General features: G+C 39.0%; 2 protein-coding genes and 2 pseudogenes across 2 annotated transcripts; 1 reads left to right on the top strand and 3 right to left on the bottom strand.

Annotated features, from left to right (window-relative positions):
• Nucleotides 1-2107: 2107 nt before the first annotated feature.
• MYH15 (myosin heavy chain 15) lies at nucleotides 2108-81164 on the top strand. The gene is made up of 24 exons (XM_088793754.1): nucleotides 2108-2232; nucleotides 3127-3250; nucleotides 4717-4853; nucleotides 8466-8721; nucleotides 12037-12279; nucleotides 13362-13538; nucleotides 15254-15393; nucleotides 18069-18180; nucleotides 20668-21054; nucleotides 27091-27221; nucleotides 30940-31058; nucleotides 33488-33658; nucleotides 39635-39749; nucleotides 43820-43935; nucleotides 49514-49704; nucleotides 50240-50443; nucleotides 50787-50899; nucleotides 54169-54294; nucleotides 54872-54934; nucleotides 59684-59783; nucleotides 69545-69640; nucleotides 70586-70721; nucleotides 72847-75674; nucleotides 80884-81164. The coding sequence occupies exons 3-6, from the start codon at nucleotides 4717-4719 to the stop codon at nucleotides 13524-13526; spliced, it is 801 nt and encodes a 266-aa protein (XP_088649880.1). The 5' UTR covers nucleotides 2108-2232; nucleotides 3127-3250; the 3' UTR covers nucleotides 13527-13538; nucleotides 15254-15393; nucleotides 18069-18180; nucleotides 20668-21054; nucleotides 27091-27221; nucleotides 30940-31058; nucleotides 33488-33658; nucleotides 39635-39749; nucleotides 43820-43935; nucleotides 49514-49704; nucleotides 50240-50443; nucleotides 50787-50899; nucleotides 54169-54294; nucleotides 54872-54934; nucleotides 59684-59783; nucleotides 69545-69640; nucleotides 70586-70721; nucleotides 72847-75674; nucleotides 80884-81164.
• Nucleotides 81165-81267: 103 nt separating this feature from the next.
• On the bottom strand, nucleotides 81268-81856 carry LOC109453300 (mediator of RNA polymerase II transcription subunit 28 pseudogene; annotated as a pseudogene).
• Nucleotides 81857-86771: 4915 nt separating this feature from the next.
• Nucleotides 86772-96637, bottom strand: HHLA2 (HHLA2 member of B7 family). The gene is given in 8 exon segments (XM_088794357.1): nucleotides 86772-86990; nucleotides 86992-87120; nucleotides 88604-88618; nucleotides 89318-89565; nucleotides 90792-90811; nucleotides 90813-90878; nucleotides 93304-93393; nucleotides 96564-96637. Coding segments are annotated over 8 exon segments (861 nt in total).
• A 12020-nt stretch (nucleotides 96638-108657) lies between these two features.
• On the bottom strand, nucleotides 108658-109221 carry LOC109453316 (large ribosomal subunit protein eL15 pseudogene; annotated as a pseudogene).
• Between the last annotated feature and the right edge of the window lie 34958 nt (nucleotides 109222-144179).

Genomic DNA, 144179 nt, shown 5'->3' on the forward strand with positions numbered 1-144179 from the left:
GAAAATTAAGGAAAAAAAAGTTATTTTCTTAGGATGAGAACTCTTAGAATTTACCCTCTTAATAATTTTCATATATACCATACAAGAGTGTTAGCTATAGTCATTATGTTGTATATGTACCCCTAGTATTTATCTATTTTATAGCTGAAAGTTTGTACTTTTGTGCCACCTTCTTCCAGTTTTTCAGCATCCCAATCCCCACCAGTGGTAACTACAAATCTTGTCTCTTTTTCTATGAGTTTGGTGGTGTATTTTTTCTCTTTTTAAGATTCCACATATAAGTGATGTCATACGGTATTTGTCTTTCTCTGACTTATTTTACTTAGCACAATGCCCATCCATTTTGTTATATATGGCAGGATTTCCTCCTTTTTATGGCTGAGTAATATTCCACTGAATATATATATATATATATAACACAACTTCTTTACCCATTCATCTGTTGATGGACACTTAGGTTGTTCACATGTTGTGGCTTATTGGTGAGTGGATACTTTTTGATGAGTACATTGTTTTTGATGAGTAGAGGAATGATGAGATAGGAAGGTGGTGGTGAATTATTATTTGTATTTATGCCTTTAATTGTCAAAACAAAGTTTTTACTGACATTACCTTGGCTTGCTTTTGGCTTGCTTTGCCTATATCATGGGTTTAGAAATTTCTAGCCTTCTGGCTGGAATTACAAGTTTCTATTGAGCTTGGTTGGAGGCTGTCAGCTTCAAAGTTGTGTATTTGACAAGCACTTATGTCTTCAGAGCACTAATCACCCTTGAAATATATAGCCAGATGTTGCTGATTCTGATTTCCAAGGTTCTGTAGTATCTTGCATTTTTATTAACCTCCTATAATTAAGGCCCCGATCTTGACAGTCTGTGACCTATTTTAGGAAAGTGTGATGCTAAACAATGATGCTGCAGTTTGAGGTTTTGCAAAGCAAACATTTCATGCTCATTCATGCTGTATATTTTTGCCTCATTGTTTCGTATCAGCTGGGTTTCTGAATGCATCTAGGGACATTGCTTCCATCTAGCAAGGAATCTAATTAGCTGCCTCTATTTTGGAGTAATTCTGGTACCTATTAGAGTTGCCGCCCATGGAGTCAGCTCTGATTTCAGCAGGACTTTGTTTTTTGTTTCCTTAAGTCACAAGACAAAATTATAAGAAAAGCTTCATGATCTAGTCAAAACAGGTCTTCACATGTACTTAAAGGGAATGAGTGTGCTCGATTTTTAAAGTGTCATAGGGCCTCACTTTTGTCACTTCTTATGTATCATGTTTCTGTTTATGAAAGGGATTGGAGTACAGGAATATCGTGTATGGCTTAGAGTTTATTGCTGTGACTCTGGGCACACGCAGAGTCATCTTATTTCCATTTTTCTTATAACACTAAAGTAAGGTTTTGTGTTAGGGAGAATGCTGCTTGAATTCTTCCAGAAGACTTGCTGAGAGCCAGATTCAGTGGCTCCTTCGATGTTTTTTTAAAGGCTTCTATTAGAGATTACTGCTATAGTAGTGCTTCTTTCGATGAAAGAGGAGGTGATAAGAGGATGCTTATACTATAGAATAAAACTTAGGTGCTGAATATAGGCTGGAATGTTGTCCAGTCCTTCCTAAGGCAATAGAGTAAATGGAATTTTGTTGTTGTGCCATCTTATTCTTTCTTTTAATTCCTCCTTTTTATAATCCCTTTCCCCTACTTAGAGGTGGCAGTTTCCTTTTGAATTCTTATTTCTCTCTAGCTGGTGTTTGGCTGGTGAATAAATATGATACCAGCCATTTGCATTCTAGCAAAAATGTATTTTTTTTCTTCTTCTGGGAGTATTTGCTTATAAAATCTTGACTAACAGCAAACTAAAGGTTTGTTCCCTGTTAAAGGAATTTCAAGTAAATTCTATTTGAAGACTCCCATGTAAGATGACGGGTACTGTGAGTGCCGCCAGGCTGGCAATGAGTGGACTATTTAGTGCCTATCATGTAGAAAACACAAATTCTAACTCTTTGAATCAAAAGATGCAGCAATTAGGACAAAAACAAACAAACAAAAAAAACTTAATGTAATAATTTTTTCTGACACAGATTCAAAGCGACCTTTTTTCTTCAGGTGTAATGGACCCTTACTTGGTTCTACAACAACTGCACTGTAGAACTGCACTGTAATGGTGTCTTGGAAGGGATTAGAATATGCTGTAAAGGTTTTCCAAACCAACTGCTGTATGCTGATGTTAAACAAAGGTAAACACACATCCCAGGATCCAAGAAGCCTGAGATACTCCATTCTATTTTCCTCTCTTTCTGGGTGTTTAAGCATGTATTGTTTGGTTGATGTCCTCCAGAATACAAACTGATGTGATTTGGTGGTGGTGAGATATATGATGACAGAGTTCCATTATTATTTCCTCTTAAATTCAACATCTATATAGCCGTAATATCTTTAAATCTCTACTAATGGATAATAGATCCACATGTAGAAGAAATATATACAGAAGAAAGATATGGAGGCTGGATTGAATCTCTGAAATGGTGTATGTGTATACTTAATTGTAGCTGCCATCCAAGTACGCTTTTGTTTAACTAGCAAATATGTGAAAGGAAGGAAGCCAGCAGAGTTTGTGGCAGGAAAAAGGAGAGGCATCTTTGCTTTCTACTTCCTGAATTCTAAAAGGATAAATTATAGGTCATCAAGCAAATGTGAGCAAACTATGGTAGTGTAAATAGAGTACCTGTCCCAGAATTAAGAGGCATTGTTTCTAGTTTCCCACCGGCTTACCGTTGGGTGAAGGAATCTTGAAATTTATGGTCTCTGCTTTTTATTTTCTTACCTGTACAATAGACACTTAAGCCTTCCTCTCCTTCTCTTGCTGCTCCCATTCTCTCCCTCCCTCCCTAAACGATCAGAGAGTCAAATGAGGTTGTTGCTAAAATACTATGAAAAGTATAAACTGTTTCACCAAACTAAGAAATTATTGCACATATCCTCATTATTATTGCCAAAAGTTTTGTGAAAATTGAACATATTGGTTGGAGATAGAAGTCTGTATCTCCTTTTACCTTATTTGACCAGATTACTCTTTATTTGAATCATATGACCCCGACCCAAGAATTTATTCGTTACCTGTTTTAAATTAGGTACTGCATTCTGAACCGGAAGGCCTGTCCAAGGAGCAAGTTTACGAGCAGCAGAAAAGCAGCTGAAGAATTACTTGGCTCCTTGGAAATAGACCATACCCAGTACTGCTTGGGAATCACCAAGGTAACCAGAACACTACAAAGAACGCATTTAGAGAAGAGTGGGAAGAAAAAATGTGTATCTTAAAATACCTATGAAAAGTTCAATTATAAGGCATGTTACAGCCCTTGTGACCACAAATAATACAAAAGAGCTCAACTGAAGGTAGAAACTTCCATGCTATTTGAGAGAGAAAATTCAGTGCTTCTTAAACCTCAGTCTTGACTACATTTACATTTTTATAAATATTCATCTACACGAGTTTCTGCCTAGATATAAAATACTGAATCAACGTTAGTGTGTTAAAAAATGTTTATGTATACCAGAGCTAGAAAAAGGTGAATCAATTTGCTGGAGTGAACTTGTCTGTATGTGATCTGATTCAGTCACAAGTACTATTTTAGGGAATTAATTCTAGAAAACTTATCTGAGTAATTAAAAACTTTAAGGTCAACCCCACTACCCAAAAATTAATCCAAAGTTAACTTCCTCAAATGGGATTCTGCTTCTTCTTTGATGATCTTGGTAGGAACCACATATTTTGGGAAACTTCTGACTAATAGATTTGGTTTTATCAGGTTGTTCCTAATAACACTTTAAGGACTAAATGACTTGGAGAATTGGAAGGCCTTGGATGAAGAGCTTATAGGAAAAGAACTCTGTAGGATGTGATTACAACATGTTATTTTTCTTCCACACACTCTGTTTCCACTGTTTGTTGTTCTGCTGATTTTCACTACTGGTGCCTTGCTTCCTTGTTTAGTTATTGTTGTGTATATTAGTCATATAGACCGGGGTTAGCACAAGGTGAATGAGTCTCCTAAGTAACAAAATTTAAGAAAGCACTCAGGGTTATGCAAGTGCTGACTTGAACAGCCCCAAAAGTGATGGCCTTCCTAAAATTTGTGCCTTAGGTACTTCACTCACCTCAATCTTGGCCATTCCTAATGATTATGAAATCCTTTAATGCCTAGCCAAAAATGTCTTTCTTTAGAGCAGAGGTCAGCAAACTATGTACTAAGGGCCATCTCTATGGCCTATTTTTTTTTTATATGACCCACTTGCTGAAAATGGTTTTCCATGTTTAAAGCATTGTTTAAGAAAAAGAAGAAGAGTCTACGAAGACTATGTGGCCCATAAGGCCTAAAAGTATTTACTATCTGGTTATTTACAGAAAAAGTTTGTGAAACCTTGCCTGGGCCTCTTAAAACTTAAACCAAATTCCCAAGACAACCTAGACATTATCAATAGATAAGGGAGCAGACAATCTAAGTTCTTAAGGAACCAATAAAACCAAAGAATTAAATAAAATATTTTGTAATCTTAAAACTTATGAACCAAACTTTCTAAAATGTACATCTTACACATAATATTCAAAAAAATTTAAGAAATAGAACTGATAAACAAATCAATTACTCATAGGGTCATTCAACACACATTTACTGAATACCCATTGTGACTGGAACTAACATCTGACTTATTTCTTTTAGATGTTTTTAAAAGCTGGCTTTCTGGGCCAACTGGAAGCAATAAAAGATGAAAGACTATCTAAAGTCTTCACATTGTTCCAAGCCAGAGGACTGGGCAAACTGATGCGAATCAAATTCCAGAGGATTCTGGCAGAGAGGTATGGTACCCCTTTCCTGCATCCCCATCGCTAGGGTACCAGTGTGCCTCAGTCAGTGTGACCTTACCTCATTGCCTTATCAAGGTAAAGAGCTGCCCCCTCTGCTTAGGCTCAGACATAACTTAAAAAAGTTGAAATCATGGAACACCAACCAGAGCACAATGGGTTTTTATTGCCTTACTCAACCAAGTATAAGCATAATTCATATATTTCTTGCATTGTTTCTAAGCTTTCCCTTTGGAAGAATTCCTTACAGTCAAAGAAATCTGGATTTCTGAGGGTGACGTGACTCACAACACCTAAGAGAAGCAGACCTGGAAGGGTCTGCATGTATCCCCTAGCAACCTCTCTGTGGGAAAGTTTGCTGCCAAGTGCGGAGGTGTTCTGACCAGTTCACACCTTCCCCTGGGTCAGAAACTGTGGTTCTTGGTGACATGTAACCATAATTCTCTCACTTCATTTCTGGCAGGTTCTCTAGGGACATTTATCATCACATTTGGACACTTAGGTGTAGGTTTTGTCTGTTCTTTAACAGACTCATTCAAAGCAAGCTAGTAAAATCTCCAAACAAAGGGGCTGTGAGCAAGAGACTCTGCAGTTGTGATATGTACTTTTTCTGTAGCATACTTTACCTTCAGGAGAGAGGTCCAGAGCACTTAGTATAATTTGTTTAATAAACAATCTGTTAATTCCTTCTGTTAATCTGAAGAAGTAAAAGATCATTATGTGATGATGTCAGAGATATTAGAACAACATCTCTGAGTCTTCTATGACCCTCATCTAGAGCTCAGTGTGGTGGGAGTTTATGGGAATTTGGGGATCAGGGGACATGGCTTCTAGCTTGGGTAAGCTATATAACTTGGGTAAGACCCTTAATTTCTCCATACTTCACATTCTTTATCTCTAAACTATGCATTCTTTCTAAATCATATGATGACTTCTAAAAATTATTATCAAATATTTCAAACACAAAAATACAGAAAATATTGTCATATGCACTCACAGAGCTATCATCAAAGTATATTAATTCTGAACAATTTTTCTGTAATTGCTCACAACTTAAAAAAATAAATTAACAAAGGTGAAGCCCCTTGCATATTTCTCCTTTGATCCATGTTCTGTAAAGATATGGAGATATATAACTATGCAGATATCCTTAAAAGGTGACTTGCTTTTTCATGTTTCTAGTTTTCACATAAATAATATTCTCTATGTATTATCCTGAAATTTGTTCTTTGCATTCAGTATTAGCTTTGAATTTTATTAATGCTAATAAATCTAGTGCTAGGTTATTGATTTTAACTGTTGTGTTTTATTCCATTGCATGCGTATATAACAATTTCTCCAGTTTCCATTTCAAGTAAATTTGCAGTTCTTTTCTATTACAAACAGTTCTGCAGTGACAGTTTTATAAATGTCTCCCCCTGAACATATGTAAGTTTCCTAAGGATACTGTTACTCAAAATGCTGGTCCATGCTGATACTTTGTGGATAGCAGTTTTAGGCTATACACACCTTCAACATTATGAAATATTGTCAAAATGCTTTCCAATTTACTCTTCCCATTGCTCTGTTTCCCACCAACTTGTGGTATTTCATACTTCAAAATCTTTTGCCAAACTTTGTCATATTTCTGACTTTGGGGGAAGCTATCATTTCCCTAAAATGATGTTTTCTATAGTTTGTTCTTTGTTTGTTTCTAGATACAATATATTGTGTGGAGGACATTGCTTCCATCTTATTTTTACCAGGAAATGGTTGAATTCTTTTTCTGCATCAACTGAAATAATCATGTGGTTTTCTCCATTAACCTATAAATATATTGAATTATATTAATGGATTTTTAACAAAATGCCTACTTTGTTTATGAAATATTATCTTTTTCATACACTGATAATATTATCATGAGGATGTTTACATCAGTGTTTATGAGTAAGTTTGACTTGTAATTTTCTTTTCTCTTGCTGTGTTATCTGACTTTGGATCAACATTACCTTAACTTAATAAAAGAGTTGAGGAATGTTTCATCTTTTCAAAACATGAAACAATTCATTGTGATTATTCTTTGAATGTTTGGTAAAATTTTCCTATAAAACAATCAAGACCTGGTGTTTCTTTTGTGATGTTTTATAATTTTAATTCAATTTATTTAATATTTCTAGGTGTATTGAGATTTATTTCTTCTTGAATGATTTTAGATAAGTTTTCATTTTTTTTAAAAAAAGGAACTTTACATTTTTTTTAAACTTTCCAATTTGCTAGATTATGGTTTTTAACCTCTAATATACCTATGATATTTTTCTAGAGCACAATTCTAGATTATTATAATCCTAGAGTATTATCATTCCTAGTATTGTTTATTTGTGCCTTCTCTTCTTTTTATTCATCATTCACATCAGATGTTTAGTATATTTAATAACGACTTTTTTCATTTTCTTTCTTTTTTTTTTTTCTAGTTTGCTAATTTCTGATCTCATTGTTATTCTTACCTTTCTTCCACTTTCTTTGGGTTTATTCTTTTCTCAATTCACAATTTTTTTTGGTGTATCTAATCAGCTGCTTAATTCTTCTACTGAGTGTCTGATTTCAGTGACCATACTTTTCAGTTTAGACACTTTATTTGGTCCTCTTTCAAATCTATCTGCCCTTTTATCATCATCAATCATTTTTTCTTGCTTTTCAATTTTTTCCTTTATGCCTTTAATAATTTTTAACAATTATTTTATGGTTTCCACAAGATTGTTCAATTATCTGAAATTCTTGGGAATTTAATTGCATTTTTATTGTAGGTGCTCACCCTCACTGATGGTTGATTTTTAAAATATGTTTTATAATTTTGAATTATAAGCTCATCATCAGAGGGGATTTATCTAAGAGAATCTCTGGTGCTTGATATTAGGGTGTTTCCTTCAGTGCAGTTTTATGTTTTCCCTCCCCAAGGGCCCTAAGGGTATTTATTACCGGTATAAAAAAAGATCATGCTAATTTCTTGTGTGTTTCTGTAGTAATCAGGTAATATAAACTTCAAGCATTACAGTGGTGCTGGTTCATGTTTAAAAAAAAAAAAAAATTCCTACGGTAGGATGTTTTTCTTCACCCTAAGCTCAGAACAAATCAGATGTACTTCTCTTTGACATTTCTCTGTGCCAGTGGGTGAATTTTTTAATTTTTATTTTCATTAAGGGTGAAATTCTTTGACGATCTCATCCTGTCTCTTTATCCATGTGGATTTAAAACTGCAAACTCCTACAACACCAAGACTATCCTCTATTTTTCCATGAAGATGGCCAAGCTGTACATGCATTCACTTATTGCTCAGAATTTTAGCTCACTCGTTATTTCTCACTCCTTTTCAGGCTCAGCTCTCATTTAAAGGCTATTTGTGATGAGAGCGTTTTCAGGATATCTTATCTACAATGTTGCCAGCCTCAGAAGTCCCACATCGGGCTTTTGTCAGACTCAAATGAGAGCCCAGATGTAGAAGTGCTTTGAAGACTAATGAGAATTCATAAAGACTCCTAAAATGATGTGCTTATTAAGAATCTTAATTTGGAAAATAACTCCCTTATTGTCTGGGTTAACTTGCTTTTCTGTTTTTCTCTCTTGATGTAGCGACATACTTCTTTTGATCCAGTGGAATATAAGCGCTTTCATGGCTGTGAAGGACTGGCCCTGGATGAGGCTCTTCTTCAAGATCAAGCCTCTTGTTAAATCTGCCAGGATGGGAAAGGAGGTAGTTGGGCTGAAGGAAGAATGTGTGCCACTGCAAAAAGCCTTGGAGAAATCCGAATCTGAGAAGGAGCACCTGAAAGCAAAGCAAGTCTCCCTTATTTGGGAAAAGAATGACCTGCTTCTTCAGCTGCAGGCTGTGAGTGGCCCCACCATTTGTTCTTCAAATCAAGTTTTTAATTAGATTCCCTGTTTTGCAGGCCGGGTTGACTTGAAAATAATAGAGCTTGTGCTTTTCAAATACTACAGAATTTCATCAAGCATAGACAATGGAAACAGTTAAAGGGACACCCTGTTTCACAGAGAAGTGATTTCATTGACAGGATGTCTTTGAAAAAGAGACAAACTCTTAGATGGCTTTAACTATATTAAAGCACCATAATCTGTCATGGGTGCCAGGAAGCTCTGGATTTTAATTTAAATTCTGTACCTAGCCCATGACGCATTAGCAAATCAGAGCACAGGATTTTAATAAGTCCTGAGAAAAGCTTTACTGAGATCTTCAAGTTTATTGTAGTATGCTCCTGGTTGGTTTACCTGATTTTGGTTTCCCTGCTTGCTCCTTCCCTTGTCCAAATCAATATTCGTAATCAGTTTAGTTCTCAAAACAGTAGTTCTCAACTTTGGATTTGCATCAAAATTATTTGGGAAGCATTAAAATAAAAAGAAAGATTCCTAGACCCTTTGCTCAGATGTGTTGGTTGATTAAGCAGACTCTATGTGGGTCCAAATAACCTGTATGGCTGATTCTGACATCCAGCCCGTTTCGAGAACCATTGTCTTAGACAAACATCATGTTGCTTCCCTGCTAGCAAGCTTCAGATCCTGCAGTGCGTGCATTATAAGCTCCAAACCCTTGGCTTTTGTGTTCGAACCTCCATCTCCAATCTGATGCCAATGTGCCATTTCTCACTCCTTTCCACATTCCTTCTCTCTAGTCACCAGGGGTACTGTTATTCCCAAACATCCTAAAAGCATGGATGGGACTGTATCCATCATTATTTTGTTCTCCAACAACTTAGAACACTGCTAAGTTAAAAAATACTGGGCTCAAATATAATTATATAAATAAAACAGTTTTTCCTGCTTTCTGAATGTATTGAAAACAGAAAATTTAGTAATTTCAGACTGGCCCAAATTATTTTATTTTGGGGTTGTGCTGTCCATCAGTGTTCCAGGAGGCCATATTTTACATAAGAATTTACACCCAGACACACATTTCTGACACATATTTAACATAGCAGTGATTCTAGAACTTTAGAATATGTAGAATGTTTAGACTACGTCAGCTTTCTGGGATGCTTGTTAGAAATACAAACTCCTGGGCCCCCCTCCAAACCTACTTTAAGATCCATACTGTAAGAATCACAGTTTGTAATGTCATATGTTATGTGGCTTAGGGGAGAGATAGCTTTGGATGAGACCTGGCCTCCTAGTTTCCGTCATTCTTCCTATTGACAGAGAGAGTGGCCAGTGCTACCTGGGCTGACATGGGAGACAGAAATGGACCCAACTTGTGCAGAGGGTGGTGGGTCAAAGCCTAGGATACATGATCAAAGATTCATGCGCCGAGCATGAGAAACATGCAGAAGCCAATCCCAGAGCAAACCCAGGAAGGGTGAGATGAGTTCAAAATGTAACACTGATTTAAAATACTGACAGAGCTATGAAATATTTTATCGTTTATTTTTAAGGGGCACAACACAGTAGGGATCAAGGAAACTGGATCCTTTTAAAATCATTCACTTAAAATGCCAACAGAACTCAGAATCCATTCCAATTAACACGGTGAGTGCATGAGAGAACAACGACCATTGGGGACAGGATGTTTCTACTCTTCAACTGCCACACCATTGCTCAATTGGTCCCTAAGTCCTGCCATCACATTTAAGGAAGGGATCAAGTATTGTCAATTCGACTATCCATTCAGTGATGGGGACAAGTCCTGTACATGTGCTGAATGGAATAGAGCAGACAACTGTTCTGCTCATCACCCTGCGGCAAATGAAGATCAGGTGTGCCCATTATTTCCCAAATATTGGAAGGTTCTCTGATTTGTGTGGACCCTTCCTGCTTTGACATTTTTGTTTGTTTTTAATTTACCCCTTCTCTTTTGGTCCTCAGTGATGTTGGAGATTTACTATACTATACCTCCCTTATCTGTGCCTTTCTGAGCCCCATTTGTTGGGCTTCTCTTTGCCAGGAGTTAGCCATGAACAAATAGCCTGAATTTTTGCCCTTTTCTGCTCTTAATCTAAGTAGCTAAAACAACTTAAACAAGGCAAATAGATACATAGTTAATAAATTGCCCAAACTAGAATATTTCAGATGATGAATAAGGTCTAGAGATGGAAGATGGAGCTGTGTGTGAAGTTGTGTTGTGACAAGACCTATAGTAATTAAGAACTTGCTTACAAATGAGAGGTCTCATTTTCCATGTTTCCCAAAAAATAAGACCTAGCCAGACCATTAGCTCTAATGTGTCTTTTGGAGTAAAAATTAATATAAGACCCAGTCTTATTTTACTAAAAGACCGGGTCTTTATAATATAATACAATATAATATAATATAATACCCAGTCTTATATTAATTTTTGCTCCAAAAGACACATTAGAGCTGATGGTCCGGCTAGGTCTTATTTTTGGGGAAACACGGTAGCTTCTAGTGGAGACAAGTGAGAGGGGTTCAAAGTTATAAAAGATGCTTCTGTAGCAAAAAAATAAATTGACCCCTTCATTTTCTACTTGACCCATAACACAGGAGCACTCAGTGAGAGTTGGAGATAGTACATTTGAAAGGAGAAAAGGAAAGAGTATTTTATGCTCTTGGTGTATAACTTGTGGAATTCGCTGCTGGCAGAATCACTGAGGAAAAGATTTTAGATGGAAATAATAGTGAAATTTAGTTAGTGACTTGCAAGTAAACTTATGAATTCCAAATTCAGCCTATGAATAAAAAATCTACAGTTCAGCTCTCTTTATTAGAAGAGAGCTATATATTAACCAAATACATCATGGTGATTATAATGTATTCTGTTGTCTGAGGGAACACTGCTTTCTTAAAAGACCATATTCTGAGCAGGTATAAATTTCAAACTATGCCCACGTGGATGCTTCCAGAAGCTATGATTTAAGCAGTGCAACCCTGATTTTTGGAGACCTCTTGTTAGCTCTTTCAGGCCCCCAGGATTCTATTAAGTGCCTTAGAAGAGGTAATCTAATCCACTGAATGGCCTGAAAGATTGAAAGCTCCTCCAAACACAAGTACCTCCTCTACTGATCAACAATAGGATCAGGGAACTGGGGATATTATTTCAACTGCTTAGGAAAGAAGGTAGGTGAAAGTGCTGGGCAAAGGGCAGACAATTATCTCTTTGCTAGTGTTAAGCAGCATTTTCGCCTAGCTGATAAATTACTTCCAGCTGTTGGCAACAATTTTCTCCTCATCATGGCAGGAGCAAGAGACCCTGGCAAATGTTGAAGAGCAGTGCGAATCGCTGATTAAATCCAAGATCCAGCTGGAGGCCAAAGTCAAGGCGCTGTCTGTGTGGGTGGAGGAAGAAGAGGAGATAAATTCTGAGCTGACTGCCAGGGGGCGGAAACTCGAAGATGAATGTTCTGAGTTGAAGAAAGAAATCGATGACCTGGAAACAATATTCGCGAAGTCAGAGAAGGAGCAGCATGCTGCAGAGCACAGGGTACTTCTTCTGTAATGTCAGGAAGGCCTAGATGCCTGAATGCTGCTCCCAGTCAGGCTTCAGTACCAGACTGGCTCTTTTTAAATTAACTAACACAGTGGTCTGCAAACTTGACAGCACTAGGGAGTCAGAAATGGCATGAAATGAAGGGCCTGATGAACTGTGCTGTCCCAATTCAAATTTCCAACTCGATTTATGCAACCCCACTTAATCTCCCCAATGAAACATTTTCATTTGTTCTAATCTTATCGCATCGGAAATCTAATAGAGCAAAATGGTTTCATTGGGCCTCTGAGTGTCCCTCTTTTTGGAAGGAGAGCGAGCATGATGCAGTTTACCGAAAGGTAATTTGGGATGTGTCTGAATCTCCAGTTCTGTCATTGATGTGGAGTTTGACCTTGAAGATGTCACTTTAATTCCAGTTAAGGACTTTGACATTCTGCTCGTTTCAGCTGGGGGTGTTAACTTGCACTTCTGTGTATGGATTGACGTTAGCTGAAGAGTCTGTATCAGACTTCTGATAAACAACGAGTCTCCAGAATAACACTAATTAATTTTGTAATTTTGGTAGATGATTCAATAGCCACTATTGTGCCATTGGTTCCCTTTCAGAAAAAGCAAGGGGGCCTGAGATAACCAGCTTTCATTTTTGCATATTTTATCAGCTGGAACTCTTTAACTTCAATTTTCTTGGGATCTGAGGCATCACATGATTAACAGCACGTGCCCTCTGAATACTCAAAAGAAGGCTAAATTACCTTCAGTGGTATTCTTGTTATATGATAATATGACACTCTAAAAATTGGCCATCCAATGAGCTATGCTGATGATATTTGATTAACTGAAATACCCCATTCCCTGACCATGACAGATAACAGATCACTTTGTGTGTGCGGAAGAAAAAGTGACTTCAGAGTTTTTAAAAATATATCAAGAATTTGGCTAAATTTGGTTCTTCGTGACCAAATTGGACAACTCGTTCGATCTTTTTTGTGCTAGAAAAGAGAGATGATGGCCCTTAGTGTTACACCCAATCTTCCAATGGTAGCTCTAATGAAGCTACTGTTGTCTTTTTCCCACAGGTCAAGAACTTGACTGAGGAAGTAGAGTCTCTAAGTCAGGATATCAGCAACCTGAACAGAACGGCCAGGGCTTTGCAGGAGGCCCATCGGCAGACCCAAGATGACCTGAGCACAGAGGAGGAGAAACTCAGTCACCTGAGCAAAGCCAAGTTGAAACAGGAATAGCACGTGGATGTGGTAAGTAATATGTCTAGGTGCTTAGCTATCAGTCTACTCATGTACAAATCTCTAATTTTTATTTAGGTAATTTATCTTGACAGTTTCAGGAAAACTTAGTAAACATGGTTTGTTTCCCTCATTACTTTGAAATAGAGAGTTTTTTTCCTTCAATGCACATTGAACCACTGTAGTATCGAGAAGCCTCAGCACATAATCTGTCAGTTTTTAAATGCAACGTTCATACAACCCTGGGCAGTGGGAGGAGAACATTGGGAAGAATCATAAAGGGTTAGCGTTGTAAGTGGCTGACTCTTCCCCACAGAACCTGGTATTTGCCCCACAGAAATGTTGGTACTCTATCTGACACTGGTGTTGGAAGATTGGTTTAGGGGCCTGTTGTGTCTCCACTGGTGAGCTGAGGTTCATTTATACTTGAAAGATGTGAAAGTCGCATGCAGTGTTCTACATACACTATTGGGGAATACTTGTAAGAGTCTAAAGATGCTACCCCTGTTCTGCCTCCAAACGCCCTGTGAAATAAAGACATTTCAGACAGCCTCAATGGATAGCTTCATTGTTCTTCCTTTCCCCTCCCTAGCTGACATAATACATGCATTCATTCTCTTATTAATCCCAAAAGCCCTTATAAAATTGCTGACAATGGTCATGCCTATCAGTTTCCCCTATTACCTATTATTTGTCTCAGTTCTCTTCTTATTTCCACTGATTAAATATCTCACAAAGCCTCCATATGAGGACTTATTGGTGTGTGTGTGTGTGTGTGTGTGTGTGTGTGTGTGTGTACGAGCGCACACACACATACTCATTCTCTCTTGGAGTTCATCTACTTCTAGCTTTTTACATACACCTTCTAGAAATTCTCCCTATTCCCCCCATTTAAATTTCATATATTTTGCTCTTTACTAGGAAATAGTTTCTATTGCTAAAAAGTAAATACAACAATGTAAGAAATAGCCACATTGTAACTGCTATCAAGCCTCCTGTTAAACTAACCTTGGTATCATTGTTGGCAACAATGATATGTGTAGGTGATTAGCTATAGCTGTCTACATATGTACAAATCTCTAATTTTTATTTAGTTAATTCAGACAAAACTGGAATGTTCTGACCACCTTGGTGGGATACTAGAGTGTGACATGATGTTACAGACTAGAAAAGGTTACCAAAGGGATGAAGAAGATATGCAAATCATGCTTTGTGAGATGTGTTTGTTGGAAAGGGTCAGTACTGAGTGGGGAGATTCAGGACAGCTGTGGAGACAGATTTGCGTGTTGCTACAGGGAACAGAGCTTGGACTTGTGGGAAGAATTTCCAGAGAATATCTCAGCTTCTTACGAAGAAGCACTCCCAAGTAAATGGATTTATCCACCCATGAAATGAGCTGCCATGTGAAAAGTGAGCGCCCCATCACTGGAAAGCAATCAAATAAGGCCTCACTGGCCGTTTGTTATTGGTTTCTTCCCTAGGACAGAATGTGTATTCCTTAATCTCTAAGTTTCCTTCCATCCCTGTGATTTCTAGATTCTTTTTTGTTACCCTATTTGTGCATACAATATTTATTTTAAAATACCTACATAGCTGGGAATCATTTACAGAATCTGTGCTTCTATTTTTCTTTATTTTTCCAGAAGGTAAGTAGTTAATAAACATATCTAGTGAAGTATAAACTTTACCTATTTATTTATCTAAATATCTCCTTTTGTCATCTGGAGGGTGCCCTTGAGCAGGAGAGAAAAGCGAAAATGAACTGTGAAAGGGAAAAGCTCAAACTGGAGGGCGAGTTAAAGCTGAACCAGGAGAGTTTGGCATATCTGGAGAGCAGCCAGCTGCAGCTTGCTGAAAAGCTGAGAAAGTAAGCCACCTTTGTGTTGAAAGGAGATTCTCAGAGACCTTATATTGGAAGGAACAGCTTTCTCATGTTAATTGTCCCCATGATTCCAGGGCCAGCTCTCAAAACCTGAAGGGGAGGATACCAACCCTAGCAAATGGAATTTTCTTTTCTTTTTTTTTTTGCTGGACTTTATTATATAGTTGTGAAAAGAGAGTGAATGCATATTCTAAGAATATAACTGAGAAGGCATCTGACTAGCGAATGAAAGCTGTAAGGCATATGAGATGTGAATTATTGGAATGTGAGGCTACAAGTCAAAAAATAAAAATGTCTCACTTCTTTTACTTATGATGAGACCAATGGTGTAAAAGTAAAAATGGCAAAATAAAATATTGACCCTAATGTGAATGACGTTCGATATACCTTGTGATCACTTTAAAAAATACTTGATTGCCAGGTATAACTTTATTCACATTTATATAACTATTTTTGTCAAATAATTTCTATATAACTATTAAATCTTAAAATCTAAAGCAAAACGTAACATAATCAAAATTAGTGGAACTTCAGTTCACATGGATGCCTAAGGAACTCAGGGCAAGGTGGCCCTCTCAGTTTAGTTTCACAACTCAGAGAAATGGATTTTCTCACCTTGTCCATTTTGTCTTCCCCTGTTTAGCTAGAATTCCTTCTAACCATTAGGGATTTTCAAGTTGTTTGGAATATATCAAATAAGAGGGAAAACAGTGAGGTCCAAGAATAAGATAAGGAAAAGTTGAGGTTGGGAGGATATTGGTCGTTTGGCCCCACAGTGAAAATGGGGAGAGTCTAGTGAGCTTCTGGTTTTCCTGTTTGTGGACATGAGTTCCCATTATACATGCTTGTGGTCAGACTTGATTAATATTCTACTAATAAGTGTCTGAACTTGACAGGTGTTTGGAAAAGATGAAATAAGTAACCTTATGAACATAATGGAACAGTGAAAGGCAAAATGATGATAGAGTTTCCTTAGCCTTTAATTTTGAAGATTATGTTTAAGCGCAGCAAAGTGAAAATGATACTCCATATCCTTATAGGCCACAGGTCAAAGAGCGCTAGCGTTTCAGAAATCCATATTTTCAGGAAGTTATAACTTTATTGTAAAACCTTTTCTCTAAATCGGCCTATGTGTATATGGAAACTTAGGACATGATGAAGATGGCATTTCAAAATATTGATGACTAGACAGCATACACTTAATAAATGGAGCTGAGATTATTAGCTATTCGTTTTCTGAGGTAAAAGTTAAATTTCTACCTCACTCTATTCATACACACAAAATCCAGTTGCATAAAGAAAAAACAAAGCTATAGAACCATGAGAAGATGTAGCATTATTCACAATAGCCAAGATTTGTAAACAACTTAAATGCCCATTGATGGATGAATAGATAAAGAAAATGTATTGTTTATGTATAATGGAATATTATTTAGCCTTTGAAAAGAAGGAAATCCTGCCATATGTGACAACATGGATGAACCAGGAGGACATTATGCTAAATAAAATAAGACAGTCACAGAAGGACAAATACTACATGATTCCAATTATATGACGCATCTGAAATATGAGTAGTCAAACTCACAGAAACAGAGAGTAGAATGGGGGTAGCCAGGGGCTGGAGGGAGAGGGAAAGTGGAGTTGCTGTTCAATGGGTATAGAATTTAATTTATGCAAGATGAGTAAGTTCTGGAGATCTGCTGTACAATGTTGTACCTATAGTTAACAATGCTGTATTATGGACTTAAATATTTAAGAAGGTAGATAGATATGTTAACTGTTCTTACTGCAATAATAACACAAACTATTAAAAGACAATATACTAGGTGATAAGTCTCAGGAAATTGGCAGGTCAAATCTTGAATAAGTCACAAAAAAGACATAAAGGGAATATCTTAATAAATTTGACTACATCAAAATTTTATACATTTATGTGGCAAAAGCCAGTGTATATGAAATTGTGACAAATTATAAGTGGGAGAAATAGTTGTAACAGATATCAAAAATTACCAAGAATGTTAAAAGAAATCTATAATTCAATAGTGAGATAAGCAACCTAATAGAAAAATGGGCAAGGGACACAGGCACCAGGATGCTCATTTGGTTTATTGCACATTTTTAAATCCATAGTTGATAAGATGATGTCATCACTAATAAGCAAGGACATTCCAAATCAAATAGCGGCACACTAATCTAGTCTCTCAGATTAGGAAAATGTAGAAGTATGCTCATATTAAGCATAAATGTAGAGAATTAATCTCATACGGCTATTGGAGGTCAAAGGGCAGGGTTGTATATTTTAAAGCACCTACTGCCTTTACCTGACCCAGCAATTCGCTGCTTAGTATCCGTTCTATAGAAACACTCACTTGTACACAATGGGCCATGTGTATGAACAGCATTATTTGTAAAAACAAAATATTGGGAAAACCTAAGTGCTTATTAAAGGGGAAATGGATAAATAAACCACCAGATGTCTAAATCATGGACTTGTATGTCACAGTTAGTTTTTAAATGAAGCAATTTGGGAAAAGTCTCCAATGTATTATTGAGTAAAAAAGAAAAGTTGTAGAACTGTTGTACAAATGTATACATTATACCTGTCCCAGCAAAAAAAAAAAAAAAAAAAAAAATTCCACTTGTTACCTTTTTCCAAATAGAAAAGAATTAGAAACGAGTCAGATGAACTCCAAGGGGGAGAATGAGAAAGATCTGGTGGCTCAGCTTCAGAAGATGGTTAAAGAGCTTCAGATAATCATTCATCAAACACCTGTGAGTAGCTGTATTTACATGCATGGGTTGTATTGGTGCTTTAGTGACAAATACTCTGCTGAGGCGTCCATACCCTGAGCCAATTACAGACGGAGGTAGAAAAGAGCAGTGATTGAAAAGTTGTAGAACTGGCATTCCACAGATACGTAAATCTGCGGAAAATTACTTTTTTTAAGCTTAAGTTTTCTTATTATGAAGATAATAAAAACAAATAACTGATTTGTTGAATGTTTGCCATGAACCAGGCATTGTGCTAAAACCCTGGACATACAGTTTTTCACTTGTTAATCCTCTTGACAACCTTTGAGCTAATATTATTAAATGTAATAACAGTACAAATAAGTGGTAAGCAAGGTGCCTGATCCATGGTAAGCATTCAGTGTTAGTTATTTAATTTTTTATGATGATTAATCTTTGTACTTAGAAGGCAGTTATGCTGAAAATCTGTTTTGTAGATATGTGTAGCCTCCAAACATTGATAATGGGCAGCCATTTATAAGTTTTAGACTATGTGACTGTTTTACACTATATGACCATGTTATAAAATAATATAAGTACTACATATGTATACTTTTCAATGCTCACATATGCATACAAATGGATGTTTTTCCTTTGGAACTACATATTTTTCTCAGTAATTAACCATTACTCAAAATAATTTTGCAACCATGTTCTGATAATTTCTTCTGAGACATTTTGAACCAAATAAGAAAACCGCTGCATGGGCATGCTTTCAGATACAATACTTATCTCCAAGGAATTATGTATCATATTCAGCAGGCTTGTCTTCAAATGACACTTGACTTTATCTAAAGTAAAAAGAAAAAAAACCCCAAATTTCAATTTATCCAAAAGACTGATTTTCTTACCTCGATGATAAAAACAAATGCTCTGAAGATTATTTCTGAAGAAATGTTTTAAAAATGTTTGGTCCAATACCAGCATTGTTTGGGATAAAGATTTTGGATCCCAAGATAACTACTTGGAAGAAGATCATGTTTACTTGGATGTGGAAATTATAAATTTTTTTAGTACTTACTCTGTCAGAACTCAGTACAGGTCTGATAGCCTACATATTTGGTATGATCTAGAAATGAACTTCCTTTAAGCCATGGCATTCTTATTTAATGGAAAGGAAATGTGTTTTAAAATAGATTCTACTTTTTCCCCTACTCTAATTTATGCCTAATTATTTAAAGTGATGTTAATGAACATCAGTGAGTTCAATGTAATACAATGATGCTATCAAGATTTGTAGAGCTATTTGCCCCTACACTAAAAGAATTTGGGGCTGTCTGTGTCCTTATCACTGCTTTGTCTAATAATTCTGCCTTTATTGGTATCAGATTATCATCCACTTTAGTAGTCTCTATTCCTCCACCAGTTCTAATTTGTTACTTCACATGTACTGCTACTTAAAATTGCCTGCAGAGGGGCCAGCCGGGTGGCTGAGGTGATTAGAGCTCCGTGCTCCTAACTCCGAAGGCTGCCAGTTCGATTCCCACATGGGCCAGTGGGCTCTCAACCACAAGGTTGCCTGTTCAATTCCTCGAGTCCCACAAGGGATGGTGGGCAGTGCCCCCTGCAACTAAGATTGAACACGGCACCTTGAACTGAGCTGCCGCTGAGCTCCTGGATGGCTCAGTTTGTTGGAGTGCGTCCTCTCAACCACAAGGTTGCCCGTTCGACTCTCACAAGGGATGGTGGGCTGTGTCCCCTGCAACTAGCAACAGCAACTGGACCTGGAGCTGAGCTGCGCCCTCCACAGCTAAGACTGAAAGAACAACAACTTGAAGCTGAACGGCACCCTTCACAACTAAGATTGAAAGGACAACAACTTGACTTGGAACAAAGGCCTGGAAGTACATGCTGTTCCCCAATAAAGTCCTGTTCCCCTTCCCCAATAAAAAAATCTTAAAAAAAAAAAAAAAAAAAATTGCCTGCAGAGTAAGAAACCAAATAACCAAGTTTGCCAAAATTGTGTATAAAATTAAATTGATATTGTTTCTTATAAGTTGCTTGAACTCAGGTATTTATTCCATTGATTAGATTTTTGCCTGAGTTCCCAGTAGCTTAAATTGTCAGGTAAAGAAATTCCAGATAACTGAGGTATTATATATAAAATTCATCATGTTATTTTTTATAAGCTCTCTTAAAATTTTTTTTCTTGTTAGGTGGAAAGTGTTTCTGATTCCTTTGGAAAACACTCTTTACGAAGAATTCCCCTTTATGTATATAACTTAAGTTGCTCATCACCAAGGGCTGGGAGAGCTGGAGAAATTGCAGATCGTAGTTCTGGTCTTGCTACTGATTTGGAGCAAAGCACTTAATTTCTGGGTAGTCTATCTTCTTTAACTATCAAATGGGAACCAAAGGTGTTATGTTACTTTTCTTAGGAGTGAGACATTTATATGTGTACAGTAAAGCTCTTGAATATAAAATATACTACAAGTGGTTAGTAAAAGTCAACATTATTTATTGCTATAGACTCAAATACAATATTTGAAAGAGGAACTGGAAACTGAAAGGACCACTCAAGCCAAGGTGGAGAGGGAGAGAGCTGACCTCACCCAAGAACTGGAAGACTTGAATGAAAGGCTGGAAGAGGCAGGAGGGGCTAGTTTGACTAAGCTGGAGATAACTAAGAAACAGGAAACAAAATTCCAGAAGCTTCGCTGAGATATGGAAGAGGCCACACTGCACTTTGAGGCAACGTCTGCCTCTTTGAAGAAGAGACATGCAGACAGCCTGGCTGAGCTTGAAGGCCAGGTAGAAGATCTACAACAGGTCAAGCAGAAATTGGGAAAAGACAAGAGTGACTTGCAGCTAGAAGTGGATGACCTGAGCCATGTTGAGCAGATGACCCGAGCTAAGGTAATAAACATTCCCCAGACCTCCTTGCAACTTAGAACATAGAATTAGGTAAAGGAGGGAAAGGAAAAGAAAAATAAACCCGATTAGTGACTTGCGGTATTTGCTAATGGAGGCTATAGTTCTTCAGATTGACTAGACCAGGTCTAACTTCAGAGGTCATTATCATTGTTAAGGTCATATGGCCGTCACCTAAAGGTAGACTGACGGTGGGTTCTGGCTCGATTGAAATTCCCGTTCACGTTCTCTGTGGTTGTATCTGGTGATGCCATAAGTGAGTATGCTGGAAAAGTAAAACCACTAGCCATTCAAGTGGTATGTTTCTCTTGAAAAATTGCTTTGTGTTGGGAGCACTCTTGAGGGTGGCCCAGATATTTCTAGAGTCTGTCTGCACGAGTGGCGGACATAAACAGCTTTGCTGAGAGGACAGAACTTTTTCTCTCTCATGTCCTCTAGCGTCTCTTTAACTAGCTGTTCTTTCTTCACTGAACCTGTTAGTCTATACACTGTAAGCTGTCATCTCAAATGACTTGTATCAGACAGATCACAGGTCACAACCACCCTACTTTCTGGCAGTTGAGAGGAGGCTTGTTTTAGGTCAAGCAGAGCAAAGAGCTAGTGCCAAATTCTTGCGAGCAGAATTTGTAAAGTCATCTGGGAAAGAGACAAACCGACAGCAAGTCTTGATCTTCATGGATCGTGGTCAGAAAAATATAGAAGAATTTCTTCATAGATATTGAGTGGCTCCTAAAATGTTTAGCATTAATTCCCTTTAAAGACCACACTGAGTAGAAAGAAACAGTCACTTTGCTTTCCCTCCATCTCTCTTTCTCTTCACCATTCCTGCCATCCCACCCCAACAATCTTAGAACATAAATCTAGTGAGGACTTGGATCCTCTCTTTCTCCTCTGTCTCATGTATTTTGCATTTTATATGGATTCTATCTTTTACTTAAGCAATGAAAACATTTTCTCTCTATGCCCTGTAGGCTTTATTTACCTTCCTCAGGTCAAATGAGGTCATAGAAGACCTTACTCTCACCATATTCTCTTGTGCCTGTGCATCTTGTTGATCTTCAGGAGCACTTCTGTTCCTGCACAGGAACATGCAATCATAAAAGTATTGGTAAGGTCACCATAAATCTATACTCATTAGGTATGAATTTTATACTTTCCAACTTCCTCTAAAATTTAATTGCTGTTTGGAAGTTTTTTATTCTTAAAATTTATTTTGTTTTATTTTAAAACAAAATCCTTCCTCAGATTCTAATCCTGCCTTTTTGAACACTTCTTTTCAATAAATGATAAGATCTAACTGATACCATCAAGATCATTTAGTAAAACTTCTTTCTTCACCATATAAGTTAGTTTTTCTTTTCACTTGTCGATTTCTTTCCTTCTTGTTCCAAAGAAGAAAACATTCTTCCACATAACTATTATTCAAACGTCCTCCCCACCAAAACAAAACAAACAAACAAACAAACAAACAAAAACTAAAAATAAAAACCTTTCTTTGGGTACCAGTGATTAGATTTTGAAAGGAAAGCAAAGTCTTTCCATATCTGCCTTAATATGTCTCTTTGACCAATGAATAGTATTCTACATATCTATTGCTGTTAACAAATCACCCCCAAACCTTGTAGCTTAAGATAACAATTTATGATTATCTCTCTTGGTTCTGGGGATAGACAGGCTTAGCTCAGATGGTGTTTGCGACTGGAGTCATCTGAAGGTTTATTCACCCACATGTCTGGCTCCTGGGCTGGGATAGCTAGAACAGCTGGGGGCTGGTTGGAAACCTCTCTCTCCATGTGACCTCTCCACGTGGCTAGCTTGGGATTCCTTCAAGTTTCCATGTTCTTCCATGGCAATTCAAGGCACTAAGACCAAGTACGTATTCCAAGAGACCAAGATAGAATCTGCAAAGACTCTTGTGAGGTAGATTTACAATGCAGTGAGTGACTCTGTATGACTCCCATTGGTTATGAGTCACAGGGTATGAACACACAAGGGTATGAATACCAGGGAGTGTGGCTCATTGAGGGGCCACCTTTGTAGACTAGCTCCCACAAGTAGGCATCTACCTCTACCTCCTCACTCCTTTAACCCCTGCAAAGCCTTTTATTTCCCCTACTTCTCTTAATAGTATTTCCTTAAATTATTCTTTCAAAGATAAGTAATCATTTCTTTTTCTCAAAACAGTATGCCTGAAACCAAACTTACCACCTTCTCCTGAAGCTGGTGTTTCTTCTGGATATTTTTGTAACTGGCACTCTGATTCTTCCCATTACCCAGGCTCTAAGGCCATACTTGATTACTTGTTTCCTCTCTTGTTCTTTGCTTTTCAGTCCATTATTACAGCAGGTCAATTCTGCACTGGTTTATAGCTTTCCATTCCACTCCCACTCACATGTAGCCTTTTCATTACCTTTTAAATGGACTATTACAGTGGTTTCCTAAATTATCTTTTTTGCTTCTGGTCTTCTTTTTTCCAATCCATCCTATACAGTATCCATATTAATATTCTTAGACACGGCTTTATTAAATCATGTCCCGGCTTAAAAGTGAACTCTCAACTTCTGCCTTTTCCAAGGTAAATGTGCCTTTTCCAAACTAAATCTTCTCCATGGAATGCTCAATTTCAACTTCCCATATTAAAATTTATGTTTCTAAATTCCTGCAGCACTTCTGGGTTCCCTCTTGCACTGCTGCATTATATAGTCTTTTAACTTTGCTTAAATAGAAAGCATCTCTAAGGCAGAAACTAGGTCTTATTTTACTCATGTTTACCACAAGCAGTGCATAATGTGTGCATTCAGTTGTAAAAAGCATTAACTTTTTACACATGCCTCTTGGGAATTCTGTGGCTCATAGGTTCAGTTACTTGCCCAAGGTCACACAGTTATATGGCAGACATGGGACTCAACTCCAAATCCTGTATGTATCTGTGGGTAACCACATTCTGCTGCTGTCTTAAATATTTGTTGGTGGAATAAATTGATTCTGTTCACTCTCATAGGCATATACATTATGCTGAACTTTTTTTTTGAATTGTTTACTTCATCTTTTCTCGAATTATGATGCCAGAAATGCCAATACTCAATGGTACATTGGAAACGGAAGCATTTTCAAAAGCATATTATGCTGACAGAGAGGCCCAGGGAAATTTAGAACTTACAGGCAATCTCACAATTATTTTGATTATTTTGAATTCTCATTGGTTCCTGCATTTCTGGGAGGCAGCATTTTTATGTATCATTTTAAGAACCAGCTTTAAAATGAATGTGCATTATTCCATTAACCTCTTCTTTCCTGGTGTTCATGTCTATATTTACATTTGAAGTTCTTTCAAAGCTACAACCTCTTTGAATGTCATATTCCTATACAGGCCACCTTTAGACAAACTATCCCGTGGCCCTTCACAGATCCTGCTTACGAAAACACTTTGTAACTTGAAAACACTTTACCAGTGGTTAGCAGTACCCATGGATATGTACCATTTAAAGCTATGTCTAAGGGCAAGTACATTTTCTGTCTGCCCAGGTGGCTGCCTAGTCTGCAGATATGAACAGCCCAGCAGGGCTTTACTACACAGTCTTCTCTTAAAAAGTGGGGAATCTCTGGCTCCGTTTTTTGCCATTTCCACACACCACTGACTAGGTTGTCTTATAGAGCCCTGTGTTCTGTCACTCTCAGCAAACAGGTGCCTAGCATAGTATATTCAGGGCCATAAACAGAAGTGCCATTACTCACACCTGGATGTGTTCCTCCTGGCACAGTTAATGGGTCATTTATTATCAGAGACAACATAAAATAAAGATGGTTCATATAGTCATCATATTTTGATCCAGTTTCCTCTGTGACCCAGGATTCATGACAATTTGAGCCAACTAGGATATTAAGAATCTAGTATTTGATCTTTTTTTTTTTGCATCTGAACAGGCAGTTATCAGTTCAAAATTTAATTCCAACCCTTCCTAGGTATGTGAATTTGGGCAAGGTATTTAGCCTCTCTAACTCTTTTCTCATTTATAAAACAATCTGAACTTGTGAGGGCTATCGTGAGGAAAACAATGAGTGTGCCAACTTTCAAAAGTGAGAACTAACATATTCAACATTCAAAATATGATCACAAATTTCAGACTATCTAAACACTGTTAGATTTATCTCTAATATAGCTTTCTTCTAGTGGCATCAAAGAGTATGGATAAATGAGTCTGCTTGGCATTTAACATCAGTGCTCTAACTTACGTGACGCTGATGGCATTGAATGAGTTCTGGTAACGGAATCTCTGCCAGGTCTGGTTTCACCACCAACAAGCCTGGGTGTCTTATGGAACATCTGTGAGCTAGAACCATATGACTTTTCTCATTAGCCTCCAAATACCTGACTTGGTTCTTCACTTGTTTGCTGATCTGTGAATAATATGCTGACCAAATTAAAAAAAAAAAAGAAAACAAATATAGGGTTTGGGGTTTATAAGGAAAGCTTGACTATGACCTCTAAGTAAACTTACTGGATATGATGGCCAGCCTCTCACTAAAGACTGGAATAATTTGAATGTCTTAGACACTTATTGTTTATTTTGTGTCAAGCATTGTATTTGGCCTTGGGGATATAAGAAGATGAAATCTAGTAGTCTTTCATAAGGAGGTTAGAATAGTCACTAGTGTAAGCTTAAGGAAAACAATGTTCAACACAGGGTAGACTCCAGATGGAGATCTCCAAGACTTACTGATTCAGAAGTGTCCCAGAGGACCAAACCTGGCATCACCTTTTAAATGTTCCTGGTCCTTGGCCATTGTTATATCATAAGAATTAGGATAACATTGAGATAATTAGTTTTACCACCAGATTTCACCTTTTTCTTAATTGCCATCAATATGATCCCTTCTTTGCCTTGTTATCCTTCCATTTCCATGGCACTGTTTGTTTGTAGAGGCAAGTCTCACAAGGCTATTGTATGGATTGATATTTAATACATATAAAGAGGAAAACATGCATGAGATTTAAAGATGGCAGAATAGTTGACTTCCTTTAAGAAAAAAAGAGCAAAACGCAAAAACAGCTATGTAAAATCTACAGAATTGTGGATCTGTAGAACCAATAATATCATATCATGTTTGACCATGTTAATGACAAGAATATAAATTAAAGCCAGGTAAAGAGGACACCAACATCTTACACTTGGCAGCTCTTGGTCCTGAGAATATTGGGTTTCAAAGTCACTAGCATTAGTTTTCAGAGTGTGGCAAGAATCTATTGATTGGATTGGTTATCTAAACCAGGTAGAAGTGCAAAGGCTGAATGGCATATCCTTTTTTCCAACCATGAAAAACCAAGTCTGAGATGTTGCAGTTTCGAATAGAGTTATCTTGAGCCTGAGACCTTAGTCATCAGGAGGATGATGTTGCTTTGACAGTTCAAATTTCTGTTATTAAGTGATTGCTGCTCAGATCCATCTACTTTCTCCCATCCTGGTTGGTCAGCCCTTTGGATATCCTTCCTTTTTCTCCTATCCCCTCCTGTCTTTCCCTCCCCTCCTTTTGCACCTACCCCCTGTTTATTGAGCCCCTAGTATGTGCTAGGCACTATTATAGACACTGGAGGTATATCTGTGATCAAACAGAATCTTTACCCTCATGAAAAACAGCTAGTTTTTTTATTCTAGTGGTACAGAAAGATGGTTAAATATATATAATTTCAGGAAGTGGTTATGTACTTCATCAGTGTTTGACATGTCCCCTTCTTCAGAAGAACAAAGAATTCTAAAGAGGATACCAATACCCAAATAGTTGGGTTTCTGTATTGACACCTATAGCCTGAGAAGTTGTTTGGACCTCTTAGGGACCCAGACTCTGAGTTTACTGTGCTTGCTTAAATTAGAAGATGTGCTTTCCCAATACTGGCTGTGGTCTACAGGACAGAAGAGAGCACAAGGGCCCCAGGAAACATCCCTCCTCTACCCTCCCTCCTTATGAAGCTAATTCAGTATAGATTCTATGAGTTACATTCAGCCCTTTTTTCTCAATTCATAGGCTGATGCTGAGAAGCTCTGTATTCTGTATAAAGAGCACTTGAATGAAGCAAATGTAAAACTGGATGAAGTCACTCAGTTGGCAAATGACCTGACAGCACAGAAGACAAAGCTATGGAGTGAGAATGATAAGTAAATATTCTCTTTCACTTATGAATGAATTTCAATCCCAGCAGACTGGTGGAGGGGACAGCTGAGATAATGAACGAACCACTGAACCTGAGTGGGCATTTAAATTCTAGGGGATGAATGAGGCCTCTGATACACCCTTGTCTACAAACATAATCTTATCTGGAAAGGATTACCTCTATGCCATGTTGAGAGGCCCTGCCTAGCTCTCTTCCATGAAAGGGAAAACCAATATGCAGTTGGCTGAAACAATACTCAAGATCAAAAGATGGTAGAGGCTGTTCCCACAGTGTACAAGATATGACATTTTATAACGTCTACCTCATTAAAATAGGCATTTTTTTTCTTCTTTCTCAATAGTGAGCACATCTCTTTTGGTTTTCTTTTTTTACACTCAGAAAAAGCCATAGTGTGTACAATGGCCTACAAGGGCCATATTGTTGGGCCCCTGATTACCTCTCTGCCCTCTGCCACTACTTTCCCTTTTCTCATTCTCCCTTGGCCACATTGAGCTCCTTGCTGTTGTTTTCAGCACTCCAGGCACAATCACGCCCTAGAGTCTTGCCCTAGCTATTTCCTCTGTCTGGAATCCCCTCTTCATTCTGCAGAGACTTGAACCTGAGGGTTAATCAGTTACCTGGGGGAAGTTAGGATATGCTGTACTGGGAAGGGGATATTTGAGCACTCTCAACATGCTTTCTCCATGTGCTTCTTTTTTTCACAGTATTTAATACCTTAAAGCAAACTACTTACTTGACATAATAAATATGATAATTTGTCTCTTTCCATCTGCCAGAATGAAAGCATTGTGAAGGTGGGGGTTCTTTGTTTTGTTCACTGACGTATGTCAATTATCTAGAACAATATCTGCTCCTTGTTGGTGCTCCACAAACATTTGATAAATAAATTAAAAGTAGAAAAATATTCCATGGTTACTCTCTACTATCAACCACTATTGATAGTTGTATGTTTCTGGGGGTTGATTTTTTTAAAAAATATTTTTTCCAATCTTTTACATTGTGGCAATTGTCAACATAAGAAACATCGAAACCTGTAGATAATTTTATGAATTTATTTGAGTCAAACTGATGACAATTGCTAGGAAGCAAAATCTCAACAGATTGAGAAAATGCTCCAGAGAATGGCAGTTTTGCAGCTTATTTTATGTATTACAATAAAAGGAGGAGACCTAAGGAGGGTTACATGAAATCCACTGGTGCTAGATTAAGAGGGTCGAAGAAAGCAAAGTGGGTCAATTTCTGGGACTAGATAGAAAGCAAAATGGAGAGACATTTCTTTTACGTTGGTATGGACAGGATAGTTAACCTTGTACAGCACATAGAGATAGTATGCGGGCAACAAGATAATAGCAAGGGGTTCTGTGGTCTCATGCTCTGGTGGCTATGTTTGACGGGTCTGGAAAAGAAGATTACTGCGACATTCTGAGGGTATGTTATCTTAGATGCAAAAAGACAACAGACAGGCTCAGTTAAGGTAATGATTGACCTTTGTCAAGAAAGCTTTGTCATGACTACCCGCCATGACTTTCTTTCAGTTAGGAATTTTAATTTTCATACCATCCTCTGTGGTTACTTTCAGTCTCTGAGTTTTTAAGGACGGCCATGCAGGTCTCCCCTGAGGTTGTCAGGTTTAGAATGCGGCCCCTTTTTCATTCACATAATCTAATTGGAGTTCTTATTACATCTTGACCCGGAGTATATATCTTTTTAATATTCTGTGTGACACAACCAGAAGTATGAATAAAGCACTTCTGTCTCATACTGAAGTACAATGTGTGATTGAGTTCTGAGCTGAACTAAAGACTTTTTTCAGAGTATCACATTTACTTGAACAATTGAAAAACACACTATGCTTATTCAGACTTAGGTATTTGGCAGATAGTTTTTAGAAAATAAAGTTAGCCTGCACTTCATGGAAATAACTATCAATATTCATTGCCAATCATATAATTGGAGTTGTTAGGCAAAAATTTAGATTTTGGAACACATTATGTGCCATCATGAGCTTGACGGCTCTCAAGTCTTAAACAATTTTCTGATGAGACCAGTGGTGATATTAACAAATACGATTTTTAAATATTGTCTAATGAAATCTGTCAACATTTGGAAGCTCTGCCTAAGGCAGTGAACATATATTTTTCAAATCACTATTGTATGATGTTACAAAATCATGTGTGGGTAGAAGATATAATCAAAGTTTGAGATAAATCCATGAATTTTAATGTAACAATAAACAAGTTCATTGATAGGGTTTATTCTATATTGCAACTAAACCTTAAGAAACTTCTATATCTTGAATTTTGGTGTAGTATCAAATAATGGTCACAAATTATCCGAAAAGACTATGAAAAGATCTTTTTTTTTTGTTTTCAACTACCTATCAATGACAGGCTGGATTTTTTTTCATACACTTCAACAAAAAATGATATATAACAAAAGATTGAAATCAGAAGCAAATACGAGAATCCAGCTGTATTTTACTAAGCCAGAAATTTTTTTAAAATGTGAAACAATGCTATTTTTCACCCTAATCTTTTTTTTTTGGAGATTATAGTATTTTTTCCCTAAAAAAAGTGTTTTTTATGTTAGCATGTTAACACAGCATTAAAATTTTTATTATCATTTTTAAATAAACTAATACACATTTTAAATTCCTCTTTTACATTCTAATACATTATCTGTTAATATAAAACCCACATAAACAAAATCTCTTTGGGTACCTCAATCATTTTTAAGCATACGAAGTGTTCCTTAGACCAAAAAGTTTGGGAATTGCTACTTTAGCCCACACAGGTGCTTCCTTATAATGGTTAGAGTTTTAGAACTTTTTTGTAATAAGAGGGGTAGGGGTCATAAACATTTGGAGCTTCACTGTTACACTAATTGTACTACAGAAGCAATGGCCTTTGCCCAGGATTGGCTCAGCTTTTAGTACCATTTCTAATAACCAAGGCATTTCTGTCCTATCATTAATGAAATAAGCTAATCAGAGAGGGTAGACTGGAGTGTAATAGAATTTCCCCTCTCATGGCCACATTCTCTACTATTTAATGACTACTTCTAACATTTATTTAGCAATTAGTCTACAAAATACATTCACACTCATTTAATTTTCATTAACAATCTTTTATTGTTATCTTCATTTTACAAGTGAAGCCAAGAAGTGTAATTATGTAAAAATTATATGGTCAGAAATTGGTAGCGCCACACATAATAAACAAGGGGGCAGACATAGAAGAAAGAATGTGTTCTGCAGGGTTCAAAACTTAATTTGAATCTACCTTCACCAATTACTGGCTATGCATATTGATGTCTCAATCACATTTAAATAAGCTGCCCTGTTTCTCCCTTTGCAAAATGGGTAATACAATACCTATGTTATCAAGGAGTTATGAGAATTAAGCTAGATAATATGCATAAAATACCTATTGCATAGAACAGTCTCATAATTGGTAGCTAATATTATCTGTTATTAACTAATACTTACTACTAAAAATCAGTTCTTTATTAGGGCTCTCTTCTGAGTCCTGGGAAGGATCATTGCCATGATTTTGCTGATAACTGGACTCTCAGACCCTTTCTAAATATCAGAACGTGTGGGTAGGAGTCATTTTTGTTGCCCTTAAGGTCAACATGTTAAATGGGGGAGGCAGTATATGAGCGAGACCCTGATCAATTTACTTTGTGAACTTGTTCTGTAGGCAAGTTCCTAAGGAGGCTGGAAGGAAAGGAGGCTCTGATAAACCAGGTTTCCAGGGAGAAGAGCACTTGCACTCAGCAAACTGAAGAACTGAAAGGGCAGCTGGAAGAGAAGACCAAAGTAATGTATCTATTTTTTCTCACCAGTAGCTTGACCATATGTTAAGATAAAAAAAAGTCCTTGATGGTTCAGCCTGAATATCTTCCCATATAAAAGAAGAAATGAAAGTGCCCTAGAAGTTATGGGAAAACTTGTTGGACCTTCTATGTATCGGGAAGGACCCTGATCACTGAAGGATCTTCCTCAGTGATTCAAACTGCGTCTTTAGTTTGTCAGATTTAGAGCAAGCAAAATATGTGTTTCCATTTTACATTATTACTTGAACAGAAATTCAGCAAGGCTCTTTATGGATCTTTGATTTTGAATTGCAACAAGAAGTGGAATTAAATCAAAGACCAAAATGAAATCAATGGGCCTGGCTTAGCTCAAGATCACTTTTAAATTGTCAATAAATTATAGATATTAGTCATTTCCAAAGTGAATATATAATGTTGCTAGTAGGTGACCCCAGTGAAAGTGGTTCTTTAAAGTGAAAAGCATAATGACTATCGTGAGAGATGAATTTTATGAACCCTGGTATTTCAAGCTAATTCTTAGTTCACATTCAAGGGATCTTGTGACTAAGACCCCGCAGTGCCTCACTGGTGTATGAGCTCCCTGCAAAGGCATCTACTCTGAGGGTGAGGTCATCAAGTCTTCACCCTTCTGTTTTTAAATATTTTATTCTATTTCCCCTAGTTTTCTTATTTTCTATATTCTATATAAAGTTTGAAATGACTACTCTGGTTTGTGCATCCGGCATTACGCTAGATACTTCTCTCATGTTAACTCAATCTTCATATAAGTCTTATAAAGCAGGTAGGATTATATCTTTATATATGAAGAAACCAAACTCTGAGATGACAGATAACTTGCCCAAGGTCGTACAGGCCGTAGTAGACTATGAGAGAATTTCAGCACGTAGTGAAGTGATTTGATTTATATTTTAGAACAGCGTTCTGGCTTTCTTCCCAGTGGCTTCCAATTGGCCTACAAGGCCCCCTTGCTCTGGCTCCAGCCTCCTTCTGCACCTTAGGTCGTACATCTGCTTCCCTCATTTACTCCCCTCCAGTCGCCCTGGCCTCCTCTTTGCCTCTTAAACAGCCACCATCATTCCTGCCCTAGGACTTTTATAGCTGCTGTTCCCACTGCTTGAAGGCCCTTCCCCAAGGTCTTTGGAGATGACAAGGAGCCAAGCATTCTACACCGTGTCAATCTGTTGTATTGCCTTAGTATGGTTAGCTATTTTATTTATATGATATGATATTAATTGGGTTATATATTTCCTTTGTGTATCCTCTCACTTCTTTTTGGCTCCTTCGTGCAAAGACTTTGTCTTTGTCCCATTTATTTCTGAAACATTAATGCCTAGATAGGTGCTCAATAAATATATATTAAATAAGAGGAAGGGTCCCCATTTGAAGCCAAGTTTATCAGGTTCCAAAGCCTGCGCCCTCTCAAGGCTACTAGGTAAATTTGCCCTCATTCCCTACCCAAGGGTGTCTGGCTGAGGCTGCTATTAACTAAGCTTGGGCTCACAGAGCTGCATCTACCAAAGAATACGCCTTTTTCTAAGGTGCATAAGGGACACATGAGGACTGGGGGAGACCCCGGATCTTCCCACTAGACTAGGTTATCTCCTGGGAACTAGGATGCTAGTTTAACCGGACTACCACGTTAGTGATACAAATGTTCGCTAAACTCAGCTCTCTTGTCCAATACATACAGTAGCCATTACTATACTACAGGGAGCTACTTAAATTTAAATTGATGCTAATTAAAATTTAATAAAATTAAAATTCAGTTTTGCCCACACATTGTACTGGGGATATTTTCAGTGTTCAGTAAGTACATGTGGCTAATGGTTACCATATCAGACAGTGTACATTATGTATAGCATATACTCATAACTATAGAAAGTTCTATCGGATGATGCTGTTTTAAAGTGATGCAATAAAGTTTTCTGAGATTTACTTGTGAAATAAAAGATTTTGTTTTTCTCATCAATGGAATGAAAAGGCTAGACTAAATCTCAGTGGTTCTTTCTAGTCCAAACAAGATCTGAGTCTTATATATTGCTAAATATAAATCCTATTGCCTAAATGAAGGGAATATTCTCCTTGATCCTTTTTCACTCTCCACTATTTCCAGAACTCCATGTCTGTCTGTTGTTGAAGCCCACATAGTCAGGCTGGCATTTCCCTAAATAGAATTCTCTTTCTTGTTTTAACAGCAGCAATTAGATACTCTGTCCTTTCTCTTCTTGTCCCAAATTCTCTTCCTGATATTATCTTACTAGGTTCAGGTTCAGCTTAAATGTGTGGCAGGTTGTTATTAACCTTATCTAAAAAAAAGAAAAGAAAAAAAAAATGATGTCACCTCCAAGCTTTTTGTTGTTAATGGTGGTGGAGCCTTTTTTCCAATGTGTGTTGTGCCCCATATCGTCACAGAGTGCCCTGGCCCAGGCCCTGCAGTCAGCCAAGTGTGACTGTGACCTTCTACAATATGAGAGCAATATGAGGAAGAGCAAGAGGCTAAGGCTGAGCTGCCCTGGGCCCTCTCCAAAGGCAATGCCGAAATGGTGCAGCCATCCAGAGAGCTGAAGACGTGGAGGATGCCAAGTGAGTGAGTCGGGCCAGGCTACCCTGGACCTGGAGTTAGTTACACAGAGGAGTATGAGAATAGTGTCATGTGTGCATCTAACAAATCCTTGCCAAGTGCATGAATGAGCCTGAGACCAAAGCTAAAACAGCCACCACTGGCAAGAAGCACATGCTCTAGAGTGGATAACAAATAAACGTGATTATACAAAATGATAAAGCCTCGAGAGAGGTCCTGAGGAAAGAAAGGAGGCTCTTTCCAGGGACACAGGGAAGTCTTCATAGAAGATGTGACTATGAGCTATGGTTTAAGAATGGGCTAGCACTTAAAATTCTATATTTCATTTGGAACACCAAAATAATTGAATCCATGCATGGAGGTGTCTCCACGCATTGAAGCCACTTGTCTCTGGCATACAATGTGTAGACTATGAAGTGGTCTGTGGACATGGACAGGGATAGTTGGAAACATGGTAGGATCTGTCGTCATGCCTTATGGGGCAAAGGTTTCTTGAAAAAAAAATCATCCTCAGGTCACCTCTAGGGTTAGACTATCAAGTTCTTCTCAGGAACTACAGGAGTTTGGGAGCCCAAACGAATCAAGTCTTCGTATCAGGTTATAGTACTGGAGAGTTTCGCTCAGAGATAGAAGGACTGCGTATGTTGGAGAGAAAATGTCAAGCCAACCCCAGCTTGTAATCATTAAAGGTTTACTCAAAAGAATGTGTCCCAGGCTTGGTAGCCTGGCAAAAATCCAGGACAGATGAATACATTTCTTTTTAGCTTCAACCAAAAATATTGTTTCTCAGTTCTTCACTTAAATCTTTGAGATACATTGTTATGCAGTTGTTGAACAGCTGCTGTGTTCTGTCCCAGAACAGGTACCAAGTAATCCATCTCTGTGGCCAAAGTAACTTAAAAAGGGCTTTGGGATGACAGATACTAAAAATACCTGTAGTAGATTTTTTACAAACTCTGAACCACAGAAAAGTGGGGCTTTCAAATGAAATGACTCTTTATATCTAAAATATGGCATTTGATTCTAAAGTAAGGATTTTTAGTCCTTCTAATGATTAAATAATTTTGGGGAAAGTGCCTACCCGTTATTCTGTTTGATGGTATTTTTTGAGGGGTAGAAAAAGTGCAAAAGTATATAGACTGCTTTATGACCACAAGTATTTCTTGGAACTAGCCAATTGTTGTTGTAGTTCTATTGTACATAGCAACTAAAGAAAAATAATTGCTAAGCATGGTAATAGCTGAAGACTATTTTAGCTTTAAACTTAAACATCAATTAAATTAAGCATTGTCTATATTATACTTTCCCTCTAAATCACCTCAAGGAGGCAGAGCCACACAAAAAATTCTAGGATTCTATCTATTTGTTGTTGTTGGAAAGTTGAGGACTGGCGGCTTTGATTTCCACGATGAGTTAGTTTAGCAGAATGTAGCTCACCTGAGACCCAGTTTACTGCTTCTGAGTTCTAAGTGCCCTGAGGATAGAGATTTGGTTTCTTAATCTCCTGTATCCCCTTGCATAGTTTATACAACTAAGTAGTTCCTTATAGTTGGTAAGTTGAAGAGCAAACTGATAGTTGGTATTAAATGCAGCACAACATTATCAGTGAAATGAGGGTGACCAACTTGTCCAGTTTGCCCCAGATTAGCCTGATTTTAGCACTGATAGTCCCATGCCCTGGTGAAACCCCTTAGTTCTGGACAAACCAGCCTGGTTGGTTACCCAAAGTAAAATTCCTACTTTCTGGTATCAATGGAGCATTTCTAAATTAGTTTAAATACATGTAATGATTTCACAAGACTCCTCTTTTAGGTGGGATACAACATCAGACTCTCTTCTTTTTTCCCCCCCAACTTTATTGAAATGTACTTGACCTAACATTGTGTAAGTTTAAGGTATACAATGTGATGATTTGACACATGTACATATTGCAGAATCTTTGCTATAATAAGGTTAGATAGCACATCCTCTACCCCCATAATGACCTTTTTTGTTGTTGTTATTGTTGTTATGCTGACAATATTAAAGCTCTATTCTCATAGCAACTTCCAAGTATATAACACGGTATTGTTAACTATGGCCAGCATGTGGTACATTAGAACCTCCTCTTAACAGATAAGGACATTGAAGCAAAGATGTGAAGTGACCGTGCTTAGAAAGCCAGGAAGCAAAGAAAAGCAGTTAGGGCACATTTCCTTCCTGGATGCTGAGCACAGATTGGTTTTGGCAGGATTCCACCAAAAAGGGACTTTGTCACCACATTGCTCTGTTGGGCTAGTTGTATGGCACATGTAAATTCCTGAGGACCTCCTTCTGTTTAATAACAGTGGCTCAGAATAAGCTTTGGTACACACAGTGCCTTTCATCTAAGAAGTACAATGAGTAAGAAGGGGACTGCCAGTGTCCCTGCAAGAGATGTGAGCAAGAGAACACATTTGATCCATTAGAAAGCTCCAAAGCCCTGTATTGTGGGGGTGGGGGAAGAGGCACTTTAATAAACCACTCATCTCAGGGGATGCACATGGGCACTAAAGCACCCCCTTAACAGCCAGGGGACCTGTGACGTGAGTATAATGATAGCATGGATTGGGGTATATATATTTGGGCAGAAGAGCTGAGGTGGAAAAAACATTCAGAGAAAAAAAAGAATTTTGGCATGTTTGGGTGCCACATGATAAGAGGAAGAGAGAACAGCAGGAGAGAGCCAAAGAATGTTCCTTGGAAGCATGAAGCCAAGGAGCTCTTTAGAGAGTAGATGCGCCTAAGGATTTTTAACAGTTGCTTACTATTGGTGGGGGGTTCAGTACAAACTTTCTCTTTCTCTCATTCCTTATGAAGTCATCAATTAATTCTATATTGCTTATTTAAGGTAAGCAAATACTTACAGGAATTCAGAGATCCTGAGTTCCAAGTCCAGGTTGGCAAAGTGTAGGAGAAAATAAAGAGCCCATGGACACGGGAGCTAGAGTATGGCGGTCAGACATCTGGATTCTATAGGTACAAGGAAGTCATTTTCAGACACGCGGTACTTTTGCTGCATATTATTAAGCCAACCTCAGGGGCCACCCTATTTTGTACCCAAGCACTATCTTTAATCAAGGACAAACTGGATGGACTCCCAGAGGGCTGTGGCTCCACTCACCCGTTGTGTCTGCCCTTCTCAGGAAGAACCTAGCAATTAGGTTGCAGGACACTGCGGAAGCCATGGGGGTGGCCAATGCCAGAAATACCTCCCCAGAGAGGGCCAGGCACTGGCTGCAGCTTGAGCTGGGGGACGCCCTGTTGGACCTTGGAAAGGCCTGCTCTGTGGCAGCCGCACTGGACCAGAAGCAGCGGCACGTTGATAAGTGCCTGGATGACTGGGGACAGAGGCATGAGGAGTCCCAGGCAATGCTGGACGCCTCAGAAGGAGGCCCGGGCCCTCAGCACCCAGCTCCTCAGGCTCAGGCATGCGTATGAGGAGAGCACCATGAGCCAGGAGACCCTCCAGAGGGAGAACAAGAACCTCCAAGGTACTCTGAGCCAGGCTGGGAGCCAGAGCTGGAGCAAGGAGCTCAGGGAGAGCCCAGATTCAAGGGCAAAGCTGCTGCCATGGCAGATGCCTCAACATGGGCATGCTCCCACTCAGGTTTTAACTCTTCCATTTCTAATACTTAAAACAAAATTTTCACAAGTATTACTTTTATTAAATTAATTCTAAACATAAGACTACTTTTCTATCGTTAGCCCCAATTCCACTCTGTAAAGCAGGGTTGTCCAAACTGCGGCCCGTGGGCCAACTGCGGCCCATGATCCATTGTTAATTGGCCCGCAGCAAATTCCAAAAATATATTTAGTTTACTTAAATAAACCAGGTGAGGCAATACATACTTCACCTCGAGTGAGTGGCCCGGCTGTTTGTGTATTTTACTGCATACGACCCTTGGTGGAAAACGTTGAAAAAAGTTTGGACACCCCTGCTGTAAAGGAAGCCACTATTAAGAGTTGTTTTATATCCATAGCCTTACCAAGATGTGCTATGCATAGACCCACGCGTGTATTTTTTAGTCAAATTGTACATTATTCTACAGATTTTATTTTTTCATTTCTCAATGTATTTTCTAATTCAACAAATATTTCTATTGCCCATACTGCGTGCCAGGCCCGTTTTATATACAACGACTCATTGTTTCATTCTCAGAACAGTCCTATGTGTTAGTTTCTTTATCTGTAAAATGCAGATTATATTGAGTCATGTAAGGTTAAGAACTTGTCTGAATTCACAGTCAATAGGTAGCAAATTTGAGATTTGATCCGAGCCACCTTGACTCCACCGGACACACTTAACTACCGGGCTTTGCTGCCTTCCCGTGTGCCATGCGCTTCTTTCATGGCTGTCCATGGAGAACTCCACGTTAGTGTTAATAGCTACATAGCGTTTTATAATAAGGATGACTAACACTTATTTAAGTAAACCTTATTCATTTTAGATATGATTTTTCACAATTTTAAATCTATATTATACATCCCTGTACATGTATTTGTGGACATGTAAAAAAATATTTCATTCAGTTAGAGTTCTAGAAATGAAATTGCTGGGTTAAAGGAATGCATTTTTAAATTTTGAGATACAGCCAAGCAGCCCTTCAAAGAGGCTGCCAACTTACACCAGCGCCAACAGTCATGTGCATTAAAACCCCGAGAGGCCCTGGGAGCAAGTTCATTACTATTGGAGGCATAAATAAAACTTGCTTTCTATGTTGACCTACATACTCCGTGATCAGGTCCCTAACTGGGCATGTGAGAGGTGCTGGAACAGTGGTTAGAAAACTTTAGTTGCATCTGAACCACGTGGAGGGCTGGCTAACATGCAGTTGGCTGGGTCCTACCCCCAGAGTTTCTGATTCAGTAGGTTTAGGAGGGGGGTCTGAGACTTTGCATTGCTAACAAGTTCCCACACAGGCCTGTGCTCTGGGTCTGCAGGTTAGGCCAGAGCTGCCAGTGTGGGGACCACGCTTGGCCTGGGACGGGATGTGGGCAGAGGTTTTTGTTCCCCCAAAAGCTCTCCAAGTGATTATAAGGTATAGTCAGATTAGAGAACCATTGTCCCAAGTTTTCTCTGGTGAACCCCTCTTCTGGAGAGGGCTTATCAGAGAAGGATTTATTATTCACATGAGAATTGCCACCTAATGGGTTTGTTTCTGTAACTTTTAAAAAGTCTTGTCACATCACACTACAGTCCAGGGTCTCAGAGGTGCAGGCAAGCTCTTGAGCTCCTTCTACCGCCTCTGGGCTGTGGGTATTTCCCAGAGCTACTCGGCCCTCATCCAACCTTTTAGGTACCTGAGTCTTCCTTCATGAAGAGGCATAACTGACAATAACAACGTCAGGAAGTGGAGGTTTTCTCACTTCTGGATGCCCTATTCTGTCAAAGGTTTGTGCCCATCCCATGAGAAGCTAGCCACAAACCCTCAAGTGCTTTGAGCTCCTTCCGATTCTTTGGTCTATCTGGATGCGTTGTGTTGCCCTCTGGCAGACAATGACGCAGCTTATGCTTTAAGTTCCCATGCTAGTGTGGCATGGACCCTGAGAAAACAGCAGCCACTGGTGTTCATAGCTAAGAATGTACACTGAAAGTGTAAGGATTCCAGGTCTGTTTTGTAGAGTACCCCCAGGCAAAATCTGTCCTGGCTCTTATAAGCAGGACAACCAAGTACAGTTGTACAGGTTGTTCATTGCACAATACTCTAAGAAACATCATCCTCACCAGTTGCTGTAGGCAACTTTCTGGCAGACGACAGAAGAATATTCATATATTGAAGAAGAGATGCTTTTTTCTAATTCAAAGGTCCCATAGTGCCAGCAGTGGCCTTGCCATCAAGTTACCAGGAATGGCATGACCACGGTCCCAATGGGCTTCCAGGAATAGTCTGTTATGCCTGATAGCATGGGTCTGAGACTGATTCCTGTCACTAACCTTGCTTTTCTTCCCTTTCCAGAAGAGATTTCTAATCTGACAAATCAGGTGAAAGAAGGAAACAAGAACTTTGAAATGGAAAAGGTCAAGAAATGAATTGAACAAGAGGAGTCCAGGTGGCACTGGAAGAAGCAGAGGTAATACCTTCAGGGAGCGAGGAAGGTTTCTACCATTGTGACAAAGAAGAAGATCTGCATTCCAATAATAACAACAACAATGACACAGTGATACTTATTCAAGTGTTACCTACATGCTGGGCACTATGCCCAGTGCTTGATATGCATTATTTTATGTAACCACCCTAGCAAACTACTGTCTCATTTTACAAATGAGGAAATTGAGGCTAAGAAAGCAGGCTACCAACACTAGATGCAAATCTCCTGATTGTAATGAAAGCAGGAACCATGCCTACATTGTTCACCTATTTATCCCCAGCACCTACACACTCACAACTCCAAAGGTGGCCCAAGGGCCATCTGCATGGGATCACCAGGGAGCTTGTTAGAAATGTAGACTCTCAGGCCTTTTCCTAACTTCTTCCTCACTAAATAATCAGTCAAAACACTTTTTTTTTTTCCCCAAAATAATTTTAGGTAATTTGTTTCGGAAAGCTCATCTTTGTGTGGGTGTTTGACAGGAGTATTTTTAGTGTTATGGATTAAAAGTTCAGGGAAAATCGCTGATTTTATCCATTGGTGTGTGCTAGTGGTTGACAGGACTACTGAAAAGACCTTTTGCCAGAGGGTGAGCTAAAATGTCCTCATCCTGTCACAGTCATTAAGTAGTTAACAAGCCCTTTAAAGCCTCTTTTCTCACAGCTGAGTTTCATTTTCTTGACCCACCCTTTGAATGAGTACCCAGTCACATTAAAAGACAGCCCCACCCACTCACCTTCCAATAGAGAAAATGATTTTTAAGAGGCACAGCAGTCAGTTGTAGACAGGGGCCTTTTGGAAGTGTGATAATGGAAAATTAGAGCCCAGAGGCCTACTTTGTACCAAGCAGTGTCTGTTAAATTTATCTCACTGCTACATTACTGTAAGAAGCCTGCCAGACATTAGCTGTGCCCATATTACCCTGCATGTAGAGTTGTCAAGTGGATAGCTCTTGACACGAGTCTTGCCTTTTTATGCATAATTGTTTTCCAAGGTGTAGAGGAGAAAAGGGCCACATACTAAACCTGACAAACTCAGGAGAGGCCTGCATAGCAGGCCCTACAAACTCAGAGACCAAAAGTAACCACAGAGGATTGTCTGAACATAAAAATTCCTTACTAAAAGCAAGTCATGGCGAGTAGTCACGTCCTGAGCCTGTAGCTTCCTTGACAAAGGTCAGTTTTTACCTTAAGTGAGCCTGTCTACTATCTTTAGCATCTAAGATAACATACCTTTGAAATGTCACAGTGATCTTCATTTCCAGACCCCTCAGGGCACAACCACCCCAGCAGAGCAAGAGACCACAGAATCCCTCATTGTTATCTTGTTTCCTACATACCATCTCTATGTGCTGTAAAGGTTGTTTATTAACTATGCTGTACTCACCAATGTAAAAGAAGTATGTGTCTATGTTTTACTTTTTATCCAATCCCAGAGATTTCCCCTTTGCTTTCTCCCACCCCCTTAATCTACCACCAATGGGTTTCATATAACCCTCCTTATATCTCCTTTGATTCTAATATAAAAATAAGCTGCAAAACTGCCATTCTCCCAAGCATTTTCTCAATCCGTTGAGATTTTGCTTCCTGGTAATTGTTGTCAGTTTGGCTCAAATAAACTGATAAAAATTCTCTACAGGTCTGGATGTTTCTTATGTTGACAATGGTCTTCTACATTTTATATAGAATCCTTTTAATTAACAGTATGGTATCCCCTAGCAAGCCTTGCCACCTTGTTTGAGTTGGTAAACCTTGTTTCATTTACTTGTTTCCTTTCGGTCTCTGGCCATCCTAGCTGGGACTTTCTAAAGCTACCACTTTAACCCAATGAAGTAACTGCTGTGTTAGAAATTTCAAGCACCATGACAATCCAATGTGAGATATGATTGGCCAGGGGTGATTTTAGACCTGTATAACATAGCTTGGGTGCCAAAAAATGTACACAAGTGGACACTTTGGTCAACGTTGCTCAAGCAACAGTTTGCCCTAATCAGACGTGTCTGGACGCTCATGGTAACCACTTTGAGCACCTCTTGAATTGCAGGAGTCAAATGTAGCTTTTATTCATCTTTTGTTATCGGTATGTATTGAGTATTACAATTTTCCTTTCTTAAAGCGTGGATACATTTTTTTGGCACCCTCTGCATAGGCATCTTTGTATATTAAGTTGACAGGCACTTACATCAAAGGTGAGAATAAACCCATAGCGCTCATACTATTTAGTGCCACTAGATGGCGTTCTATTCTATTTGAATTTTCTCAAGTTTTGTCTTCAGCCACATCCATAAATACTTCATCAACTTGGACATGTATTTGTAAAATTGGGTTATTTATTTTCCTGGGTGAGCCTTTATGAGAAACTTTATCAGATTATGTTTGAAGTCACAGAACTCAAATTATCCTAGGTCACCTTCTTCAAAGATTCACTTTCTCAGTGCAATCTGGAAGGTGAGAGGTGACAGTTTCCCCCGGAGGGGAAGGAAGGGTACAAGTCCCTAGGAGTAAATTGCTATCCAAGCTTTTGGTTTTGATTTATTTTTGTTTATATTGAAGGTAGTGTTGAGAGAACAGCAGCAAAGCCTTAAGCCATATTAAAATTTCCAACATCTTTCTTATTTTTATTTTGAGATTGCTACTCAGTTTTACTTTTTACCTTTGGTGGTATGTGCTAAGCACTTCTCAGAAGAGGCTACTATAAAAATTACTCCTGCCCTCAGGACTGTCTGCCAACTGTTAACTGACCAATAGCTTGTCATCACCTCTTGTGCCCTTTATAAACATCCTCTTCAGTAGTCTCCAAATGTTTGTTTATTTAATTTCTTCTTCCATATAAATTTTATCTTTGGAATAGGCTTTAAATATGTAATCAAACCTTCACTTTTAAACTTCAATGGCCTTTATAACAACCCTGGCAGTAATTGCCTTGCTTATTTTTAAATATTCAAAGAAGCAAGAAATCACCCTCCCTGTCAAAGCAATCCATTTGAAGTAGTAGTAATAATTGTGATAATGGCTCACACCAATGTTACATGTTGAGTACATCCTAAATTCCTTTATTGTTTTTCATATGACAGTATTTGTCCTGTTTCTTGCTCTGAATGCTTTCAACTTTTTCTCTATCTCTCTGTGATATCCAGAATTAAAAGATTTCAGGTGGAATTATCATCTTCCTTGTTCTAGCTTTGACACTTTTATTGATTCATCCCAAATAAATTAATTGAAAAAAGTCAAGAGTAATAAATTTGAAAGTTTAGATATAGTCACAGATAAAATTGAAATTTTCTATTTCAAAAATGCTTTAAAACTGGGCCGGCCCGATGGCTCAGGCAGTTAGAGCTCCATGCTCCTAACTCCGAAGGCTGCTGGTTCAATTCCCACATGGGCCAGTGGGCTCTCAACCACAAGGTTGCCGGTTCAACTCCTCGAGTCCCGCAAGGACTCATGCAATCAGAAACCATGGCTCCACCCCCTGCAACTAAGATTGAACACGGCACCTTGAGCTGAGCTGCCGCTGAGCTCCCGGATGGCTCAGTTGGTTGGAGTGTGTCCTCTCAACCACAAGGTTGCTGGTTCGACTCCTACAAGGGATGGTGGGCTGCGCTGCACCCCCTGCAACTAGAAAACGGCAACTGGACCTGGAGCTGAGCTGCGCCCAACACAACTAAGACTGAAAGGACAACAACATGAAGCTGAATGGCACCCTCCACAACTAAGAATGAAAGCACAACAACTTGACTTGGAAAAAAGGCCTGGAAGTACACACTGTTCCCCAATAAAGTCCTCTTCCCCTCCCCCCCCAAAATGCTTTAAAACTATAGTTCTTGAACTATAGCTGAAAACCTTAAGCATGTCAAAACTATAAGTGATATAACAAACAAAAAGTTATCACTTATCTTCTCATTCTGTTCCAATCTTCAGGAAACTGATTTGAACTTAGATCTCTCCCAGCAAATCTAAAGAAAGCTACATTAGAGATATACATTTTGAAAAGAAGAAAAAAAACTTTTGTCTAAAAGTGAACTTAATTTAGTGGTTTTTATTTATGTATTTCAGGGAGCTCTGGAACGTAATGAAAGCAAGATTCTTCATTTCCAGCTTGAACTCTTGGAAACTAAAGCGGAACTTGAAAGAAAGCTTTCACAGAAAGACGAAGAAACAGAAACTTTTAGGTATTTAAGATTATTTTGATAAGAAACAGTTGCATATTTTGGAACTCTTGACTGAACAGAACTTGATGTATTTGGCTATTTTTATGACCCCTATTGGAACATTTCCAAACTTAATCAGTCTAACCCTACATTAGAATCTTTCTGGTACACAGCTTTTATGACTTTTTTTTAAAAAATATTTGAGCAGCTTCTACTCTTATACAAAACCTCACAAAAAGCACAATTAAGTGTATATTTACTATGTATACTGTCATGGTTGTTGTATAAAAAGTCTTTCTTGGGTATTCTAGAAACTGATAATGTTAAACAGTGGAGGAAAAGAGCTAAACATTTGATGCTGTGCATTCAAATTAATGTCAGATCAGAGTGAAAATTTCCCATACCCCCTGCCTGTACCTGTAGCCATTTGTTTGGAGAGGGGCAAGCCAAGAGCTAAGCTTGCTTATTGAATCCCTGTTGAAGCAGCTGAGTCCTAATAGTCAGGAAACTGAATTAGACAGGACTCATGGGTGGCAGGATCTTTTCTTAGCTTCATTATTACGAGCTGATGACTTTAGACATCCTACATCTTAGCTTCTCAGTGAAGTGAGGGGATAAAAGCAGCCCTATCCATGTCACAGAAGGTGGTACGGGAGATCAGTAAGCTGATGTTGGCAAAGCTTTCCCAGCCTATGGATCAAAGGCACAATTATAAACACATGGAATGAACCATGATTATATTATCTATCTGATCTGTTCCCTTAAGTCAATGCCATATGTCAGCAAAGAAAATCCTCGAACTTTGAGTTTCAATTGGCAACTTGCTTTCAATGTGTTTGTTAAGAAAAATTTTAAAACCTGTACAATTGAACTGGCCTCTTTCCCATATCCCATTTCAGACAGAACTCCCAGGGGGTCATTTTTTTTAATGAGGATGTCAAGCCAAATTTGGCCCTCTGTGTGCTTTGAGTTACCTTTGCTCTCACTCACAGGCACTTTTCCTCTCGAGGACTGACTGTGGTGATGCATTCTGGTCTGCTTAAGAGGCTCTGAGTCAATGTCTAAAAGAATTTTTTTGATGAAGGGTGAAAACATTGGGCCTTGATATTTGCCCTACTTCTTCCACGAGGAACAAAAATGAATGTCTCCCTGTGCAGTTTAAAAAAAAGAAAAAAAGCTCATTTCAGGTAACGTCAAACTTGTGCCTATTAATAAACCTAGCTCAGGAAAAATGAATCCTCAGAGAGTCTGCATCTCATCAGGTACATCTGAATGTCATAGAGCTGCTCACCAATTATAATAATCTTAGTGCAAAGGAAACTAGAGATCCAAACAGCTCGGGCTGGAGAGGAAAGAACGGAAGACTAGGCGGGAGCTGTGAAGGGGCTGAAAAAAGAAGGGGCTGGATGGAGGGAGGGGTGAGCTATTCATGAGCTTTATAGTTAATGATTCATAATCACTATAATAGGTTTATCTGGAAAGGAAAGATGAGCATATCTTACAAAACATCACAAATAGCATCACAGGCCCTTCCTGTGCAAGTGCTCTGTGTGAGTGCAGATTGTATCAGAACGCCTTGGTTTACTTTGATGGTTTCATCTGACTTCAGGGCTACGAGAAGAAGGGATGTTAAGGAAACCGAATAGAATGCAAGGGGAAAACTCAAGCAAAGCATAAGATTTCAAGCAATCAAGGATAAGCCAGGTAAATCATGGAACTCAAGGGAAACATTGGACAAGATAAGGTTCAAGATCCTATGTCCACATAAACCCTGGGAAACTCTACAGAAATTAGAGGATGCCCGTGAGATAGGACGTAGGAAAGCAAAGGGACCACAACAACAGGAGAGAGACTTCGAGGCAAAGGCAAAACCTTTCCCATGTTGCAAACTGGGTAACTCACTCAACTCGTTCTCTGAGATCACTCTTCCACTTGGTGAAGACTAATCCTGAGTGAGCCGGGCCTGGAGGCCTTTTGCTGGTGAAAAGGATGAGCAGCTGGTGTGTGTGTCATGTTTCTCTTGTTCAATAGATATTTGAGCACATAATGTTGGCCATACACTGGGCCTGATATTCTAGCCAAGGCTTTCTAAATTTTTGTGGCTGATAGGGCCATTTTTTTCTTTTAATTGCTGCAAATGTTATAATTAGCATAGTGTAGTCATTGATGGAAGGAGAGGAGGAGCTTTGGTGGCCGGCTTTGATCCTCTCCGTCCTAGACTCAGGAAAGGAGGACTGACATCAGTGACCAGCTGAAACACCAGCTGGTGACCGTAATTGCCATGTAAGTCCAGTCCTACCACAGGGCCCAAAACGGGGTAAAAAACAAGTTGGTCAGGTGTATCCTGAATCTTCAGGGGTCACCAGCTCTATTCCTCTAACTCAGAGTATCCAAGGAAATGGTGAAATGTATGAGTCTTCTCACTGCGTAGGTCAGGGTGCACCTGGCACATATTCTACTTTCCCAGACATACACAGAGAGATATTGTAGAAGGAGCTTTGGGGAATGAGGCACTGAATGTCCTTACTCTATCAAAATGCATTTGTTTGCTTTGGTTTGATCACCAGATTGGTTAGGCAAACTTTCTCTCTCTCAGGTCAGGTAGTAAATATTTCTGGCTTTGCAGGCCATAGGGGCTCTGTCACAACTATTCAGCTAGGCAGTTGTAGCTTGAAAGCAGTCATTGACGTTGGAGATCAAATGGGCACAGCTAGATTTGGTCCATAACCCATAGTGTGCCTGCCCCTGGCCTATAGCCTCAGGTATATAATAATGTTCCATCATCTTTTCCTTCCGTACGGTCCACTCCTCTGAACTCAGTAATATCAAACTTTGCCACGTGGTCTTAATTTATATGCACATCTGACTTAATTGTTTTTATTGTACGTACGAGTCTCCGCCAGAAGAACGTTTAAATCTCTTCTCATTTCTAACTAAAATATTTTAGCATGTCTTCAAGAAGCAGTATCTCAAACTCAGACATGGTATTTAGTTGGTAAAATATCTTGTTAACCATTTTAAAGTTGAATCATGTGTACGGGAATTAGAGGCAATCTTACGTTTCTCTGACATAGATGAGCAGTACTGCAAGAGAAAAAAGAACCTATTGAATTGACAGTCCATAGCTTTTTCAAGTTTTACGTTTTTATTTATATTTTTCCTTTTCACATTTGGTTTCTCAAATTGTATTTCACATTTCAGGGGGGGAAAAAGGAACGTTTCACTATATTACTCTGGCCCTGAGTGCTTCATTTTTCTTAAAAAATGTACTTGGGGGAGTTTTCATTTTAAAGATATCTTGACTGTGCATGAATTGTGTTGACTGTCTAGCAGCCATTCTCTAGGTCGGTATCATATCCAAGCCTCTTAAACCACAGAACTTTCTACGTGTCTAGAGGCACTCATGAAGTTTCATAAACAACTGTGGGGAAAAGACAGTTTGAAACATTCAGTTTGTCTGCTTAAGTAGAATGTATTTCTCTGTAGAGGATTTTGACACCAGACTAGGCATGCTTTAGTGTTCCTGTGTAAGGAGAGTCAGCCGTGGCAAAAATGAGTGTTCCCTAATGGAAGACAGAGAAATGTCTTAAAGCTTTTAGTGATGTTGAGTGTGCACGTCCTTGTAAGAATTATGGGCTAGGATCGCTGTAACAAAATACATAGACTGGGAGGCTTAAACAACAGGAATTTATTTCCTCACAGTTCTGGAAGTTGCAAGTCCAAGGTCAAAGTGTAAGCAAATTAGTTTTCTCCTACGGCCTCTTTCATTGGCTTACAGATGGTCCCTCTCTTGCTGTCTTCACAGGGTCCTTTCTACGTGTGTACATCCCTGTATCTGTGTGTGTCCAAACGTCCTCTTCTTATAAGAATACCAGGCAGATTAGATTTGGTCCTACCCTAATGGCCCCTTTTACCTTAATCACCTCTTCAAAAGGTTCTGTCTCCAAATACACTCATGTTCTGAGGTACTGGAGGTTAGGGCTTCAATATATGAATTTGGGTGTGGGAAGTGGGACAGACACATTCAGCTCATAACAGTCTCTATTAACTTTATTTACTGGCATCCCTGTGGGATTCTGGTCTGGAAACTGAACAAAGGCCCAGCACGTAAGGATGGGTGTGAGAGGCTGACCTTAGCACTTCGGGGCCGGGGCCATGGGGTCAGCAGAGGAGAAGTACTAGCTCTGGGCTCCGGAACCCGAAGGAGTTATTGCCGTACATTTCCATAACTCTTCTGAGACCTCCCCCCAACAATGGAGAGAAGAAGAGTGGTCGTGGAAAGTGATGCTTCCACCTGTCACCCAGTCAGAAACTCTGGCCACCGTCTTACTCCCCGGCAGGCTGTATGCTTTCCTGATTGGCCTCAGAGCTCAGGACAAAGATTCAAAGACAATTCAGTGTGGAACCGAATTCTGACCCTAGACGAATATGTTTTCACTGTTTGACAGGCTTGGTGAGGAAGAGTATCTCTCTAGCACTAAGAATCTGTCTTATCTGTCCAGCTCTAGGCCTTGTTTCATAGCATGAGCTCAATAGGGCACGTATTAGTTATAGCATTTAAACTGTCCTGACTCACATTCACCAAATCTTGATGATTTCAAAGTTGTTTTTGTTTTTGTTGTTGTTGTTGTTGTTGTTTGCTCTATGTCAGAGTCCAGTATGGGGTGGGATGGAGAGCAGGCCACTATTCTTCAAGATTATTCCCAGGTTTCTCCCATCTTGTGATGCCATAATCTTCCATATGTGGCTAGCAAGTTTGCCACAGATGGGGAAGAGAGAGTACAGAAGCATACAAGTAAACAATTTGTTTTGGCAAGGCTTGTAAACTCTTCTGCCCATAGTCTATCAGCCAGAATTCAGCCGCATCTTCCCAAACTCACTGCTCGAGGGCTGGGAAATGATTTCTGTGGGTTCCCCAAGTTTTTTCATTGCCTTCCTGAACACATTGTTCAAGCTTCTGTCACATTGCAAATGTAATTTCAGCATAGAGCTGTTATTGTTAGGAAGGAATATTGAGGTAGTTCAATATCACACAGCAGGTGGCTTCCTCAGCCAACCTTTGGTTGTGCTCTCAGTCTCCTGGAGAAGGATAACCATGCTACTCTAGGAGAGTTAAGTGTCTGCAGGCCATTGGAGTGTATTGCTAGAGCTCAGGACTTGTTCTAACCTGGGTGGCTGTTGCTTTGTTCAGACATGTTTCATCATTGAAAATGTTTTAAATGTTATGCTTGTCTGAAAGAGCATCCCTCCTTCAGCCTTTGCCACTCTAGAAAATCCAGATATTTGCCCTAGACATTCCCATCAGAGGTCTCAAATAAGGCTAAGTCTGACCCACAGGAACCTCAGAAAGATTCTGGTGCTTTCTTTGATTCTTCCGGGAAATCGTCCTGGGAATCTAAGTCTGTTATGATGGGTATATGCTCACTAACCTAACCCTTCAACATCTGTGTTTCTAAAATGAAAACCCTTTAGACTCATTTTGTTAATTACCCAGAATTTTAATGTTTTTCTGTTTCCTACAGTGTTATGTACACAGCAGGTAACCTTTCTTAATTTGGGTGCATGATATTTTCCCCCTTGAATGTTATTCTAAAATTAGGAGGAACCAGCAGTGTGCTATTGACTCCCTGCAGTGTCATCTGGATTCTGACACTAGGAGCAGGATTGAGGCTACCCAGCTGAAGAAGAACATGGAAGGGGACCTTAGTGAGATGGAACTCCGCTTAGCTTGCCAACCGGCAGGTGTCAGAGGTCACCAAATCCCTGGGTCAGCTTCAGACACAAATCAAGGTACAATTGACTCTTGCACAACAGAGGTTTGAACTGTGCAGGTTCACTTATACACTTTTTTTTTTCAATAAATACTGTAAGTGTATTTGATCTTCTTATTTTCTTAATAACACTTTCTATTCTCTAACTTTATTGTAAGAATATAGTATATAATACATACAACATAAAAAAAAAATAGTCAAAATTCTACCAATAACTTTTGACTCCCCCAAATGAAACTACCAATAGCTTATGGCTGACTGGAAGCCTTACTGATAACATAAATAGCTGACTCACAGCATATTTTTTTATGTTGTATGTTGTTCAAGGGTAAAATTATAATATGGGGGTGGAGAATGCCTCTACTTATGGAAGCAAACCAAGTGATGGATCATACTAAGCAACAAAAGTGGGGACAACAAATCGAATCCTTCAAGAGAGCAGGAACATGCTTAAATTTAAACCGGTGGAGCTTTGTTCAGAGCATGTGTGAACAGCGGCATACCCCATTGAACTCAGAGGGATCTGTGCCCCATGGCCATGTTTTCTCTTGCAGGACCTTCGGATGCAGCTAGATGACAGCATACACAACTGAACAGTGGGCTGAAGGAGCAGGTGGCTATGGCTGAGCGTCGCAACTCTCTTCTCCAGCCGGAGCTAGAGGAACTGAGGTCCTTGCAAGAATAGGCAGCACATGGGCGCAAACTGGTGGAGGACGAGCTCTGAAGTCACAGAAAGAATCAATTTTTTCCAGACCCAGGTGGAGCCCATAACTCTCCCCATATGCATCAGCTAGTTGAAAGCAATGGTTTCCACACATTGGTCAGCCTGGGACCTTGCATAGTTGCCATGTCGAGCCTTGGGTGTGGCATATGAGGCAATAGGGGTAGCGCTTGGCAGCAGAGCTGTGATCACACTCCTCATTTAGTCCCAAATTTATTTGTTCCCGGGGACTGCTGTCACAATGTACCACGAGCTGGGTGGTTTCAAATAACAAACTTATTCTCTCACATTTCTGAAAGCTAGAAGTCTGAAACCAAGGTGTCGGCAGGGCCACACTCGCTCTGAATCGCCTAGATAAATCCTTTCTTGCCTTTTCCTAGCTTCTGGTGATGTGCTGGCAATCTTTGGTGTTCCTTAGTTTACAGAAGCATCACTCCAATCCTCGGCCTGTTCATGGCGTTCGCCCTGTGTGTCTTCGCACCATCTTCCCTCTGTGAGTATGTCTCTCTCCAACGTTTTTCTTCTTATAAGGACACCCATCATATTGGATTAGCACCTGCTCTAGTAACTTTGTATGACTTGATTACCTCTATGAAGACTCTATTTCCAAAAAAGGTAACACTTTGAAGTTTTGGAAGGTAGGACTTCAACATATGTTTTTGGGCGAGGGACACAATTTGACTCAAGACGAACCCTTCTGCCAGAAGAATGGACTGTCAGGGCATTCACAGGCAGGATGCTGGGGAGAAAGAGATGAACATTCCCTAGTGTCCCAGAACCACTTGTCTGCTTCTCCTGTGCCCTGTAAGCCACATGGTCCCCCGAGCATTCCAGGATTAAAAACAAAAAACAGAAACAAACAAAAAAGCTTATGCTTCAGAGCCAGAAGGTATCTAATAATTCTGAGCTGTTGCTGACAGCAGGATCAGTTGTCAGCATTCGGGCTTCTCACGGAAGGTTATGTCAGTGACACAAAGCAAGAATTCTTAGAATCTTTGCTATTCTTATTCAGTAGAAACCGTGGTGGTTAGGACAAATATGTCAATAGGTCATTCAACAAACATTTTTAGGGTCCTCACCATAACCTGGACAGTTATACATGGGATGGATACAACATGTCTCCATTGTCCTAAAAATGTGAAGATCTAAGTAAACAAATTGGAGCACTGCAGTGAGTATCGTGGTAGAACAAGCACACGCTTTTGGAAAGCCTTCTCTGACAATCCTAGACTAGGTAGATGCACGTACACTTACTCTGAGTCATGAAGGACGTGTAAGAAGTCAGCCAGCTAGAGAGAAGAGTCAAGGACAGGGACATAGGGAGAAGAGGGAATTGGGAATGTTAAGGGAAATCGATATACTCGCTAGAGCATGAGGTTGCGGGTAGGAGAGATCAGCGGAAATGATGCTGAGTAAGAGCCAGGTCACCAGGGATCTTGAGTCTGGGACTGATGGAGTTCGAATTCTGTCTTGCATCTAATGGGAGGTCTACTGAAAATTTTCTGAAGGTGAACTTAAGAGATTTACATTTTAGGAAGTTTACTCTCATGACTATTATGGATGGATTAAAGGACCAGGGGCAGAACTGCCACACTCTGGGATATTTAGAAAAGTCTTTGGGGTCATTTTCGTTGCCATAGTGATTGGCATGTGCCATTGACATTTATTGGGCATGGTCTAGAGATATTAATACTCCTGTAAGGGATGGGATAATCCTACATCACAAAGACTTGCCCCATCCTGAATGCCAATTGTGTTCCCACTGAGAAAAAAAGGAAGTATAAACCAGAGATGTACCAGCTGGAATGCATTGCAATTAGTTTGACTTTTGTGTCCATGTGCATGACACAATCCTATTTGAATACCATGTGGTGTAGAACAAATAGGCTGTAGGTTATGTGCGATTCCCAGCGAGCTAACTCACATCAACGTTTTCTTTCTCAAGAAAGCTGATCTGAATACAATTAGTGGGATTCTTAGAAAGTAGAATATTGAATTTTTAAAAAGCAAATCATTCACTATCTGCAGTACTGAATAGCTATCGGTACAAAATCATTTGCTATCCGTATCATAACTGATAATGCACCCATGGATCTCAATATGATGAAACAACCACTAACTGAGTGAGAGATGAGGCCATCAACCAGAGATAGAGAGGAGATGGATCTGGGTGAAAAAATAAGCAGTTGAGACCTAGTCTCTAGGGCAGAGTTTCTGAAACATTAGGTATATAAGAGAAACTTAACTCACACAAAAATGCACATTCTCAGGTCTTGCCCCAGACCAGCTGAATCAGAACCTCTTTAGTAGGACCCAGGAATCAAGTGAGCTCTGAGGTGGAGCTGCGGGTCCAGAAACTACCCTTCCACCAGCGTATCTAGGAGATATTATGTTGCTCATAAGGACCTCTCCCCTTCACCATCCGGGGACACCTTGCAATTACTAATACACTTATCAGTCTTTTGGTAACATAATGAAACTTTTATGGAACCTTCTTAGGCCCTTCTGAAGTCTCAGACCTCTAGCCCAGAATAAACAAATGAGGCCAAACTTAATCTTGGCTAATGACATGTGTCCTTTTTCAAACCTGAGCTGTGACAACCTAGATTACCCTTCCACACAATACCCCCTAACCTCTTTCTTCCCCAAAAGAAACAAAGAGTCATTCAGCTTGAAAAAAGTTTTAACTATTATCTCTCTAACAGATTTTAAATGACTCTATGTACAAACAAATCATTTGTATCTGTACCTTCCTTTACAAAGAAGGAGTTTCTAAGGAGTTTTGTGCAGTGAGCATCCAGAAAACACTCCAGGAAAATACTCTTAACCCCTCTCCCCCAGGCTATACCATGGCAGTGGAAAGCCTGGGGGTGCACAGAGCCTGGCTCTCCATCAGGGCAGAGGATGGCAGCCTTGAGGAAGATGCTTCATGCCATCAAGGAAGCAGGGTAGAACCTGTGAGGCTGGAATACCTTTCTGTTTCTAACGCTCAGTCCTGTCACCAAGGGAGGCACTAGCTACAGGAAACTGAAAGGACGATAAGGAGAAATAAAAAATAGAAAGCTCATGCCTTTTATACACACTCTCTATGCTCAGGTTTCACACCCTCAGAAAAGCTGTGCTTCAAACGTGGACCAAATAGCAGTAAAAGGAGCTCCAGCCTCTTTCACATCCCAGGACGGAAAGAATTAGGGCAGCACCAGCCACAGAACAAAGAATCCTCCAGCGTGGTGGGGTTCCTAAGGGCTAGGGGGCGAGGCTCCTCTGAAAGACTCTTCCTACCCCCTCAATGCAAAGTTGGGTGGAAAAGAGATAAAAAGGAAGGGGTCTTTTTGTTGTTTTGTTTTTTATTTTTCCTCGAGCATCATGCTGGAAACTGATTTTTATTCACCAACCCCCTGCTCCCCAAATGTCTACAGTTGACCCCAACTTATACTGTGGAATATTTGCTTCTACCCTATCCAAAAAAGAAAGGGGGCGGGGCAGAAAAATCTATTGCTCAACGAATTGAACACCAAATGTATGTTTGGGGCTTGGAGGTTATCTGCATTCATCTCTCTTTTCTGATTCAGGCTACCATCTCTTTGATACTGAATGGTTGAAATCTCCTCCATTCAAATATGCCTTTGGTGGAAAGGGGCTTTTCTAATGAAGTATTGCATAGAATAAAACTCACTCCTGGCCATTGCAAGTCCCAAACGACCAGCTCGCATTTGCACTTCTGGTCTCAACTTGCATAACAAGACTGCTGCTTTCCCTTAGAATACAAGTCTGCTCAGCCAGAAGAAGAAACTGGAGGCTGATGTTGTCAGGATGCAGAAGGAAGTTGAAGATGCAGTGCAGGGATGTAGAAATGCAGAAGAGAAGGCCAAGAAGACAGCCACTGAGGTGAGTCCATTGACTGCTTGCTCACTCCTGACCTCCAGAGTTGACTGGAGCAGTAGCCAAGGGGCAGAGGCCAATCTGCAGCCAAAAAGGATTCCATTGATTCTCCATACAGCCAGGAGGAGGTTCGCTCACCCCTCTGCTCTCTGTTCCTATTTTGAAAAATTAGACCAATTAGCTCCTCTCCTCTAACCTCTTGAGGCAATGAAAAGGAGCACTTAGATTTCTATAGGCAAAACCTTATAGATGCAGGATATTTTTTGTTTTAAAGTTAAGCCACTTTCCACTTGTGAATCAATATATCGTGTCTAGAAACAATTCTTCCAGTGTTTCCTTAAAATAGCCATTTTCCTAGAGTATGTAAATGGTTTGATGATGATGATCTGGAAAGAATGCTTATTTCACTTACTTTTTCTAAGCCATACTACTGCTCAGAGTAGCGGAATAAAGTTGGTCAAGAAGGGCTTCAGGGCTGGTGTGTACCTTCTTTATTTGTGCATTTAAAATTGTTGATAGAAGTATTTTTCCTAAATGATGCTAAGCTCAGGGTTGGCCCCCAGCCTTGACTGTACCTTTGTAGGAACTGGAAGAAGACCATCTTCTGTTCACTCTCCGGGGGCAGACACAGCACTTCGCTCAAAAGGTATGGCAAGCAGAAGGCAATACTCAGCAAAAAAACAAAACATTGTGGAGGGAAAGAGGTGAAGGGAGTGAGGTGCAGGGAGACGGGTGTGTGTGCAGAGGACCCAGGCTTGCAGGTCCCAGCCTTGCTGAGGGGAGCTTGGGTTTGATTTTAGCCCCCATCCCCATCAAGTGATGTGTAGTCCAAATGCACAACCATAAGCAGCAGCCCTGACCTTGCTGTGTGAATGGAAGCTGATCAATCCTCTTCGTAAACAGGGTTTGGGAACGAGGGAGACAAGATATTTAGTTCAATTTCACATTAGTCATTTTGAAATTCAAAAGAAGGGAAGAGCTTGTGTCCGTATTTCCCTGGGTTATTTAGCACTTGGGAGCTAAACAAAACTTTTGCACCAAATCCTAGTTACTAGGTCACAGTAGAATCCAGAAGAATGGAGAAGCATGCCTATCCCTCAGCCATTTTGTATGAAGGCAGACACTTCTGCTCTCTGATGGCAAAGAGGTGTATGAAAGCTTGAAAATGGTAGGCCAAGGGAAAAATAATATGCTTAACATTTATGAAAATCCGCATAGATAGAAAGGAATAAAAATAGCTTCTAAGTCTGCTTGGTAAATTTATGTAGTCACACATTATGAAGACTGTATCTGCTTAACCTTGCCTTTATAAGGTTTTCTTGACTATGTTGAAAAATAAATTCACTATCTCTTCTCCCTCCTCAAATTCTCCAACAGTTCAGCTCTGAGTCCCAACCCCACATAGCAGAGCCCAGAATTGCCTCCATAATTCATTCTTTGCCCTCACCATCTGCACAGGCGTCTCACACTTAAATTATACAGATGGTTGGTAACTTGATAGACAAAGACACTTTGGCTGAAGGGGAATGTTCTTACATTTGATGCACTGAGAGATTCATGAAACAGTTCTTAATAATTGCATCCAGACACCAAGCCCTTGATGCATAGCCAAAGCCAAGAGCAAGCTTCACAAGCAAGAATTAACCTACCTTGTACCAGATTTTTGGCACTGACACCATCTGTTGCTGCCAAATTCCTAGATCCTAAACTTATTTGTAGTTGTGAATCACAGAATTATATAAGTGAGATGTGAGAAAGATTTTCATAGGCACTCCTCCGCACTCTTGCGGGTGCATGATGTTACAGGATATGTCCTGGTGCTTTATTCAACTAAAAATTGTTGCTTCAGTTGGTCATCTTACTTTCAGTACAGATGTTGTGTAATCATATTCATATGGTACTTCTTTGGTCTTTTTCCACCAACCCTCACCCTAATCTCTTCAGGAGCCCCTGCTATCTTTTTCTTTCTCTTTTTTTAGTTTCAGGTACACAAAACAATGCAATAGCCAGACATATCACCCCCCACCAAGTGACAACCTCCTTCTCCAATCTACTGCCCCCCAGACATCATACCTATCGATTACAATTCCATTGACTCTATTCCCTATGCTGAACTCCATATTCCATGATTATATATATTAAATTATAGTTCACATACTATATTATTCAGCTTCAGCTTCAGGTGTACAGTGTAGTGGTCAGGTATCGACACCATCCATGAGATCCTGATTGCCTTATTGTTTAACAAACCTGAGGCCTACAGAGGTTAGGGAGTGCATGGAGGGAAGAGATTACATATACAGAGGCAAAGCATGGCATTGAGTGAGACCAAGAACTGAAGACTGTGGGTAGAAACGGTAAGATCAATTGGCTGCCAGATCTTTTCAGTCTCCCTCCTTCCTTTCTAGGTAACAAACATGTCAGAGAACTAAAGAAAGAGCAAGATACCAATGGCCACTTGGAGAGGATGAGAAAGAATATGGCGTAGGCAATTAACGACTTACAGAAAAGGCTGGATGAAGCTGAACAGACAGCCCTGATGGAGAGTAGAAAGCAAATCCAGAAACTAGAACCTAGGATAGGAGCTGGCCTGGGTAATCATGGGGTCTTGACTGCTCCCAATTCAAGGCTGTATTGTCCTGAAAAATCACACCACATAGCCCTACCTCCCTCATCACGTTTGCTTGTAGCACTTTCAGACCTTTGAGAGGGTCAGGACTCAATGGATTCAATCATTCTTGCTTGACTTTGGGCTCCCTTTCTTGGACTGGATGAAATCTGCCTTCCCCCTTCCTGCTGTGCGAGAAGGCATCTCCTCCCCTTCAACCACCCCAGCTCTGGTGTCTTCACAGTCAGGTCACCTGCTATTTCACACGTTCCCTTACAATCTTGCTTCTGTGCCTTTGCTCCTGTTACTTCCTCTGCCCTTTTCCTAACAGCCAGAGAAAAGAGAATGGACATGACTAAATCAAGGATCAAAAAAGACTTAGTGAGGACATAGTAAGAGCTGACAGAAATGATGTAGTACTTGCCTTCAGGGAGCTTAAAAACAAATAGAAAGACCGATCTTGAAAATAGGATTTTTCAAGTTATTGAATCAATTCCAGTGACTGTGTACAGGTCATGTGACAAATGCTACAGGATGGAAAGAATATTCAACTGGGATTTGATGGCTCAGGAGGGCCTCTGAAAAATAAATTACTGTCTTTGCTCATTTATGGTATGTCCATACAATGGAACACCAATGTGCATTTGTGGTACCTCATCCATATAGTCATGCTGATTAAAATGGAATGAGGGAGAACTCTATAATATGTTCTGGAGATCATGCCTAGCCGTACAATGATAAAAGGTGCAGGCAGTGTGGAGAGTATACAATCTTCTGTGCAAAACAAGCAGGGGAAATATAAAGACATGTACACATTTGCTTATATTTTCAAAAAGAAATGGTGACAGGATAAAACAAAGACTAATAAAAGTAGCTAGGAAGGAAACACAGAGATGAGAGTTAGACCTTCTGAATGCACCTTGTTTAGTTGTTTTGATTGCAAAATCATATAAAACATTTATATGTTCTTGGTTAAAAAGAAAAGTTTAAATCAAAGAGAAAAATAAAACAAGGTAATCCCTACAATTTTAACATAAATGGAAACATGTGAGGCTAACTGTATGTCAAGCTGGGGGGCGGGGGCATAAAACACAAAGAGCAATTGTTCCCAGTGACTTTTAAACATAGTGTTTTGTCTGTACGTCTCTCATGAAATATATCAAAGGACAAAGCAAAAAAGCAAACAAAGCAAACTGCATTTGTAGTTTGAAAATAATATTGCTGCTAGAAATAAAACTAACATAATTATACAACAACATATATAAGAACCAAGATTTTTTAGGATAAGAGAAAAAAAAACAAATAACTTAAAATATGCCTTTGACCCCTAAAAATACATGAATACTACTAGTATTTCCAACTCAAATTTAAGATTACAAGATTTAATTTTATTTCCAATTGCTGTTTGTCCACTAGGAAGGCCTAGAATCAATTATAACTCAGTAGCAGTGAGCTCCTAAATACCAGATGAAGCTAAGCAATTATGGCTAATTTTCTTAAAAACAAAAATCATACTATCATTATCTATTAGAATTACATAAAGAAATATTTACAGGTGAAATTATATGATGTCTAGGATTTGCTTTAATACAGTAAATTTTACCTGAGGTGTTTCAATCACTCAAGAAACACAACAAACGCTTAACAAGTACTTAAAGTAAAGGGGGAGAGGTTTTGTTAGTCTCATGTCTCAACTGACAGAACTATGTGTTACAGTTTCCTGTGTGATCGGGATCCAGAAGATTTTTTTGTGTGATGGGCTTCATTCACAAGGAACTTGCACACCTGTTGACTCTCCCATCCCCATTTGTACCTCTCTGAGAAAGAACAAGGGACAGTATGGCTGAAGTGGAGGAAGGGAGGTGAGGGGAGTTAGAGATGGAGTCAGATATTCCAGGCACATTCGTGTCAGGGCATTGGGTGCAGTGTAAAGAGGGTGGTCAGGAAGGCCGCTTTGAGAATATAGCATTTGCTTCAAGAAGGCGGGAGAAAACCTTGGATATGTAAGGGAAGAGAAGGAGCACACAGCACCCTTCCCCCATCAGCCCCTTACCTCATTTCCCGGCTTATTTTACTCCCGATCATTTACCGACATCTAAAATAGTCTATATTTCACTTTGTTTTGTTTGTTTTTCCCCTCATTATACAGGGGAGAGATTTTTGTTTGTTTTGTTCACCGGTGTATCCCTAGCCCTGGGGCCTGGTGTGTAGGTATAGTAGGCATCAGAATATTTGTTGACTGAATGCTATGTTAATCTTGTTTGTATAACTCTATAAGGCTACAAGCAGATGATGGGTCTGTACTATAGCTCTCCCACAAAGCAGGGCTGTGGGGCTGTGTGTGACACAGACTTGGTCTGAGTTTTAGAGAGTCAGAGCTGAACATGGAGAGCGAAGCTTAGAATTAGGTAGTACATTGACTGAATCCTCAAAGTATGCTATATATAGCTTATTCTCTCTGTATACGTACATATACCCACACATACGTGTGTGTATAATTTTATCACCTAAGAAGGGAAGCTTGTCACCTCTGCATGGATTAGCCTTTCACATCCTTCATTGTCTAAACAGTTTTTTTATGAACTCACAGAGTTCATCCAACTCACTTTTGGAGAGACAGTTTTCCCAGAGAGGTTGCCCTGTTTAACCACGGCCAGAAAGAGAGCGGTTACCATCTTCCCTCGATGGTTTTGCTCTCTTTCAAATGCTCATGCCAACTGGCAAATGCGATGCCATCTTGGCTTGTTCCCTGCCAGCCTGTGGTCTGAGATCATGGTTTGTTTACAGGGAACTGGAAGAGGAGCTGGAGAGTGAAATCCGTCGCAGTGCAGAGGCACAGAGGGGAGCCTGCCAACTTGAGTGATGCCTCAAAGAGCTGACTTGTCAGGTACTCCAGGAAAGTACTCCCTGTTTGTCAGGGCTCTGCCCTGAGAAAATGGGCTCCTTCAAGCTGGAAAAGGCCTTGTAGGTCTCCTGCACTTCTGTCTCCATGTTTGTTGTCTCCCTCAGTGGTAGACATTGACTCACCCCTTCCAGGGCTCCTGTGCTATTAGTGGTTTGGGTTGGTCCTTTTTCAGAGCTCTCAGGAAGCCAAATGTGAGCGGCAAGTTGCAATTAGAAGTAAAAAGCTATTTATACTGTCCTTATTTTTTCACACATAATGTCTGCAGCACTTTCAGAAATATTCCTTCCTGTGAGAGGCTGTGTGAGAACAATGTGTAAATGAAGTGCCTGGCAGAGGCTTAGGTTACTCAGCAGGTTACATGGGACACTGACTAAAACTGGAGCCAGGGGCAGTTGCACTCCTATTTTCGGGTCACACTAACACTCCAGGACACCAAGGACTCTATTTGGTGCTGGTTGCAGGTGGAAACATAGTGCATTGCTGACAAAAGGCCTCCAAAGCTTTCTCACTGTTTTTCCGTTGGCTAACATTGGTCTCAAGCAAATAATTGAAAAGAAGTGGGCTGCCTTCTTAACGTTAATTAAGGTATTGCTAAAGTAACAATCCAATCCTTCACTTCTGTTTTCATTTTCTAACCTTTCTTCCCTTGTCTTCACATGGCGTAGACCAGAGAGTCCATTACAGCAGAGGCTGTATTGTGTGCCACTCTGGGGCCTACCGTCTTTCTGGCACAGAGTAGGTGCACATATTTCAGTTACTGAAAACAGATGCCAGAGGTCACTTTCTAGCCCTCTCCCGCTGCACAATATAGCTTATTCCTGTGAAAAGGCAGACTCATTCTAGGATCTCACTTCTGCAGTGACTCCAGCAGTACCAATGCACTCTGGGCCCCGGTCCTGATTCTGGTTCCTGCGGCTGCCTTGTTGTTAGAAACCTCAGTCTTCTTCCCTTGCAGCAGGAAGGAGAGTGTTGATAAGAAAGCAGAGCACTTCAGACACATCGTCTTGAGCTAATTAAGATGAATCGAGCTGTTCACACAGCTCTTCTTTACTGAATAAGATGAGTTAGTGTGATGCTTCTATAGACCATGCTAGGTATATCAGAGCCACTGAGGAGTCAGCCTGTGGTTGTGTGGCTCAGGAAGCATGCACCTGGGGAACATAAGAGATGTGCTATTTTACTCTCCTTTTGAGGGGGTTGGGGATGTCACCCAGGTGGAAGTAGTGAAATGCTACTTGTTAATAATGTCTGGATTTTTCTTTTTCTTTTCTTTTTCCTATGGGTTATTTTTACTTCTGTAAAAATAAGTTGTTTTCTTGTGTAAACAGCTGCATTATAAAACAAACCACCAAAGCTATTTGATTGTCATTGTCCCAAGGACTGTATTCTTGTTCTAGTATGTTAGATCTTTGTTTCTTCATAGCAATAATCCTTGTGTTTCCCAGGTACTAGGATGAAGGTGTATTTCTTAATTTCTTCCAAGTGTCTGCACAATGCTTATAGTTTATCTATTCAATTATGCAATGATTTTCTGCCATCGAATCAGATAACACCTATTGAATACCTATTTTATGCAAATAATAGTCTAGACCCTGTAGGTTTAAAGAGGCATTAGAGAGCCCTTCACATTCCTAAATATCAATACCAGCTTTTAAAATATTCAGGGTGGGTGCTGAGTCAGTTGAGTCTGTTCCTCCTTCGACATCAGAATAACCACCAGCACTATAAGGCAGGGAGTTTTGTGATATTTGAAGCAGGCATCAATATAGTTTTCCTTTCCTAGGAAAAATCTTCTGGGGAGATCCTACTACATTGGAAAGGGAATCAAGTGTGGCCCCATCCAGAACAGTTCTATAGCCAGTCCCCACGGAGCATTTATCTTCCCCCATATGTTCCTCTAACATTTGAAAACACCCTATTTTCTCTCTCTGGTGGCTAGAAAAATGTACTATAAAGCAGAACATAAGATTAGAAACTTGTAATTGTTATAGAAGGTAAAGAAAGTGTTTCTGCGCCCACTCACCATCCACCCGCTCTATTTGCCTTTGACCACTTCCTATATTCAGGGATCTGTGTGCAGATGTTTGTTAGTTAATCCTTACAAATCTAATTGCAGATGTAGTATCTTCATTTATAGGGATAGGTAAACAAAACTTGGTCTTGGAAGGGTTCTCCAGGAACCAGATGTCAGGATGGAGTTAGAAGTACAAGAGATTTATTGAAAGTAACTCCTGGGAAAAAGAAAGGGATGAGCAAGCAGGATCAGGCAGATAAAGCCTTCAGACCACAGGGCAAGTCTGACACCCATGAAAGGCAAGGATGAAGGAAGAAGGGTCAGAAAGAAGCCTCAGATGGCAGTGCAATTCCCAGCAAGTCCCGGCACAGAGATTGCCCCTATGGGAGTCCCATGTAGGGCGGAAACGGCCAGACCTTAGTAACTCTGCTGTGCCGAGTCACTGGCAGGGGCTGCCTGGGGAGTTTGTGATCTCCCTGTAAATGCTACAGCTGATCCCAAAGGTACTGCAGTTGGAGGTTTTCGGGAAGCTGTTCTCATCAGAGCTGAATGGCAAGTTTCTTAAAGGGAAATGTGAGCAGGTGTTCCCACGTGACTTAATGCCTCTGATTGGAGATGTGAACCGAGGCCTAACCAAGGCCTTGCCATCCTGGTGGGAGGAACATTAACATTAGCAACCACTTCCCGCCTTTTCCATTTTCTTCTGCGTGGCCTCCTTTACCACACAGTAAATTTACTCACTTCAGTAAATTGCTTTTAAGCAATTAATCCTCTGTTGGTTTTAGAACTTCCTATACACACGTCTATGAATCTTCTACCTGAGAGGCAGAGGGACAGGCAGATGAAAACAGAGATTTTATTTTAAAAAATAAGCTTGTCTCATTTTCCTAAGCAGGTTATTCCTTATATATTAGTCCATGCCTTAGTAAGCTTAAAAGTAATAATTATCTACTGTCAGATTTACTCTAAGGTGGGGGTGGATGGAGAGTTCTAGGCAATAGAAAAAGTGTCGTTGAAACCGCCTTTATTTGTTTGTTTATAGATATAATCAACATATAACATTGTATTAGTTTTGAATATATAGCATAATGATTTGATATGTTTACACTGAAAGGATTATCAGAAGTTTAGTCAAATAACATCCATCACCACACATAGTAGTTATAAATTTTTTTTTCTTGCAATGAGAACTCTTAAGATTTAGTCTCTTAGCAACTTTCAAATATACAATGCAGTATTGTTAACTATAGTCACCAGGCTGTACATTATATTCCCAGACTTATTCATCACATAACTGGAAGTTTGTGTCTTTTGACCATCTTCACCCATTTTTCCAACCTCACCCCATCTCCCCCATGCTGTCCCCTGCCTCTGGCAACCACCAATCTGTTCTCTTCTCTTAGAATGAGTTCAGTTTTTTTTAGATTTCACATATAGATGAGATCACATATTATTTGTCTCTCTCTGACTGACTTATTTTACTTAGCATAATGCCCTCAAGTTCTATCCATGTTGTTGCAAATTCAGGATTTCCTTCTTTTTTTTTTTTTGGCTGAATATATTCTGTTGTATATACAAACTACATTTTCTTTATCTATTCACCCTTCAATGGACACAGGTTGTTTCCACGTCTTGGCGATTGTAAATAATACTGCCATGGACATGAGGGTACAGATATCTTTTGGAGTTAGTGATTTTGTTTCCTTCAAATAAATACCCAGAAGTAAATTTCTGGATCATATGGTAGTTCTATTTTTAATTTTTTGAGGACCCTCCATACTAGTTTTCCATAGTAGCTGTGCCAATTTGCAGTTTCATCAACAGTGCACAAGGATTCCCTTTTCTCCACATCCTCACCAACACTGCTTTCTTGTCTTTTTGATAAAAGCCATTCTAAAAAAAAAAAATGTGTGAGGCAATATATCATTGTGGTTTTGATTTGCATTTCCCTGATGATTAGTGATGTTGAGCACCTTTCCTGTACCTGTTGGCCATTTGGATGTCTTCTTTGGAAGAATGTCTATTCGGATCTTCTGCCCATTTTTCAATCAGATTTTTTTTTCTTCAGTTGTATGAATTCTTTATGTATTTTGGATATTTACCTCTTATCAGATATAATTTGCAAATATTTTCTCCCATTCTATAGGTTGCTTTTTCATTTTGTTGATGGTTTTCTTGGCTGTATAGAAGTTTTTTAGTTTGATATAGGCCCACTTATTTAGTTTTGCTTCTGTTGCCTTTGCCTTCTGTGTCAAATCCAACAAAATTGCCAAGATCAATGTCAAGGAGCTTATCCTCTATCTTTTCTCCAAGCGTTTTATGGTTTCAAGTCTTTAATTCATTTGGAGTTAATTTTTGTGTATGGTATAAGATAGTGGTTCAGGTTTTTTGTTTGTTTGTTTGTTTGTTTTTGCATACAGCTGTCCAGTTTTCCCAACACCATTTGTTGAGGAGATTGTCCTTTCTCAGTTGTATATTCTTGGCTCCTTTGTCATAAATTAATTGACCATAAATGTATGGCTTTATTTTGGGGCTCTCTATTCTGTTCCATTGATCTATATGTCTGGTTCTAGACTTTTGTTTGTTGGGAGGTTTTTGATTACTGACTCATTCTTCAATCTCCTTACTCTAATTGGTCTGTTCAGATTTTCTATTTCTTCATGATTCAGTGTTGGTAGGTTATATGTTTTCTATGTTCTAGGAATTTATCACTTTCTTCTAGGTTGTCCAATTTGTTGGCTATAATTGTTCATAATAGTCTCTTATGATCTTTTGTATTTCTGTGGTATCAGTTGTAATGTCTCCTCTTTCATTTCTGGTTTTATTTATTTAAGTCCTTTCTCTTTTTTTCTTGTGTCAAGTTAAAATTTTCTCAACTTTGTTTATCTTTTTAAAAAACAATCTCTTAGTTTCATTGATCTTTTCTATTGTCTTTTAATCCCTATTTCATTTATTTTCTCTATGATATTTCTTTCCTTCTACTGACTCTGGGCTTTATTTTTTCTTTTTTATCCAGTTCCTCGAGTTATAAAGTTAGGTTGTTTATTTGAGATATCTCTTTTTTTCAATGTGGACATTTATCAATATGAACTTTTCTTTTGAACTGCTTATGCTACATCCCAGAAGTTTTGCTATGTTGTAGTTCCATTTTCATTTTCTCAAGATGTTTTTTATTTTTATTTTGAGTTCTCCTTTGACCCATTGGTTATTCAGTAGCATGTTGTTTAACTATATATTTGTGAATTTTTCAGCGTTTTTCTTGTAATTGATTTCTTGTAATTGATACCATTGTGGTTGGAAAAGATATTTGATGATTTTCAATCCTTTTAAGTTTATTAAGACTTGTTTTGTGGCATAACATGTAACCTATCCTGTAGAATATTCCATTTATACCTGAGAAGAATGTGTATTCTGTGTCTTTTAATGGAATGTTCTATATATGTCTATTAAACTTACCTGGTTTAATGTATCAGTTAAGGTTATTGTTTCTTTAATGCTTTTCTGTCTGTATGAGCTATCCATTGATGAAAGTAGGGTATTAAAGTCCCCTACTATTATTGTATTGCTGTTTATTTTTACCTTTAGGTCTGTTAATATTTGTCTGTTCTTTATATATTTAGATGCTCCTATGCTGGTGTATAAATATTTACAAATGTTATATTCTCTTGTTGAATTGATCCCTTTATCATTATATAATGACCTTCTCTGTCTCTTATTACAGTCTGTCTTAAAATTTATTTTGTCGGATCTAAGTAGAGTTACCCCACCTTTATTTTGGTTTCCATTTACATGGAATATCTTTTTCCATCCCTTCACTTTTGTTCTGTGTGTATCATTACATCAGAAGTAAGTCTCTTGTAGGCAGCAGATAGACATTTTTTCGTTTTTTTTTTTAATCCATTCAGCCACTACGGAAACTCTCTGAGCTTCCTGGATCTGGATGTCTATTTCCTTACCCAGGTTAGGGAAGTTTTCACCTATTATTTCTTCAATTAGTTTTCTGCCCCCTTCTCTTTCTCTTCTCCTGCTAGGACCTCTACAATGGAAATGTTGGTCTACTTGATATTGTCTCATAAGTCCCTTAAGCTATCATCATTCTTTTTATTCTTTTTGCGGCTCTGATAAAGTGAATTCCAATGCCTTGTCTTCAAGTCAACAGATTCTTTCTTCTGCTTTATCTAGTCTACTATTGAACCCCTCTATTGTATTTTTCAGTTCAGTGATTGTATATTTTTATTTGTAACTTAGAATGCAAAGTATTCTATTTTTAAACTTCTGAATTTAAAAACAAGACATCCTAGGTTAAATAATAGTGTTCAAAAGCTCAGTGTGCTTAGTTATTGTATTCTTCATCTCTGCTTTCTGTCTAGTACATTCTTTTTTTTTTATTTCTTTTTTTTTAAAATATTTTATTGGGGAAGGGGAACAGGACTTTATTGGGGAACAGTGTATACTTCCAGGACTTTTTTCCAAGTCAAGTTATTGTCCTTTCAATCTTAGTTGTGGAGGGTGCTGTTCAGCTTCAAGTTGTTGTCCTTTCAGTCTTAGTTGTGGAAGGCACAGCTCAGCTCCAGGTCCAAGTTGCCATTGCTAGTTGCAGGGGGCGCAGCCCACCATCCCTTGAGGGAGTCGAACTGGCAACCTTGTGGTTGAGAGGATGCGCTCCAACCAGCTGAGCCATCCAGGAGCTCAATAGCAGCACAGCTCAAAGTGCCATGTTCAATCTTAGTTGCAGGGGGCAGAGCCCACCACACCTTGCGGGACTCCAGGAGTTGAACTGGCAACTTTGTGGTTGAGAGCCCACTGGCCCATGTGGGAATTGAACCGGCAGCCTTTGGAGTTAGGAGAACAGTGTTCCAACTGCCTGAGCCACCAGGCCGGGCCCTGTCTAGTACATTCTTATATTTTCTAACTCTTTGTTGAAATTTTTACTTTGTACATTCATTCTTTTCTTGAGGTTGGTGAGCATCTTTATCACCATTATTTTGAACTCTATCAGGTAAATTATTTATCTTCCTCTTTTTATATGGTTTATTTTGTTCTGTCATTTGGAACATATTCCTTTATCTCTTCATTTTCCTTGACTGTGTTGGATTCTATGCATTAAATAAAACAGCTATTTCTCCCAGTCTTCAATGAGTGGTCTTGTGTAGATGACTATCATTGTTCAACTCTGCCCTAGGTCTTGGTTTTCTCCGAAACCTTTGTGATTGTCCAAGCAGTATTCTTTGTTCTTACTGTGTTTCCCTGAAAATAAGCTGCAGTTAAGATCGTCAGCCACACAGATGCATTTAGTACATTATGATGATGTTCCAGAAGAAGATGACATTACTTTATTTGACAAATGTATATTGTTGTACATCAAAAAATAAGACATCCCCTGAAAATACACCCTAATGCATCTTTTGGAACAAACATTAATATAAGATCCAGCCTTATTTTCGGGGAAACACAGTAGTGGCTCCAGTACTTGAAAGAAGAAAGTATCTCAACTGGCTGATAGTTGTGATGCTGATTTAATCAAGACCTACCCCTGTTGCTCAAAATCTTTTTCTCCTGGCTCTTACCTATTCCAACTTCTTTGGTCGTTTTCATAGTCTCTCCACTTACCTTCCACTGCTCTCCACAAACCCCCTCCACTCCAACCAGTTTCATCTCCTATTTTCCCACAGCTCCCTTTCTTATTTCCGTATCTGTAAATTTAACAAATATCCCCCTAAGACACAACACAGAGTCAGCAGACAGAAACACCCATTCTTTCCATAAAAGATTTCTATTTCCTAAGTTGAGTAGCTGTGGCCTGAGGGGCAGGCTTCTAATTTAACACACCTGAAGGGGCTGGTTGCAGTCCTCCAAAGATGGGGAGGCTGGTGGGTGCAATCTTCATGCTCTCTATCTGCCCTGACTTAGGTCACTGGTGTCTGAGAAGGAAGCTTGTGCACAAGTCTGGTGCCCTGGCTTTTACGGCTGTTGTGCAGAGGACACATCCCTTGATAGCCTGGTACTGGTGGCCAGCAAGGTTTGTGTTCATGGCTTCAACAGGACGGTAGCAAACAAGAAAAACGGTTCTTAATTGCTATCACCCCAAGGTTCAGAGCAGAGGAAACAGAAAGAAATTCCCATCTCCTAGTCTTCCCCTGAAAGAGGTATATTTGCACATTTTGAAATCTCCCTCCTGAGGGTCCAGCTTCCAATCAGCCTGCATCTAGGTACTGACTGAGATCTTCTCCGTTGGGACACTGACAGGTCTTTGACAAGTACTTTCTTCACAACCATCAGCCAGTTGAGATACTTTCTTCTTTTGGGAAGTTCAACAGCCCCACTGTGAAGATACTCTAGTTTAAAGGATGTGGGAAAGGAAGGGACATGTAGAGTTTTACCTGCCTGCCTGCCTCTCCCCTCCTTTCTCCTTAGAATACCGAAGGCGTCACAGAGCACAGTTAAGAAATACTATCTCACTAGATTTCCTTTCTCCAGCCCAAGCTTGGATTGCAATGGAAGCAATGTGAATGCACACAACAAGAACCTTACAGCTTATGGAATTTTCCTCACTATCTCTGCTGATGCCCACAGCAGAATTCTAGAAAACTTACCTTTCCTGTTCCATTAACCAAAAGCCAGGTGTCAATTAGAAGGTTCACAAATAATAACAGGTGTTGGGGAGGCTGTGGAGAAAAACAAACCCTCATGCACTGTTGGTGGGAATGTGAATTGACGCAGCCACTACGGAAGGCAGTGTGGAGGTTCCTCAAAAAGTTAAGAATAGAATTACCATATGACACAGCAATCCCTCTCCTGGGTATCTACCCAAAAAATATGAAAACATTTATCTGTAAAGATGTATGTACTCCAGTGTTCATTGCTGCTTGATTTATGGTAGCCAAGAAATGGAAACAACCAAAGTGTCCTTGGATGGATGATTAGATAAAGAAAATGTGGTATAAATACACAATGGAATACTACTCTGCCATAAGAAAAGATGAAATACTACCATTTGCGACAACATGGATGGATCTCGAGATTATTATGCTAAGTGAAATAAGTCAGACAGGAATAATTGAGAACCATATGATTTCACTCATATGGGGATATAAAACTGAAAGTAACAAAGGAACAAGACAAACAAATGAAGAAATAAAAACTCATAGACACAGTTAATAGTTCAGTGGTTACCAGAGTCTAGGGAGAATGGTAGAAGCGGGTAAAGAGGGTCAAAATATATGGTGATAGAAGGAGAACTGAGTCTGGATGGTGAACATACAATGCAATAGATAGATGATATATTATGAATTGTACACTTGAAATCTATGTAATTTTACTAACCATTGTCACCCCAATAAATTTAATTAAAAAAATAAAAACAAAAATAAAAAAAATAAAATAAAATTCAAAGGAAGAGATGGTTTGATTGCGGGGAGTGGGGACAAGCAGATGTAGTTTCGTTACAATGGGAGGGCTGAAGACCAAACTGAAACCAGTAGCTTTAACTTCCATTTTGGCAATGGCTGGGAGTTCTGTGGTGAATCAGGAGAAATGACTCTCATTGCTCAGAGCTGTATTTATTAATTCTTTGGAACTTGGGATGAGTAGAGTTAAACCCATTTTTCAAACCATAACTGTACTACGGTGTTTAACAAAGTTTCCTGATTCATTTCCTCACATGAGGCTACTTCAATGTAGACTGCTGGATCCTTCAAATCACCTTCACATCCATACCTATGCATTTCAGGCAGAGGAAGACAAGAAAAATCTGACCAGGATGCAGACTCTGATGGATAATCTTCAGCTAAAAGTGCAAAGTTACAAGCAGCAAATTGAGGCAGTGGTAAGTGCCTGCGGCAGTTGCAGCCTCATGGATTTCCCAGCCGTTGTTTTTGATTAATGGAGATGTGTGGCCCTGAGCTAGGTGAGCAGCTTGTCAGAGAGAACCAGCTCAGCTTAAAGTCTGCTCATTCTCTGTTTTTTCTCTCAAGCTAGAATTATCACCCACGGTAAAAATTTGTGCTACTTTTCCCTTCAGGGAGCCAGAGCACTCTCCTTCAACCCTGTGATTACACCTAAACATGTTCACTGCACGAAATGAGCCAAGTTAAGAGCATGGTATCAAGTAGGGATGGCAAATTTGGGGTTGGGTAATCACCCCAGGGCCTTCATCACTCTAAAACCTTGAGTGAGCATAAATGCAATTCACAGTCCTTTTTTTTTATGGTAAGCTTGGACAAGACTGTGCACAAAAACACCATCACTTGAAATGTATCTATCAATTTTGGGTTAGTATCCATAGCTACGTACAATGTAATTAACAATTGCTATGTATATTGGCTTATGCCTAATAATATCTCTTGAGGGGTTTTGAATTATTTAAATGATTTGGGCTAAACCACTTATGTCTTAATAATTACCCGTTGAGCCATATATTTGTAAAGACAAGCCTCCTCTAACCAGAGGTAGAATAACATGTTGAACTGATTAGAAAAAAATAACCGTGGTTATTGTATCATATACCAAATCTGTGAAAGCTGGACTATATCCAGTTGGTGGAAAGTGCCAACCATATTCTGAATTTCCAGGGCACAACAGTTATAAAAATAGATCTCGTGCCTGCTGGAAAGTCTGAATCCCGATATGTCATACCGAAATATATTCCACTCAATACACAAAGTTTAGATTCCTTTCACACATTTTTCAACTTTCTCATGTCAGAGCAGAAAAAAAATACGACTATGTAGGTATAGGGATTTCTTTTTTTTTTCATTTTTTACTTTTATAGGAAGCACAAGCCAATCAATATCTTACTACGCATAAGAAGCAGCAACATGAGTTGAACGAAGCTAAGGAAAGGGCAGAGATAGCAGAATCTCACGTCAATAAACTCAAGATTAAAGCAAAAGAGTCTGGAAAAAAAGGTATGTCAGACATTCAACTCTGTTCTAACTTAAAGCTTGTGTAATTAGGGCTCATGACATCACGTGGACCAGTATAACAAGAAATTTCTTGTTTTTCTCTTTAAAGGATTTTAAAAAACAGGCTGTAATAAAATCTTCCCATATTTACTAAATTCCCCCTGTCCAGGCAGTAGGAACTCCTAGGTATTTGAGTGGGATGCACACTGTATTTATACTTCTCAAATGCTAGGTTAATTCTAGATTAACTTGCAGACTTTGAGCTCCAGGGACTAGATTCATTTGCATAGAATAGTCAGGAGCTCAGGGAGTAAAGATGCTTTAAAAAGCACAGATGGATCTGCTTGAAATTCTAAGTGAAGTGTTTCTATGATAGACAAGTGTGTGACTTTGTACCACATCAACATAGAAACCTGGGAGCACAAGTTTAAAATTGAGGCAGTGGAGAACCATAAATGCAAGAGTCCTGCTTTCTAGTTTTCTGCCCTAAAACACAGAGAAAGGAACTTTCTACATTTCTGTGGTCCACGAAACTGCTGTTCTAATCCAATAGTAGAGGCCACGACCCTGATTTTGCTGGCAAAGGGACAGAGTGACAAAGAACACCGAACGGTAGGCTTGGCAGGCTCAGTGTCTTATTCTCTTCTGGCTGCTGTAACAGAATACCTGAGACTGGGTGTCTTATAAACAGCAACCATCGGTTTCTCACAGTTCTGGAGGCTGGGAAGTCCAGGAACATGGTGCTGGTAGGTTGAATATCTGGTGTGAGGGCCGCTTCCTCATTGGCGGCCTTCTCACTGTAACCTCACATGGTAGAAAGGGGGAAAGAAGCTCTCTCTTTTTTTTTTTTTTTTCTTTAAATCAGGGTACTAATAACATTCATGAGATCCCCAACCTCATGACCTGATCACCTCCTAAAGGCCCCACCTAATACCATCACTGTGGGTGTTAGGATTTTAACATATGAATTTGGGGGACACACATATTCAACGCCATAGTAGTCAGGGTAACCTCAACTTCCTCACTAGATTTTCCCAGGAATACATAGTTTTTCAATGAGATCTGGCTTTAGTGGAAGCTAGGAATTAAAGGAGATTGGATGCCCTTCCTAGAATGCCTGGAAAGGACTTAGCACACTGCCTAGCACCGATACGCACCATCATTTCATTTTTTTGAAATTTGGTATATGCCTAGGCCTCTTATTATAAATGAGTTACTCATAACCCTGCAAAATAAGCTGATAGTGTTGCCAATAGCAAATGCTACCGTAAGGGAGGCCCAAAGGATCTCTTTTAAAGGAGAGACTAAAAGTTGGTATGCCGAATATATTTAGATCTAAATATGAGAAGCATGAGTCATCGGCAAACTCCAGAGACTTCTTCCTGATGCCTACATAGCTGTCTCAGGGATGAGGCCTACATGGAGAGGTCCAGTTAAGCGGTTTGAACTCTGGCCTCAATTGGAGAAGGTTATGGCATTGGATTTGGGGTCTTCTGTGCACGGCCTGCCCAGCAACCCCATATAATGGATTGTTTAGGGAAATGCTTCATATGTGTTACAATTGCACTCAGCTGCAGGAGGTTGAAGGGCCTCCAAAACAGATGTAAAGTATTAGACTTTGTCACAGTTATTTCCAACAAAGAATAAAATGAGCAAAGCAGAAATTGTTTCTGAGAGGCCAGAGATGAATAGGAAAAGTGTCCTTGGCAGTGCAGTGACTAATTGTTTCCCATTCACAGAAGGAAAGCCTGAAAATTTCTCAACTGCCATAAAGCAGAGAAAACGGTTTTCTGATAGAAACGTGTGTCGAGGCTGTGGAACAAATTGGTGGTTTGGCTACAGAGACTCTCCCTCATGGGGTCTTCTGTAGAGGGCGCCGCCTGCACTGGCAAGAGAAGGCAGGTGGACAACTGAGAGGGACTGAGCATGCCCTTGGGGTGAATTACTGGTGTATGTCTGTTTTCTGTAATGCAGATCATTTTCCCAATTCTCTGTCTCCCTTTCAAGCTAATGAAGAGTTGGCTAAGGTCTGCTTATCTCTGGAAAGGACTGGACTTGGTTCTGGGCATGTGTTCCACTGATGAAAGCCACAGACTCTCACAGAACACACTGATATTCTGTTTTTCAGGCTCGTGAAGAATAAGCAGTCCTTGCTTATGAAAGACAGTGGCTGGAGAAGCACAAGGAAGATTCCATTTTATGACCAAAAAGTTAAGTTACATTGGAAACAAACACTGATAACAAACAAAAACCATGTTTATGTGATGTGAAAAGCAGTTTAAACAAGGCGATTAGAAAAATGTAATAACTAAAAAGAATATCTTTGCTTCTAAGGTTAATGGGGATTTTTCGATCCTCAAATACAAGTCAACATGTCACATGAAGGATTAAATAGATACAAGGACCTTTTAAATTCTGAAGTTAACAAATGAATACTTGTTCTTTGTCGTATTGCCTCTTAATGAGTAACATTCATAGAATACATCCAGTTACAGTCTGTGAGGACTAGAGCATGTTGGTAAATGGTTATTACTGAAGTTATGGACTTTGCTTGACTTATCCCTCATCCATGAGTCTATGATTTTAGCCACTAATGGTGAGAGTTGATCAGCTTTTCTCTTAGCACTGTGATTTACATAGTGTCACAGTTAAGCACTTTGAACTTGTAAGTAAAATCTTCCTAATCGGAACACATGTAGGCTACCTGCTGGTGCAGACTTTAAACACTGAAGCAGCTTTTCACACAGATGTTCAGGTAACAATAGGTGGTATAAGAGCTTGGAATTGTGCCAGTTTCCCTAAACTAGAAGTGCATTTCCCATAATTCCTTTCTCTGTGTGGTTCTGGATTAGAGTTGGTCACAGGAGCAATTTGTACCAGATCTGAGGGAGAATAATGAAGGAGCAGCTGTTTATTTTGTTCTCAAAAGGTCAGTGGACAGTCCCAGGCACTGTGATAGCTGGCAAATATTAGCCCAGGTCAAAAAGGTGAGCTGGCAGAGAGATCAGCAGCAGCTCCCTGGGCCCTCAGCTCTTCCAGTTCCTGTTAGTTTCCCTCTTCAGCCTCAGAGTCTTGGCCAGGCATGTGTGCGGCTCCATGGCAACGGGCGCCAGCTTCCATTGCAGGTCACCCACGGCGTGGACTTTGGACGCCCTGAGACAGGCATGAATTCCAGTTGACCCACACTCCCTGGGCAGCCCTCCTTCCTGACTGCTGGCACAGCTGACCTAAAGCAACTTCAGGCCCAGCACCAGACACAGAGAGGACAGCCTGGCATAGACTTCTTCACCAGTACCCACAATTGTGTAAGGTTGACTCCCTATAATAAATCCTTATTTTCTGTCATTCCCATCTGTCTGCCTCTCTGATCCAATCCCGACTCCTATGGGTGACTATAAGATGAATTTGGGGCACCACGGTGTTGAAGGACCCAAGTTCTTTCTTGTCTGATGTCCTCAACATGTTGGCTTTGGTCTTTAATTTGTCCTCCTCATCATTGTAAGAGGACCACAGCAGTTCTGAGCACTTTCTCCCCACTGTGTCCTGTGTTCCTTTTTAAAGGTTTTCTTTACAGTGGTGTCCTTAATATTTTACAGCTTATGAACACTTGTCACAACATCGTAGCAAATAAGAGTCAATAAAACTATGTACAAGGTATGAGACTGTGAAGTTAAAGCCAGCTGACAGAGAAAACTGGATCAGGTGGCATTAACACACAATTCAGAGTTGGTTTTCTCCTATAAACTGTAGGGTCAAAATTTGATTAAGTCATACAAATCCTGGTTAGACTTTTTCTTTCTTACAAATTGGTGATTAAAATTCAGGGAAATATATCATCAAATCAGCTGGGCTATCCATTCTCTCTTTGCATAAAAATTTATATGGAAACCTAAATTTATTAGAAGACTGATGAACAATATGACAACTCTGCCAGAAGAATTAATCAAATTATCTTCAGAGCTAGGTTCACTCAGTTATGCAAATCTGGTGTTGGAAGGTATAACCCAACTCCAGAGATGTCAATTCTTGAGTTAATAGGGTGCTTTGTCCTAGGCAGTCCTAGAGATAACTGACATTCTTGCTCTTTAGGGTGCTAGGACTCAGCACACCAAATCTAGTTGAATAAACTGATATAACCATTCATAGAAAACTAGAGTGCAATCCCTTAGCAAATCAATTGTCGTGGTTTCCAAGCTCTGCTTTTTCAGCTTTTCACTAAGGTGGCTTCTGCTCCCATCCACTCTCTCACCTATCACTAGTTGATCAGATTTTGATTCAGTTCTTAGTGATACATTTCTTCAAAGTTCTTGATGTAAACCTTACTGTACCATCCTGGGCTGATAGCAACAAGAATGTAAATGAATGAGACAGTCCTTCTCTGATTTAGAATCTTTAGCATCCAGGAATTTATAATCTTGAAGAGTGAATGTGATACTGAAAAAAAGAACATTTACGAGTCTTTGCAATGGTAGAACTGTCTGGTCATGGCAGCCCATTGCGGGAATCCCAGTGAAGAAAGGGGAGATGGAGTCACTGGATATAAGGGATGCTTGTGATGGGTTGTCACAGTCCTGTCTTCATTTTCTGTACTGGTGTGTGGTTGTGACAGAGCCTAGTACCAAGAAAAATGAAATGGACTCTATATGGCTGTTGCTCATGTCAGAATAACCATTTTTATCTTAAGTATTTAATGATGGTAGCGTTTTGGCTTTTCAGAGCAGGGAGATTTAAGCTTACAGTGGTACCTCGGTTTTTGAATGTAATCCGTTCTGGAAGACCGTTCGAGTTCTGAAATGTTTGAAATCAACCAACAGCTAGGCCTCAGGATCTTGCACTCAGCGGAAGCTGTGTGACATGTTTGACTTCCGAGGCATGTTCGAAAACCGAAGCATTTACTTCCGGGTTGTGGCGTTCGTAAACTGAAATGTTCATCAACGGAGACGTTAAAAAACCAAGGTACTATTCCTGTATTGTTTGCATCTATAATCAGAGATCCATGACACCATTATCAAATAAGCAGTTGTGAAGTCTGGGTCTTACCAGTCACCTTTAGTTTCCCTGCTAGAAGTTCCTGAGTTTTTACCAAGTGGAAAAACAAGTTTACCCCACTCTTGGCTCTTATTTATATTCTGATTACTGGAACTCATAAATAATAAAAGGTATACAACAAAAAGGAAGTACGAAGTAATTAAAAGTCTACAACAAAAAGGAAGTATGCAAACTGCAATTCATAAGTGAATTATCAGTTCCCCAGGAATCTAGGAGTGGCTGGAAAGGTATGAAAGGTGAGCAATCTGAGTCTGGGCAGAAACTGTCGTCTGCTTTTTGTCTCTGTTATTTCTTTCCACTTCTATACAATCTCATGTTTCCATCAGAAGAATAAGTACATGGATGCACCGTTGAATGCATAGTGCCATTTGCAATTTCTACAAATAACAATAGGAAAATGAGAAAAGCAGCCACTTATTTAAGCAAGAAGAGCCTGTTTACAAACATTTGGAAAAGCCTAATTGTATTTTTTTCCTGTTGTATTATTCTGCAATTCTCCCGCCTTTTCTTCTCTATAAAAGTCTTGAATGATAATATGTGAATCAGTCAAAACTTCAATTCCCTTTTTACAGTAGCATTTTATACTATAAATAGTTTGATAAAAGAAATGTGTTACCATGTTTTCTTCATTATCAGCATTGCTAGCTCTCTCAGTAGAGACAGAACTCCTTTCTACAGGAAAACAGAACAAACTTGAAAAAAAAATCTCTTTGCAAACACTCAGTTTCTCCCTTATTCCTACCTCATTATATAGGCATATCTCAGAGATACGGCGAGCTCTGTTCTAGACCACCACAATAAAGCAAATATTGCAATAAAGTGAGTCAATTTTGGGATTTCCCATACTGTAGTCTATTAAGTGTGCAATAGCATTATATCTAAAAAATAATGTACATACCATAATTTACAAATACTTTATTGCTAAAAAATGTTCATCATCACCTTAGCCTTCAAGCGAGTTATAATCTTTTTGCAGGTGAAGGGTCTTGCCCTAGTAATATCAAAGATCACTGACCACAGATCACCACACCACATGCAGTAATAATGAAAGAGTTTGAAATAGTGGAAGAATTACCAAAATATGACAGAGAACTGAAGTGAGCAAATGTTGTTGGAAAAATGGCACTGAGTGCCAGATTTGACACAGGGTTACCACAAACCACTGATTTATAAAAAACAGTATCTGTGAAGCACAATAAAACAAGGTACGCCTGTAATTATGTTTTTAGAATCACTTTAGTTATTCCCCTTTCATATCTTTCTTCTAATAAACAGCATTAAAAATGCATTCAGTGTAGAAATACCTCATCAGAAATAAACAGCAGTAACTTCTTATGACTGATTCAGGTGTTCCAGGTGGCGATACAGGCAATTCATCCAGGTCAGGAATTCCTGGCTCTTTGGGCTTGTTGGCCTGATTCCTACCTACTGTTAATGGAAAATAACAGCCAAGGAGGTCACAGTTAAGGAAAAAGGGGTACAGTGTCATTTCTCAAGAAAGGCCTTCCTTCTGAGCCTTGCTAAAATCTAGGATAATTTATACTTATCTCAGAATAAGGGTATTTTAAAACAGAATAATAATATAAAAGGAAATTTAAAAGAAATACAGTTGAACTATAGTCATGTGAAAGCACAACCAGGGACCTGGAGATAGGTCAGGTTTGTGGCTTTTAGTACAGCAGCTTGAAGTATATTTTGATGATATATTTGTTGGAAAAGATTACTAAGCCCATCTAACTACAGAACTAGAGAATATTCTTTTTTTCAAAAGTGGTCAATACCCTGACACTGTTTTGCTGATAACTCCTGACTGCTCCTCCAGAATCAGAATCGATCCCGTTCTCTGTCTTGGGAAGCTGACCTGGCTGGGTTTCATTTGCAGGGCATCTCTTCCCTCTGGCTTCTAGCTGGGGCAGAGATCAGAGGGAGAGAAGAGCAAAATCAGTTACTTATTCTTCCAGCTCTTTCCCTGTAAGGTCACCTTGGTCTGGCTGTGTTCTTCAAGTGAATGTCACTCTCCTTACAAGGCAGCTGATTCTATGTGACCCTCTCCTCCCAGGTTTTGGAATTTGCTCCTTCCTTCTTGTCCCCTGAAGTTTAAGTTTGCCAGTTAATCAGCTGCTTCCAGCTCTGGGGGAATGCACCATCTTCCGTGTTCCCCTTGGTACAGTTTTCGAGTGTGCGGGGATTTTCTGTTAGGACCTAACCTATGCACACTTCCAATACAGAAACTAAACCGTCATTCTTGAGCAGTACGTAGTGCCCCTCTCTCCTATAATTTAAACCGACTACAAGCACTAGTATCAATGTATTAAGTCAGGGGGTGCATTTGGGTCACTAGACTGCCTATGACCTCCCATCTTTTTCTACTTCTGGCTAAGTGACAGGAGTACCAAGTAAGGGGATTAACCTGCCTATTACTACGGTCACAGAGCTAGAATTGGTAAAACGCGCACTCACTGTCACCCTTAAAATCTTACCTTCAATAACGGTTTCTTCTATGACCGAATCCTTTAACTTCAGCAGGAACATTAGCAGATCTCAATGAGAAGAGACATGGGATCTATTTCAACCTCCCAAGACACTCAGAGCTTTTCAAGGGGATTATGGAATAAGGGCGAGCTTCTTGGGTAGCTTTCTCTCTGCCACTAGTTAGCTGGGTCATCTTAGGTGGCATCCATACCGTGTTTCCCTGAAAATAAGACCCACTGGACAATCAGCTCTAATGCATCTTTTGGAACAAAAATTAATATAATATCTGGTCTTATAGTAAAATAACACTCATTATTATTATGATATTATATTATATAATATCATATTATATTTTATTATATTAGATTTATTATATTAGATTTATTATATTATATTTATTATATTATATTTATTATATTATATTATATTATATTATATTATATTATATTATACCCGGTCTTATAGTAAAATAAGACCAGGTCTTATGTTAATTTTGGCTACAAAAGATGCATTAGAGCTGATTGTCCGGCTAGGTCTTATTTTCGGGGAAACATGGTAAATTACTATAAGTAACAGGTTTGTTGCAAAAGTTTTAGAAAACATTTTTAAAAAGTTAAAAAGGATTAAAATAAAATGGCCTATAAAAGACATGTGATTTTGAGCAGCAGTAACCATAAACAAAGGTCAAAGAAAGAGGAAACAGAGCCCAGGCACTGAAAGAAGTCCAGGCATAATAGAAGTACCTGGTCAAGTGAGTGGTGCAGAGGGACGAACATCTCTCCAAAAGCAACCATTTTTAAAGCTTTGGCTCACTTCTTTTCAGCTATTTATCTTCCTTTCTTTCTATTCTTTTTTTTCTTTTATGACAAAACACTTTTGAATTTAATAAAGAAATGACAATAACTGATACATACATTAATTCAAAATATTTTCACTAAGCACCAAACAGAATAGTTCCTAAACTTTTTCACCAAGAACCTCTTTATTACTGAAAGACTGCCTAAAACTTAATCAGTTTATTTAGATTTTTAATCAAGAAATCTAAAACTGCCGACAGAGCTTCTAATAGCATGAGATGACCAAGTTAACAACCTTGAAGTCACATAATATAAGAAAAATAATTTAAAAGCTTTGTTTAACCTATACATTCTCCTTGAGGCGACCTTTTGGCCTCAACCTGCATACCATACACACACAAACAACAATGAGTAGTAAGTATCATGTATAAAAGATAAATAATACACGGTCCCTGTATATTCAGAGGAAAATAATGCCTAATTCTCATGAGGGGCAGAGAGACAGATATAAATTATTAACCCTCCAGGGAGAACCAAGCAAGGTTGGTAGGCGATATGAAGTCCTCCTGCGTCCTGGGGGTGTGGCAGAGAGGGCATTTGGGGGTGTCAGGGACCAGGTGGCATTCAGGCCACACAGCACTGTGAGTGGATGTCATGCATGGGGGGAGAGGACGTCTAGGCTGGAGAAAACAAAATAAGTCAAGAAACTCTGTTCAGGAGACAGTGGAGTGTTTGTTTTGGGTAAAGGGATGTCATCTAGTAAGAGACTGTAAACAACAGAGATGGGAAAGCCCCATCCAGGGAGAGCCAGACACAATGCCAGTCTGTATTTGTCAGCAGTAGATCAATAGAGAACTCATGTTGGCCTGTGTGACCACCAAGAAAAGGCTCAAACATCACCCCAAACTCTGAGGCTCTATATCTGGGTCACCCTGCAGCCCACTCCACGCCCCCCGCCCACCCAGGCTCCATCCTGTGGAATCAACACTATCCACCAATAAGAAGCTTCCTTAATGGAAAATTTCTGCTCCAAAAAAGCAAAATGAAAACAACACTAGCAAACAAAACTCAGAACAAAAAGAGACATCACAGTGACTTTTAACTCTCATACTTCACCTCTGCCCAAGCTGTGCTATGGAGAACAGGGTCTGCCCAGTTACTTAAACTGATTCATTAATGCAGAATGTAACAAAATTTAGCATATCACTGCTCCTACTACATCCCAATCCAAACAAGTAAACAAACATCACACAAAATTTAAACTTAGCCCAAATAAAAGTCAACATCAACTTAAGGATCCTACTGTAAGATTGCTACACTAACCTAGGGTATTACAATCCTATTTTCAAAATATCCTCATTCTGAGAGCTCTGAGGGGATTATAAATGTTGGTTGCATTAGATTTCTCTTCTTGAAGTAGTTCAAAGTCTTGAAACAACAAATTTACATATTTGTACATACTACCACTGAGGGCTAATTAACATAAAAGGCCTACAACCAAAATTCTCACTCTGATTCACAGATCAGATCATACAAACTTCTTCCCTCAGATGACAAACTAAAACTAGACACAGAGATCAAGTTATACAAAAATTTAAACAATAAAAACAAGCAGGAAAACGAAACAAAAAGGAATCTGTAAGTGGCGTCACACTAAGTCTAAATTTTGCTAAAAACAGCAATATTTACTTGGTTTACCAAAGCTATAGGCATTTTATAAAGTACTAAAGAAATAACAGCTTACAAAAATAGGGGGAAAATTTTAGATGGGAACATGATACTAAAATCATCTCGTTCTTTGGCACAGAGTTCTTCTAAAATGTAGTGTCTTCATCTTGTCTCATTAGGGGGACCACCTCAGGGATGATGTAGATGCCTGATCACTGCACTGTACACCTGAAGCTGACGCTGAACAATAATGAATGCCAACTACAATTTTATACATATATGTGTGTGTGTGTGTGTGTATACATATATATGCATATATATATAGTTACAAGAAGTGGAGCACAGCATTAGGAATAGAGACAGGAAATGTAATGGCTGTGTGCGATGTCAGTGGGGTAGTGGATGGGGGGAAGGTTGTCACTGTGTGAGGGATATAAATGATAACTGTCTAACTATAACACTGTTTTGTGCATCTGAAACTAATAAAAAAATAAAAACTAAAAATAAATAAATAAAATGTAGTGTCTTCAAGAAGTGATGTTTGGCAAAAAACCCTGTGCTTAGGCTGCCTCATACAGCAGCCCCTCTTCAGGCCGGCTCTTCGTCAGGTTTGCTTCATAGGTGCAGGGATGTTAGCAGACACCTGCTCCAAGTAAGCTAAGGAGCCCTGGGGGACATCAGCTGGCTTTTTATGCTGCGCGCTGATGTCCCCCAGCACCGGCTGCCAATGCGGTAGCTTGGTCACGCGCTTCTGAACCAGAGCAGCCTTCCGCTGTAATTCATGCCTTAGTTCCGCGACATCCTCTTTCATAACTTGCTCTGGTTTCTGAACAGATACGGGTAATTGCAATCTTTTCTATAAAAAAGACTCTGTCTGTCTTACAATATATAGAAATTTCTGGATACACAGATCAACACCAGTTCATATTTCTTTCTGATCCGTGCCACTGAAATAGTCCTGTCTCACTAGAGAAGCAAAGCAAGCCTCTAAAGATGACTCCAATTCATCCACCAAAGTACTCAGAGAAGATCTAGGAGCACCTGGCACCACCTGAAGAAGTGAAGCCTGGCCCGGGAGTCCTGGGGAGGGGGGTGGCGGGCGGGGTGGGGCGGGTGGGGCCTGGAGAATATAACTCCCAGCAGAGCCGCCATTTCTCAAATGGCAAGGAAAAGGCCCACTCTTTTCAACTATTTTTCAATGCAAGATAATTGGGATCATCCTAGGTATTATTTTACTGCCAGATTTAATTTTTTTTCTCTTTTTAGTAAAAACAGATAAATAACATGTGATGCCCCATTAATTTAATCAATTCTCTATTATTTATTGAAATAGGAAAATTGGAAGAAATGGCAGTGTGCTGCAATAAATGTGCATAGATACGAAGTGTGATCAAACAATATGGTGAATGTTTAAATTAAAAAATATGTTAAGAGACACATTGCCATGAATCCCCCTCAAAATACTGCCTCTCGCTTCCAACACTTATACCATTGTTCTTGCCACTTTCTGAAGCAGTTCTGGAAGTCCTCTTTCATGAGTGTCTTTAGTTGGCTGTCATGGCTGCCTCGATGTCCTGAATCATTTTGACTTTGGAGAAGAGCCAGAAGTCACACGGTGCCAGATCTGGTGAACAAGGTGGATGAGGACACACCATAATGTTTTAATTTGACAGAAATTGCCATATACCAGAAGTGATGTATGACATGGAGCGTTGTCATGATGAAGGATGATTTACAGCACACTTTAAAACACACCTTCTCTCAACCGTAGCTCACACCCGACTGACTGCACTGAACAAGTTGAAACTTGTCACACACTGTTAGTAAGGTCCCACATGCGGCTTCCCATATTGAAGATCCCTGCCTTTCCGTTGCATGGCACTTGGCAACAGCATTCACCGTATTTTTTTTTTTTTTAGTGTGATCAGCAAACACAGTTGCTGCCTTTATTGCATTCCAAGGGAAACAGGCTAGCTCCAGACCCATCCCATCCAGGACCTCCAGGAAGGGCTCCCAGGAGGGGCCCAAGGTACCAGGCACAGCAATTCCTTGGGAGCCAAAATTGAGGCCGCAGAGCTGGATCCCCAGGGTGAGAGCTAATGGTTAGGACAGGGGTCCTAAGTCCCAGGTAGAGCCACACCCCTCCACCCCAATGCATGGATGGTTTACATGCTTCCTAGAACTCCCATGCTACTCCCATGCGGAGAAGAGTCCCTGGCCTCTATCTCTGGTCAAGAGGGGATGTGAAATTCACATGACCCCACCTCCTTTCAGTATGGAGCACAAGGTCTCCCAAAGTCCATACCTTCCCTCTGGCCACAGATGCTAACATAATCCTCATGCCAGTTCTCACCTCATGGGCAGAGTGCATGGGAGTAGAAGGGGAGGAGCAGACTGGGGTGGACTAGAGGCCAGAGGTTCCGCTCCTCACTTGGGTCCTGGCAGGAGGGTGCTGCGTCAGGCTAGGGAAGCCACCAGGCAAGGGGACAAGCAGATTCAGTGAAGGGCAGGCAGCAGACTGCACCTGGGCTCAAAGCCGGGGATGGGGTGCAAGGAAGCATGGGAAGCAGGTGAGTTCCTGAGTGATGGAGGAAAGAAAAGCAAGCACACGCGTCACCAAAGGCCACTGCACCAGGACATGACTGGTTCTGGAAGAGCCCTGGGCCCCATGTTGCAGAGTAAACTGGGATGAAGGAGGCAAAGTAGCCAGAAGGAGAAGACAGATGTGTGAAGCTCCATGACACACATCGCTTCAGATATGCAGCAATTTCTGTCAAATGAAAACATTACAGTGTGTCCTTATCCACGTTATTCACTGGATGTGGCACCATGTGACTTCTGGCTCTTCCCCGAAGTCAAAATGACCAAGAAAGGTAAACGTTTTGAATCAATTCAGGACATTGAGGCAGCCACGACGGTGCAATTAAAGTACCTTCATGGAAGAGGACTTCCAGAGCTGCTTCGGAAAGTGGCAAGAACCATGGGATAAGAGTATTCAAAGAAAGGAGGAGTATTTTGAGGGGGATTAATGGCAATGTGTCCTTTACTGTAATAACTTTTTTTTAAATTTAAATATTCACTGTATTTTTGGATCATACTTCATACAGCTTGGTGTGTCTCTGACCATTTAACACAGAATAAATTCCTAGAATTACAATAGTTAGGTAGAAATGTGGGAGCATTTTGAAAGATTTTCTGATAAATTTTATGAGTGACTCTCCAGAAAATTCAGATCTATTTACATGCCCAGAAGCAGGGTAGATGTGTAGCTACATGTCATGTTTGATACCCCTCTACCTGACACCCAGGGACAGAATGCAAGTCTTCCATGAGATGATACTAACTCTGATGAAATGGATGCATTGTCTTAACTTGAAGACTTTGATGAACACCACCACCAAAAGCACCAAAAGCACCGAAGGCAGAATTATCCAGAGAGCTATTCTTTCACTCAGTTCTAAATAAAACAGACAAAAAGTCTATAAGCTGGAAGAAAAATTACCAAAAAAATAAAAGAAAATGTGTGGGTGCATCAGTAGAGTATGTTTACTATTTTTAAAACTAGTTTTTTGTTGTTGTTGTTTTTTACCTTACGGGTGGCAGGCAAATATCATATTAGTGAAAACACTTTTCATAATGAAAAGACCCATTAAAGAGCCCTGTCTGGACCAGATAGTTTCTTAGGAGCATAAATATTAATACTACCTCCCAGTCTCAATGTCTCTATTGTGGGAAACATGTGAAAGCTGTACTATGAACCGTTTGGGGCTCACTGGGAGTGGGAATCAGGAGAGAAAGGGAGTTTGAAAACTTGAGAGGCAATGAGTCTATTATGCATTTTAAGGTCCTATAGTTTTATATTGTAATAAGAAAATTAACACACTTTTACAATGGAATAATTACGACTACAAACCAGCCTCAGCCCAGCATTCTCCTTGGGAGGTGAAGGGAAGGTGCAGGTCCCTTTGGTTTAGAGAAGACTGGGTACCAGAGAAATAGTGATAAGGAGTCTCGAGGTGATGAGAAGACTGAACTAGGAGCCATGGTCTGGGGTGAGAGGTGACAGGTGACCACAAGGATAATAGGGCTGGGAGCTCCTCTGGAAAACTGGAGAAGCCTAAACTTTACCCAGATTCTTGGTTGGAACTAGAATTGTAATTAGCATTAAAAGAAGTGGGGACCGCAGAAGGCGGAAACTTGGAGACTTTGAGTTATCAAAGTCAGAACCTGCTAATCTTGTGCTCTACGAGTATCTTCTACCAAGGAGAGGGGGCCAGCATTCGAGCACAAAGCCGAACTCAGGGTAAAAATGTTCATGGCTGTTCTTTAAAATGAACAGCTCAATTTATATGAACATACACTTACCTAATAATGTTTCACAACCAATAAAACATTAATCTCTCCACATATTTGTGTCATTTTGAATTCTATACCCATATAAAGAAGGAGCAATTAAGTAGAAATACTGACTTTCTAAAGTGTTTCCATATGCATACTTTTTCCTCCTGAAGAAAATCCTGCAAGATATAGCTTCTTCTTACTTTATCTGTGACCTTCAGTTCTCCCATCTGTAAAGCGATTTGCCCAAGGTCACATATTGATTCAGCAGCAAAATTTAACAAGAATTATTAAGTCCATTCAATTCAGTGCAAACTTTATCAAGCAGATCTAGACTCTAGGAATCATAAGCACACTTATTTGGGCCTCCGTTTCAAATGTTGTAGCCTCTGTAGGACAAGGCAGCAAGTATAATATTGCAATTCGGAATGAAAAACGAAGTTTCCTTGAAAGAGTGATGTCTAGGGTCCTGGGACTGTTGGCCCTATTCTCGTGGCTGCTGGGGTAGCTCCTGTTACAGACCTCTTCCTGAAGGAAGTTTGAGCGGCCCTTCCTCCAGTCTCAACAGGCCAGGGTTTGCTTAGGAATGAGAGGTTCTGAGGAGCTTCTTTTGTCTGAGAGGGAATGGTCCTGATGCTTCACTTTGGGTAACCTGAAAATTAGATCTCTGGTTAAAAAGATGGGCCATAGGTGGTCTTCAAACTGTTTCTTCCTGATATTTTTCTACATTCCAAAATGAATCCAACATGAGGCAACATTTTTTAAAAATAGGATGCAAGTGTAACTATATTTTCCATGAAACTGACACTCTTATTTTGGAGAAAAATATGAGCCTCAAATACATCCCCGTTTTCAATACTCTCAAAGTGGCAGCTCTACAAAGGAAGTGTTATCACTCAGTGTCTAGAAACATCTATGTATTTGAAGACTGCTTCACCTAAGGAGAACTCTTGTGTGCTTATTTCCAAGTCTCATTACATAGAATCACCAAATCTCCGAATCTGTTATTCCTCCTAATTTGCACAACTCGAATGATAGAAATATTTCTAAAACATATGTTCCAGTGACTCAAATATCTTTAATGAAGAATAAAAAGAGAGGTTCCATGGTCTCCCATCATGTCAAGTTGATAGTTTAAGGGTAAGGGAATCACCCAACCCACCTAGAAAATCAACTTCATGAGTGCACATTCTAGGACTCTATGGATAGTGGACTAGAAATATTTCAAATCATTAGTTTTGACATTTAGCTATCAATATACATTTCTTAAAAATGAACTGAATCAGGTATGTATTTAGTGGTTCAAATGTCCTTTGGTGACTCTCTCCACGAGGTCCATAGACCATTGTTCCGCAGCATCCAGCAGAGCCCCAATTCTAACTTCCTACTGTGCCTATAGCCTCAACTCCCAAACCCCAGACCCTAAGGCACATATTAGTCACAGTGGTAAGCAGGAATTGAAGATACTCAGCCCACAGAGTCACAAAACATGCATGTTCCCTCTTAATTTCTGAAGCCCTAAAACCCTGACAAGGAAATCTTATGGGAGAAATTTCTTCTTTTCTTTTTTCTTTCCAATGCAGTACTGTGTGCTTGAAGGAATGAGGTTGTTTATCATCTGGACCAGAAGTATCCCTATAGATAATATTTTCAAAAATACTAATCAAAGGTATTCTTTAAATGCCAACCTGATTTCCTTGTGTGACATTCATAATCTCTACTGCTATAGTCAAAACCCATTATTCAACCCTACTTGTAACTTAACTACATGCAGTGGTTGGAAGGTGAGTAAGGTGTATTTGCTTAAAGAAATTTTGCATAATTATTCCCCACTGTCTGAAGAATTAAGATCCCTCAGAGTCAAAGAGAAGTCACTCTGATAACTTGAAAGTCAGTGTTTATTGATACTTGTATTTTGTGAGAAGCTCAGAAAGTAAGCCAAGATGGGGGAAAGTTCCACTTTCCACTCTGGACCAAATGAAGTAGTCTACTTCATGACTATGAAGTAGAAAAGAATAGTTTGTAAGTTTGCATGAGAGTGAAACATTTTCACTTTGCATTTTACAAAGGCCATCTACCTTATAGATGGAAAAGGAAACATCACTGAAAATAAAATTTTCAAATGAATTTTTAAAGTTACACTCTGAAACACATTTAGAAATACCTTTGAAAATACTTTCTTGAAAAGCAATTAGATATTTGTCCTGTAGAGTTTCTTAAAAGAAAAGCTTTATTACCACTATTTTAAAGTCTTCTACCAAGGTTAAGTTTAGGCCTTGAGGGCAAAGCTTGGGCCAGTTAGGAAGGTGACACACTGGGGTCTTAACTCCTATAACCTGACAGTGAGCACTCAAGCGTGGGCACCCAATATTAACATTGCTACCAGTTACCAGCCTTTGAACTCACTGTTCTTCATCTGTTGACTTCGCAAATGCTGGTGTTTCCCAGGATGCCCCTCTTCTTACTCTACCCACACCCTAGTAGTCTCTGTTACTTTCATTGTCTCAACAACTTCTTACTTTCTCCTTTTGGATAAAGTCTCTTTCCTGCACATAAGAAGTACATTTCCAACTCCGTGCAGGTAATCCCCCACTGGACTGAGCTCGTTTAGAGCAGGGACTCTGCTGGGTATTGTTGGCTTGCCCCTCCAGGCCCAGCTCCATCTCGTCCTTCCTGTTCTGTAGTTCTGTAGGTTGACCTCTATGGAATACCATGGATTGTTCTCCCTGGCTCTAGACTCACTTTCCAGTCGTCCTGCAAAAGAGCGAGGCCAAAGCAAGCCATCTCAATGCAAGTCCAGGATCTCTCTGATGTTTGCAATCCTTATTTGGCTTCACTACCTCCAGGACCCCATTCAAGCTCCTTAGCAAGGTGTCAAAGGCCTTTCATTGGTTTTGCATTCCTCGCCAGGCTTGTGTCTTAATACTTTAGCATTACCGTCAACCACTTCCATAAATCCAGTAATATTTACTCCTCTATGCTTTTGCATATGTGTTTTTTACCTGGAATCCCTATGTTCTCCTGGAATTTCCTACTACTCTTTAAGATTCTGCCATTATACAACATCCTGACGCATGTACTCTGTAACAACCCCACTCATACCCAATCACAGTGAACGGAATTAGTTGCTCCCTTTGTATGCTACCTTCCTGGTTCATTTTTATTTTTATATGTTTATACTAGATGCTGTGGATCCAGAAAAAAAGAGTTCACATTTGGAATTTCACAGTCTGAGAGCAACAACACTTGGCACACAATAGATCCTCAACAAGACAAAATGGCACGGAGCCTAAGGACCTGTTGGTGCTTCAGGATACTCAATTCTAAATAAACATGAGAAAGTACAACTATCCATAGAAAATATTTACAATTTAATATTAATATTTTTAGCCATTTCCCTTATTTCCATTGCTATCTGGCTGATGAAAAGTGAAGAGGTGGTGCCCATATCTTAGCACTCAAATCATATAAAGGTGGTGAATCACTTATACTTTTAGTGTCTTGTTAGTGAGCATTTTTAGAATATGAAACTAGGGAGAAGAAAAGGCCAAAAAGGATAGCTAACCTCCACTTTCCCTACGTAATGGAGATTCACAGAAAAATTTTGCTTTGCTTCTAATGAAATATAGAACAATAATTTTTGTAGAAATTGGATAAGCAGTGTCAAAAAAAATTTTCCTTCCCCTTAATCTTCTCTAAATGGTAGGTTATTGATATAGAGATTGATCAGAGTTTGGGTTTGTTCAAATAAATGAGAGGAAGGAGTGTTAAAAACTGCTCATGCAATGCCAGAGGTGTTGATAAAGATTAATGTGCTAAAACCACATGAAGAGACTAAAGAAAAGCAATAACACCAATTAGTAATTTTTTGTTTAGCTGAAAGATTGCAAGAATCAGAGGTTGTGACCTGATCATAGACAAGCATTCTTTCCTTCTCTGATCTTTTAAAGCACAATACAGGTAGAAAAATCCTCTTTAGAGGATGAACCATACAGAAATACAGCAATATGTTTCCCTTCAACTCAAACTCTTAGCAAGGTAAGAATGACTTCCATTTTATCAAAGAGAAACTAATGCTCAGAAGTAAAAATAATTGCTTGAGGTAATAGAGCCAATAAATATTAGAGCTGAAATGCCAGTCCCGGTCTTCTAACTGCTGCAGATGCATTTCCTTTCTTTTGTGTTCCTTTCTTTTCCTGTATATCAATCCCCATTCCCTCCCACCCTCTGGTATAGCACATGTACACAGAAAGCCCCATGCAGCCCAGCATTCACTGTCCATGTTTGCCTCAGCAGTGAATTTTTAATAGTACATTCATAAGATGAATTTGATTCTATAATATTTACTCTACTATGAATGTAAAAAGGACCAAAAGACTAAATTTCTTCCATATTGCTTTTAGAAATAGGTGCATTGTCCACTTGCCATGTGATACCTGGATGAGGGTAAACATTTAACATGCAACATGTTAAGAAGATGTTTGTGTTCCTCTTTTCATACTTCATCACAGGTGTGACAGAAGCTATGAGGGAGAAAGAAGGGCACATGAGGAACTGTCATCATTAGCTTCTTTCTAGGCCATCTACGCAGAGCGTTTATATTTTAATACCCATGAAATGAAAAGCTAAGCTTTGAGAGCAAAACCTGGCAGTTACTGAAAGGAAAAACAAAACAAAAACTCTGCGTAGTCTTAAGATATATATGGTTACCTACAAGGGGAAAAAAGAGCATTCATGGGTACATAGCAACTAGCAATCTCAATTCTCTAGAAAGAATTCTAGAAAAAAATCTAATGGCCTCACTGAGCAACCAACATGGGTGTGTTGAAGTGCATAAACTAGAGCTCAGGCATCCCTCTATGCTCTTCAGGTACTGACTCAGAGCCATTTTGACTCTGTTTACACATAATTCTTAGATTTCCGAGTCAAAGTCTGAAGCAGCTAAATGAGAAAGAGGGAGAGGAACAAGTGCTGGATAAAACAGCCCATTCAAAAATGCCTTCCCCCAATAAATAAATGAATAGATAAATAAACTTAATTTGGCAGGAGATCAGTACATTTGACTCTTGAACCACGTGGGTTTCAACTGCAAGGGTCCACTTACGTAAGGCTATTTTCCAGTTGCCCTGTGCAGTTCAAACTCATGTTGCTCAAGGGTCAATTGGTTGTTGGAAATCCATGTATGTAGAAGGCTGACTTAAGTTTTAGGCAGATTTTCAACCACATGCACGGTCTGCGTTCCTAACCCCTGAGTTGTTAAAGGGTCAGATGTATATAAGTATTACAATTAACTTCATTTAGAAAACAGAAAAATATAATTAAGTCAATAATTCAATATTTTTTAAGCTATCATATTGGCAGAAAATTTTAAGATTGATAATATTAAGTGCTGCTAAACTAAGGGGAAAATGGATGCTCTTATATTGCTGGTGAAAGTCATGTATTAAAATCTTACTTCTGATACTTTTCTTTCAGATCATTTCCCTGTAGTAAATGTAAGGATGTTCCTCACAACATTTTTTTTTTTTTTGTAATATAAATCACAAGAAATGTTTGAATATCTACCAGTGGGATAATGGGTGTATCAACTATTTTATGTCTATAAGGTACTATTCATTAAAAATGAGGTGGATTTATATTTATTGACTTGGAAGGAAGCTCATAACACATCAAATTAAGAAAAGAGATTTCAGAAAAATATGGAATGGTACCGCTGTTATGTTTTATAAAACCTTGCGTGCATACTTACCTCCCACATTTAGTACCACTTGTAATTTTTCTAAATGTTGTTCCCACATAATACATGTAAGTTCTTTCATTCAGAAGGCTTAGTCTTCTGAAAGATAGGGAGGCATTTCCACTGTGAATTTTGTTGTGGAAGAGGGATGCCCTGTTTGTGTATCAGGGATTTGCTTTTCCAAATGGTCACTGTCTTTGTGGTACACATAAACATTGTTATCTCGGTTTCTCCAGTTAATTACAACTTTGGACCCATTCTCAAATGAGCAAGGGAGAATTACATTTTCATCAAGTGTTCCAATGATTATTTGCTCACTCATTGTACTAATATGATTGAAGAAAGCTGGAAAGATGTATATAAAATCAAGAGCAGTTATGAAGAGAATTAGTGATGGGCACTTATTAAGAGCTATATTAAGAATACTTAGCAGCCTGGTCATTACAGACTATATCATCAAGAACACTTGCTAGTCAAATTATAAGATGCAAGCCATGAAACTCTGAGTTTCTGCAATTTTAACTGAATATATGTTTGATTCATTAGCAACTAGGAGAATTGGCAACAGCCTAAAGCATAGAAACACTAGTTTATTCCCTACTTGATCAATAGTCATCTCTCCTCTGATCCTGGCCTGCTACAGTTACTGGAAGTTATGTATATTATATAATAAAACACTCCTGTTGATTTTTATTCCCTGAACGCATTTATTTTTAACACCTACTATAACAATAACAAATGAGTTTATCCAGCTATCTAGAGCCAGCAGGCCCTAAAAGAATAAAACAAACTTAACTTGGTTGGGCTAAGAAATATTTGGAGCATGTAGAAGATGATGCTGGGTTCAGAAATGTGTTAGGAATATTCAGACATTACTCTCAAGTCAGCTAGCACACGGGCAGGCGGAGTCCCAAGGGTGACTCATTTATTTTGGCTTTAGGATATACCTCTCAGAATATCCTATGAGTTAATCAAAACTAGTTAAGAAATATCATTCTGACTATAAATATGAAAATCCAATCTTCTATATATATATGTGTGTGTGTGTGTGTGTGTGTGTGTGTGTGTATAGATAAAAACATACAGTGAATGTTTATACAAAAAAAGTTATTACAGCAAAAGACACATTGCCATTAATCCCCCTCAAAATATCCCCCCTTGCTTCAAACACACTTATCCTATTATTCTTGCCACTTTCTGAAGCAGTTCTGGAAGTCCTCTTTTGTGAGTGTCTTTAGTTGTGCTGTTGTGGCTGCTCAATGTCCTGAATCGATTCACAACGTTTACCTTTCATGGTCATTTTGACTTTGGGGAAGAGCCAGAAGTGGCACGGTGCCAGATTTTGTGAATAATATGGATGAGGACACACCATAATGTTTTTATTTGACAGAAATTGCCGTACTAGAAGCGATGTGTATCATGGAGCATTGTCATGATGGAGGTTAAAGACTCACGAAAGAGGACTCCCAGAACTGCTTCAGAAAGTGGCAAAAACTATGGGATAAGTGTGTTTGAAGCAAGGGGGAGTATCTTGAGGGGGATTAATGGCAATGTGTCTTTTACTGTAATAATTTTTTTAAACTGAAACATTCACCATGTTTTGTGATCACATCTTGTATATATAATATATATGTAAATATATATGTATTAACAGTCTACTCCAGAAGTTGATTTTAAAAAGCAAATGGATTTATCATGATCAAGGTTTTTGAAAAGGAAATATATTTAGCCATTTCATAATCATTGAAGCCATCATCCAGCTTCTTTGACCATTTCACAAAACATTTTAGGTAGATTGTGTACCCTATCTATGAATTTGGTGATATTAGAACTGGAAAGGAGCTTATCTTACAGACAATGTAGTAAACTCCTTTGGACTTTGGCCAAGGCCACCCAAGATACGGGAATTGGGTGCTTATGTGGAGCTATCACCAAGTATGTTTTTCTCTGCCTCCTACTCTGAGGCTCCTTCAACTCTGCCATATCCCTCTTCTCTCCCTCAGAGAGATTTTGTTTATTTCTGTACAAAGTGCTGGAGGGATGTGTTATTATGCCGAGAGAAAGACACGAAAAGGTGGGATAGAAAAGGAGTGGTTTTGTTGACCTCCCTAATTGCTCTACTAAACACCTCCGATATATTATCAGTTAATTAAAAATGCCTGTCACAGGAACTAGCAAAGCTGATAATACCTTCTGTCAAGTGTTGAGTAAGCATCAAGCTTATACTTAAAAAAAACAACCAAAAATCAATCAACCAATCAATCAAACTTGCCTTTCTAGTGATTTTATATCTGGTAGCAGATAATAGATTAGAAAGAGCCTTAATCAGAGTAGACAGGAGAAAATATGATTTTTAATCTCCATGCAGACTTCGAGTCTGTTCCCTATTTCTCGTTAACTGATCTTTCAGAAAGTTCACAAAGCTAAGGCTACAGAGGAAACAGCCACCTTGCATTGTGTGTGCTCATGTTCAAATCTAGTGATACAAATAAGTAACACTCGGGTATAATATAAAGGAACTTACACTGAGATTGGCTTAGAAATGTTATAGGAATGAGGAGGAAAGACAGCACTGTGGGTGCCTTCATGTCTTATGGAGGTCATGTCAGTTACACTATCAAAGAGAAGCAAAATATGCATATTATGGATTTTAAGTGCAAACAGGAATTGGAAGAGAAAGAATTAAAGTGGTTTGACTATAGTAGATTAGTTAAATAAACTATGGTACATCCACACAAATAATTCTCCTGCAGCCACTAAAGGTGATATTGTAAAAGATACTTCACTACCATGGAGGACAGTTCTTAATGTTATAAGAAAAAAATCAGATTACAATGTAACTTTTAAGTAGCATAGCCCCTTTTTAAAAGCATGTCTGCATTTCTGCACATAAGAGACTGACATGACGTATCACTAAATATACACTAGAATGTTAACTCTGAAGAGGTTTCTCATAGAAAGAAGCGCCTGCTATACAGCAGGTTCTGAAAAATGGCTGTTGAATGAATATAGATTTGGTATACATTCAAAAGTGGTTCTTTGGATAATTGTTTTTGTCGGTTATTTTTAAAGCTTTCTACAATGGACATATATTGTTTTTATAGCAAATATACTAAAAACAAATTCAATTAAATATTAAATACCAATAATGTTAAATATGGTGTTAGGTATAATTACACATAAAAGAAAATTAAAACAAAACCTGGGAACCTATTCTTAAATGTCCAATGATAGCGTAAATCATAGAGCAGACATTAAAATCATGATTTACAAAGAGTGTTTCAAAACCTTAGAAAATTGAGAAAATGTAGATGACAGAATATATACACACAACACAACATAATTTCAAGTAAGTAAAGTATAACTGATTTTCTCTGGTGATGGGATTATAGATAATTTTTACTCTTTAAAAAATAGTATGTTTAAAGAACAGCATATAGTAGTTTTAAAAACCTCTGAAAGAAAATTTTAAAGAAATCATTTGGGAGCTCTACCATTACAAGGCTATGTTTTAAATGTTACAGGATATGAGATTTAAGAATGATTAAAACTATTCTAAAAAATGAAATTAGATTCCTTCATCACATTTTATCAAATTAAAACCTGGTAGATTAATAATTTATAGTTTCATTTTACATTCTAAATACTGGAAGAAAATAAATGAATATACATCTTTGGAAGAGGACCTTTTAAACATGACTGTACATTTTCTATTATAGATAGAAAAATTGGAAAAGAAACAAAAATATATTAAAATAAAAATACATAGGGAAAACATTTGTAATATGACAAAGTTATCACTCCAATAGTTTCATCTTTCTCAGAGCAATAGCTAAAATGCTTGGCAAAGTAAAAACTTACAAAATAATATGTTATGGAAATACGACCTTTATATTTCTTCCTATAGATGTATTTGCAAGTATAATGTATGAAAAGATATATCACAATGATTATCTCTGAATAGTAACATTACAAGTAATCATTAAACTCATTTGTGAATATATGTAAATATGTAACAATACTTTTTACCTTTATAGACTATTAAAACAAAACAACTTAAGATTTAATCAATCTCTTTCCAAGCAAAAATTAACTCAAATCCACTTGGTTTAATGTAAGGTTAGGGCAGGGGTGTCCAAACTGCGGCCCGCGGGCCAGCTGCGGCCCGCAGGCCAACTGTGGCCCGCGATCCATTATTAATTGGCCCTCAGCAAATTCCAAAAATATATTTAGTTTACTTAAATAAACCAGGTGAGGCAATCCGTACTTCGCCTCGAGTGAGTGGCCCAGCTGTTTGTGTATTTTACCGAATATGGCCCTTGGTAAAAAACGTTGAAAAAAGTTTGGACACCACTGGGTTAGGGCATTCCATGTTCACTGCCTACGATAGGTTCACCTTCTCATTCTCCATAATGACTCCAGTAATTACTACCTTTTCTCAAAAGGTAGCATATCCCATTTCCCATTTCCCTTTAAGCTGATGCTCTTGCTTCATTAATTAGTTACAATTAATTATGGATATGTCCTCATCCACCTCATTAACAGCTGTGTCCACTCTTTCTGCCTCCTCTTCTCCTCTCAACCAAAGCCAAATCTTTTACTTTATTTGGCATCTTTTTTGCATTCAAGAAATGTGTCCCTGAATTATATCCCCTTCTACTGTATTGTCACGTTCTCTCTCTCTACTAGATCAATTGCATGAGCATGAACATTCCAATATGTCCCATCTTAAGAACATGAGAAAATACAATAGTCTCCTCTGACTCTTGATTAGCTATCCACCTATTTCTCAGCTCTATTAAGTTCTTGAAATAATTGTCTAACTAACTACCCCCATTTCCCCTTTACAATCTCATCTCAGTCCACTCTGGGCCCCTGTCTGCATGACATGTCATAAACTGCCCTTGTCAGTGTCACCAAGAAGTTCCATGTTGCCAAAAACAATGGATATGATTTGTCCTCGTCTTATTCAATCTCATGCCAGGTTTTAACACAATCAGCTCTTACCTACCTCATGGAAGATTCTTCTCTTCATTTCTGGACCACTACAGTCTCCTAGTTTTTCCTTCCTCACTTAGTCCTTTTGCTGCTCCTCCTTAGTCCTTTATTGGATCTCCTCCTCTGATATTTAGGTGAGCTCCTCTAGGCTATAGCTCTGAATGTCATCTGTATATCAAGGAGTCTCAAACTGATCTACTGAGCCAAGGTCATATATTCAACTGCCCATGGAACCTGTTCATTTAGATGCCTTACAGGCATCAGAGAATTAACACGAGTCCTTGTTTCTACCTCATTCCTTTTAACATTGTTCCCTGCCCCAACCCAAATGAGACAACAAAAACTGCTCTATTCCTCCTCCAGTCTCCAACTCAATCATCATTACCAAATCCTGCCAGTTGTTTAGGCCAGAAACTTCTAAATCAACCTTGACTCTTCCTTTTCCTCATGTTCCATATCTAATCCATTTACCAGTTGTTTTTTTGTTTGTTTTTGTTTTTTGTTTGTTTTGCTAATGGATTAGATAAAGCTCCATTATTTGTACATTTCTCTCCAACTCTACACTTACATCCTATTCTAAAGCCACTATCATCTCTTACCTGAATATCTAAAATAGGTATCTGGCTGGTTACCCTTTTTCTACTCTTGCTTCCTCACAATCTACTGTCAACACAGGAGCCAAGAGTCATATTTTTAAAACATAAATAATTCTAAGACATCCTCCTAATTAAATCTCTCCAGCGGCTTCCTACCACACTCAGATCCAAACACTTAACTCTTACCTACCAAGCCTTTCGTACTTTGGCTCCTGGTGCTGCCTGCTCCCTCTCGCCTCTCCCATAACAGCCCCAAACATGCATTCCAAAAGATTTGTGGACATAAGGGCTTCAATTCAAGGGTCAGCATGAGTATAAGCTGAAAATTAGGTTCTGGAGAACTATATAATTCATGTCTTCTGAATAAAATGACAAATTACAGTAACCCATTTATCATCTAAGATAAAGTACTATGAATAAAAAAATACTCAACCTCTTCCACACAAATGCTTGATTTAGCACTGTTGAAATAATTTCAGCATTCAGCTAAATGAGGCAGTTAATGAGTATTTGGCCCTATTTTTATGCCTAAGTTTTATTTTTAGACATTGATGTTCTTCCCCCAAAGCAGCAGAACTCTTTCACCTTGGACTAAACTGAAGTTACCCAAGTTGCAATCAGCACCCTTACAAAGGGGATCAAACGTTAGAAGCATCTTGTTCTGGTACACTTTGGCTGGATTCCAGACGTGGGGCAGAAAGGCAGAGAGAGGCAGCCTCGGTCACGGAATGTGGCAAACAGAAATCCGGATGTAAAGACCAATCAGACAGAAGAGAAAACTGAGGCCATTCTACAAGCATAAAACAAAGAGAACAGAACAGCTGCCCTGCAGCCATCGTAACAGCTACAGACCAAACTGACTGCAGCCATCAGCGCTGACTGGCAATGAGGATAACGTCACTGTGTTCAGGCCACATTCTCCAGCCTGCATGTCAGTAACGCTCGTGACTAGTGTGGGCCTCGTAACTGCTGGCCTAGATGTGACCAGGGCTACATCACAAGTCACTTCTCCTTTTGAAAAACAAGAATGTTTCACATCACTCACATCATGCCAGTTCCCCTTATGAATTCCTTCAGGAAAAGCAGCTTCTGGGGAACTACATTCTCCCTGCACCGTTTTTTCAATTCAGTGTCTCTCCACAGCACTCCTGGCACTGAGCCCACTTGTGAGAGAAGTCACAACAAAAGGAAAACTCTATGTAGCATCCTAGGGATTTCTCCTTAGCACCCACTTAGGTTTTAATAGGACTGCCTTTGTGTAGACAGAAAAAAGAACAAAAGAACAATTTTAGGATCATCCTCGCTTTACTTAAAAAAAAAACGAAAAAAAAAGACTCCCCTAATGTTTTACAGTGAAAATCTGCCACTTGAGGATTTACATATTGGGTAGAAACATTGAAATTCTAGGGACACTGTATTGGCTCCAGGCTCTGTTTATTTTATTGTTTATTTTTTGGCAGGGTGCAAGGGGAGTCGTTTCTGCGTTCTGTGTTTGGAACCAGGTTAAAAGGGGGGAGGTGTAGAGGTGAAGTTGCAGGACAGCAGGAGTGAAGGAAAAAGAGAAGTGAAACAAGGAAGAATGAAAGCAGATGCTAGGTGGTGTTTGCCTCGCTGGCCAGAGCTTTGGAACAGAAAACAGCCACCAGCTCAGTCTCAGGGGATGATCTCCAAGCATCTACAGCATCTCAGAACTACGCACCTTAGAACAACCATCAGAGGCAGAGAGCACAAGGAATTTATTTAGTGTTTCTTCCTTGCTCCAAGTTTTCCCCATGGGGCTCTAACTCCCAGGCTTTTCCTGGTTGTGTACCTGGTCTCTCGGGATGGCCACTAAGGAAGCCAGATGTCATGCCTTACAGTATGGCACTTTGAGTCTAGAAATACTGGCCCAGGTAACTCACCTCCTCTGCGAGTCTCCTTGGGTCACGTCTGGACTCTGCAGTCTGGACTCCCACTGTGGTGGGTACAGTACAGGATGTGCTGAAGTTGGCCTCCCCAAGGGAGGTAGGCTCAGCTGCTGACATTCGGAAATGAGGCGATGGCACTGGCGCAGAGGCTGTCTTTGTCCAACCAGTCGAGGAGTCAAGAAACAGGTGAGGCCAAGAAAATCTAGGGAGAGTCATAAATTGGGTCCATCCAAAGTAGCTATTTCAAAAATGCTATACATTTAATATCAGATATTTTGTATATTAGCAGACCATTAATCCCCTGCAATCACTGTCATCAGTTCAATTATCACGCACACATTGCTCTGCTACTGGTACCTGGCCGCATAACTGCAACCTTCTTCAGAGGACGGCCCTTTGGTTATGGGACCTGTGGTTCTGGGAGTTCCATGCCTTCCCTACACTGTGTGCCTCAAAGACAAGTGACATTTTGTGGTCCCGAGGACCCTGGGAATGAAGCTGAGACTTCACCTGAAGCTATATCCTCACTTACCTTCTATCTCTGCTCCATCCTGCTTCCCACATTTCCTTAAAGGTTTCTCCCGAAAAACACTCTGTCATGACTTGCTTACAAATCCCCATGTCTGGTGGCATTGGTCCCTAGAAACAGAGCCCAAGACGAAACACATACATAGGAAAGCACGGTACAAAGGAATGGCCATGGCACTACTGTCCTGCCAAGGACCATTTTCCAATTTAGACTCCTATCACAAAATGTTTCTTCTTGCCAAAAGGGCAGATTAGAGTATCCTCCTCAATAGTGCTCCATACAAGAAAGAATATAGCTGGACAGAACGGGCTTTTTTTGTTTTTAGCAAGAACGCTCGTTACAAAGCCAAGAAAACAGACAAAAGAAAACCAGGATTAGCAAGGCAGACAGCAGGCATTTTGCCAAGCACATAAAGGCGGTGAGCAACTGAACAAGAACTCCATTAAGGGAAGTGAGTTCTGAATGTGTGCAAATGTAAGGCCAACGCCTTCTGGAAATAGTCACTTCTCCTTCCGTAAAACATACCAATAGATGCCCACAGCACACCAAATGCCTCTGGAAAGCCAGTCTGCTGTGTCAGTGTACTTCTAGTCCCATCAGTTCAGTGGATTAGCATCATTAAATAATTCAACTAAATGTTATGTTAATTGATTAACTGGGAAGACAAGATAAACGTATTTCTCCAACAGCTAAGTTGAATAAGATGAATGCTTTGGAAAGGCTAAATAAAAGCAAGTCACAAAGAAGGAGGGAAGAAAAATCTGCTATTGGATTTGGTGTGGAAGAGCCAATAGTAAAAGACTGAAAGCAAATTGTAAAGGTCTAGGAGGAGATGGGCCCTTTTGTAACAATCTGAATGTAAAGTTCTCTGCGTGCTTTCCAGAAACAAAAATTAGAAATACTGGATGATGCATTATTGATTTAGTCTGTGTAAGAACGATAATTCAGAAAAGCAAATAGTGGTCCCCATATGCCCTCCACTCAAAAAAGTAGAAAATGGGCAGACATTTGTATATTTATATATTTTGAATGTTTTTAAAATTAAATTTGGATATCTATTCTTTTAAACCAGACCAACTACTGGGCCTGGCTGTATCAGATGTAAGGATTTTGACTATAATAATGAAAGCTCTGAAATGATATGATGAATTTTCACCACAGATAATGGGAGACAAAGTGTGTGTAACACACAGGAACAGCAGCAGTACGGGGACTGGCCATGGAAGGCTTCCTTCCTCGTGTTGGTTTAGGCTTGTCACCTAATTCTGATATCAGAACCCCAAGCTATGATGGTCACAGTTGCCACAGGTACATACCCTGTTGTATAGTGACTGATATATCCAGTATTCCTCATGCCCCAGTGTGGAGATTAACCATTCCAACTCAATCCCTGTGTCTTTCTTTCACATCCAGAAGTAAAGAACTCCTCTTTGTATCTACATATCAAGGTATTGGTGTTGAGTGACCTATAACAGAATATCAGAATCAAGGATTTGGTGTGAAAATAGGCAACACCCAATCTCGACAAGACTTGCTCCTAGCAGCATACCGCTTAGAGCTTTCATTCATTAAGTGATGCTTTATAACAGATTGCTTTCTGGCAAGTGCTTGTGCCCATGTACACCGAATTAGTGGCTTTCAGTTCTTAGAAGTTAAAGCTATAGCTAACCTGACTAGCTGGTACACAATCAAAAAAAAAAAAAAAAAGAGAAAGACTGCTGGCTTGGTTCTGTGTACATAGCTCAATGGGGCATTTCAAAGTACAGCAGTTATCGGGTTAGCTTTGTACCAGTGAGTTTCTGTACAGCTCAGTTGGTTTTGCCAAATAACCTTTGTTTGTGCAGCACCATTGCTTCAGCCCATTCTCCTACTCACGTTCCTAAGTTAGAGTCAGAAAAACTTCTGAGAAACAAGAGAAAATGAAATACCTCAAATTTATCCTGACCTCCTAGGAAACAGGACTAGATCCTTTTTTGTAGGGGACCTCACTCTGTCACCCAGCAAGCTTACCATTAAAAATGTGCAATTTGAACATCTTGTATGGGTCTCACACTGTACAGGGATGAAACAGACAGTCCTTAACCTCAAAGATCTCAGTCTGGTACCAAAAGACAGATGGGTTATAATAAACAAAGAAATTATAATACAGAGATGCAGGCAGCAATAAGGAATCCCACCAAATACTCAAGGACAGAGGACAAATACTCAGGCTTCGTGGGTACAGGGTGTTGAGGGAAGCTTCTTGAAGCATCAATTTTGAAAGACCAAGGGAAACTGGCCTGTAAGGAAGAGTAGAGGGAAGTGGAGGAGGGAAGAAATTCTAGACAGACAATAAAAGGAAGTTACACAGCTGCTAGAGAAAAAATAAATACCAAGCAGGCCATGTGGAGGAGAAAATGCTGGAAAGGTGTGCAAAGGCTAAATCATGACGTTTCTTGCAAGCCACACGAAGGAGATCGGAAATCAATGATAAAGTGAGATTTGTGTTTTGGAAAAATCCAACTGGTGGGATGATAGCAGATGAATTAGAGGAGCTAGCCTGTAACCACCAACTAAGTAAATGTGGCAGGAAACAATATAAAAGCACCGTTTATGGTATGAAATGGATAACATATAAAAGGACACTGTGACAGGCACCGGTACCATCTTCCTCCTTCCTCACTAACAGGACTCTTTCTCAGCTCAGCCCTGTGTAGGACGTGACCCCCTCTAGTTTAAAGGAGAACTGAGGCAGGGTCCACAAAAGGGAGATGAGATGACTGTGATCTGGTCCAGCATAGCAGTGGGCATCCCCTCCATTTGGGAAAGAAGGAACTGGGGTGGTGACCATTGTGAAGAGTTGGGTTTGGGGAGGAGTGGAAGCCACTCAGAACTTTCCAACGTTCTTGGAAATTGCGAGTCCAGCAACTAACTGTGTTTATATGACTCTTGAGTATTGAACCCCAATTATAATGTCCATATGTCTGCCTTTTCTTCCTTCTAATTCTGAGCCCAAGGGAGGTAGGACAGCGTGGTCAGCCTCTTGTACTACTTTGTGTCCAGAATGAATTACAGGCATACGTTGTTTTATTGGGCTTTGCTTTATTGCACTTCATAGATGTTGGTTTTGTTTGTTTGTTTGTTTGTTCAAATTAAAGGCAAGACCTTCCACCAGCAAAAAGATTACGACTCATTTTATCGTGATGGTCTGAAACCAAATTCGCAATACGTCCAAGGTATTCTTACACTAAAATTAAGCTTAAAACAAAAACAAACAAACAAACAAACAAACAAACCAAAAAAACCCCAAACATTCTGAGACTGTTTTGGACAATGGGACATAACAGAAGCCTGTTGGGAGGATTTCTGTGGAAACCTCTGTGTCTTTAAAAGTGAGACAGAGGCAAGAGCAGAATTTGATGGCAAATACTTTCCCTCTACTTTCTGAGCATTGATTTGATGCTTGGAGCAGCAGCAGCCATCCTACAGGTATGAGGAAACAAGCATGAAGATTAAAAATTCAACATAACAAGAATGATAGAGCACAACGCTAGAAAGATGGAAAGAATCTGGGTTTGTAGTGACATTTTGAGTCCCTGTACTTGCCTGTTTGGATCCTCTACCTTTAAACTTCCTGTTAATTAAGTAATACAAACTGCTGTGAGTTGAACTTTCAAATGTCTCCAAACATTCCAAGTGACACAAAATAAAAATGACTCTTTTACCTGATGAATAGCTACTGATACAGGAAGTAGGTTCCATTTTTGTCTATATAAATAAATCAAAGAAAAAAAATCTCTGCTCCCAACACAAAATATTAAAAGATGTTATGTCATTTTTTTAACAGAATAAAGTTAGAGACATGCATTTGCTTGCTAATAACAGAAAACCACTTTTAATCTTGAAGCTAAAACCAACGTTAGTTATGAGCCATTGCAAGTTTGTAGTAAGTTTAATGTGCCTTATGTTTTTTATAACAAGAGACTTCTAACAGCAGAACCACATTAACCTTAGATTTCCTATTTCTTTTTAGTGTCAGCATTAAAAGAAAATACTGATTCTCAGCTGCAGCATTATCTTGCAAATGTGGAAGTTTTCCATTATATAACTAGAAAAGAGCTATTTTACTCTCCAGAGCCCCTGTTCTTCCTTATTTTTTCAAAGAAAAAAGAATAAATAGTTGTTTTCAAAGGGCCTTTAAACATAAGGCTATAAAGTAGTAAAGTAACTTCAGAGTATGCAACTAGGACTTGAATATTTGTAGAAAGAATGAATCTGACATGTCACGACATAATTGTGTGTACTTCAATGTTATAAATTTAGTGTTGAATTTATAAAGTTAAGACCAAAGAAGGGACACTACAAAAACTTCAAGTTGGTCTGTAGACCTTTCAAATGCAGAGTACATGAGTTTGGCTCATTCAGACACATGAGTGTATTAGTCCACTCACAGACCAAGCTGCCCAGATGCACCTGTTAGGACAGCCTCTGCTCAGTTCTCTTTGTTTCTATAGCTAGAAATTATCCTAGGGTGTTTTCTGGGTTCAGTAAAGACACTGGTAAACTTAGACAGAGAGAGAGGGACACCAAACCATGCTGATGGGACAACTGTTTGAAAGTGAGGCATCTTTGCCCATGTCCTCAACTGTTCAGGCAGTGAGATTCAAGGCCAGCTGATTCACGGTGGATGATGATTCTGCTTCTCCCTGCATTGGCTTTCAATCCTTAATGTCCATAGGTTAGCTACCACCTTCTTTGAGAAATACGAATATCATTTACTCTCCACTCGATAAAACCCATCTTCTGGTAATTCCTCCCTCTGTCAATTCTGTCCTCTCTAATCTTTCCCTAGACTCTAGCCCTTCTCCCAGCCCCCCACCTGCATCTCCTTCTCTCTCTTCCCCATGCCTACAAACACACTGATAACATTCCTGGACCCTGTGGTCCCCTCTAGTTATGACCCTAATTCCCAATTACCTTTATTTTCCGAGTTGTATCCGGGACTATATCTATTGCCATTCCTTTTCACTACATACCGACTGAAGTCCTGTGAACCAGACGTTTCCATCTGCTAATTCTGAAATCATTTTTGAAAGGCCCTAGTGAACTAAGTGACAAACCCAAAGACATTCTTAAACCATGGGAGACATTCAGCTGCTCCTTCCTTGCCACAAAATGCAGAGTATTAATATTCGTGGGGAGTCATAGGGGAGGAATTGGCAGATCAGAAAAGCAGATTATGTGAGTAAATAAAGATGGATGAAAGAACCTATGGTATAAACAAAGTTTACTAGGAGGTCCTATCAGTAGAACAAAAAAAAAATCTATAGTTTTCTCTTTTCTCCTGCATTTTATTCCCCTTTTGGTAGTATTGGCAGATAACATTTCAGAGCTACTAAGCATATAGTAATGTTATATACACTGTAAATCTAAACACAATCCTGTAAAATGCTATAATTTCCATTTCACTGAGGTTTAGAGAAGTTAAGTAACTTGCTCAATCACAGTTGTCAAATGGCAAAGTCAAGACTTTAAACTATGTCAGGTTCTTCACTTTGAGGCCTTCTGTTAACCATTCTATTGATATCAGTGATTCACCAACCCAAGGTTATTCTCCTGAAAACCAACTATCAAGGAGCAAATGCTTTCTTCCTATGTAGATTTAGCTGTTTTGTAAACATTGACCTGTTCATGAGTTTTGGCCCTGGATGTTACTTTCTTGCAGCAAGTAGTTGATGATGATTGTAAAACCATGTATGATTTTACAACTATAAGCTACTGTTGGACCTTTATCACATCAGAAAAGAGGTTAGTGCAATAATTCCCAAGGACCCTCTGTCTCCACTTGCTCAGCTCTCTAAACAAGGTAAACAGGCACCCCATTATTAGTAGCCTCTTTCACTTTCAAAAGTGTCTTAGTTTGGATGATAAATTATATGGTCACCCTACCTATGTACCATTGCCACCTTAGTCTTCTTCAAACATCGAATTCAACATGTAATCAATCTGCTCAAAACTTGAAAGCTCCTGCTAGATGGGACATCCCTGCCTGCCCAACAACTGGGCCTTTGGGGGAAACTTCCTCCCCATTTCATTTCATTCTAGGAGGACTGTTAATACCATTGGCCACAAGGTCCTGTCCTGCCATCACAACCAAGGATAGGCTAATACTGCAGGCATAGTGAATCATGGCAACCCATCCAAGGAATGGGCACGTGATCCAAGAAAGGACAAAGCACAATTGAACATTAAATGAGGAGATCTTCTTCTGCTAGGTTTGTAGACTGGGAGAATGTATTTGGAACTACTGGCAGCAGTAATTCCTGCCACATGAAGAGAACTGTTGGGCAGAAATCAATCAATGGTGAGGACTACAGAAAGGATAAGAGTGTGATGGCAAGCAGGTGAGGACAGCAGAGAGGACATCAGTGCCCCCAATAAGCATGTCCTCGTGGCCTTGGTTCCCACACTTCTTAATTCTATAAACTACTCCAGAAACTTTCCATTTTATGTGTGCCAACAAAATCTTTTTTCTGCTTAAGGTAATTTGAATTTGGTTACTATAATTTGCATATAAGTGTCCTGACGCCTAATGTCACCCAAAATTCACCTTCACTAATATTTGAAAATGTGGGGAAAATTCTAAATAAGTCCCCATTTCCAGCCTAGCATGATGACAAAGATATAGACAGACAGACGCATAGATACATAGATATCTACATACATATAAACATTTAATATTCAGTTCAGGAAAAGATAGTTGGAAACATGGTAATAGTATACAATGACATACAACTTTCTGAAAAGCAATTTGGCAATATTTATCAAAATGCCTTTACAACTGCAAGAACTTTTGTCATTTTAGGTGAGTTTAGTGACGAGCAACAAATTTAAAACTTGCACAAGAAGAAAATTTATTAGAAGGACATTGGGGAACTCCAGAACTGGATGAAGAAGAACCAAGCTACAAAAAGAGCCAAGGTTCAGACAATTTCAGGAAAGTCAACAGCAGGAACCCTGGAGACTTCCTGAGTTCTGTTTTACAGTGACAGTTCCAGTCACGTTCTGCCTGAGTAGGTCACTGTTCTACTGTCTAAATTGGAGCAGCCAAGTATTGGTTATGAACTTCTACCCTTGGGAGAGTCAGCCATGGCATAGAAGGAAGAAAGGACAACAGGATACAAGCTACACACACAGTCAGCTTATCGGTATATTTCTATACATGCACCTTCGGCTGCCCAACACACATACGTTCCCATGTAGTCCAAGATGCTTCCACCTACCACTGCCCAAATACTCTATAAACAATGGCAAGCTTGCTCACTTCACAATGGGAAGTTGTCTGAAGTTACGCACAGCTGCTGCAACCAAGGACAATAATAGATTTCACAAAGCCATTGCTCATAAAGATCGGTGATTCTCAACGCTCTGTAATAAAGAAACAGTAAATTTTTGTTTCTAATCTGTCACAAACTAATTCATTGGGAAAATGCAATAAAAATGAATTGCTAGAAAAATGAAATTAAAAAGAACATAAAAAGCAAGGCTCAATATTTTATTATTATATACAATAGGCATAGAAATTTTGATACCAATTTGACAGAGTCATTTTAAATTCTCTATTTCTATACTTTTTGCATCATGAAACAATAATAAATAGCTCCAGACTGGCACCAGCCTGCAGACCCCCCACTTCGAGCAGCTCTGCTATAGATGATATCCATTCCACCTCAAATTCTGCTTCAATCTACGGTCCGAAAGGAATAGTTTACCAACAATAACACACTCTACATAAAATATGGATAGCAAAGAACACATTTTGTTCTACGTCATGTCACAGCAAGCAAGGAAACAGGCTTTCTTTCCTTTTGCTTTCAAAGTCTGCAAAACCTTTCTGTAAAATCTAAGAGCTTTTATTGCAATTCTATTAGGAATTGCCACAGGCACCATTCAGTGTCCAGATCTGCATCAGTCACTGTATTAATTTGCTCAAATGAGGATTCAACATATGGATAGCAGTTGCAATGAGAATCACCACCTGATTAAAGAATAATATGTTGGGCAGCTTCTCTGGCAACAGCTCCATCTTTTCCATGCCTCAGGCTCCCAATAGGCCCTGCCAGGGTTCTGGCTTCTACGAGGTGACCTCATCCCTGGGATCCCAAAGCACTAATTCCTTCCACCATAGAAGTGACTTCTTACTGTTTTCTGAGTTCCTTACTAGCTTCCATTTGATTTTCCTACTTCTCTATCCCCTGGTTTCCTGCATTAAATTCTCTCCATTGTAAATACTTGAAGTGGATGTTATTCTCCCAGATAGACTACCTGTGGGTCAACTAAGTTTACTCACACTACTAGTCCCTGTGGGACTATAATTAACATTTTTGTTTGTTTGTTTGTTTAGTAGACTTTATTCCTTTAGTTGAACAACATCTACACACAAAGCAGATGGTTTAAGATTTTTGAGTGGAAAGGAAGTTAGGTCTCAAGAGGTTTTATGAGTCTGCGACATGTTTTCTGGAAATCATTTAACTGAGCCTTTTAAGACCCCTGAAGAAAATAGAAAAATTGGTTCAAGGAAAGCAGCAATTAAATTTTAGAATCAAACTACCTGTTCTTAAGTCAGCAAATCTAGAATTGGAAATTGGGGCAATTCCTCTTCTGTATTTCCTACACACTATAATTCACTCTGGGAAAGAGAAACCTAGTCTACGCTTTAACATTAAGGTGGGCATAGCGGAGAGCCTGGAAATTTTATGGCAGTTAAGGATTTTGAGGGTAGTTTGAGTAGGGATGAAAAAAATAACTAGACAATGGATGCGGTTAGATTGGAAACCATGAACTTGTATTGACACCAACTACGTAACTTTTCTCAGTAGCCTTATGGGAATAATGAATAAAGTAGGTTGATCCAAGATGACGTTTAAGACTGACTGAACTAAGCCAATGAAGTGCTTTTAAATAGAGCCAACCGTATTTTTTTCCCTACGGTGGCTAGAGGGTTCATAATGGTCACAAATTAACATTACAACCTTAAGGCTAATAATTCTCTTTTACTTTATGTTCAATTTTCTTCAGTGTTAATTACCACCAGTGTAATTACCATTACTGCTTTGCACGAAATTCAGTATTCTACAGATCCCGTGGAGTCATGGGATTGAACCAGGAGCCTCCACCTTTTGTGAACTTCACTAGTATTGTGGAGACCAAGACAACTTTGTGTAGGTTAACAGGGATTTGTTTTATTTGTAAGAGAACCCCCTTGCCACAGGATTGTTCAATTTTCCTAATAACAGTGGCATTCTTTTAAACTTTTCTTCTTTCAGAACCAGCAGTTATGTAAACAGAATATTGGTTTAAATCTAAAAATGTGAGTCCCATAGTCAACTTTCATTTTTCTGCATGATCCTGAGAATGGATGAGGATATCCTTCACATTTCTAAGCAAAATTCAATTTAAAATGTTTGTCCTTGCCAAACTCCAAAAATCAGCCCCATTGAGAGTAAACCAGCAGAGCATGCATTACCCCAATAAAGTTGTAGGTTTCATCACAGGCAATAACAAATTTACATGGCTAGTTCTGCATTCTGTTTACAGATTTTACACCTGTAATACCAAACAGCATTTTTAACACTGACATAGCAACTCCCTAGTAAGATAAAGCAAAGAAAAAAGTATTTATCTTATGAGAAACAAGATACACCATCATTTAGTTCAAACATTACTGCACTTTAACTTTCATATTTTGACAATGCATTCATGAAACAATCTGCAGACTAGTTTTAACAGTCACATTAAAGAACACCTTTAAGCATACATGACTGTCCTTAATTGTTTACTAGGTAAGAATTTTACAAACATTACTCATATTAGCGGTAACAGTGGAGCTGGAGAGTACTGCACCTTCTCCAAGCTGCATGGTGAGAACCACTAACAGAATGGTGGAACTTGTGGCCCTTTCCAAAGCCACAGCTCTTGCGGCCTGCAGATGTCAGCTTTGCATCTCCCTGTGCATGTGGACTGGTTTGGTGACCAACTGGGTGTTAGGATTCCGTCTGATTGCTTTACGGAATGGATCAATGAGGTTAACCTCAAAAGGATTTGTTTGTATGTGGACTCTTCACCAACCCAGTAAGAATTCAGGATGCTCAGAGCCCCACAGTGGTGTCCAGCTCCCTCCCCCTGCAACACTGAAGGCTTCGAGCAAACTTTAGCTGGTTAACACCCTGATGGACTGGCTAGCCATAGGTTGCACCCTTGGGAACTGGGCATTTGCGGCCCCCATGGCACACACAAATCTGATATATGACGTAAATTTGCTTGGCCTTGGATGCCAGCCAGCATGATTTATCAGGCTGGGTGGGGCAGAGTTTCTTGTGGAACGCAGAGAGCTGGCGGTACTGCCAGAAGTGCACCCTGAGAAGAAACTGCATTTTTCTCTGAGTATATAATAGGAATGTTTATCCTTCACAACTTTTGGAATCCCCAAATTAGCTCTTTGACCTCTTTTGTAAAGGCTGCTTAGAGTCAGAGAGCCAACTGGTAGCTATTTGCATACCCCATACCTTCAAAATAGTTGATCAAAAGCAGTACCACATCATAGGATATATTCAAAGACTTGAAAGATATACATGTTGGGTTTTATACCTATTCCCATCCGGTCTAGCAATTTCAAACATTGATGACAATTGAAGAAAAGTTTTTGCTTTTTATATCAAAAAAGTAAAAAAACAAACCAACACAAAACATAGACTTTAAAGGCTGGCTCATCAATATAGTTGCTGAAGATTCCATGTTTAATTTGAGCCAAAGATTTCTGTTTGTCTATTTCCTGAGCCCTGATTACAGCTCTGCCTTTGGATCTCTGACCACACCCACTTGGAGTCTGTAATCACTCGCCTTCAGCTTGATTTCTAACTGCTGAGTTTTGGGATCCCATTTTCATTGCATCTCACTTCTCTGCAGTCCTGGCCCACAAAAACAGTTAGCAATGTGCATTTTTTAAAGGATTCTGCAGCCTGGCTCAGCATTCTGTTTCTTGTGGGAAAGAAGATTCTTCTGAGCTCCAGGAGCAGAACAGAATGAGAAGGAGGTACGCCATACATATACATATATATCCAAACTTATGTTTTTAGTTCTTATAGAGTCTGAGAGTATGGAAAGTCCCACAATGATAAAGAGGAAGGAATTCAATGTCACCTAGTGTAGGACAGCATTCAGCAATGGTCTGCACCCACCAGGCCATCAAACTTGAAATTAAGGCTGGCTGCCTAGGCGAGCTCATTGAATGCACACTACTCAGTGAGTCCTATACCAATGACTTCATCAGATCTGAATTTCTGAAATTTCCTCTGAAAATGTTTTCTTCACTGTGCCCTCTAAGCCATGCGTGTGATAAATTTAAATTAATTTTTGCTCCTGAGAGCAAAAATGGAAGAGATATTGGATTGGGCCAGATAAAATATAGGATATCTAGTTAAATTTGAACCGAGATAAACAACTAATAATATTTTAGTTTAAGTATGTCCTGGGCAATATTTGGGACATACTTATACAGAAAACAAACAAACAAAAATCCTTCATCCGTTACCTGGGATTGAAATTGGGAGTCTTGTGTGTTTATTTGCTATCTCTGGCAATTCTATAGGTGGGAACAGTAGGCATTCGCTTCTTTTCATATAAAGAAGCCCTAGTTGTATTTGGCAAGAGTATAAAGTAGTTAAGAACCAAGGCTGTGGACTGAGATTGCTAGGTTTGAATCATATCCCCTCCACTTAATGACTGTGAGCCAGGTGCCTCATTGGCCTCCATTCTCTTCATTTGGCAACAGCTACCCAGACACCCAGGACTTCACCTCCAGGTAACACTCAGTTGCCTGAGGGTGAAAAGTTGATGAGATATCTGGCTACCACTTACCATGAGCTTTTACATTTGTCCAGAACACAGAAGCGAGCCTGACTGCCTTTCACCCCAGTAAGATCTAATGGCTAATTCCCAGTACTACCTTTCTCTAGGTGTCTGTTGCATGTAATCAACATCAGTGTCAGTTATTGGTTTCTTTTTCGGTAGCAACAAAAAGCAATAATAAGCAAAAAAGGACAATAAGCAAAACATGGATTTTTGGGAAGGAGTCTAATGTTGTTCACATGACTCAAACAAGGGCTGCCCAGAACAGTGTCAGAAAGGATGGGAGTAAGAACAGGGCAATGCCAGACCACAGCTGCAGAAGCATGAGGTCACTGCACTAGATCCCTACTTGAGATGACCCCATCTTTTCTGCTTCTGTCAGGTTTCCAAATCTTTTTGGGAAAAGGGGAGGGTGCAGCATGAATCCAGGAGCTCTGTTCCTGGATCAGAATGATTAGGGGGAAAGGACTGAGAATGATGGCACAGCCAGAGGCTCTGATGGAATCGATGTGGGTTGGGCACACACCCCAGTTGGAGACTATTGTAAGCTTTACTCCAGCAACCCTGTTAGGAGTCTATTATAAGGAAATAATCAGATGTAATAGATGCACAGACAAAGCTGTTTGTTACAGTGAGGAAATGGAAGCAATTTGAATGTCCAACAATAGGGAGAAGATTAAAATAACAATGTAGGAGAATAAAATATGGTATGTAATTGCAATTATTTATGAGGTGAGTTTAAATGATGGACTGATATTTAATGTTACGGGAAGTTCTCATATGAAATTTACAATGCATGTCAGAATTTTACGATTCCTTTTTGCAAAAGACTGGCAAGAAATACAAGAAAAATTAAAACTCACTAGTCTCACCATCCAGAGACATTTTTGCTGTCCACAGTTAAATAGCCTCCATTTTTCTAATGAGTCTGGAAATTTATTTTTAATTAAGATTTCTGATTGCTTATGAATCAACCTGCAACGTGCCTTTCAAAATGGCTGTTCTTTGTTTCTTGAACTAGCTACTCAAGAGAAACCAACTAACTTGGTTTCCCAAATGCCTCACACATATTCCTATAAGTTATTTTCCTAACAGTTAGCATCTGTGATTTCAGGATCCACAGTAGTGCCATGTCTTTCAAGAAACTTCAGTCAATTCCTAGTGATGTCACTTGCCACCACACTCCTGTACATTTTTCTTGTATCACTCATATAAGAAAAATTACAGTTTTCTGTGGTTAGTTTCAAATGCATGGAAGTGTTTAAATATCACATTGTTTTTGCCTGGGTAGATGGAAGGAAGGGAGGTTAGGAGGAAGGAAGCAGAAGGAAAGAATTTTTAAAACTATAGAAAAACATAGACTATTCTAGTTTAAAGATGCTAGAGAGCAAAAAAAAATTGATAACCAAAATGCAATGTGATCTTTGATTAGATCGTCAATCAAAAAGTTGCTATGGACTTCTTAAACTCATGTGCATACAAATCACTGGGTTCTTGTCAAAATACCATGATGCTTAAGCTGCTGGTTTATGGATCAAATTTTAAGAAGCAATAATCCAAAGGGCATTTGGAGGACTACTGGAAAGAAACAATGACTGTATATTAGCTAATACATCAATGTTTCATTTCTTCAGTGTGATAAGCGCATGTGATTATATGAGATAACTTCATTTGTAGGAGATATGTGTAAAATCATATACACAAATATGTATGAAAAATAAAGAAGATTGAGTAAAATATTAACAATCAATGAATCTTGGTGAAAGGCATACAAATATTCATTGTAGTTCACTTCAGCTTTTTTCTGATTTTGAAAATCTTCAAAATAAAAAACTCAATGAAATGATAAATAAAAAAATGCATAGCCCTAAAGTCTACCCCACAGAGATTGAATCAACACATCTGGAGCAAGGCCTAGGAGCCTGTATTTTCACTAACACTCTAGAGCATTCCATTACAGGAACTTACACAGACCACATTTTGAGAACAATGTTTTAGACATTAGCAAAGAACGTTGTTTGCTTGTGGATTCTCATCCTTGAAATGACTAGGGTCCCCAGGTTTGAAATTTTATTTAAAAAACTCTGAAGGCTAGTTTGGTCTTTCCATCACTCGTTTCTATAACAGCATCTTTCTTTCCTTGGGAATCTTCCTCCCAATTCACAATATGAGGAGAGATGAACAGAGATGACATCCACCTATCCCTTACCTTTCACAGGTAGGCACCTGTATTTGATGAATAACAAATTATCACAAATTTAATAGCTAAAAACAACACACATTTATTATCTCATAATCTCTGTAGATCACGTGTCTAGGCACAGCTTAACTGCGTCTTGTGCTCAGGGTTTCACCAGGCTGCCATCAAGGTGGCAATCAGGGCTGCTACCACATCCAAGGCCTGGAGTCCCCTTCCAAGCTCACTGACTGTTGGAAGAATCTGTAGTGTTAAGGCCCTCAGCAACTAGACACAACCCACCATTCCCTGGCACATGGCCCTCTCAACAGCATGGCAGTTTGCTTCTTCAAGGCCAATAGGGGAGAGTCTCCATTGCTTCAAATCTCTGACCCTCTGTTAAAGGAATCACTGCTTTGGTCAGGCCCACCCAGAATAGTCTCCCTTTTGATTACCTCAAAATCAACTGATATGGAACTTTAAAGACATCTGCAAATTTTATTCACCTTTGTCATATAATGTAATATAATCAAGGCCATGACTATTCAATCATATTCACAGGCCCAGCCCACATTCAAGGGGAGAGAATTATATAGAGTGTGTACAACAGAAAGCAAGAATCCTGGGGCAACCTTAGAGATTTATTTATTACAGTACCTGCAGTAAGTAGCCAGCCTCAAAGATGGCCCTCAATGATCTCTCCACTTCCTGGTATTCAGATCCTTGTAGAGCCCTCTCCCACACTCTACCTGGGTTTGTCCGTGTAACCAATAGACTACAGCAGAAATAATATGTTACTTCTGAGATTGGGTTTTAAAGGGTACTGTGGCTTCCATTTTGGTTTCTTTTGCTCTCTGATCACTGACTCTGGGGGAAGCCAGCTCTGATGCTGCATGAGCAGCCTTCTGGAGAGGTTTACATACCAAGGAACTAAAGCCTTGCAACCAAAAACCACATGAAACTGCCTGGGAGCAGTTTCTCCAGCCCCTTTAGATGATTGTAGCCTTAGATAACACCTTACCTGCAACCCCATGAAAGACCCTGAGCCAGAACCATCCAGCTAAACTGCTTCCAGATTCCTGACCCTCAGAAAGTGAGATGATAACTGTGTTTTTGAACTGCTGGATATTGGGATGATTTGTTATACAGCAGTAGATAGCTGATACAATACTTTTCCCAGACCTGACTCATCAAGGAAGAGTGAAAGATACCTGTGTGACTCTTCCCTAATAACACAGGAGAAGCACATATGCAGGAATAGTTAATAAGCCCACAAGGAAAGGACCAGAGAACTAAGGCAGGCTGGATGGTACAAGGGCAGCAGTGGTATTTTTTAAGCCTCTGGATCCAGTCAAGTGTGATTCAGTGCCATGCTTATTATTCCCAGTATCATGAGCTAATACATTCCTTTTTCCCCCTCTTTAAGTTCAGTCTTCCAAAGTATAGTTTGGCCTGCTAAAACCATTTTGGTCCTCTCTCTAGCCAGCAAGTGTAAATATATACTGATATGCAATATAGTCAGCCAAAGAAAGTAATTTGTTCCTCTCCCCCTTCTTTTGATGGCTGTGATTAGGCTAATTTGAATCTGGTTTCTGTCACTTGCAACCAGGAGTTCTGACTCATAAAAGCCCCCTGTATGACTAATTTTATGCCTTACTCCAGTCATTTTCATTTTTTATTGCATCTTTCCCTTCAAGGTCATGTTGGCTGATCCTGAATCATATATCAGGTCATGCTTTACAGGTTCCCTGGAAGTTTTGTTTACTTGTGTTTCTAAGAATGTTCTTATGGCATTTTCTCCAGAAAAGCCTGAAGCCTTAGCAAACTGAGAGTATAGCAATTTGACTAAATGATCTACATTTATCCAGGGTAAATTTCCAGTATGGTATATGGTATTTTGCTTCCTAACTTAGCTAATCAAACACTTTCTGGGTACCAAGCCAACTGTTCATGCTGAAGCAGTCTGAGCAGTCGTTGTGAAAAGAAACACAAAAACAAATCTCACACATGAATCAAGCAAAGATTCCCAGTTCTAACACGCAGCTTCTCCATACTTGCTGCTTTCAGTGCAAAGTAGTCTGTAGAGACCACACACTTAACCCACAATTCTGCTTCCTCTCAATTCTGAACCACAAGAGTAAGTTTACACAGATTGGGATCTCTGTCAGTGAATCTCTTCCCCACATAATAATTCCCTATATAATAATTCTATTGTGATTTTTCTCCTACACACCCAGCCCCACTGTCAAAATGACAGACAAATAATGTATTTGTAAATTTATAATTAGACAAATTTGAAAGTGCCACTCCTAACTACCTTTCCCCATATAATTCCAAATTTTACCATTTCCCAGAAACATATAGTCCTAAAAGTCTAAATTTACCTCAGCAGCATTATCTCTTACCGAATCAATTTCTTTAAGTCTGATGACCATTCATAAAACTTGCCCCTGGAAAAAAAGTGAAGCTAAATAATCCTATTAATGGCATTTCCCTCTTGGTTCAATACATTCAGCAGCTAGGAATTGAGCTATAGGAGCTCAGGGGAATTGGTATAAACAATAACCTGCATTTTTCGCCGTAAAGAATGTTCTTATTCTACCACATAGGTTAGGAACTAGATTACTTGGATTCAAAGCCCAGCTTCTTCACGTAAGGCCATGTACCATTGGCCAAATTACTTAACTATTGTCTGCCTCAATTTTGTATCTGTAACACAGGGATAATAGCAATATCCATCCCAGAATAATTGCTATAAGAATTATCTTAATGATATTTGGAAATCACTTAAAATACTACTAGGAGCACAGTATTAAATAAATAGCCATCACAGATCATTCTGAAATCTGATTGTATCTCTCCTCACTTACCATACTAGATACTTTAGCATCACTCAAAAGAAGCATCACCATCGTATCTCGTGTAGCATTAGTACCTTTGACATGTTGTGTAGATGAAATTATATTAAGGTGATCCCAGTGTATTAGTTCCCCATATGACTAAAAAAATAATGATAATAAAACATAAATCCTCTTTGTGAAAAGACATTACCCCAAGCTGAAAATAATTTCTACAATAGTTTTTGTAAAAACAATGTCTGGCACATAATAAAAAAATAACCAGGAACTGAGTCAAGATAACAATCAAACAGAGAGAAATAACCAAAAATAAAACTCACAAGCACTTCAGATGTTAGTGTTATTAGACATAGACTTTAAAATAATACTTAGGAGATAAGATAGAGAATTTTGGTAGAAAATTGAAAACCATAATGAAGTAGCAAACAGAAAGTACAAGAACTGGGAAATAATAACTGAAATTAGCAACAATTTAATAGATCGATTGAGCAGCTGTTTAGATAAACAGAATTAGTAGCCTGGAATATTGATTGGTCAGAAAGAACTATCCAAAATTAGCAAAGAGAGATAAAAGAATTAGAAAGGAAGGTAAGAAACAGAAGATACAGTGAGAAGGTTCAATATAAGTAAAACACTAGGGGAAAAAAGAGTGAGAGAATGGGTAGAAGAATTATTTATAGAAATAAAGGAGAAAATTTTTCCAATACTGAAAGAAGCCCATAAACTCAAAACACAATAAAGAGAAAATACCTGGTACCTCAGTAAAGTGTTAAAAACCAAAGAAAATCTTAAAGCAATTGGAAATAACAAAACAGGCAGATTGCCTTCACAAGAGCAACAATTTAGGTAGATAGCTGACTTTTTCAACAGAGTTAATAGAAGTCAGAAGGCCAAAAAAATAAATAAATAATAAAAATCTTCAAAGCGCTAAAATAAGTCTCAACCCAGAATTATAATCAAGCAAAAATATATTTCAATAATAAAGTTAAACAAACGATTTTAAGACACTCATAACAGAATTTGCATCTGATAGATATGCACTAAAAGAAATATTAGGTTGGTGCAAAAATAATTGCGGTTTTTGCAATTTTTTTTTTTTTAAACTTTTTAAAGCACAATTACTTTTGCACTAACCTAGTAGTAAAGGCATATTTTGCAGGCAAAAGGAAAATGATACCAGGTGGAAGCTCAGATTCAGGAAAGAATGAAAAGCAATGAAAAGGTGAATATGGGGCAAATCTAAATAGCAAACTGATGACGATGATGATGATGATGATGATGATGATGATGATAATGTTTAAAACAGAATTAAAGGACATAACAATGACAACTTAAAAGTTTAGAGGAGATTAAAAAGAGTTGAAGCAACTAAAAGGAATCTATGGTCATTTCCTTGCCCATAAAGACAGCAGAATACCAATTAACATAAGGATTTAAGAACAAAAAATGTATGTCATCATCTCATGATTAACCAATAAAAGAACTAGAAAAGAATGTGTAACTTCCAAGGTAGTAGAGGAGAAAAATAGAATAATGAATTTCCAGTAACGGCCATACAGAAAATAATTTTGGAAGAAAAAATACATAAAATAAATGGGACAAATAGAAAACATTGAGTAAGCCAGACATGAAACCATTCATATTGCATGATTCCAATTGCCTGAAATTCTAACACAGGCAAAAAAATCTGAACAGGTAAGACCAAACCATAAGGTTTATGGATGCATATTTAGGTAGTAAAATTAAAGAAAAGTAGGAAAATGATGATCATAAAAGCTCAGAAGAGGTTTCCTTAGAAGGAGAAAGAGACGGCAGTAATTTAGAGGGGACATGAGGGTTAGGAAAGTTCCACTGCTTGGCTAACCAGGTAGTTACCTGATGGGCTTTTGTTTGGTGCTGATTCACTTAACTGTATGTATTTTGTGCACGTCCATGTATTTATTCTATTTCCGCAATAAAATAAAATAAAATAAAATAAAATAAAATAAAATAAAATAAAATAAAAGTATAAGGGAGCTCTAAATGAGCTGATATAGTATAATCTTCATAAATACATGGTTAAATAAAATAAAGTAGAGAACAGCAAAAATAGTATGCTCTTATTAGTATTATATTTAAAAAAGCTCACCCTTGTATCCACACAAATCATTTTTCAAGACATACATAATAAATTTAATCTGGCCCCCTACCTCTAACAGGGGAGACTAGGACTTGTATTTCTGGAAAGGAGGGGATAATTTTATCTACATGCTTGTACTGTGAAAACAATTTTGAATTATATTTTTAATAATAAAAAGTTTGCTTTTTTGGCTATAAAGCTGCTTCCTAGTCGTGGGGAAAGGAGCTATCTTTAAAAAAGTAGACATTTTCATTAAAATAAAGTTCTACCAAAAAAGTAAAAAGAAAAAAGAAACTTCACCAACCTCTAAATCAACTTAGAAAACAAAATAAGGCTACCATTTGATGAAATCACTATTTTCAAATTAACAACTGCATTTTGAAATCAATTTAAATCTGGCAGTAATAACCAAGAATTTTAAATCTTACTAAATTTGCTCAAAAGATAGATCAACTTTTCATAACCAAGAAGAGAAAAGTGGTTTTTATTTTAAACAGACACCCATGAATCTATTGTCTTTCCATTTGTCTCACACAAATGGAATAGAGATAGGTATAGATAATTCATTTTCATTTCAACTTGCTTCAGGAATATTGGTAGAAGCTTCCCATCTGCATTACAATGGAGTACTACTAAAAATAGAAAGAAATCTTAGTATAAACTGAATGGCTGAATTGAAGAATTTGCCATAAAACAGGAAATTGTACTTTAGGCTCTTAGTCATATATACAGAAGACCATATCAGAATCTAGTAACAAGGATAATCTGAGTTTTCAGAACAATTAGAACTAAATGCAGTATACATTTTAGGAATTCAGCAATAAATAAAAAACTAACACCCACTGTTAATAAGGTGTGAAGAAATGAGCCACCCAGGACTTCTGGATTAAGAAAGCAGCTTGAACGCATTTTTCTAATTTTGGGTCTTACCTCAAGTCAATTACAATTTAGGGACAACATTTTCAGGGAAGAGAAAAATACAAAGCAGAAAAACAGGAGAAGAAAGAAAAATCAGCAAAATTTTGGAAACTAGAGAAAGATGGGCGAGTACTAACTGATACAGACCAAGAAAACTAATCTCTAGCTAGCACTGGGGAAATCTGAGAGCCAACTAACTTATACTGTTCTTGAGGCAAAGGAATTATCTTTGGAACAGGTGGTGAAAGGAAGACCAAGATAAGAAAGTCTTCTGTGAAAGCTATTTGTTATAGCCATCCAATGTGGATGGTCTGGACTCTTGGTGTTATAGACTGCATGTTTGTGCCCCTCTGCCCCCTCCCAATTCATATGCTGAAATCCTAATACCCAGTGCAATGGGGCCCTTGTGATTAGATTAGTGCCCTTTTAAGAAGAGAAGGTGCGCCTCTCTCTCTCTCTCTCTCTCTCTCTCTCTCTCTCTCTCTCTCTCTCTCTCTGCTGTCCATCATGCAAGAATGTAATGAGAAGATGGCCATCTGCAAACCAGGAAGAGTGCCCTCACCAGACATTGGACCTGCCATCACCTTGATCTTAGACTTCCAAGCCTCCAAAACTGTAAGAAATAAATGTTTGTTATTTAAGCCACCTAGTCAATGGTAATTTGTTATAGCTGCCCAAATGTAGTAAGACACCCTCCCAGTGAAAGGTGGGGTGTGCAGACTGATGACATCATGTACACACTGAGAGAAAAGAAAAGAATTGTATTACTCACATCATGAAACTTTTTTGGGCAGAACAGGACAGCACCCAAGCTGGTCTGAAATTGTCTTGAGTGTCTTAAGAAAGAGTGAGAGTAAGTTGTTCTGGGTTTCAGCAATCCTACTCCTAGGTATCTACCCAAAAAATCTGAAAATATTTATCCATAAAGACACGTGTGTTCCAATGTTCATTGCAGCTTTATTTACAGTGGCCAAGACATGGAAACAACCAAAATGTCCTTCAATAGATGAATGGATAAAGAAGTTGTGGTATATATACACAATGGAATACTATTCGACGGTAAGAAAAGATGAAATAGGACCATTTGTGACAACATGGATGGATCTTGAGAATATAATGCTAAGAGAAATAAGTCAGACAGAAAAAACAGAGAACCATATGATTTCACTGATATGTGGTATATGAACCAAAAACAACAAAAGAACAAGACAAACAAATGAGAAACAAAAACTCGTAGACACAGACAATAGTTTGGTGGTTACCAGAGGGTAAGGGGGGTGGGGGTGGGAGGTGAGGGTAAGGGGGATCAAATATATGGTGATGGAAGGAGAACTGATTCTGGGTAGTGAACACACAGTGCGATTTATAGATGATGTAATATAGAATTGTACACCTGAAATCTATGTAACTTTACTAACAATTGTCACCCCAATAAACTTTAATTAAAAAAAAAAAGTTGTTCTGGGTTTTATCATGGTTAGGGAGTGAGATTACAGAAGAATTCACTCCTGGAATGGTTTGAACCAGTCTCTGGTGCCGAAGGAGTGAGTGCCTTGGCTTTCTTAACAACTTGCCCAAAGAAGGGGCAGAGGGGAAGGGATAAACTGGGTCTTGAGAGGGGAGAGGAGAATCATCAAAACCCAATGAAATAAAAGTATTATTATATTCTCAGAGAAATAAAAAATAAAACAGGATGCCATAAAAAGTTAATAGAACAGAAAAGAGGTCTTGGAATTGAGAACATACCAGTAGAAGTGAAGTCATTAGAGGTATAGAAGATAAAGTAGAGGACATCTAGAAAGTAGAACATAAAGAGAAAGAGGCAGGAAATGGGAGAAAAGGAGATGAGAAAATTGGATAACAACTCCAAAAAAATCTAGGGGAAAAAAAGAGAGAGAAAACAGAACAGAAAACAAAATTATTCAAGAAAACTTCCCAGAACGATAGGAGGTAAACTGCTATTACTGAAAAAAAGCTTACTGAATAGATATAAGTAGATGAAAACACCTATACAGAGATATTTACACCTTCAGAACACTACAGAAATAAAAGATTCTACCAACATCTAAGAAGAAAAGCTGGATCAGAAAGGATCAGGAATCATAATGGCTTTAGACTGCAACATCACAACAAGCAAGAAAAAAATGGAGTAAGGTCCAGAATTCTAAAGGAAAATTACTTGTAACCTACAATTATTAGTCAACTTCTCAAACTTTGTAAGTGTAGAATGATTATTTTCAGACATTCATGGTCTCAAAAAAATAAATTTACTACCCATCCTCTCTTTCTCAAGAAGCTAATGGAAATGTGTTCCACCAAAATGGAAGCATAAACTACAAAAAAGGAATACATCAAACTACAAAAATTTTGCATAGCAAAGGCAACTAGCAATAAAACATAAAGGCAATGTACTGAATGGGAGAAGATATTTGCAAATGATACATCTGATAAGGCGTTAATATGCAAAATATACTCCTATAAAGAACTCATGCAACTCAACATTAAAACAAACAAACAAACAAAAACAATCAAATTCACAAATAGGCAGAGGATCTTAATAGAGGATCTTTCTCTGAAGACATACAGATGGCCAACAGACAGATGAAAAGATGCTCAATATCACTAATCATCAGGGAAATGCAAATCAAAACCACAATGAGCTACCACCTCACACCTGTCAGAGAGGCTATTATCAAAAAGACAACAAAGAAAAACTGTTGGGGAGGATGTGGAGAAAGGAGAAACTTCGGGCACTGTTGGTAAGATTGCAAATTGGTGCAGTCACTATGGAAAACAGTATGAAAATTCCTCAGAAAATTAAAAATAGAACTACCTTATAACTCAGCAATTCTACTCCTGGGTATTTATCCAAAGAAAACAAAAGCACTAATTTGAAAAGATATATGCACACCTATGTTTATTGCAGCATTTGTTTTTTACAATAGCTACGATATGGAAGCAACCTAGGTATCCATGGATAGATGAATAAATGGATAAAAAAAAATGTAGTATATACAGTCAATGGAATATTACTCAGCCACAAAAGAATGAAATCTTGCCATTTGTGACAACATGGATGGACCTAGAGGGTATTATTCTAAGTGAAATATGTCAGACGGAGAAAGACAGATACCATATGATTTCACTTATATGTTGACTCTAAGAAATGAAACAAATGAACCAACAAAATACAACAGAATAGACTCATATATACAGAGAACAAACTGATGGTTGCCAGAGGGGAAAGAGTAGAAGGATGGGTAAAAAAAGGTGAAGGGAGTAAGAGGTACAAACTTCTAGTTATAAAATAAATCACAGGGATATACTGTACAGTATATGGAATATAGGCAATAATATAACTTTGTACAGTGATAGATGGTTACTAGGCTTATGATGATCATTTCATAAGATATACAAATGTCAAATCACTCTTATATATGAGAAACTAATACATTGTATGTCACCTATAATTAAAAAAGAAATTAATTTAAAAAAAGACATGGTACAGGAAACATGAGTCCCAAATAGGAGAGTGGTGAACAAGGGATTTCTAGGAAGATAGTGAACATACATCATGAGATGCCGGCTGGAAACTAGACCAGATTGGAGCAGTTCACATCTAGACCAGGAGTATCAAAACTGCAGCCCGTGGGCCAACTGCAGTCCACAATCCATTGTTAATTGGCCCGCAGCAAATTCTAAAAATATATTTAGTTTACTTAAATAAACCAGGTGAGGCAATACGTACTTCACTTCAAGTGGTGGCCTGGCTGTTTGTGTATTTTACCACATATGGCCCTTTGTAAAAAACGTTGAAAAAAGTTTGGCACGCTTGATCTAGACAGACAAACATGCTGCAGGACATATGAGTGGTATCGTTTTTTTTTCTTTTTTTTATTAAAAAACTCTTGAATGCCCTGGGGAGCCCTGCCCAGATAGACATGTGATGATCTTGACAATTTGCCAATAAATTTCCTACTCTTTCTACCAGGTCTTGCTGCCTAAATTGGCTGTGGACATTTATTTCATCCCACCGAAGTTTTTTGCTCTGATTTAGCTCTGCAAGCTGAAACAGGGCCCTAGTGAGCTTAGAAGCAAGAAACCAGTTCACGTCACTCCTGCTGTTCATGTGTTCAGTACCCGTTTTATACTACAACCCTTCCAAATTCATAGGCTGTGGTGAGCCTCAGATTTCCCAGAACTCATGCATGGAGTCTCCCACTGAATACCCCAGAAGGTCCTCTTGAAAAGTCTCAGGAAGTAGAAGCCTAAGACCCAGAAACTACTGAGTTTATTTTGTCCTGGAATCCCTCACAGCCTGTGGGAGTGGAGGCAGGCATGGAGACGAATGCTGAGAAGCAGCAAACACAGAGGATCTGAAGTTCTATTTCATAACCTTGGTGAAGGATACAAAGATTTTCTTTAAATTGTGTTTTGGATTAAGCATTTATATTTTACACATAATTTCACATGCAGAAAATAAAGGAAAAAGAAATAAGCCTACTCATACAGTAATGGTTGGACTGTAACTTGGAACAAACTTCCCAAATGACTTTTTGGCAATGAATATCAAAAACCTTAAAACTGGGCATGCTTTTCAACCCGATAATCCTACTTCTAAAAAAAATATTCTGTGAAAAGTTGGATAATGCCCAAAGTATACAGAAAGGCTTTGCTACATCAGAAACTAACAGTTAAAAATTAGGAACCCAAACCACCCGCTCTTGTAGAATTGATTAAAGTTAAGTGGGTTATTCACACAATTGACCACTATGCAATCATTAGATACAGTGCATTTACTGACATGGGCAAAGTCCACATTTCACTGTAATTTACTTTTAAATACTTAAGCATAGACCATGTGATCTGTGTATTCACTGGTTTTAATCTACTCCCCAGGGGTGGTTAGTGAATATTTGTAGAACCCTGTTCAGTGCATACACTCCAGGCATCAGTACTTTAGAAACAGCTACTGCAAATGCTTCATAACAACTAACTCCATTAGTACTGGGAGATTTTCTCACATGCATAAGAGATGCTCAAACTATTTATTCATTGGGTAAAAAACACAAGCACATCTGCTCTTGCATGAACAGAAATCTACTCGTATACCCATAAAAGTGGTCAGCACTAGAATATTTCAGGGTCTGCCTCTACTAAACTTGTCAGGCAAGGAACTTCAAGTACAAGGCAGGGGAGTTCTTGTGCCAAGCTCTCATGAATAGGTTTTAGGACTCTTTATGGTCTCTTGTTAAAAATGTGTGTACTATTTTCAGTGCTTCAGAGAAGCAGAAACCAAGACAGGATTATTGCAGATTTACTGGGGGACATACACATGAAGGAAAAGAGGAGAAAGCTGCAGAAGGCAAGGAGGACCTTTAGACGGATGAAGGTCTGCTATGTGAAGGGAGCAAGGGGGATGGGTAGAGTTTCAGATTACAGTGGGGTTCCTAGAAAGTTTCAGCCAGTCATATGGGGAGTCCTTATGCCAAAGTCACCCACCCAGAGCAGTCACGCAGGTTGCAGCAAAGGTCCTGCATGAATACCCCCAACTGTGCTCAGCCATGGGAAGCACGACATCAGCGTGAGTGGGTTGGTAGGTCCAGGAGCAGCAGCAGCTGGCTCTGCCAGTCCGGGATGCTCCCCACAGCAGGAGACCTGAGTGTTTTCATCATGGCTGCCACAGTGTGCGTGGTGGCATTCAGACTGAGACAAACCACCTAGTAGAGAGATTCTGAGTGCTCTCACCAATAATCTAACCATTGGAAATAACAGATAAGTAGGAAAAAAGAATCTGATGGCTGTACAACAGCCACATTAGCTGGAATCTATTCTTAACAATATAAGTGTGCTCATGTGGGTTTCGATGTGAAGATGGTATGGCCCCATTCTTTGTTTTTAAGTCAATTACATTATATTTATTTTTTAAATAAATTAATTTTATTCAATAAAGTGGGTGGTATTTTTAAAAATTATTTTCCTAGCTACCACTAGAATTCCTTTCAGGGCCTTTGCCTCCTTCCCACTCACAGGCCCTCAGGTCCTAAATCCCCCAAGAAACCATCTCATCGAGACCTTTTCCTAAGGTACCGTGAATAAGAAATAAGGGAGAATCTGGGGTGTGAGAAAACATGAAGAAGAGCAAAGGAACACAGAAAGAGCAAAGGAACAATGTGTTCTGAGGCCAAATGACTTTATGCTGCCTTGTGAATGACAGTGTTTTGGGGACAATGAGGAAAAGGAGCTATATGCCACGTTGACAAACTCCCTGAGCAATTCCAGAAATCTTACGGCATGCACTAAACTTCCCACATGACTTGGGTACAGGGAGAGGGGTAGAGTGGGGAGTAAAAGCTGATTTGAGGTAGATCCTTGCAAGAGGTAGGGTCACCGCAACTGACATCTTAGTTACAAATATACGCAAACAAAATATATGTGAATAGAAAATATTTGACAGCACGAATAAAATGCTAAGATTGTTTCTTTAGAGGATGGTGTTCTAAATGATGTTTTTTCTTGTCCCTATTTTTTAATTTTTCTACAGTGAACATGAATTGGTAAATGATAAAGAAAAAGATGTTGAAATAAAAAAGGAAATAATTAGGGTAATTGCTTACTTCCAGGAATTAGGCTACACATTAGCTAAATAAAGTCACTATTTTCCACACAGTCACCAACATAATTGGTCAGTTAAAAAAACAAACAAACAACAAAAACTGTATAGAACAGGTCAATTTACCCTGTAACCCATGCATGCATTTTTCAGCTAATGCATCCTGGGAGGTATATTTAGTAGACCATGTTAGGCAAAGTAGACCTTTTAGTTTGTTTTTTCCCCATGTTTGTTGATGATAACTGGCTATACCCGCTCTGAAAAGCTTTTGCCCAGACTCATCCTTGCTTTATAATGAGGTGTTAAGAACAATACTGCTCCAGTAAGGAATAAATTCAAAACTGACTACAGTTAAAGCTAATACTTTTCTGCAGCAGCAATCTCCCCAGATTACAGGCTACCTTCACCCTTTCAAGGACATGACTCATCAGAATTCTACTGGTAAACTCTTATGTAAAATAATAAAGTACCTGTCTTAATGAGCGGGACATGAAGATATCCCCTTCTTTCTTTACTGCTACTATTAACATTTCCACTTGCCAGCTTAATTTTTAAAACACACAGATCTGTCATTAATTAGCATTAGCTAGCACTTTAGACCTCTATTAGAGGGTATTGAAGAACAGCTGTATCCATTAAAATACACCAGGCTGAAAGAGTGTCGGAGATTCTAACTGCATGCCATATATCCAGTCCTACTGGCTTGTTAAATTCCATCCTCGGATTAAGTACATCACTGGAAGATGAAGTGTGTTGTCGCTGGCTACAGTATCTTCCTATAAAAAAGGCTCCCTTTCTTCCAGGCAGACCCTGCCATACACCAGGGTACATGGTTTGATGAGAGGAACGAGGACCAGATTTCAATCTCCACTCACCTTATGAGCCAGGTGCCCTGGTACATTGTTCAAATTGCATAATTGTCCAGGGCAGCTATGGCTTATGTGTTTACAGGATATGACCTTAGTCCTATGAGGAAATTCTGTCACTATGTCATGCTTCAGCTCTAAACCTTGATTATCCTCATGTCTCTCCAGCTCTATTTGTGTAGGTTCCTATGTAAACCAGTACTTTCCAGCTTTTTCAATTTCACGGACCAATTAAATTCCCTCCCCTGCCCTCACTAAAAAACCAAAAAAACACAAAGGTTTTTTTGGAAGTTGATACAGAGTTGCCATGTTTTATTTGAAAATAATAAGATGACTTAAAGTGTGTTGTTTACTGAGCATAGTAATTTTAAAATCAAAGGCCACTATTTCTCAACAAATAAGAGCTATCTACTTAGACCCCCAGTTTTACTTTGATAACGTAACACTTCATCAGTGTGTGGGGTGCCCTAGTCATCACTGCCTGCCTTTCCCATCTCCTCTGTACTGCTCTCCTCTGCGCACACTGGCTCTCTTCAGGTCCTCCAGCCCAGCTGGTCACTTATTCTGCTCTCTTAATCTGGTTTTTGCCTGCTTTTGCGAGTTTCAGATTGGGGAGACAGGGACAGATTCTAAACCAGAGACATTAAAGAAAATTTTGGAATTGTTAGTGTTTCAATAAGTAATACCAAAGTATCCTGGGTTGCATATCAATAGGTTTAATATTGATCATGCCTACAGACTATGAGCTGAATTCAGGAGAAAAGCACTCATACCTACTAGTAGGTTTTGCCTCTAGCACCTGACACAGATCTGGCTACGTAAGTCCTCAAGGATTTGTTGAATGGATTAAAGCAGCATCCCTTAGATAGTGGCTCTATGAGATCTGAACTTTGAACCAGAAGAATTTGTTCTCTTCTCTGACTGTTAAAGATTATATAATTTGTTTCTCGCCCTTGCTCCATTTCCAAGAATCTTAGACACAGGTTTATATTCCATCACAGCAATAATATTGACTCTTCTGGCTGGAATATTGACTCTGTTTCCTCTTTCATATTTCTCTTATTATTTTACCCTTTATTATAAGCTGTTCTAAGCTGTTTCAAATTCCTCTTCAGAAAGATGCAGGGTGTAAATAAGTAAATAAAAGCCTTATAGTGTGTTCACTCATCTGTTCCTGAAATAAAATGCTGACATTTCAAATGTGCCTTGTTGTAAAGGTTAGATGATTAAATATATTCCTCTTCTGCTACCTGAGATTACCCAAACATCAACCACATGCAAACCACACAAATAGATCAGACTGTTGAATGGAGGTAGGTTCTAAGGGACAGATAGATATTTGAAGATCAAAGGAAAAGAAAATACAAGGCATAGCATTCTAGTTTAAAAACAACCAACCTTAAGAACACTGCCACACATATATTTCTATTTATGCTTATTATATGCCCTTTTAAAATATCAAGAAAAGCCAACAGCCAGCTGACATATTTTCTGAAGATTTTGAAGAAGCATCAAGCTTCTTCCATGAAAACAAGCTTATATAGGTCTTTTCTTAACATTCAAAATGATCAGACTAGCTATCTCTAGTCTGCTAATCAGTATGTAAAATGGTGCCAAATATCAATTAAACTTCTAATTCTGCATTATTTTTTAATAAAAAGGATTTAACACAAAATATACATAGGTTAATAATCCCTAATTGGCTTAATTACTCATCTAAGTTGTATATCTCCTGGAGCGTCTGGCAGAGATTTATTATCTCGGAGGAAAGCTCTGTGTGTTTTCAGAAGAGGGAGTTCCTGCCATAAGATAAATCATCTTAGTTTATCTACTAGCTCACCAACCGAAACAGATTAGAATCCTCAAGGTAGAGAGCCTCTTAGAATTAGCCGTCCTCATCCTCTCACATGATGTGAAACAAACTGAGGCAGAAGTTAACCAACTTGCCTAAGGCCATGCAGAGGCGGAGCAGCCGTGAGGCCTCAGTGCACCTGCGGCCTCTGCAGGGAGTGCTGAATCGGGCGATCCCCTAAAGGAGTGAAGTGGCACAGGAGAACTTAACAGCTCTAAGGAAGCCCACTGAAGTGTACCCTGGGCACGTGCTGAAGCTCCAAGAAACTCTGACCCCCATTCGGTAACCAGAGGCCATGTTCTCGCTGCTGTATCTGAGGATTCTCCACCTGCCAGCGTTCCTGTCTCCAGAGCCACACAATACACTCAGTCAGTGTGCACAGCACTTTTAGGGGACACCCAGGGCCTGGTTTGGGAGTCATGGCTCTCCTGAGGGCAGGAGGGCAAAAGAGTGTACTCCTGGCACACACTTCATGAGCCACCTCGAGTTTAATCTAATTCCACAGGGTGAGAGCCTCTAATGAAAAGCTTAACGTGAGTATAAAAGCACCATTTCCAACCCATCTGGGGAAATAAGGGCATTTGTCTTTTTGACGAGCTGAAAAGAAGGTTTGGCACAGAGCCTGGCATCTATCTTGGTAAGCATAGCAACCCTTATATTCAGGTGAGTAGGGGGGACAAGCCCCAACTCAGAGTGGAAGGCTCTTTTTATGGTGGGTACACCTGAGACTTGTTGTCAAGACCGGGAGGTGTTTTAGCAGGAGGCAGGCAAGAGCACAGGCTCGGAATCAGGCTGGCTTTTTACTTCCAGCTCCTGCATTTACAAGTTATAAGACTTTATAATATGATAGTCTTTAAGCTATTTCCTCTCCTGTAAAATGGAGGTTGAGAGTAGGAGTGAATACAAATAGGTCTTTAACCCTCAAAACTTGATGAAATAAAATGCCTAGCTCTTTAGTAGGTACACAAACTTTTTTTTTTTTTTTCATGTTCCACCAACCACTCCTTACTTTCTATTGTCTTCCCTTCTTTTCTTCTGAGAGGAGACATGGAGAAAGGAGCTATGGGTATAGGCAGGCCTGTCCCTAGGGCATCTGGGGCCAGAGAAAGCTCCTCTGCTAGGAACAATGGATACTCAGAAGAGAAGGTAATGATAGCTCCTCTGTGAAGCCATTCACATTCCCTCAAAGATAATATTTGGATTGTGCCTTGCAAATTAAGGAGGATTTAGTTGGGGGCTGGGGAGAAAAGGGAGGGCTCTCATGCAATCATTTTAACCCTACAAGGAGTATGATGGGAGGTCATTTTCTAAACACCCTCAGCTGCAATTTCTGCACTAGTAAATTAGGACTGACCTGACCACGGTCACAGAGATTAATTTCAGGTGGCAAAGAGCCAGATCTTACCCCAGATCAAGTCTTTTCGCTGCTCTGTGGCTGTCCCTCATCCTACACGTAGCAGCCTGTATGGACACTTTAATCTACTTGTAAACCTCTTACTCTGGCCATGTTGCAGCAACCAGTTCTGCAGAGGCTTCAACCAGCTGACTGCACATGTAGCCTGGGAACCTTGCCTTGAGACCTAACCATTGCATAGACATTTGGAAATGGGACGTGAGAGAATCACAGGATTTCTCTCATTATGTTTCTGCACTCACACACACAATCTAGACATATAAGTAATGTCCACAGGAGGACAGGAGAGGATGGGTAAGTGATACTGGTTCTCAAACACATTTCCTAATGTTTCTCAGAAGGTCCCAAAGGATTGAACACAATCATAGCAGGTGGTGACCTAATCAGTAATGCACTACTGGGTTGACCTTCTTTGGTGCCTGGTTTTACTCCCCCTGAACTATGGTCCTGTTCCCTGCACTATCCTTTGTTGCCCTGAAAGCAGAGCCTGAGACAGTCACTCTCAAGATTTCGTCCTTCCACCTTGTTTGGCCTACATCATTCTCCCACCCCTCCTGGTATAAGGATGTATTCTCCATGGTCTATAAGTCACTTAGGAATTTCATTTTCATTTCTGTGATAAAATGACCCATATTCCGGGTTTCCTGGATGACCACTTTAAAAAGCTGCCACACGATTTCAGTGTTGCCTTTGTTTAGCATTAAGTTGTACGATTTTTTTCTGTGTTAATAAGGATAGGGGCAAACTTATGTAAATAAAATATTTTTCATCAACTGAAGGCCAAATGGCATACCACCTGGAAGGCAACACCAGTGGCTCAGAAAAAACCAAAAGTACATTTGTACTAAAAATTATTTACATCAATGCTGGGGATACAAGATAATATTTTTTCTAAAAATGAATTATGTATTATTCGAGTCTAAGAAAAACTGCCTTATATAATTGTCTAACAGAGTTTATAATTCTAGTCTTAGGTCATACTTGCATTTCTAATCACCCCCAGGTAATTTCACTCTTGAAAAGGTTGGGGGCTTCAGACTCAATTAAGAAGCACAATACCATCTTTTTGCCATGACATCTAGCCTTTCTAAACGTCTTCATTTTATAGGGTGCTATTTTTCTAGATAGTGAAACGTTGAGTGCTCCAAAAACTGTCGATTTCTCAAAGATGTTAAGCTGTTGCTTTTTTCATTCTCACCATTACCACCCTCACTGTTGGGATCTGTAATTGAAGCTCTGTTCACAATTTCCATTTAACCATATCACCAGAGGAACCAATTCTCTCCATTTCTTCTATAAAATATACATTCTTAGGTCAGGTTCCCTAGAAGCAGAGCCGCGGATGGGGATTCTCACACACCTGACTTTCTGAGGCTGCACTTTCAAGAGAAAGTCATAAGGAAGTGAGGGAAGTAGGACAGAGAAGGAAAAGAAGCAAGGATGAGCTTGATTGAAATCTGGTCTCTGACCGATGGCACAGAGAGAGCACCGGAACATGAATGGCACTCTAGTCTTGTTCTTCCTTGAGGTAAGGTATTAAGTTTTCTATCCTCAAGTCAATCAGTTGTTAGCCATGAGCCAGTCCGATAGGACACACCGCCTCCCAAGCATCTCTGGGCAAGGACAGTTCTCTGGAGAAGAGTGCCATTAGCATGTGAGCACTCAGCCATTAGCGCCAACATTCAGCACCTAGAGGTTGGGTGCACCTGCCCAGCAAACAGGATCTCGGCAGGACATAAATAGAGGCTACTGCTCATACTGACATGTATCCATCCACACAGCTGGTAGACTGTATGGTCCAGCCAGGAAAAAGCGACAACCATAGATCTTTTATAAAGAAACTAATTATGGGAAATTGGCCACATGGGTGATGGGAAGCAACAGGGGTGAGTGAGGCAAGCCAGTGATTAATAGTAACAAGAAGTTGCTATTATACAGCTCCTCAGGCTGGAGGGCAGGAAGAAGGTGGTGGTAGCAGTCAGGGCGGTCTAAAAGGAGCTAGAATCCCTGGGTGCGTGCAGATGAGACACCTCAGGAAGAAAGGAGGGAAAAATAACCTGGCTGCCCCCTCCCCTCCAGCCTTCTGCCTGTGCCTCCCATTGGCTAAACCTACATAGAAGCCAGAAGGATGGGACTAGGTAGATATAGCTCCTTGTGATGCACAGCAGAGTAAGGAAAAGGCAGAAAAAGAACAAGAGCCAATAGGCAGGTGACTGACACAGTCACATCTGTAGTCTCCTGTTCACACTAAGTGAGAGCTGTGGTTACCAAAACAGCTGTGTGTCATTTTCTCCATTATACAGAATAAGTTACTATGTTTTCCCGAAAATAAGACCTAGCCGGACCATCAGCTCTAATGCGCCTTTTGGAGCAAAAATTAATATAAGACCCGATCTTATTTTACTATAATATAAGACCGGGTATAATATAATTACATTACATTATAGTGTTATATTATATTATATTACATTATATTAATGTTTGCTCCAAAAGATGCATTAGAGCTGATGGTCCGGCTAGGTCTTATTTTCGGGGAAACCTGGGAGTGGGGGGACATAGGTAACTCTTTAGATTAAAACAGAAGTTATCAAATTTATGGCAGGTCTTAGTTAACTCAATGAGATGTATATATACCATGTGTTGTTTTTTATGCTCAGTCCCTAGTTTTCAAACTGTGGTAGAGACCAACAGTGGAAGCTACACTCCTCTTTGTGGCCATCCCTAACCCAAATTTAACCTAGGCAAAGAGATAAGAAAAAGGTGGAGGATGTTTAAGGTAACATTAACAATTGAATTCTATTTCTTAAGATTATTATGCTAAGCGAAAACAAGTCAGAGAGAAAAAGTAGAGAACCATATGATTTCACTGATATGTGGTATATGAAACTGAAAACAACAAAAGAACAAGACAAACAAAGAAACAAAAACTCATAGACACGGTCAATAGTTTAGTGGTTTCCAGATGGTAAGCGGGGGAGAGGGGTGGTAGATGAGGGTAAGGGGGATCAAATATATGGTGATGGAAGGAGAACTGACTCTGGGTGGTGAACGCACAATGTGATATATAGATGATGTAATACAGAATTGTACCCCTGAAATCTATGTAACTTTACTAACAATTGTCACCCCAATAACCTTTAATTTAAAAAAAAAAGAATTGAGTTCCATTCTATTAATAATTTTGGCACAGGCTGACTTGGCGGGACCTGTCCTTTGCTTGAATTTCCATTTTTTCCTTCAGATATCTGGGTAAATAATACTTAATATTTGATATTTTCAAAATGTTAGTCATCACCTGAAATGTTTCACCACTCACTAAATAATGTAATTAAGCATTAACCATAGATCTAAATTTAGTGGACACATTTTCATGTGTCTTTAATTATTTGATGTATGTCAGTACTTGGGACTCCTTAAGAGACAGTTTATACAATGGTTGCCCCGAGGGGCTTAACAAGTGATTACAGGCTTATTAGAAAACACAGAGAGACAGGCCTCCCAAGTACTGTTCTCTACCACTTCCAAATCAAAAAGCTGGAAAGGAAAAAAATAAAAACAGGTTGGCTAGGAATGGAACAATTTTTCAAGTATATACACTACATGCAGACATACAGACTGGTTTCCATTTAGTTAGCAGAGGAAAATAAATAATAGAATTCTATAAGTGTTCTCAATGCCATATTTCTTTAAAACAACTTAGAAGACTTGTGAGTTATAACCTTCTACTAACTCCATAGTACATTTTGGTGAGTGATAAAATCTAAAAATCTAATGCAAGAAATCGTATTTATGTGTGGGTATATTAGTACACAGTTGCCAACGCTTCGTTTCTTAAAAAGAAAAAAATATGACTGAATATGCTTGCTAAATGTTGAATTCAAAAAAAGTTTCTGCCTTCAAAGAACTTATATACTGGGGTAAATGACATAGTCAAATATTTATAATATACCAAATATTCACATCTTTACTAAATCCGAATTTTAAACGGTCTCTCAAGCTTTCAAATCAGTCTTGAGAAGCACAGAACGATATTCAGTTCTATATTTGCTGAGATGAGAAATCAAATCCATAATCATAACACACAAGCAAATTCATTCCAACTGCCAATGTGGATGTGGGATGCAGTTAATTTTCAGTGATTAACAACTTTGAGGATCAGGATTCAGACCATCATACTATAAAATTTCTCTTGATAATTCAAATGAATTACTCTGACTTGCCAAGAAATTTTTTTAAAAAAAGGAACAATTAAGACAGCTGATTTTTTCCCCCAACTGTTAAGAAGAGAACAATATGCCATTAACTCCAACAGAATATGACTGATGAGAATAACGCAACTGTATTAACTGACATTTCTAAGGAATTTTGTATTTTTCGGAACTTTTTCTCCTGAAAGCAATATATAAAATATGTAACTGCTTTATTTCCATGTAAGACTTATTTTTCCTATAAATAAATATAAAAAATTGGAGAGAAAATAATAGTTATTATTTTAGCCTAGAATTTCTCTCTAGAAAAATATATTTGCTTTAGTCTGGGTAAATATGAGTGGTATGGGAATACAAATTTGGAGAGTGATCGAGGAGGGAAATAAAGTGACAATTTAAAAAACAAAGTTGGGGACGTCTACAGTACGCAGGCATTAGCCTCAAAGAGTGCCTAATGGCCAAAGCTGGAAACTTTAATCAACAAAATAAATGACAACATTTGATTATAATATTGAATTATAACACAAATAATTTTTAAAAACCCATGAGTCCATACTGATATAAACGGTTGAATAAGCAAAATTTTCTTTACCAAAGAATATATGTGTATATCATACATACCACCCACTCTAGGAGACAGAGCTTAATCCCCCTTCCCCTGAGAGTGAGCTGGACTTTGTCACTCGCTTCCAGAAAATAGACTGTGAAAAGTGGGAAAATAGTAATGTTACAATGGAAAAACCAGGCAGAAATTACCTTAACCAAGTGACCACAGTTAATGTAATCAATAAGTCATGTTGCTATCATGTACCCCCAATATGGTGAGAAGAGTACTTCACTTGTGTAGTGTTTTCAACAAAACCCACCACCCCAATCTCATCAGGAGAGAAACAACAAAGCCAACTTGAGAGATGGTCTACAAAATATTTGACAATTACCCCTCAAAACTGTCAAAGTCACCAAAACCAAGGAAAGACTGAGAAATTGTTGCAGATAAGAAAAGACTAAGGAGACATAACTATTAAATGTGATGTGGTATTCTGGGTTGGGTGAAACAGAAAATAGAAATTAGTGGATAAACTGGTGAAATGCAAATAAAATCTGTAATTTAGTTAATAGTATATTACCATTGCTGATTTCTCAGTTTTGACAAATGAACCACGGTTATGTAAGATGTTAACATAAGGAAAGCTGGGTAAAAGTAAACAGGAACTCTCTGTAATATTCTGGCAACTGTTCTGAACTCTATTCCAAGATAACAAAAAAAAGTAATTACAACCAAAATAAAAAATATAATATATAAAAACAAAATAAATAAAAGAATAAGATGAAAATGGGATTGCAGATCTAAGGAAACAAAACATACATTAAAATTTCTACAAAGAACAAATAATATAGAGCTAGCTAGCTAAGTACAGAAGAGATACTACTGAAAGCCAATGACCATACATATGCTTTTTAAAAACCTATAGTTCACCTCTTGTGTGTCTTCTTTACTACTCTGGTCACCAAATGTGTGCTCACTTGAGATAACTGGGGACAGGGTGGGAAATACAGTTGACCTCAGTTGTAGTGGGAGAAAAATATTGGGAAAGAATTTTGAGTTGAATAGGAAGTACCTTAAGAAAAAAAGACTGCAAGAAGATAACTGTAGAAGAAAGCAAATGCCTCAGAAAACAACAGATGTGTTTGGAATCTTCAGAAAAAGGAAATGAATAAAAGTGAGAAAATAGAGCAACCGTAGACTTGGAATGTAATCATCTACCTCAGCTGTCACATCTCTGGAATTCATGGGAAAGACAAAAGGATGGTAAAAAGCCCTTCAGAGACAACTTGCAAAACTATATCAGAGCATGCAACATTAAAAGAACAACAATGTATGAGAATTAGAAATGTAATCTATGAAGCACATGTAGGATATAAAATTGTTTTGCATATAAAATAAAAAGCTGAATTCAATGGGGAAGATGGGTTTAGAGGGCCTAGGTCTCTTCCCTCTCAAATTTTAAAAGGACCAACTCCAAGACCAGAAGACATAAATTAGAAGAGATAATTCATAAATGTATAATCTCCTTTTTCTTTTCCAATGGGAAATGACATTTGCTTTCATTTAATTATAATACTGTGAAAAAAATTCAGCTCAACTGAAATATTTAATGTCATTACTCATTTTTGATTACTCTCACTCCCTAGATTAAAGCCCATTTAGGTAAATATGATACGATTCTTAAAAATAAAGTGTTTGAGAATTTCCAATTCTGTTGCAAGCAGTAACAACAAAATCAACAAAATCCTGAAACAAATTGGCTTAGACAGCAAAGGAAATTTACTGAGAAACATAACTGAAGATTCTGGGAGCCTCAAGCCAATTTGATCCAAGACTCATCTTACCAGGTCTCATGTCTCTGCTTCGGCTTCTCTGCGTCTGCTGGATACACAATCTGGCTCCACTTATGGTAACAAAGTGGCTGCGAAAGTGTTAGGCCTGACAGCTTCACACCACCAAACCCCGATGAAAAGCAGTTCAAGCCAGCGCCTTTTGATGAAAAGTTTGTTTCCCAGAAGCCCAAGCAAACAACTGTTTGCATGTTAGTGGCTCAGCTGGGTTATGTTCTCATCTCACCCATCACACTGGCTTGCCTACTCCCTCACTGGTTTCTCCTGGGAGCACGATTTTAATAAATCATTTGCACCTAAATCTTTGGCTAAGCATCTGCTTGTAGTAGAATCTTCCCTGGGACACAAATGAAGGCACTGAAACCCCCTGGCGAGTTATCCTTGAAAGCCCTGAGCTGTTCCTTTCCACCCTCACATCTCTGCAAAGGTTGGCTTTTCACGCTGTGAACAAGACACTCATCTTCTCACATACCCCCTTTCCCAGGTCTGTGCTGCTTCTCTTCTGACCCAGCCTCCTACTTCTATAACTCACATCTCTTCTATGCGCCCTCTGTAAACATCATTCCACGATAAACTACCCTTTACCCATAATCTGCTTACATTTCTGCCATTTGCCAGTCTATTTCCCTTTCTTCTCCTTTTTCTTAAGAAAGTGTGACTCATCTTCCTATCTTTTCTCACACTGGAATCTGGAAATAAAGCTGGCAATCTCCTTGCACAACGTCCTTTCCAAACCATCACTTCTGTATCTTTAGGACATCTTGATCTCATTGTGAGAATCTGAATTTCTTCGGAAGTGCCTTGGCCCTACACAGGAGGGTACCGAGGGAGTGTTAACTCTATTTAAGCTGGATGGGGTATATATGGTTAGGTTACAGTATACTTTACATCTTTTATAGGTATGAAATGTTTGAACGAATGCTTGTGGTGTGGTGTCATCTGTCTTGGCTGTCCTATGCCCCTCCCTCATTTATTATCTACCAAATCCTGATCAGGTCCCATAGATTTTGAAAACTAGCATCAGTCTCCCTCTCTGTCCCCAGTGTTAACAATATTCTGGTGATTTTGATGCCCATGTGCTGATAAACCCAAAACTCTTGAGGAAAAAAAATTAAGAACTCCAAAATTCGGCGTTTCTCCACTTAACCTATCACTTCTATGGATGGATCCTTGCCCTTATCGCCCAGAACTGTCTCATTCCTGAAATCTCAAACTCAGAATATCCTACCCCTTAAAATTATCACAAGAAGAAAATTTTTGTAACTATGTATGGTGATGGATATTAACAGGACTCATTGAGGTGATCATTTTGCAATATATACAAATATTGAATCATTGTGTTGTACACCTGAAACTAACATGATGTTATATGTAAATTTATAACTCAATAAAAACAAAAATGTTAATTTAAAAAGATTATATCATTTGAAAAAAGTAAAAAAAGAATAGCCTACCCTGATACAACTATCATTCTAACACTCACCTCCTTTTTCCTTCCCACAAAATTAAGTCTTAAAATTTCCAAGCCCTGACTCCATCAATTGTTCCCATTTTCACTTAGGTTATTATATACTTCCTAAGACTTGTTCAACAATTTAACTTGTTTAAAAAAAAAAAAGACTAAACAAATAGTTTTTTCCCCACGTTGTCAAGCTGATTTTGATAGCTACAGAGCTGCTAGCTTAGCTTACATATAATTAGATGAGTAATATAATTTGTCGATTTGCAAATCTCTAAGAGCAATGTTTAGCAATTGATGTGGTTACTTTAGAAGAAATTTAGATTCTCACAGTAAGACCAGTCATGAGGACAAGAAAAAACATTAGGTACACTATTCTTTGATTTCAGTAAGGCATTGGGTTTTCTCTTTCCCCAAAAGATAAAAATGTGGTAGAAAGGCCCACAATTCCCAATTAGCACGTAATACAACCACAGATGAAATGAATGGTAAACCAACATCCCTAAAAAAATTTATCTTACAATTAACATTAGTATTTATTATTTAAAATTCTATGAGGAGATTCAAAAGAAGTCCTTTCAATTAAGAACATTAAGTTCATATCCTCTTTAAAAAAGTGGAGGAAAGAAAGCTCCTCACACCCCCTCCCAACACCCACTTACTTTCTTTCCCGTACATTTGGAATTGAAGATCAATCCAGTTCTCACTGGCATTTAAACACTTGAGCAACTGCAACAAGTGGGCTCCTATTGATACCATCTGTCCAGTCCTTTCTCCAAGAAATTCTAGGATGTTTTTGTTTGAATGGGCTACATAGTCCTGAAGTCAAAGAGAGCAGACTGGTCTCATTTCCATAGTCAGCATTCCTAAACCACACAACACATTCATGGCATAAAATCAGTTCTGGAAACAACTACCTATTACTTGTTAAAGTTAAAGTACCTTTCTGAGGCTTGGAAACTAGTCAAAGTTCTCAATGGCTTTCCCGGAGCTCAAAGATTTGCATAGTGAGTGTGAACCCACAATTCCTAGGGAAACTGAGAAAAGCTGGAGGAAAGTATTGAGTGAGGCAGGGATTACTTCTGGTTAATAGCAATTCCCAGGAAAGCATTTCTGTGTTCAAAAAGAAAGAAACAAGAATTCTCAGAACTACCTGTGTGGAGCAAGAAGCTCTTGACAACTGCTTTGAACTGATTCTGTAGAAGCCATTGATCTGTCCCCTCCCTTCAACAGTACCACAAGCCCTAGTACATGGACAACACATTATTCCCCGGCAAACTGGACAATTCGTCCATGTACATCTTCAGAGGCATAATTCTTATCTATTCCTTGAGCCAAGCTGTCATATTTTTTCCACCAGGCCCCTATTCTAGAGAAATGTGTAATATTTTATATGCTCTGTATATACCATATGCTAGGTTATTGCTGTCCTCCACAGATACTGATTTTAAATTGGCTAGGGAATAGAAATACAATCCTGATAGTCATCCTAAAATGAAGAGGTTAGGTATAAAACGATAAGAACAGGTGCAGAGGAACATGTAGTTTTGGATTTAAAACAATACTGCCAACTCAGTTTAGGGAGGAAGGTAGAGGTTAAGGTTATTTCATTATATTGACCAAAGGGTGAACAGTGAAAGAAGAAATAAGATGCTAAGTAGGCAGGATTCAAAAATATGATTATAATAAATTCATCAATTACACATCATTTTCTCTCTTTAGGAAAATCTATGGAAGAGTAAGAAAAATTTCTCCATCCCAGAAATCCCTTTCTCCTCTTTAGTTTGCAGGGCTAATGGGGTATAAACTACAGAAAAGGAAAAAAAAAAATTTCAGTTAAAACACCTACAGTGAGAGCCTCAAAAAAATGAGGAGTTAAAACAGTCTTCTCTACAGAGGTGTGCTTTGAAAAATGTTAAAAGGTTGGATAATTAATTATGAGCTATAATAGTCTCTACTTAAGTTCCTGTTTGAACTCCATTCAAATGGGAAAATAGAGGTTTAGAGAGTAAGTAAATTGCTCAAAGTCACAAAGATACTTAAGCAGTGGACTTGAGTCCCATTCCAAAGCCCATCCCCCTTCTACTTCTATTTGATGCTACTGTGTACAGCATCAAGAGGCTGAGGAGCCAATTATCTTTTGGGCATGTCCAGGTGTGACCATTTCAGTCACACATCTTAGGTGAGATGTGGTTTCTAGATAGTCTTGCCTTCAAAGTGGTCACTAGACCCAGGAGTATAAAGTAAATAAAGTCAACAACCAAAAATCGATCTTAGAACTCTCTCTCGTTTTTTTGCTGCCCACAAGATGACTTAAGTAGTTTCAGAGGAGATCCAAGATGGCGGAGTAGATAAACGCTGTGATTGCCTCATCCCATGAACACATCAAAATTACAACTAAATTATAGAACAATCAACCTGGAGAACCATCGGAAGTCTAGTTGAACAGGAGTTTTACAACTAAGGATATAAAGAAAAAGCCAAATCGAGACTGGTAGGACGGGTGGAGATACAAAATGGGCTGGTCCCACACCCATGTGTGGCAGTTGAAAATTGGGAGAGATATCTCAACCACAGAGGTTCCCCACGAAGGAATGAGGGACCCCAGACCTCCATATCAGGCTCCCCAGCCCAGAGTACTGGTGCTGAGAAGACAAGCCCACACAACTTCTGTGAAAAACAGCGGGGATTCTGACCATCCAGGTGGGACGGAAGGCTCCAGAAAACCCAGACATCCTCTTAAATGGCCGGCACAGGCACTCACCTGGGTTCCAGTGGAGGGTCAGTGACTCTGGGGTCATCGGAGACATATAGGAAGAGACTGAGTTGTGCAATTTCAGGGTGAGGACTGGAGGGATAGTCCCCATTTCCCCTGTGTGGGGCTCTCTTCCTGTGCAACTGGCAGGTGGACACCATCTTTCCTGTGTTGAGCCCGCCCCCACAGGCCAAATCTGAATCTGATTGACCCAGTGAGCTCTGCCAGTCCACTCTGCTGACTCACTGAGACCCTGCCTCACCCGACTTGCCAACCACAGGCTTTATCAGCAGCTGAACCTTACAGAAGCCAGTAGGTGGCAGCAGGCCTCAGAATGTCCTAGCTTTTTGTGGAGCTACCCCAGAGTGGAGTATGTCAGACACAAAAAGACAGATGCAATGTGATTTTGCTTATATGTAGAATCTAAAGAACAAAACAAACAAACAAAACAGAAACAAACTCATAGATATAGAGAACATTTTAACGGTTGCCAGATGAGAGGAGGGTTGGGTGCGAGTGAAAAATGGGAAGGGATTAAGAAATACAAATTGGTTTTCACAAAGTAGTCATGGGGATGTAGGCTATAACATAAGGAACATAGTGAATAATATTGTAATAAGTATGCATTGTGTCAGATGGATACTATATTTGTTGGAGTGATAGATGGGAAAGGGTTGGGGGTGCTGGGTGAGAAAGATGAAGGAATAAAGAAGTACACATTGGTAGTTACAAAATAGTCATGGAGATGTAAAGTAAAGCATAGGAAATATAGTTAATAATATGGTCATAACTATGTATAGTGCCAGCTGAGTACTAGACTAGTCAGGGGGATCGCTTCTTAAATTCTATGAATGCCTAACCGCTATGCTGTACACCTGAAACTAGTATAAAATAATATTGAATGTCAAAATAAATAAAGTGTAAAAAAAACCCAATAAAATAAATAAATACATACATACATACATACATACATACATACATACATACATACATACATACAAGTTGTACCGTGCATCCCTAGTCTTCATACAACCCAGGATTCTGGTCATAGTAACATGCCTGTCTCTTTACCGTGCCCCATGCTCAGCCCATGCTTCTTCCTTCAACTGGATGTCCTTTATGTCAACATCTGCCTGTCAAAGCCCTTTCTATCTTTCCACACATAAGCTCCATGTCTTCCATAAAGTTTTCTGAGATCCTCCTCCAATCCACTTTCCTTTATACTCCCATAGCAATGTCATCTCTTTTATTGTGACATTTATCATGCCTGGCTTCTTATAAGTTATTAGATTAAGCCCACAGCTAACTGAGAGTCTCTTCTTTACACACACACTTACATGCACTCATGCATGCTCCACCTAGTAGGTGTGACAGGCAACATGTAAGATGACTCCAGTGATCTGCCTCCTAGAATTCACACCCTTATGTAATTCCATCCCCCTTGAATCTAAGCCAGACCTAGTGGCTCACTTCTAACAAATATAGAATAGAGCAGAAGTGAGATACCTCTTCCAGGCTTAAGTTACAAAAAGATTGATTTCCATCTTACATGCTCATTTGCTCTCGTGTTCTGAGGGAGCCAGCTGCCATGCTCTGAGCTGCCTTATGCAGAGGTCCACATGCACAGAACTGAGGGAGGCCTCTTGCCCATACCAGCAATGAACTTAGGTGCTCAAGACCAACAGCCCACAATGAAGCTAGTCCTTCTAAACCCCATCTGTGTGAACTCGAAGTAAATCCTGCTGCTATCATGCCTTCAGATGAGACTGCACCCTTGCTGATACACTCACTGCAATCTCTTGAAAGGCCTTGAGCCCAGGCACTCAGCTAAGTTGTATACACGTTCCTGACCTACAGAAATTATGAGTTAACTGCTTTTTTTTTTTCTAAGGTACTGCATTTTGGGTTAATTTGCTGCACAATAATAGATAACTGAAACAGTAAGTATGCAAAGTGTGAATTACATTTTAGGATACACAGATGTAATAAAAGGGATAGCCATCCCCAAAGATGTACAAAATCTTTACTCATGTCAAATGTAAAAGCCATATATATATATAGTTACAAACACTTTGGTTTATAATTCAAAAGAATTAAACGGTCTTTTTGCCAGAAATTTATAACCAGAGCGAGTTCTAGAAAAGACACATTTCTGAATGTTTACTATCAAAAGGGAGCTATCCATTCCAGGTACCTCACACTATTCATGACAAATGGTGTAGAGAATATGGACACAAACAGTAAAAGGCCCTACTCTACAGAAGCCCTGTAAGTTCAGATAGAAGTTAGAATCCTTGCTTGACAAGGCGTAAGACTAATGTTCAAATACTACTTCACATAGTACACATGCCACCAGTCTTTGAATTAAGCACAGTATAATACCGTACTGCACAGTATAATACCATTCTGCTGCAAAGAGAAAGAACAAAACGGCCTGTTCACTGGAGAGACTTATAAAAAAGATAATCACATTGTTTGCAAGACATCCTATTGAACACAGATAGTTGCTGTTGTAGACTTTATAAAAAACTAACTTCTAAACATTTCCAAAGATTTATCTATGATTTCATGATGAAACTCCCTAAAGTGAAAAATGACACAGTGAATTAAGTCACTCAAACTCAATACAAATAATAATATCACGAATAATCCTCTCTCCCACCAACAAAGGATAGAAAAGCCAAGGAAACTTTGTGACTGAAAAAGTTTCCCTAAACTCAGATTCTAAAAAGAGAATAGCCAAAGTTAGAAAGGTATTATCAAGGATGAATCCAAAATTAGAATAGTCGCAGGCTTTAATTAAAATATCAGAAAAGACAAATTCCACTTTGAGGTAAGGCTAGTGAGAAGAGTTAAGAATGAGAGAGGACTCTGCAAAGCCACATTTGGAGCTTGTACTGGAGGAAGGATGGGCTCTACTGCTTAGTATCTGTTTAACAGTTAACAGACAGTAGAATTCTTATTTTGTTTGCATCTTCCTATTAAAAAATGGTTCTTTAAGGTGAAAGTGATAGAACCAAAAATGTCTTAGTGTAAACTGAAAGCCCAAGTAGAGTGAGGATTTTTAATTCCTGGGCCTAGATGAAATAATACAAGGTGTAAAAAGAACTTGCTTTGTAATCATAATTATGGCGATCTTGTCAAATTCCTCAAGGTTACTCCCATAGTCAACCTTTATACATAATGTACCTTGCTAGCAATAAATTTAGCTGCTAATTTTCTCGAGTCACACAGACATCCCTGGATAAGTTAGTTATGGAGTGGATTGATACTCAGTCACTTTATATCCATGTGATCTTACTGGGTTTTTAATGCTGGGTGCATTCTGATTGAGTGGTGTCTCCAAAGGCTGGCTAGTGCCCCAGCCCTACGAGTTGATAACTATTTTGAATATACTTTCACTCATGGACAAATATTAAATCCATGACTGTGTAGATGAAAGCTAATCCTAGCATTTAAATGAATAATTACAGCAACTAAGAGAGTATAGTATAGACCATAGCTATCTATATTTGACAACATCTGGGCCGAAAGGAATATAAGCATACCATAATTGATCTGGTTGAGAAAGACCAATAAAGAATGACTATTGGGATACAGATCCTGGCTCTTATGTCTGTGCTCTGGAAAGAAATGGGGATAAAACCCTTTGGGTGGTTTGGAGGATTAAACAAATTCACACGTAGAACAATGTCTGGCATATAGTACATATACAATAAATTTTAATTATTATAAAAGCTTTGGAACCTCTTACTAATAAAGGAGGCCCTCTTACCAATAATTACCAGATGGAGTTTTAGAAGTTGCCAGAAGCTTTTTGCCTTGTAACCAAAAGGGGTAAAAGGCTTG

The sequence above is a fragment of the Rhinolophus sinicus genome, chromosome 17, assembly GCF_057876585.1.
Source record: "Rhinolophus sinicus isolate RSI-liver-muscle chromosome 17, RSI-T2T, whole genome shotgun sequence".
In the NCBI taxonomy this organism is placed as follows: Eukaryota; Metazoa; Chordata; class Mammalia; order Chiroptera; family Rhinolophidae; genus Rhinolophus; species Rhinolophus sinicus.

Coding starts and splice junctions, on each gene's coding strand:
- MYH15 (XM_088793754.1), top strand. CDS start 4,717: ATGTTTTTAAAAGCTGGCTTTCTGGGCCAACTGGAAGCAATAAAAGAT. Junction 8,722..12,036: donor TGCTTCTTCAGCTGCAGGCT/GTGAGTGGCCCC, acceptor TCATCATGGCAG/GAGCAAGAGACCCTGGCAAA. Junction 12,280..13,361: donor AGCATGCTGCAGAGCACAGG/GTACTTCTTCTG, acceptor TTTTTCCCACAG/GTCAAGAACTTGACTGAGGA.